This window comes from Thamnophis sirtalis, unplaced genomic scaffold (genome assembly GCF_051295495.1).
Source record: "Thamnophis sirtalis isolate CommonGarterSnake01/CBP01778 unplaced genomic scaffold, rThaSir2_p1.2 scaffold_4, whole genome shotgun sequence".
NCBI classification, from domain to species: Eukaryota; Metazoa; Chordata; class Lepidosauria; order Squamata; family Natricidae; genus Thamnophis; species Thamnophis sirtalis.
In genome coordinates this window covers 21,880,979-22,025,157 of record NW_028261384.1, presented here as the reverse complement: position 1 = coordinate 22,025,157, position 144,179 = coordinate 21,880,979, and the positions used below count along the sequence as shown (strand labels likewise).

The following is a 144,179-nucleotide window of genomic DNA, read 5'->3' as shown; positions in this document are numbered from 1 at the left end:
TCATATCATTTGATACCCATTTCCCATCACAAGAACTGACCATCTAGGAGGGATATTTTTCCTTATTTATTTTTGGCACACTACAAATCCCTCATGCATTTCACTCCTGAAAAGTGAAATCTATGTTTTAAGTATTGAAAAAAAATATTTTAAAAACTAGAAACTGGCTTTTCACTTAACATTAGAAAAGGCTTTCATTTCTACACCAGCAATCGGGGACTGCTATGCTAAGATATCAATGGAGCAAGCTCATTTGCTTTGCAAAATATTTAAACGATTAACGCTCGGTCATTATGTTGCTTCATGTTAAATTACAGCATAATATTATCCATGAATTAGACATGATACTACATGCGCAACTCAAATAATACAACAAGTACGTAGAAAAAAAGCTGTTCCTTTTGAGCCCTGTTTCTCAACCGTAGCTCTAAGAACTATGGACCCTGGGCATGCTGGCCAGGGAATTCTGGGAGATGTACCGCACATATATTAACATTGCAAGGATGGAAAATCACCTTTTGAGAATTATGAACTTGCAACAGGGAATAATTTTGCATTTAAGGTTCAAAAGTGAAAAAAAATATGTGCCAAGAATCATTTTGTGAAACAAGTAAGCAGCTTCAAGTATTACTATTAATTCTAATCTCTAGTCCCATTTTTCTCTATTTCCAAAAGCTATATTTTGTTCAAATATGATTGTCTATTAATCACAACTAGCTGTGTTCACACAGTTTGTGAAATGTTGTATGCTGGCTTACAACTAAAAGGGAGAAGTTCACGAAAGAAGCTGAATCAAATCCAAAGAAACTAGATTATGTCTTAATTAAGTTTGTGAGTCAACCGTAGCCTGAGAGAATTGTCTCTTTTCATTTTGCAAACAGCTGAGTTAATGAGGTTTCTTTGTAGGTCAGTAGCCTACAAAAATTGAAGATGACAACAGATTTTTTTTTAAAAAATCAGAAATCAGGGGAACCCTTTATGCAAAGATGGGTGCAAGAAAAGAAAAAGGAGTAAAAAGATACAAAGGAAATTTACTTAAGATTTATATAAGTGTATGATTGATATATATATATATATATATATATATATATATATATATATATATATATATATATATATATATATATATATATATATATATATATATATATATATATATATATATATATATGCAAAATTGATGATACTGAGTTGGGGCCAGACATTCTGGAAAGGGAAATGAAATAACTAAACTGCAGGACTATGAAATACTAGCAGAACTGTTTAAAAGCTGTCAAGATAGTACAGTTAAAATACGTGCTAGCCGGGGAATTGTGGTTTTTGAAGTCTGCACATCTTAAAGTTGTCAAGATTGAAAATGTTATTAATAACTAAGCTGCAAGACGATGAAATACTAACAAAGCTATTTGAAGATGGACAAGATAATGCAACTGAAGTGCAAGCTAGCTAGGGAATTCTGGTTGCTGAAATTCACAAAAAGTTGCCATGGTTGAAAAATACTTTTCTAGATAGCATAGAGGAAAACAATGTTTTTGGTACATTGTAAATGAAAGTACTTCATATTCTTTTTTCTCATTAGAACTTCTAATTAGTGTAAAACCGTGCCTCTTTTAGTGAACAACACTGTGAGCAATTTTTCTCATTATAAACCTCCCTGCTGTAAACCAATTATTAAATTTTCAAGGAGTTTTGGCTTGCAAAAGGGTAATGTGTTTGCCTTAGAATTTATGGAATGTCAATGATTCCTCTAAAATATACAGGAAGAAATTATTAAAATAGGGGGGGAGGGATTCTGAAAAAAGTCATAGGGTAGATTGGGATCCAATCACAATCAGAGTGAAATTAATAAAACAAGATTATTGACTCACTGGTTTTTGTTTTCAGGGTGTGTGTTCAGTAATTGCTTTTATAAACTAGCATATCAGGATAAGCCTGATTCCAATTGGCTTTTACCTTGTATTCTTGCTTTGCCTAGAAAAACTTCCATTAAATAAGTGCACACCTATTTGTGTGTTGTGCAGTTTGCAATCACAGGAATGCTAAGTACCTGTAGTATCTCTGCATTTTTGGAGCTCTACTTAAGACACATCCAGAATTGCAATAAATTGGACAGTCTTACCCATTTAAATTATAAATAAATATATTCCAGGAGTCACCATCGTGGATAGATGTTCTGCAACTAGAGGTACTTCATCTACGAATAGCATCTGGACATAGGCCAAACCATAGTGATCAGAAACATTAGGATATGTACTAATCAGAGGTAGTATGAATCTGGTTCGGATTCCTTCATAAAAAGAGCACAAAGAACAGAATCATAGCAGTAGCACTTGGATTTAAATACCATTTCACTGCCCTCTCTGTAAGTGGTTTACAAAGTCAGCATATTGCCCCCACAATCTGGGTCCTCATTTTAGCAACCTTGGAAGGATGGAAGGCTGAGTCCACCTTGTGCCGGTGAGAATCGAACTGCCGAACTGCTGGCAGCCGGCAGTCAGCACAAATAGCCTGCAGTACTGCCTTCTAACCACTGCACCACTACGGCTCTGGCAAAACCTTTTAGCCAATGGCATCTATTTATAATTACCATCCAATAATGGATGGGCAAGGGAGAGCATGGCATCAGGCAAGAGGCAAAGCTTTCCAATAGCTGGATGTTTCCAGTTGGGTAAGATACTGGCAGCAATGACAATATATCTCTCATGTACTAATGAAGAGACAGATGGAGCCTTCTAGACATTTGCTTACATCTCTATATCTTTTATTCTTTGTTTCAGGGTTAGTGTACCTGATCATATTCCATATTAAGACCAGAGGATTGAGGATACCCTTGATTTAAAACATGAGATGTAACAGCTTTGATCCAGGTGGATTGAAAATTGCCCTGAAGAATTAATGGTGCTAAGCTTTGAGGATAGAAGTTAAGCTTCAACCAAAGGTTCATAGAAGTCACCCACACTCGAGTCAACTTTTATTATAATTGTCTCCAATATCCAATCATACAGCAGATGCATGCTTGAGACACAGCGAATATCTGGAAAACGGCTTTTATGAATTTGTATTATACCCTCTTCAGGGAGGTGAAAAATGAAGTAGGGATGGGGCAGCTGAAGTCCCATAAAGGAATTAGCCTAGTGGCTTAGCCTGAAATAATTTAAGTGCGGCTGAAACATAATATCTTCCCTTGGATCAGAAAAATCTAAGGGTGGCTTTGGCAGGTATTTTACCCAGTAGCCGGAAGATATTCACAGTAGCTTTCCTTGAGCCAGTGGGAAGCATGACTACTACTGAGTACTTGAAGCTAGTCACTTGTTCTATTTTATTCTATTTTATTTTATTGTTTTATTTTATGGCTAGCTTTTGGTTTTCTCTTTTAATTTCTATTGATGTTTGGAAAGAACTACAGCAAGGATATCAAACTCACGGCACACAAGCCAGATGCGTAATGCGCTGGCCACCTTCATGCCCGGTTTAGTGAAGGGGGAAAAAAGTCACAATAAGTTACATAATGCCGTAATGATGCAAGCTTGACACCCCTGAACTAAGTGTCATTTGAATGGAGCATCAGGACTACGCTGCAATCACCTAGTTTATGGGAAAGCAAACAAGAGCAAAAAAAAATTGCTTTAGTTTTGATAGCATAAAAGAGGACAAGGAGAAACAGACTTATGTTATGTCTTATAATAAAGCATTGTAAGTCTCCTTCTCTTGACCTCGCTTAAATTGGAAGGCTGACAATATATTTCAAAAGGATATACAAAATCTATTAGATTGCATACAGCTTTTAAAAATCTAAAAGACGTTTATTTACAATTCAGAAATGTAAAAGAATAATTGATAACGAGTTTGGAACAAATACTAAGAAAATGTTTTTTTTCCTAAAATACCTCTTTGGGTATCACCATTTTTTAGAAAGGAAGTGACACTGAGCTCTAATTGGTGGGTTTATAGTAAAATAATAATATCTTTTGTTCAAGGTGAAGCTAGAAGGTCATATATATCACTGGTTTATTTATCTACAGGGTTTTGGTTGGGGGTTTTTGGTTTTTTGTTTTTTGCTTTGAATAAGAAAAATGTTGTTTTGTAGCTGCTATAAATGAATGGGAAATGATACTCTCTGCTAATGTTGAACATCTGATAGTTATGGCTTATAAATGTAACTATTAAACCCAGAAAGCATATATTATATTAAACATTGTATGATTCACTGGGCAAGAAATTTTGGTTATAATGTCAGAGGATGAGAAAACATGTGGATTAAAGACTGAACTTCATGTTGAATTATAAACTTAAAGAGAATGTCTACAAAATGATGTACTGGTGGTATTTAACGCCAAATAAACTATGATAGATGTATAAGGGGGTTTCAAATGTTTTTTGGAAATGCAAGGGTAAGGAAGGTACTTTCTATCACGTGATAAGGCAAAGAAGTGTTTGATACAAATTCATGGTTTAATTCAAAAAAGTTTAAAAATGGTTTTACAATGCAAACTAGAAAGTTTTTTTCTAGTACTATTAGATAAAAAAACGGGGTGGGGGTGGGATTAGAACTTAGTTGCTGTATATGTTAACAGCTGCAAGAATTCTATATGCCCAGAAATGGAAAGAAGCATTAATTTCCACAATCGAGGAATGGATTGGAAAGATTGAATTGATGGAGATGGTGAAATGGATCACACTAGGTAAAGATAAAGGTTCCCCTGCACATACTGCTAGTTGTTCCCGACTCTACAGGCCATCTCCGTTTCAAAGCCAAATAAACAGCGCTGTCTGAAGATGTCTCCATGATCCTGTGGCCCGCATGACTAAATGCCGAAGGCTCATAGAGCGCTGTTACCTCCCCACCAAAGGTGGCCCCTATTTTTCTACTTGCATTTTTACATGCTTTTGAACTGCTAGGTTAGCAGAAGCTGGGACAAGTAACAGAAGCTCATTCCATTACGCAGCACTAGGGATTCAAACTGCCAACCTTCTGATCAACAAGCTCAGAGTCTTAGCCACTGAGCTACCACGTCCCTTTGGACCACACTAATTAGGGACAAAAATGTAATAGTTTTGTGGTTACTTGGAAGCTACTCCTGGTCTTTCTGCATGAAAGAGGAAAATATGAAATTTTGACTTTGGGTTTTCAGAATTAAGCAGCATACTGATATAGAAATGGCTATATATATCAAATTATAATTAAAAAGCTGAGACTATAACTATTATGTATCTGACTGAACCAAAAAATGTATCAGAAATTACTGCTTTTTGTTTTTATTTTCCCACCCTTCCCTCACTCTCTTGCCTCTAACCCTTTTCTTTTTCCTTTCGCCATTGTTTTTATTTCTATTTGTATTTTAATAATTTTTTTTTGATAAAAAGTATATTTAAAAAAAGCAGGGGACAAAGAATTTTTGGAACACATAATTTAAAAAAGAATAAATGGAAGGGTTCTTTTTAAAAAAAGGTTATGTATATCCTGCTTTTATTATTTTGTATAAATAATCAAGCAAACATATCTAATGCTCCTTTTTCCTCCTATTATCAACAATAACCCTATGAGATGAGAACTCACAGTCTCCTAGTTTATAGCCTGATGGCTTAACTACTACACTAATCTGGCTCTAAATATAATAATAAAATTTCCTCAAGTTACAGCATTTTTTAAAAAAATCTGCATAAACAACCACGGTTTCCAATCTTGGTAGAAAATGTTAATTCCTTAGTCAGACTCTTGATCCTAAATTTAACTCTGAGCATTTTCCTGTTCACTGCTCGATTCTCTTTCTGCCCTTGAGTAGGAAAACAAAGTCTTTCATCTGCACACCTGCTTCTGCCTAGATATTCCCCCTGGAGCCTTCAAAGTGTCACACCTGGCTTTGCAGTTTTGTATATTCATATCCTGAGGTTAAAGGCACATTCAGTTGGTCTTTCAACTATGCATTCGTGTTCCATAATTATTGTAGCTTTATAGTCTTGCACTTATTCTGCTTTTAACTCCTCCCTCCAAGAGATTTCATAATTGTTTGCTCTCTCCCTGTGTTCTACACGTACCTTTTATTTTTCCAAGCATAGTTTATTCCACCCAGGGGTGGGTTGCAAATCCCAGCGCTTCCTTTTCACTAGTGCTTGCGCACACGATGCTTCTGTGCATTTGCAGAAGCGGCCGGGTGGGTGGAGCCTCCTTACGCTGCCACTACCGCTTCACCGGATACTGGTCGAACCGGGAGCAACCCACCTCTGATTCAACCAGTGAAGCCATCTCTTGGTTAAAAAGCCCAGGGCCTTCTTAACTACCAGATGATCTTACTTCTACATTAGCAGTTCATATTGAGATGTCTGGCTTAATCATATGGCCAGGGGTGGGCTTCGAAGATTTTAGCAAGAGGTTCTCTGCCTGGTTGCTGGGTGGGCATGGCCATGGTGGGCGTGGCCTAGTTGGCCTCTTGCACCACAGGGTGGGAGGCTTTTGCCTTCCTGAAGGGTTACAAATTAAGTTCCAGCAAACAGTCTTTGTGGCACAAAACACAATGAGCAAATTCTTCAAAAATAGGAACTGTTGTCTCCTAAGACAACCTTCCCCTTTCCTTCCATTTATTCTCCAGCCAGAGAGGGGCCATTAAGCATCCACATGTGCTTTCCAGAGTCAACTTCTTGTCCTCCGTTACTCACATCTTCTAACTGCTTTGCACATACGTACATCCAGAACAGACCCCAGTTTTTATTCCTCCTCACTCATATTAGTCTACAAAGGCCTCTTCGGTGGCTGGGAAATGTTAGACGACCCTGCTCTATCTCTGCGTCCAACACAGAGCATCCATCAGAGCCTTCCCCAGACTCCAGCAGTGGCCCAAGTTCCTCCCCAACCTCCTCATCATCCGAGTCTGCCGCCAGCTCCGCTAGCAGCTGGTGGGCCCCATTTTCTCCAATCGGGTATCCCTATATATTAGTAGAAAAAAAAATCTGGTTTCATATGAGTGTTAACTTTTAAAATTCTCTGCATCACCATATCTATTTGTATTCTTTCCCCCTTTTTCATAAGTCCACCATGCATGGTAAAATGTCCCTTCATTCTTTTCATATTTCCAACAATGAGTAGAAGTAACTTTGTCAGATGAGGGCTGCTACGGGTTCACCTGGGTTCAGGTGATGAAACCGCGTAGTTGATGTCATCACAGTGCGACAACAGCGTGGAGAAAAAAGCACGCTGTAAATGCTAAACCTAAAATTAACCCTTAAACCTAACCCTTCTAAACCTAAACCTAATCCTAAATCTAACCCTAAACCTAACCCTTAACCTACCCCTAAACCTAATCCTAACCCTTAACCTAATCCTAAACCTAAACTTAACCCTTAACCTAACCCTAAACCTAACCCTAAACCTAACCCTTACCTTAACTTGAATTGGCTTGCTTTCAAAGCGCTATTTAAAGGGCCCTTCTTTCTCCGCGCTCGCTGTTGTCGCCCTGTTGATGACATCAGCGATGCGGTTTAATCGGGCGCGCTTTAGTCGAGCGCGGTTTTGTCGTGCCACGGTCCCGGAGAACCTCCAAATCCTAACCCTGGCTGGCCCAGTTTTGGATGCAAGATATGTGCAGGACCTGCACAGAGGCTTGGAGAGGGGGAAAATGGGCCTCCCAGAAGGCCTCCGGAGCCCTGGAGAGCCAATTTTCACCTTCCCAGAGGCTCGAGGAAAGCCCCCCTCACCTTGGTGCAGGAGGCCGATTAGGCCACACCCACCCAGTAACCAAGCAGAGAACCCATTGCTGAAATTTTTGAAGCCCACCGCTGTCACAGAGCATAGAATAATAGGATTAGAAGTGACTTTGCAGGTCTTCTAGTCCAACCATGTGCCAATGGCAGGAGATCCTATGGCATTCTGGGGAAATAGTTGTCCAGTCTCTTCTTGAAAACCTCTTCTGATGGAGTACCCAAAACTTCTAGATCCAAGCTGTTCCACCGATTAATTATTCTTACTGTCGGGAAATTTCTCCTCAGTTCTAGTTTGAATGTCTCTTTAATAATCTTTTACCTGTTACTTCTTATCCTGCCCTCAGGTATTTGGAGAATAAGCTGATTCCTTCTTCTCTGCGATAGCCCCTCAAGTACTGGAAGACTGCTATCAAATTATCCCTAGGCCTTGTCTTTGTTAGAGTAGACAAACCTAGTTCTTTCAATCATTCAACATATGGTTTAGCCACCAGATCCTCATCACCTTTGCTGTTCTTCTCAGTATATCTAGTATCTCAACATAAGTGTGCCATAGGTTCGCCATCACGGATTTAAAGCATTGGAGAGAATAGCTAATGCTTTATATGATAGACTCAAGTTGAGAAGGATCTTGAGAGATTTGAATTCCTGATTCCAACTTGGTGTCATCTGAAAATTTAATGAGTTCCACTCTTTATCTTCTCATATGTTTATAAAGATGTTAAAGAGCACTGGCCTAAGACAAAACTTTGAGATACCCCACTCCATGTAGATGTAATTCCATTGAGAACTACTTGCTAAGTGTGATTGGTCAGCCAATTGGGAATCAATCTGGTGGTTGTAATGTCTATCCCACATTGTTCTATATTACCAAGAAGTAGGCTGTGGTCTACTTTTCAAATGCCTTACTGAAATCTAAGAAAAATATGTCCACAGCATTTCCCTTATCCACTAATTTAGTCACTTTGTCAAAGAAAGCAATAAGGTTTGTCTGGCATGTTCTGGTTTTGACAAGCCATGCTGGCTTCAATCAAGTTCACCCTCTTTGTTTCTCAAACTTCAAGCATGATTGTATAGAGGTCTGAGTCCTTTATGGCTGATCCTGCATCTCCTGTTTATAACTGTATACAATATCTATGTAATTGCTTTAAGGAAGATCTGAAGTCACTTCTTTAAATATTTTTCTTTTCTTTGTCTACTGTTTTTCCTCTTTCCTTTTCTGTTAATTATTTTTTTATTTCTCTGTTATTTTTTTAAATGTTTAAAAAAGCTATAATAAAATTATGATTTAAAAAAAGTCGCAACTTTTTGGAGCAGGTTATCCAAATGGAGCAGTTGTATTTTATAATTCCTGGTTCAGAGTTACGGAATGTGAAAAAAAATATGATTGTAACTGTTCAACTCTGCTTGTTTCTCTTTTGGTTGAGACACTAAGAGTTGATCACACAGGAAACAATCTGTTGCTTTCATTAAATCATGGCAACCAAGCTTTCTTTTAGATGGGGGGAAAAAAACCCTCTGACATAACAGTGCCTCAGAAATAGGAGCATCCAGTATAGTTCATTTTCTGAATTATTTAAGTTGATATATTGGGAGTCAGTCCTATTTCAGGTGAAAAGTTCATTCTCTGTTATCCTGCGATCCTGTTCAATGTTATACTAAGGTTACAGGCACTACATAGTAAACAGAATAGAGGAGATAGTGTTACCACACAAACAGCATGTGGTGGCCGAGACAATGTCACTCACTCTTTCACACGAGCCAGAAAGAGGGATGGCAGCCAGGGGATGGTTATGGCAGACAGGATGTATCAAATACTGATTTACCTAGGAACTGATGCTGAAACCTGAACTAATTTAGGAAAGTAGAAGACCTGGCATTGGTGAGGGGTTTTGGTGGGGGTAGGGATGCAGTCTGAACTATGATTGCACAGCTGTATTCCAAAATTGTTAGGGGAAAGGTCTGTAATCAGAAGCAAAGAACAGGAGAGAGACAGAAAAGGGTAAATCAGTGGAGACTGCAATTATTTAATTATTGCTAATAACAGGCTTCCACCTTTAAAGCAGGGCTGTCAAATTCACGGCCATGGGCCGGATGCAATACATGCTGGCCACTCCTGTTTAGTGAAAGTGGGGCGGGGGGATCATGACACATCACATGACTCCGCCATGATGACACGAGTTTGACACCCCTGCTTTAAAGTATCTGGGAAAAAGCAGTGACCACACCATTTCATTCTCTGATTGGTAACAGCTATTTAAAGCCACACTACTTGTCTAAGATCTTCTTAAATGAAAAAAAAAAGATAATTGAATACCTTCATTCAGCAATGGCTCTTGGAATAATGGGAAAATAATTATAAGCTTGTACTTAAATAAATATTTTTTCAGGTTTAGATGTCAACAGCCTCTATCTAAGCATCTCTTCTCAGACACAGGTATATTTTTCTGGCCAACGGCCAGTTCATAAATCTCATAAAGCTATAGTTTATTTAATGATGACCTAACCAAACAGCCATATTGGAACAAGCAACTAAAATAAATAACTCACCACAATTTGCATAATACATTTGCATTGCACTGTGTGTTAAATAAAATCCAGGCAAAAGCTTTATATATGAAGGCTGTTTTTGCCATTCTGATAGAATCAGAAAAAGACACTATTAGTCATATAACAACATTCTGTGTCATTATTTCTTTTTAGGATCTTATGCAGTTTGCTGTAAAGGCTCAAAGGCTTCCCCTGCAACTTAAACACCTGTAGAATTTATATTTGGTAAATCAGTTTTTAGAATCCTGATTTCTGTCCACTTTAAGAGTAGCTAATGTAGGCTAATATATTGAACAATTTTACAATATTTCTTGATCAAGTTTGATTCTTGAACAATATTCTGAAATAAGTTCCAAAAATGCTTTTCAAATTATGCTTTAAGAAAAGCACCTGCTATTCCTGCTTGGAGAATATCCTACACTCACTGATAACTACTACTATTTTAATATGGTTACAGATATTCCACACTTCCTCAGCCTGTCAACATATCTGTTCTACTCCACCTTCATCTTCCTTCCTCTTACACATGTCCTGTGGAGAATAAATGGATAGAAATATGTGAGTGAAAGCCTGAATAAACATGGACCTTTTGACTCTAACATTTAACTTCATATGAATTTAAATGAAAGAATAGGTAGTCCTTGATTTATGGCCATAACTGAGTCCAACATTTTTGTTGCTAAGCTGTTGTTGTTAAATTAAGAGTTTTACCCTGTTTTGTGACCTTTCTTGCCACAATTGTTGTGAATTGCTGCAGTTGTTAAGTTAGTAACATGATTGTTAAGCGAATCTGGCTTCCCCATTGACTTTGCTCGTCAGAAGGTTATAAAAGGTGATCATATGACCCTGGGATTTGGCATAAATACATGTCAAGTATCCGAATTTTGATTACGTGACTACACGATGCTTTAACAATCATGTGAAAAATAGTCCCAGTCCCATTTTTCAGTGCTGTTATAACTCCAAATGGTCACTAATCAAGTGGCTGTAAATTGAGGAGTATCAGTATATATCTTTCAAAATATATTTGAAAATGTTATATGATAATATTTATATACTAATCTCACCCCATACTACTGTACAACTCTCATCATATGCTAGGCAGTACAATACAGCATTTTCTTTAAGAACATGTATCTTGATTTTTAACTTATTTACAATACACCATAGCAAGAATACTGACATCCACTTGAGTGTCCAATCAAAAGAACATACCGTATTTTTCAGAGTATAAGACATACCTTCCCCCCCCCCAAAAAAAAGTGGATGAAAATCTGGGTGCGTCTTATACACTGAATACAGCATTTTTTTGCCACCTGAAACCCCGGCCCCTTTGCAAAAATGAATGTGCATAGCCTTTAGGAGGCTTCCAGAATGCTCCTGACGGCTGAGGAGGGCAGAAATGAATGGAAAACGGGTCATTTTTTGCTCATTTTTGCCCCCCAACAACCAGGAGCACTCTATAAGCCTCCTAAAGGCTATGCATGCCCTTCTTTTTGATGAAAAATGGCCCCATTTTTGCAAAAAATGGTCCAGTTTTTGCGAAAAATGGTCCAGTTTGGGGAGTCTGCAGAGTGCGAAAACTTTAAAAAAATTGTCTCTTCAAAATCTTGATGTGTCTTATTCTCCGATGCGTCTTATACTCCAGAAAATATGGTAATTTTAGATCTAATAGTTATTTTAAAACAGATAAAAAACTTCCATGAGCTTACAACCTATTGGTTTATCTGTTTACTAAACAACTGAAAATGTTTACAGCCCCTCATGCTAAATCAGAAGATAAGACTTATGGACTGTGATGGCTGGTTCCATAAAGCACATTGAGACAATACCAAAGAAAATGTATCATTGTCTCTCACCAGGATTCTTGCTGGATTTCATCCTTTTCCTACAGTTCTAAAGTGTTGTCCTTCTATTTTGTTAGAAGAACAAAATCAACTGGCAGAAAACTCTACCAGCGTTGTTTTTGCTATGCCGTTTGCCAATCCAGTCCTGCTTTTGTGTTTCAGCTTGCCACTGGATGGTGATGGTCTAATTTCAGAAAGGCCATGAGTTCAAATCTTCTGCCTTTGCTTTCCTTTTTCTCAATAGCAGCACGCAGCTGAGAAACAGTGTTGTGACTTATATATGCTTTTATGAGACAGTGAGATCTTTCAGAACTTTCACCTGTTTCTGAAACCACCAAGCAGTGTCATTTCCTTCTCCCCCCCCCAAAAAAGTTTGATGAACTTATTTGGAGTGTGGCTTTTCAATGTACTTAAGGGTATTCAAAGCTGGCAGCTTATGTAAAATGAAAGGGCTGTTGGTATAATGGCAGATGTGCTGTGTTCATCATCCTTACGAGCCGAGGTGGCGCAGTGGTTAAATGCAGCACTGCAGGCTACTTCAGCTGACTGCAGTTCTGCAGTTCGGCTGTTCAAATCTCACCGGCTGAGGGTAGACTCAGCCTTCCATCCTTCCAAGGTGGGTAAAATGAGGACCCGGATTGTTGTTGCGGGCAATATGCTGACTCTGTAAACCGCTTAGAGAGGGCTGAAAGCCCTATGAAGCAGTATATAAGTCTAACTGCTATTGCTATTGCTATTGCTATCCTGGGACCACAGAAAAACTTCCCTATAGCAGTTAAATGGACAGTTTGGCAGAGGCAAAATGATCTGGATCTCTATAGAGATTTAGACCCTATAGTCAAAGGTGGGGTTTTAGGAACTGCCCAGCCCAGGGATGGCCTCCTGCAGGCATTACTACCAGTTTGGCGTGCTCGCTCTACAGAACAAGCGCACTCATTTGCACCTAAAAAGCTCTGCACAATTAGAAAATGAAAAAAAATTACATTTCTTCAATGAAGATTGCTCTGCACATGTGCAAAACAGAAAATCAAGATGGCGGCCCCAAGGATAAAACCGGTTCAGCCGCGTGTCTGGCTGAGTTACTACCAACTCAGCCGAACTGGTCCGAACCAGTAGGAACCCACTTCTGGCTCAGCCACATTCTTCCCTGAGCTGCTTGGCTCCATTGCTAAGTTGGTGGTAGAGCCTCCAAGAGTGATAGTTCTGGGAAAAATGTAACTTGCCTCATGTTGTTGGAAGAAATATCCTTCTGGGTTCAGTTTCAAGTGGAAAGAAAGACATTGGAAACATGGAGACTGTTTGGAAAGATGGTTTTAATAGTGGACAGGAACACATGCTTTGAGGTCCTGGGCAAAAAGGGAAGAGATGCTGAGAGTGCCTGGGTTTTATGCCCTCTCTGGGCCTTTGAATTTGAGCTTGTGTTCTGATTCATTGTCAGACATCCATGAGGCCATGCAGGGGTAACACTGTACGTTGTCTCTGTCCCAGGCTTGGTTGATTCTTGCTGGGCGATGAAGTAATGAAAGGGCTTTGGGCAATTCCTACTATGGCTCTGCCTGAAGGAGGTAGATATCTGTTATGTAGAATAGACTGGCCCAGCCTTAATGGCCCATTGATAAAGATGTGTGTGTGGGGGGGTGAGTTTCTGCCTCCCTTTTAAGAGGAAATATTCTGTCCTTTTAATGTTTCCTAAATATTTAATTTTTCTAGGAGAGGGGTGGGTGCTAACTTCCCATAATGTGGTGCAGACTCCTGGCCACTGATCCATAAATCTGACCATAAGTTATCAAGGACCCAACACACAGAGAATGCTTAATCTTTTTTTTAATCTCAGGACAGTTGCATCATGATCTTAAGGCAGAAGAGATTTTCATCACTCTTTATCCTGGTCAGATCACGCTCTGGCTATTCTATGGCTTGTTGATCGGGCTGTAGCTCCAGAGGGCCCAGGAGGCCATCGATGACTTGGACCAGTTTCAACTGAGTTTCAGAAAAGGGCATATATGGATTTGATTACACTTATTGATGACCTTTGAAAAGCCAGGCAGGGGTGATACAGTAATGCTGGTTCTTGATCTCTCAGCAACTTTTATTAGTACTGAGCTAGGAGTGTTTACAGCAGTGATGAAATTCAATTTTTTTTTACTATGGGTTCTTTGGGCGTGGCAGGGGAAGGATACTGCAAAATCCACCCCACTCTGTGCCACCTCTGCCAGCCAGCAAGGTGGTACTTGCCGGTTCTCCGAACTAGTCAAAATTTCCACTATCAGTTCTCCAGAATCTGTCAGAACCTGCTGAATTTCACCCCTGGTTTACAGGGTGGAAGAGAAGGCATGTAGTGGCTCTCCTCCTTTGCCCCTGTCTGGTTCCAGTCAGTGTTGATAGGCAACAAGAGGTACTGTCCAGAAGGGTGCCTCAGGACTCAACAATTTTGCTTTTCCCATTTAACAGCTACATGAAACTTCTCAACGAAGATGTCCATTTATGTGGAGTCAAGTATCATCAGCTACATATCTCAATTCATGGTGATCAAGTGATAATGTGGAGGTCATGTCCCAGCGCTTCAAGGTTATTGCACCTGTATTGGTGATGGTGGTAGTAGGGAGAACAAGCTGAAACTCAAGTCTTGACAAGTCCTGGCTATGGGTGTATCATTTTTGTGGAGTTCCATCTTTATTCCATCTTTGGTTTTGAGTGGGATTGCATGACATTCCACTGTTAAGAATTGGTATGTCATTTCGGGATGTCACATCTCCTGCTCCAAGAGCAAACGGCATCTATGACTAGGAAGGCCTTCATCCAGTTTCATCTGGTGCACCAGTTGTACCCATTCATGGACCAACAATCCCTTATCATAGTAACTCATGCCTTGAATTACTCTCGTTGTGAATTATAGGATTCTACTTGGGGCTTAACTTTGAAGATTCCTTGAAAGCTACAACTGATTCTGAAGGCAACAGCATAAGCAGTTATAGGCATACTTCAATTTGCACATTGAACATTGCATCTATCACCACTGCATTTCTGGATATATTTCAAGGTTCTCGTATAGAAAGCCCATCATAGCGAAAGGGCTGGCTATATGGAGACTGCCTCTCTTCCATCATTTGTGCCCATTGTGTAAGAGCTGACATACCAGATGCACATTGGATCCCTCTGTCACCAAATTCATCTGATTGGACTTAAGAAGCATACCTTTTCTGTCAAGGCATCTGTTTTCTGCAATAGTTTTATCTTCAGGGATTCAGATCATTTTGTCTCTGCCAAACTGTCCTGAAAAACTTGGCCTTTGCCCAAGCTCTGGGATAGGTCAGGGTGTACCCATCTGATAGGTGATGTTTGTTTTGGCTAAAGTAGGCAAGTTTCCCTGTTGTAATTAGATTTATCATTGTGTTTACTTTTGTTCATTTTTAGGGATTGTAATTTTTAATCTATATGCCATCCAGAGTTCATGCTGGGTTGGGCAGCTTTATGAGGGTAAATTATAAATAAATAAGATTAAAAAAGGCTGCTCAATTAATATATTAGTTCCTCAAAAATTAGGTAATCATAGGGAGAAGCAGAGTGCTTCAGTGAGGGAAAACTATTGTTGAACAGGCCATTACACTTGCATATCATGCCAAACCATAATCTGGTTTGTTTGACTTACATATAATTTGGCAATTGTTTTTATTCGGTAAATGATAATTAACATAATGGCAGAGGTGGCATTCAAGTTCTGTCCAGTTTGGAGAACCGGTAGCAGAAAATTTTAGTAGTTCAGAGAACTGGTAAATACCACCTCTGACTGCCCCCCGCCCCATCTATTCTCTGCCTCCCGAGTCCCAGCTGATCAGGAGGGAATGGGGATTTTGCAGAACTTTCCCCTGCCACGCCCACCAAGCACACCCACCAAGCCACACCACACCACGCCCACAGAACTGGTAATAAAAAAATTTGAATCCCACCACTGATACATGGGTAGAATTTCATAAGCTTAAGGCAGTGTTTCTCAACTTCTTGAAGATGGGTAGACTTCAAGTGGCTGGGAAATTCTGGGAGTTGGAGTCCGCCATCTGAAAACTTCATAAGTTTAGAAACATATTAGGCTTTCTCTGCATGTTGTGTGTTGCAAAATGGACAGGGGGAACAGTTCAATTTGATTTAATGTGTATCTGTTTCACAGTCACATCTAAAGCAACATATCTGAAGAGTGGATTCTTTGGGAAACAGCTTGGAATTCAACACGTTCTGATGATTGAGGCGGAATACCCTGAATGCACTCATATATTTTTTTACCTCAGTGTTCCCTTCAAAACACCAAAGCAGCTTTCCTATTTAAACAGACAATGGCTCCCCTTGAATTGCCAAGAACAAAGAGGGTACCCACCCAATTCCCTCCTCCCTCACTCCATGGCTTTATTTCCTCAAGGTTAATGAGTTTCCTAACAGCGGGTCAAATCCTTTCACATGTTATTGTGATAAGCTGATATTTGTTTCCTGTCTGAATGGAACAAATAAGCTTCATATTGACACGTTATTTCTCTGTGTTTACAGGTAAATGTGAATCATTCTGACTTCAGATTTATTTTATTTTATCTTGCTTTCACCAGTTCTTGCATCACTGAACAAGTTATAATTTAAGACAGTACTGACAGAATACAATTTATTGTGAGTTTGATAGAGTCATGCAGTTGTACTCAATAAAGCCCATTGTGAATTATGTCAATATCTACCCCCCCCCCACCATAAATTTTCTTTATAGAGCAGTGACTATTATGGCATCCTATCGCACCAACTATGGCTGTATGGCTATAAAATAACAACACTATAAAAAGCCGTGTGAAGAATTGCTGCTGGAGCTGTTTTGCAGCAACCGGCAGCTGTTAAGCACTGCACTTTGTGGCCACGTATGAACATGTAGCAACTCTCCCATTTCTGAGAAAGTTGCTGAAGTTAGATTTTTATCATTTCCCACTGTGATTAAATCAACAGAGTCTCAAGGAACCCAAATTGAAAGACAGGGCTGTGACGTCTTCAAATGCTAAGCAGAGACTGCCCCAATGGAAGAGCTTTTAGTAGTGGCTCAAAAGAATGAGAGTTTTATGAAATTCGCCCTCAGAAGAGCAATGAAATGCTCCATTGTAAGCTCCCACCCACAATACTGAAAGCGCATGAAGCTTCCAAGGCTGGGGGTGGGGGGAAATTGCTAATTTCCATTTATGACCAACCGTTGATTCATTTTTCCATAGCCTGATATGTGAATCTAATTGTCCTCCACAAACTCTGCCCATCTGGTATGTTCAGACAAAGCAGGTGCATTCTAGGTCTGAAGAATAAACAAGTGTCACTTTACAGGACCTTAATTCTGATGCAGTATCTACCCGCCCCCAATAACAATATTCCTCCCAAGATATATTTCTCACTGTTATAATATTTAGGAAATGACCAAAACTCTACTTGTTCTCCTAGACCTTGGGATGAATTAGAGCCTGTCTATTGATTTTCTCCCTAAGTCAAAACCCTTAGGTTTTACGGTGAGTAACTTAACACAGTGTTTTTCAAACCTGGGAACTTTAAGATGTCAGTATTTCAACTCCCTGAATTCCCCGCTGGCTGAAATGTACATATCTTATAATTACGAAGTTATAAAAACATCCTTTCCTTTCTACAGGACAATATTGGACCTGCAAGGACTGTTATCTTGAGTTCAGCGAAGTGCTGGAGATTTATTCTGAAACTGTTAATAGACATAACAAGGCTAACAGTAACTTTCCTATAATTTTTTGATGATGAAAGTTCTTCTATCTTAAGAAATGATAATTGCTTTAATATCTTTTCCTTTACAACTTGTATTTATATTCAGACTCACTAGAGATGTTAAATCATTACGACAGCAAAGCCAACTCTTTCTGTATTGTTGCCAAAAAAATGACCTAGACATGTCCCCAGAAGTCAAACTTGACTGAAAGAAAACTTTGTTGGAAATGCCATTCTGGATTGATTCTCACAAAAGACCGAAAATAACAATAATAGCTTATTGTTATGTTTTAACCAAGCAAATGAGCACCATATCTTGCTTATCATTCCACGATTTCAGAGAATGTTTGCTACAGACTGGTGGTGAGAGATATGCTGGACATCTATGTGTAACTTGAGGTATCTAAGCCAGTTTTAAATTCCATCCCCAAAGTTCAACAGATAGCACAACTTAAAAGATTAGGAACCTGGTTGTATTTACATGAGCCCTTTTGACAAAATTATGCAAATGAGTTTAATTAGGATTGCTTCTGGCAAAAGAAGTTGAAGTTGGTAAAGTTCTCCTTTGACAGATTTACTGGATAATTTTTCCTGCTCATTGTAAGAATCTCTCACAAAGTTTTAAGATGTGTTGTTTCTCATGAATGAAAGTAAATGTAGGCATGTTATTCCAAATTCACATTGCCCAAACAACATTTTAGAAAATTTAGTATGCCCCTGACTCTGATTCATTATTTCCAAGAATGCATAATTATTATCTGAAATGAGAAATACTAGTCATTGAAAAATGTGTCAATTTCAGAGGAACCTCTGTAAATGCCAAGAATAATACAGAATCTATTGAAATCAGTGGGAATGTAGTTCTCCTTAGCTCTCTTAGTTGTATTTTAAAAACTCACAAGATTTAAATGAAAGCAAATGTTTTTGGTGGAGAGTGAAGAGTGGGTGAGAATAGTTATAGCTTGCCAGTGTGGTATCCACCATGTGCCTTGAACTGCTACACCCATCAGTCTTATTAGCAGGATTGTTGGGGTGAGTGGGAGGGAAATACATCTGAAAGATGATAATTAAAAAAAAAACAGCCATAAGAAGAGAGGCAAGAAATTTGTTGTTTCCTGAAATGTTGTTCAGAACATCCCTCTTGTCTTCATTTTCTCCGTCTCCTAGATGAACTTCTGTCATCATTAGGCTACCATCCAAGTTAGTTAAAGTGACATGGAGTGCTTCGTTAACTCCAGAATTGTTTATCCTTTCCAGGATATAACAACCACCTATGTTTAAAGCTTTTTCTCTTTCCCCTTTGTAAAAAATAATCAAAATTTTCTCAGTAAATTGCTTTTCTGGAATACCCTTTAATGGTTTAGATCAGGGGTCACCAACCTTTCGGATCTCAGGGACCACTAAATTCATAATTTTAAATTCTGCAGACCACTAATATGATCTTTCTAATGACTGGGTGGGTGTGGCTAAGTGGTCATGTGACTCGGTGTGCCTGGCCAATTCAACATCATTCACGTCAAGGGGTGCCTCGTCCTTTACTCACCCCTCCCCTGGCAGCCACTCCTCACCTCCCTGCCCAGGCTCCTTAGGGCCCGAATAGGAAGCTGTTGTGGAGCTAAGCAGCCACCATGAGAAAGAGTTGCCAAAACAGCTGGCTCAGTTCAAATTGGATCTGACAAAGAAGGAGGCTCAACAGAAGCATCTCACTGAGAACTATGAGCATAGTCTTTCCAAGTAGAGAGAAGACCTGTGGGAGTGCAAGTCCATGTACCAGCGCCTGGAGGCTCAGCGGCAGTGGTGGGTTTCAAAAATTGTTCGAACCTACTCTGTGGGTGTGGCCTCCTTTATGGGAATGGCTTGCCACCCATGTGACCAGATGGGAGTGGCTTGCCACCCATGTGACCGGATATGAAGATGCCGATGACACTTGTCAGAACCACCTTAAATTACCTCACACACAGCACTGGCATGCATAAGAATATGATGTAAACTTGTTTTTTAAAAGGCATCTTTGATTTGTGTTAAAACAACTTCAACACACGCAATGTTCTGATTGCACCACAAATGCAGTAGTCATCCTTACCTTTCACAGAGGCACTGAGTTTTATAAATATGAGCATGATAGTGTAGAATAATCATATCCAAGGACCTGTGGTGGGTTTCAAAAATTTTTGGAACCTCTTCTGTAGGTGTGGCCTATTTTCAGGGTCCACTGGTGGAACCTCTTCTAACCGGTTTGGTAGATTTGACGAACCAGTTCTACCGAATAGGTGCGAACTGGTGGGAATCCACCTCTGCTCAGCATGTTAAAAAAAAAGTTTTTGCACTCTGCAAACCTCCCCAAAACGTTTTTGTGAATGTTTTTCACAAAAACAGGCCCGTCTTTTTCAAAAAAAAAGAAAAAAAAAGGGATGAATAGCCCTCAGAAAGCTTGTAGAGTGGTCCTGGGGAGTGGGGGTGGGGCAAAAATGAGCAAAAAATGTACCTTTTTTGCAAAAATGGGCCCGTTTTTTGTTTTAAAAAAGAGACATGGATAGCCCTTAGGAAATTTACAGAGTACTGCTGGGTGGCCAGAAAATAGGCCATTTTTCACTCATTTCTGGCCTCCCCAGCCCCCAGGAGCTCTCTGAAAGCCTTCTAAAAGCTATACATGACGATTTTGGTGGAGGGGTGGAGTTTCGGGAGACAAAAAATGCTGTATTCAGTGTAGAAGATGCATCCAGATTTTCAGCCTCTTTTCTGAGGGAAAAAGGTTTGTCTTATACTCCGGTAGATCTTTTTCCGGGAGAGGAATCTTGCAGAGAATTTGTTTGTTAAATGAAATAGTGTAAAAATAAAATGATTAGAGCAGCTGTTTGTCTAAACCAGGGATTTCAAACTCAAGACCCGTGGGCTGGATCCAGCCCACGGGGTGCTTAGACCTGGCTCGACGGGCCACCCTGGAAACAGTGAAGGACAAGCCTGCAATGCCCCTGCTAGTGGAAATTGAGCTCGCAAGGGCCACGTATGGCCCTCCCAGCAGGGGTGAAATCGGTAGTAAAAAATACTAAAAAAAAGTTGGAAAAAAAGTTCCGATGATCACATGTTGCACAGCCAAAATCCTGGAGTGGGGACTCCATTTTTGCTCCCAGCAGGCTTTCCTGAAGCCTGCTAGGCCAAGAATGGGGATTGAGGATGCTGAGAAAGAAAGAAGGAAAGAGAGAGAGAGAGAGAGAGAGAGAGAGAGAGAGAGAGAGAGAGAGAGAGAGAGAGAGAGAGAGAGAGAGAGAGAGAGAGAGAGAGAGAGAGAAGGAGGGGGGAGGGAGGGGGGGAGGGAGGGAGGGAGTGGGAGAGGGAAAGAACGTGAGAGAGGGAGGGAAAAAGTAGAAGAAGGAAGGACTACAAACCTGGCACTAAACGTAGCTTCAGAGGATAATGCAGGGCTAGAAGGGACCTGGAGATCATCTAGTCTAACCCTGCTCCAGCAAGACATTGTTAAAGTGAGTTTCTGTCTTTTGATTCCCCCAGTTACATACAAGTCACCCCCATAGAACTGGTATTAAAAAAGTTTAGATTTCCCCACTGCTTCTTAGGCTCCGTTTTCAGCTGGGTCAGCATCCTGCAGCCCTCTGCCAGTGAAAATGGAGCCCAGGAGGACCATGTGCAGCTCTGCCAGGCTCCATTTTCACTGGCAGAGGGCTGCAGGATGTTGAGCTGGCCATGCCCACCCCAACCATGCCCATTTGGGCCCTGCAAGGTCAAACACAACCCTGATCTGGCCATCAATTAAATTGAGTTTGACACCCCTGGTCTAAGCAAATAAGAAATCATGAGAAAGAATTAGTCCTAAGAATAGAACTTAAGGTTCCACCACCATTATAGTATAACCCTCTGTGATATTGTACTTTTATGGAGAATTTCGCCTCATATTGATTACTAAGGGTGATGAAAAGCATGGTCATAATTAATTAATGCATCTGCTGGGCAGTTGAAGGTGAATGATATTAACTGATGATTAATTTAAGACTGCAGGTGCTGTGTACAAAATTTATTTCTGTTGGTCGGGGCTCAGGATGACTGAGAGCAAAGCAAATCATAAGATAAATTAGGCCAGGTTCACAAAAGCCAATAGCTACACACTGAGAGACTGAATTGGCAGAATATTCAGCTGTGTTTACTAAGCAAGGACAAAAGGCTAGATTTCTAGCTATATTTTATCAGAGGACTCCATGGTCATTTTGTTAGGTACTTTCCATGTGAAGGATGCTTAATTTCTATGCGCTCTTAACCGCAGCAATTGGAAGCAAAGGCTTTGAAGTGCATATTTTGTTACTGTACTGTGACTACCAAACTTGGCAACTTTAAGACTTGTGGACTTCAACTCCCACAATTCTCCAGCCAGCATAGCCGGGAGTTGAAGTCCACAAGTGTTAAAGTTGCCAAGTTTGAAGACCTCTGGTATAAGTTCTCCTGCTTGAGCAGGGGGTTGGACTAGAAGACCTCCAAGGTCCCTTCCAGCTCATTTATTCTAATCTAAAGCTTATAAAAGCTCCACTCAATGTTGGTCGCGGGTGGATTTTCTTTTAGGATATGTGTTTAGTTTTTGAAATATCACCATTCCCACCCTCTCTCCTTGCGGAATTACTGGTTTTGAATAGTTGCTTCAGCGAGCAGAAGTTTAGCCATTGAAACCACATAAGCATTTAAAGGCAGAATGTGTCGTGCAAAATAATTGGCAATCTAAAGGCGATAAGATTATATTGTATCCCTTTGTATGTGTGGATATGTGCACACATAAATTTTGCAGCAGGGTTAACAATGACCAGAGCACCTCTTGGTTAGCATAGCCAATAGGAAACATGGCCAATAATATTAAGGCAAGTATGAGCAGTTATCTGTTCATGGTTGCTTAAAAAAATGACACCAGAGTTTCTTGGCATTTTTGGATGGAGACTGGGTGAAAACAGTAATACAAATATTAAAATTGAGATTTTTTTTAAAAAAAGGAAAAATAGATTGTACTTCAGTTTTGCTTAGATGTGTGATGTGAGTCAACCATTTTTGATATTTAGACCACCAAATCTTACTATGCAGATGGTTTGGAAGGGGTTAGTAGCAAAGCTAGTGTTGATATTGTGGAAATTAATGAAACTGAAAATTACAATGATGTTATTGGAGGGATGTGACTATCCAGCTAAGGTTGTTTCTCTGACATTCTAAGACTTAGATATCTGAGTGATATCAGAATCTTTTTTTGATGGAAATTCCAGATTGGGTGATAAATCCATTTTCAGGTACTGAGGAAGATGGGGTAGTGGAGGAATAGCAATAGCAATAGCAGTAGACTTATATACCGCTTCATAGGCCTTTCAGGCCTCTCTAAGCGGTTTACAGAGAGTCAGCATATTGCCCCCAACAATCTGGGTCCTCATTTTACCCACCTCGGAAGGATGGAAGGCTGAGTCAACCCTGAGCCGGTGAGATTTGAACCGCTAACCTGCTGATCTAGCAGTAGCCTGCAGTGCTGCATTTAACCACTGCGCCACCTTGGCTCTTATGACCTTATGAGGAACAACTCATAGAGCTGTAAAATGACATTGAGCTGAAGCCAAAGTTTAAGAAATTGTACCAAGAGTTTTGGTTACAGAAATACATTTCTGATCACTATCCTGCACTATGGACAGTGGTTAAGAAGCTCCTTGTTGTATTTCTAACATCATATTTGGTGGAATGTGGCTTCAGTGTGATCATCCAACTTCTCTCCAAGCAAAGAAATCGACTCCAGGTTACTGAACGTGGTGATTTAAGACTCCTGCTAAGTGACTTAAAACCAGACATTGGGAAACTGGTATCACTTCATCAAGCCCATCCATCACATTAAGAATTTACTGAACAGTGAAGTAGTTACTAAACGTGACCCGTCAAAAGGGCGAACGACAAAACCGTGCCGGACTAAACCGCATCGCTGACGTCATCAATGCGGCAACAACAGCCAGCGCGGAGAAAGAAGGGCGCTTTAAATAGCGCTTTGAAAGAAAGCTGATTCAACTTAAGGTAAGGCTTAGGTTTAGGGTTAGGTTTAGGGTTAGGTTTAGGGTTAGGTTAAGGGTTAGGGTTAGGGTTAGGGTTAGGGTTAGGGTTAGGGTTAGGGTTAGGGTTAGGGTTAGGTTAAGGGTTAGGGTTAGGTTAAGGGTTAGGGTTAGGGTCCAGTGCTCCTGGGGGATGGGGAGGGCAAAAATGAGTGAAAAATGGGCCATTTTTGCTCTATAAACCTCCTAAAGGCTATGCATGCCCTTTTGTTTTGACAAAAAATGGCCTTTTTTTGCTCATTTTTGCCCCCCCCCTCCAGCCCCAGGAGCACTCTACAAGCCTCTTAAAGGCTATGCAATGTCCCTTTTTTTGACAAAAAACGGGCCCATTTTTGCAAAACAACAGGCCATTTTGGGGAGGTCTGCAGAGTGCAAGAACTTTGTTTTTAAATTTGCCTTTTTAAAATCTTGGTGCATCTTATACTCCGGTGTGTCTTATACTCCGAAAAATATGGTAAATATAATATTAAGCCTTTGATATTAGAATACTAGAAATCATTGTATTTCAATTTAAAATATATTTCAAATTTTCTTCTCATTGAAAGCTATATTTCTCTTTTTACTGGTAATTCTCAAGACTATAATTGAATCTGGAATTATGGTTGTAAATCATGATAGTCATTAAGCAGGGCACTATCAAATTGTACAATCTTTCTGCAATGTCGTTAAACAAATCCTACAGTTGTTAAACCAATATCACATCTGTTAAGTGGACATGACAAACATTCAGTGTACCTGTTTAATCTAATGGGAATTGTTTTGTTTTTTTTGCCAAAAAATGGAAGTAAACGCAGATTTCCACCAAAAAAAAAAACATAAATTGCATTCACCTTATTGTGGGTCACTAAAAATGGTTGTAAATGTGGATCCTTTGTCAGCCTCCCAAAATGCAATTATATGATTACCAAGGGCAGCCATCAGAACTTCAAGACCAATCATAAATACCATATTTTTCAGAGTATAAGACACACCCTTTTCCCTCAAAAAAGAAGGTGAAAATCTGGGTGCGTCTTATACATTGAATATAGCATTTTTGGCCTCCTGAAACCCTGCCCACTTTGCAAAAATGGAAGTGCAGAGGGTTTGGGATGTGTGGTCTTGAGGGCTGGGGAGGACAGAGAAAAAGCAAAAACCAGACCATTTTTGCCACCCCCAGTCCCCAGGAGCCCTCTAGAAGCCTTCCAAAGCTCTGCATGCCCCCCAGGTTTTTTTTGCAAAAAACAAGGCATGGAGAGGGTTTGGGAGGCCTGCAGAGTGGGAAAAGTTTTTTAAAAAAATTTACCTCTTCAAAATCATGGTGCGTCTTATACTCTGGTGTGTCTTATACTCTGAAAAATACGGTAGCTCCAGAGACTTTTGAACAGTCACTAAGCAACTGGTCATTAAGTAAGGACTACCAATAAACTATTTTTTTTTAAAGGAAGGAAGCAATATTTCTTCTATTCCATCAGGGTAGCCCATGATGGCACAGTGTTACGTTTACTTAAGAAAGCAAGTGGTTTCCTGCAGCACACCTGTTTCTAAAACCTACTGGTTTAAACCTGCTTTGCTTGCACAATTTGACCCACTCGGCAAGTTTCATCAGCATGGTCTCCTCCAGAAACATAACAAGAGGGGAAACTGGATTTTAAAGCAGGAGCAAACCATCTGACATCCTACAAAAAGTGTATCTCAACTTTAGCAACTTTAAGATGTATGCACTTCATCTCCCTGAATTCCCGCAAGTTTTGGTGGAATGCTCCAAGAAATTTGGTGGGAAAAGGAGTGCATTTTCACTTTTAGTCGCACCTCTTTGATATATTCGCTATTAGTCTTGAAGAAGTGTAACTCTTGAGCAACCTAAGAAATAGCTGCAGTAGGGAGATAAGGAAAACTATGTTGAAATTATAGTTTCAACCATGTTGAAATCATAGTTCCTTCAAATCCAGTAAGAGAAGTGACTAATTCCCACCCATCTCACATTCAGCATCCAAGTAGATTCAAGATATTTTAGCGCCACCTGCTGTTCTACTCAGTGACATTGTTGAAAGTTAAAAATTGCCATGCTTTTTCCCCACTGTATGCTGGATCTTTTCACTTAAAATCTTGCCCTTGTTATCTAGTTAATCCATGTGGAGACAATATGTTGCCTAACAAGCTAATGAAATGTGCAGTAGGTTCAGCCATGAAAAAGTAAAGAAGCTAATAAACACAAATCAAGGTTAACATTAAGTTCTCTTAGCGTGTTACTGTTAGGTAAACTCAGCCTTAAGGATAGTCTTTCCTCACAAACAGAGCAAAATGCAATTCCAGCTGATAGAACAATTGCTCTTTGGGTTCTCCATTGGCCGTGGCCCTACAGGGTTATTCTTAGGTGCATTTCATTCCATAACTACACTCATTAAAATGAGTTTGCACTGGAGAAGAGAGGGATTAATAATTCAATTTGTCAGGGAAAGATGTAAGCAGAGCATGCTTGAAACAGAATTTGCATCTTCTATATTTTTTTATAACCTTGAATTTGCATGCTTTGCATTACAGGCAAAGAAGACTTATTTTCAGAGTAGTTGGGTTAAGACTGCAACTAGCTGAATCACACAAGTGCCCATCATTGTCATTGTCACCAGGTGGACTACAGTGTTCCCCCCAAAATAAGACAGGGTCTTATTTTCTTTTGACCCCTGAAATAAGCGCTTGGCCTTATTTTCAGGGAGGTCTTATTATTTTTCAAGTGCAGCAGGCGGCAAGTGTGGTCACCTCATGGCTGCTGCTGTGTTGCAATACTTTCGGGGAAGGCTTATTTTCAGGTGAGGTCTTATTTTCAAGGAAACAGGGTAGATCAGTGGTCACCAACTGGTGGTCTGTGGACCATTGGTGGTCCTCAGAAAAATCTTTGCATTTTTTATATTGCACTAAATCAGGGATTCTCAAACTACAGCCCCTGGGCCGGATACATCTCGCCAAAGCAATTATTTCTGCTTACTGATGGGATGAGGTCTTTCAGGCACTTAGCTTGGCTGCCTGTTTAGTAGCTCCAGCCCTTTCCTCCTTGGGAGTCCAGGCGCTTCAGTAAGTGGTGCACAAAACCTCGGCCAGGCTCCTCAAAAGACAGTGTTTGCAGGGGGACGATCTAGGGCCCAGGCTGGCTACAAGACAAACATTCATTCTTGGGCGTATTTGAGATTCCTAGCTGCAACGCATAGCAAACCTAGGGTTGACTCCGGACGCTCCTCTCCACTAAGAGGCGGCCAAGCTAAGTGCCTGAAGAACCCCATCTCGTCACTAATTCATATCGGTGGTCCACGGGATTTAAAATTATGGATTTAGTCGTCCCTGAGGTCTGAAAGGTTGGTGACCCCTGGACTAGATAGAAAACAGTATCAGATTAGCTAATTCTAGTTATTGTAAGGTTATATTAGCAGAGTCTTTCAAGGCTAAAAGTACAATTCACCCTCTGTCTCCTTTACACACCAAGAAATTAGGGAGGGTCAATTCTGGGTTTCTTATCCCATCCATTATTCAGCTGCAGACTATGCTATTTCATATCTGACTGTTCACTAGACAAGGGGTCCCTAACCCCTGGGATGCAGCTGACTTGGCATTTCCTTTTTAAGAATACAAAAGGTCAGATCTACAGAGAGCAGAAAGTTCCTTTAGAAGTAAAATAAGACACAAAGGGGAAAAACATGTAGTTGCTGCACATCTATCTTCTCTCTTCCTCTTGAATACATTCCCAAACTCCATGATATAGAACAGGGGGCCCCAATGCCCGGCCTACTTGCAACCAGGTTGCACGAGTAGCGGGCTTGTATGCACACGCATATGTGCAGCTTGACTTGTGTGAGGGGCAGGTTGGCGCATGTGCAGAAATAAAAGTAGCTCAACTTGCACAAGTAGAGCTGAGTGCACACACAACCTCCTGTGTGGCCTGGCTGGTTCCTCTCTCCACCCACCTCCGCTGGGCCACCAAGCTGCAAAGGTTGAGGGCTGGTGTAGAAGGTCTCAAAGTGAAATCTGAATGGAAAGTCTCATAAAACATATTAAATGGATACATGATTGGTTTGGGTATTATATTGGCCCAGTTTTGTTTTATTCAATAACCCATAGAAAATGGCCCTCAGCTTAGAACAATAAATGAAGTGACTATGTTTGGCTGAATGACAGTAGGTTTTTTATATATACATACAAATACATATACATACATACACATACATATAGGGATGGGATTCAAAAATGTAAGCAACCAGTTCTCTGCACAATTACTGGGTGGGCATGGTCATAGTGGGTGTGGCCTACTCATCCTCCTGCACTCTCCCCAGGCTCTAGAGGCTTTCCTTGAGCCTTTGAGACAGTGAAAACGGCCTCCCTAGGTTCTGGAGGCCCACCAGAGACCAGAAATAGGCTCGTTTCTAGATTTCTGGAACTTCCAGGAGGCCTGTTTTTCACCCACACGGGCCCTACACTTACCTGCCATCCAAAACGGGTTGCGTGGAAACGCCTGGGAAGGGTGCGCGAGGTGGAGGAAGGGGACAGCCAGTCCTTGCAACTACTGGTTCGGCGAACCAGATGTAAAATTAGCATCCAGTTCACTTGAACTGGCCCGAACTGGCTGAATCCCTCCCCTCTAAATCTATATTTAGTCCCAAATGCATCTATGGCCATGACTCCATTACATCAGTGTCTTATCTCCTGCAGATCTCAGCCACCAACATTGGATCATCAAGCCACTAAATGTTCACTCATCCATGGTGCACCTAGAGAAGTGCAGTTTTTCTTCAATTGTAAATAAAAGATTGTGGCATTAAGGATGGGGATTATGCAGGTAGAGACAGTCTGTAGAATTCTCCTCTTCTTTTTGGAATGTGTGTGCAGTTTAAGCAATGAAAGGGGCTTTGGAGAGGGTGGGGCTTTTCTGTGACTTTGGGCTGAAGAACCCACAGCCAAAGGTTCCACCTTCAAAGGCTGCTTTAGTCTGAGAAAGGGGAAGTCCACATAGTTGTGCAGGGACATAGAATGGGATAGAAGACTTCTAGTGAATGAATGAATAAATGATAATATTTATTTTATTAACTTTAAATGTTTATATGGCTGCCCATCTTGTGAAACACAATTCAGGATGGCTAATGGCAATAATAACAACACAACAGTAACACAATCCAATAATAGCAGTAGACTTATATACCGCTTCATAGGGCTTTAAGCCCTCTCTAAGCGGTTTACAGAGAGTCAGCATATTGCCCCCAACAATCCGGGTCCTCATTTTACCCACCTCCGAAGGATGGAAAGCTGAGTCAACCCTGAGCCGGTGAGATTTGAACCGCTGAACTGCTGATCTAGCAGTCAGCTGAAGTAGCCTGCAGTGCTGCATTTAACCACCGCGCCACCTCGGCTCCCTCAATATAATAGAATATATATAATAGAAAAACAAGAAAAACTCTGTACCCAATTAAAAAAAAAACATAAATTCAACTATACCAGGGGTGTCAAACTCAAGGCCCGGAGGCCAGATCCGGTGTACAGGGTTCTTAGATCTGGCCCACGGGGCCACCCTGGAAACAGTGAAGGACTGGCCCGCGGTGCCTCTGCCAGCAAAAATGAAGCTCTGGAGGTCCTCAGTGGTTGCTACTCCCCTGAGTAGGATGAAATAAAGCTCTGGAGGGCTGCGTGCGGCCTCTTCCGAGCTCTCTTTTCAGTGGCAGGAGGCCGTTGCAGCTGAAAACTGAGCTTGGGACCCTGTTTTCGCTGGCAGAGCACTCGGGCCACCAGAGGTGCCCCCAACACAAGTAATGTCAAGCTCAACACTCCCACCCTGGCCACGTCCACCCACCCCCCCAGGTGAAACACAATCCTGATGTGGCCCTCAATGAAATTGAGTTTCACACTTCTGAACGATACCATCTCCTGTAAGCGTCGTTATGAGTCTAGTACTACTTGCATAGGGCCTCAAAAAGCATTTCTATGAATTCTATTGCAGGAGTATAAATGTATAAGGTGAATTAGTAGAGGGATTGCAAACAAATCTTGGTCCCTACTCCCCTGATTGCAAGTGAACTCTCCAATCAGAGTTCCTTTGCTTGCAAATTAGCGATGCTGCTTGCCGAACGAATGCCTCAAAATAAACCAAGTGTTCAGTTTCTCTGTTTTCACTATGGAAAATTCAGCAATTTTTTGTTGAAGGGAGAAGTGCAAACAATTCCATCTGTGCTTCCAAACGTGGAACTTAATTTACTGCAGACATTATTGTATTTACTGTAATTAGGTATATTTTGCTACAGAAAACAATACATTGCAGTGAAAAGAAATTATCCCTCTGGTCTAATTAGATTTAATACAGATGGTTGCTTGAAAATATCCTGTTCAAGAAATAGATGTTCTGCTCAGTGAACCGATCAAAATGTCAATAATAAAAAATAATAATGGTCCCACCCTCTACCACTATTTTTTAGATTGACATAAATAAAGGTAGTCCTTGGCTAAATGGCCACAACTGGAAATTTCCATTGCAAAGCAAGGCAGGTGTTAAGGGAGGCCTGCCTGATTTTACAACGTTTTTGGACATTGTGGTTAAGGAAAACACTGCGGGTATTAAGCGAATCACATGGTTGCTAAGTGAATCTGGCTTCCCCCATTGCTTTTGCTCATGAAAAGCTGTCACAGAGGATGATCACCTGACCTCAGGATGCTATAATTGTCATAAATACGTACACTTGAATTTTGATCACATGATTGTAAGGATGCTATTATGTAAGTGTGAAGATTGGCTGTAAGTCACTTTTTCAGTGCCATTGAAACTTCAATCAGTTGCTAAGTGAATTGTTTTAAGCTGAAGACTAGCTGCATTGGCAAAGAAATATAGGATAGTCATTTCACTCAAAATTGACTATTCAACCTACTAATCACATTATACTGATTTTGAATATGCATATATGTGTGTGTCAGTGTGGGTTCCGGATTCCATTCCAACTGGTACGATTGGAACGGGCCCGATGGTCTCCGCACAATGCGCATGCAACACACACATGCCTTTTAGCGCCTCTGCAAGCCTCCGCGATGCTCCAGCTGCTCAGTGGAGCGTTGTGCAGGCGCTGTGCACGTGCGTAGAAGTGCTAAAGACTTAAAAGACCGGTAAGGAGCTCGGGCAGGTGAGTGGGACCTCCAGAGCACCGTACCAGAATGGTATCCGGTGCTCTGGGTAGGCTCTGGGTATGCCCGTACCAGGGTGTACCACCTGCAACCCACCACTGGTGTGTGGGTGCATGTGTGTGCCCACGCACCTTCAAGTCAGTCTTGATTCCTGGCAAATACCTTCACCAGACCCTAAAGTTTTCTTGACAAGTGGTTTGCCCTTGCCTTTGTCTTCTAAGGGGTAAGAAAGTGTCGCCAAGGTGGCTTCCATACGTTTATTTTATTTGTTTGTTTAGTTTGTCAAACATGTGCAAGATAACAGGCATAAGTATAAACATGGACATGAGCAAAGGAAATGAGTACAAATAAATGGGGACAGTAGGACAGGGATGGTAGGCACGCTGGTGCATTTATGCACGCCCCCTTGCAGGCCTCTTAGGAATGGGGTGAGATCCACAATAGATAGTTTAAGGCTGAAACCGTGGGGGTTGAGGATGTAACAATGGAGTAGGGTAGAGCATTCTAGGCATTGAGCACTCTGTTGCTGAAGCCCTATTTTCTGTAATCAAGTTTGGAGCGGTTTACCTTGTGTTTGTATCTATTGTTTGCCCGTGTATTATTGAGGTTGAAACTGAAGTAGTTGTTGACAGGTAGGATGTTGTAGCAGACAATTTTGGGTAACATGCTTAGGTCAGACCGTAGGCGGTGCAGTTCCAGATTGTCCAAGCCCCAAATTTTGAGCCTGGTGGCATAAGGGATTCTATTGTAAACAGAGGAGTGGATTTCGCTCTTCTAGTGAAATACTTCTGGAACCAATCAATTCTATTAATGTCTGATAAATAGTGTGGATTCCAGGCAGATGAGCTGTCTTCAAGAATTTTGGTTCTTGAATGCCCTAGTTAGCAGTAAAATGTTATCAGAAAAGAAGTTTTGCAAAATTAGGTTAACAACTCTTAACGTCTTTCTGGCAATGCTGTTACAGTGAGCTGCTTAGATTGTTTGAGATGAGTACTCCCAGGTCTTTGGCAGAGTGAAGGTCATTTACGAGGTCTTGTCTGCCCAGCTTGTATTTAGTGTTCTTGTTTTTGTTGCCAATATGTTGGACAGAGCATCTGTTAGATGAGATTTGGAATTGCTATTGCACTACCATTCTGATACACAGTCAAGGTTGCTTTGTAGGGTAGCAGCATTGTCAGTGGTGTTAATTAGTTTTACGTCATCAGTGAAGAAGACACAGCTGCTTATAATATGATCGCAAAGGTCATTTATGTAAATCAAAAAGATTGTGGATCCTAAAACACCCGCTTGAGGACACCACTGTTAACTGGTGCAGGGTTTGATAGGGTGCTCCAGGGGTGGGTTTCTTGCCCCGGTTCGGTTGGAACGAGGCTGGTGGCATCCTCGCGCATGCGCGTGGCGCGCATATGCATACTAGCGTCTGTGCGATGCTCCAGCTGCTCCTGGAGGATCGCGCAGGCGCTGTATGCGTCCTGCGCATGCGTGGAAGCGCAGAATTCGGCAAAACCGGGTAAAGAGCTGGTGTGGGCGCGCACGGGCGCGCGGGCGCGGGGGGGGGCCTTCGCCGTTCCCAGAAGTTACTTACTTCCGAGTTCGGCGACCAACCGGATCGCGGGGACCACCGCGAACCGGTTGAAACCCACCCCTGGGGCGCTCCCTATTTTGACTACTTGTTGTCTGTTTGACAGGAACATGGTTATCCACCTGTGCAGGGATCCGGAAATGTCATTACAATGTCCTGTACCACTGAATCAAAGGCTTTGCAGAAGTCTATGTAAATTGGGTATATTGCTTTACTCTGGTTGAGTTGTGTGGTCCAAATGTTGGAGTTGCAGATAACGGGACAATTGTTTTCCTGAAACCAAACTGCTTCTTAGAAAGCAGGTTACTTGAGGCAGGACTGGGAGTTTCCAGCTCTTGTTCTAATATCCAAAACACTAGATCATGTTGGTTACCCAAATAAGAGATAAGACAAAAGATCTTAAGTATTTAGAGATTTCACCATTAAGGATGATTTTACTATATAGAATATATTTCTTTTATGGTGTAAATACAGTGCTGTTGGGTATGACAGGCCATTAAGAATTTGAGAATGGTTTTTGATGATCAAAGTATTATGGCATTACTCTGTGCTGTAATAAAAGCAGTGTAAAAGCAGAAAGCAGAGACATCACCCTGCCAACAAAAGTGCGTTTAGTCAAGGCTATGGTTTTCTCAGTTGCAATGTATGGCTGTGAAAGTTGGACCATAAGAAAGGCTGAGCGCCAAAGAATTAAGGCATTTGAACTCTGGTGCCGGAGAAGACTCCTGTGAGTCCCTTGGACTGCAAGGCAATCAAACCGGTCATTCCTAGAGGAGATCAAACTGACTGCTCTTTAGAAGGCCAGATTCTGAAGATGAAACTCAAATACTTTGATCACCCAGTGAGAAGGAAGGACTCACTGGAGAAAAGCCTCATGCTGGGAATAATTGAGGGCAAAAGAAGAAAGAGACGACAGAGAATGAGGTGGCTGGATGGAGTCACCAAAGAGTTGGGGTGATCTTAAATGGACTCCAGAGGATGGTAGAGAACGGGAAGGTCTGAGAAATGTTGTCCATGGGGTTGCAATGGGTCAGACATAACTTCACAAGTAACAACAACAACTGTGCAGTAGTAGCTCACCGACTTTAAAGTTATAGTTGCATGGAGTCATCATATTTCTCTACGTTCAAACATGCTGTGAACGGGTTCACTTGCAGGATGGCATACTTTGTTGGCAGGGAGGAGAAGAGACAGGTGGAAACACTAGTTGAAGTGACAGCACCTTCATCCCAGGAGCCACCTGCCCACATGGCTGCTGATACACCACATCAGGAATAGTGCTAGTTCCCACATCTCCAACCATTGCCACCTCCTCTATTTAGCAGATCAGCTTTTGGATGGGGTAGAAAGAAGTCCAGAAAAGCAAAAGGAGAGACTCTTCTGCTGATTCAATAGGTCCTGTACCCCTATGTTTTATCTATGAGGATGAAGTGACACTGGAAGTGCTTCATGGTGGTAGGGTTTCTCAGTGCAAAAGGGTGGCAGAAAGCCTTACCTATCTCCAGATAAGGTTTAGGTATGCTATGTGTGCAACGAAACCAAAGCAAGGATTGCCTCAAGATGAATGGGATGAGAATTATGCATGCTTTTATTAACTTTGACATTCTTTGTACCTAAAAGGGCCCCCAAGATAGCATCTTCTCAGTCACGGGTGTCAAACTCACGGTGTCACGTTGTTGTCATGTGTCATTTCATGACTTTTCCCCCTTCATGGTGCTGGGGTGGGCGTGGCCTGCGTGTAACACATCCAGCCCATGGACGGCCAGTTTGACACCCCTGTTCTAAGTCATTCTCTGCACAGGTAGTCCTTGGGATACAACCAGAGTTAGGATTGCAGTCACTAAGAGATGCAGTTGTAAAACACATGAACATAGGACTTAACAAATGAATGTCACATGAATGTATGGCTTAGCAATGGCAATCCAGAGATTCCGCATTGTTATTATGAACCCAAAATGCACAGGTTATCTAGCAGGAGTCCTGAGTAAGGAAAACATGGGTAGAATGGGGTGCTCCAGTGTGTTATGAGTGCAGGGAAGCTGAGGGAAGGAACAGCAGTGATTGCGGCAATTAATCACATTGAAAAACGGCCCAGCATAAAATGATACTGCCAGCATTCCTGTGGCTTTTAGCAGCGCAGATCTTAGAAATGGTGTTACCAGCCTGTCATTTTTTACTCATTCCATTTAATGCAGGGGTGTCAAAAATCAGAAGCAATCACGAAGCACCTTTTCCAACCAACAGCTCCTTCTAATTTTTAGCTACTACAAAAATAAGAAGGCTTATTTTGTAGAATGGGCAGATTTGCAAAGTCAAGGACTTTGGCCATTGACTGGTGGGCTAATTAACTGCATTTCATTAAAACTGTTAAAATAATTACTTTTCAGTCATGTACATGGTTCTTTTTGTTTTCTTTCAGTTTAAAAACTGCAGTTTTGAGAATAACGTATCCGGTGGGTATGCATAACCTTTGCGATCCTCTCTGTTTCATGCAGCCTCTTCCGTTATCCCACCTATCACTAGTCTATGATTACAGGTCTATAAGAACCTGCATCCTTCAGTGATTCCAGATGAATCCCGTTTTGCCTCAATTTTGTCTCCAGAAACAATAGAAGAGACGTGATGGAATGTGGCGAGGAGATGGGTGGGGCGAATGTGGCAAGGAGAGGAGGGGGTGGGGAATAAGATACAACTTAGCCAGGATATTATGTGTGAGAGAAAGGGGTGAAGACAGCCCTTCACTAATAGTTAAGAGTATATTGTAGATGCAGATAGTCTTCAGTATGGGAAGATTCTTTCTCCTTCTCCTTCTCCTTCTCCTCCTCCTCCTCCTCCTCCCCCTCCTCGTCCCCCTCCTCCTCCCCCTCCTCCTCCTCCTCCCTAGCATGTTCCCGCAGGTGCAGGGTCTGCTTTTCGTATCACTGAACGCCAATTTGCATGGTCAGTTGTGTCTCCAGGGTACAGGCCTTGGGCTTGCATATCTTCGTTGATGGTGTCTTGCCATCTCTGTTTTGGATGCTTGCAAGGTTGCCAGCTATTGACTTTTAGTTGGTAGGCAATCTTGACCATGGTGAAAGGTGATGCTCTCTGGACATTCCATACCAGCGAGCCAGCCTTCACTCATCTCCTCTATAATTGAGTTCACACCAAAATGTTGTGAAATGGTGTCATTTGTGATGTGGTCAAGAAGAGAGATGCCCGATATCCAATGGAGCATTCACAGTTCCATGACAAGTAGAGAGCTTACAGTCCCTGTTGGTGCTGCCCTGCATTCATTGACATACTGTGCAACAGGGCGGATGGAAAGATTTTATCTAAAAGTGTGAAACAATACAGAACTCGGCTGGGAAGAATTACCATGAGTTTTGGACTTCACAACAATGGAATAACAAAAGAAATGGATGAATACCCTGCAGACAAGGCATGGGTGCTATGGGTTTGCCTGGGTTTGGAGAGCCTCCAAATCCCACCCCTGGCTGGCCCCGCCCACCATGCCCCGCTGCTGACACCCCATCTTGCCCCTCCAAAGGGTTTCCACACGGCACATTTTGGATGCGAGGTAAGTGCAGGGCCCACACGGAGACTCGGGAATGGGTCTCCGGAGCCTGGGGAAAGCGAACCCCCCCCCAATGGTGCAGGAGGCTGACTAGGCCACGCCCACCCAGCAACTGAGCAGAGAACCCATTGCTGAATTTTTTGAAGTCCACCCCTGAGACAAGGATGACTATACCATCCCACTTCCACTATCTTCCTTAAAATGAGAGTCACTTTTCTTTATTTATATCAGCATTCTTATTCACTGCCATTTCTCAATAGCTTATTCAGGAGAGAAGTGGTGAAGAATCCGGAGAGAAAGGAGTTAAGCTTTCAGGAGGAAACCTGGCTTTGATTTTGTAGAAAGTCAAATGTAAAAAATGAAGTGTGGCTGTGACCCTGATTGAAGAAGAGATCAGGCCTCAAGAAAGTTTTTTGAAGGCAGCTGCAGCTATTTATTTTGTACCCCTTGTTCAGAAGGTGGCGGCGGGGAAGTTAAGTAAGGAAAAGCAAAACTGCCCACCAATTTGAAGCAAGCATAGCATGAATCATCTGTACAATTGTTACCGTTCAAAAGCCTTTCTCTTTTTAGCCCAAAGAAAGTGGTTGCTTGTAAATTAGACCAGCTCAGGGAACTGGCATTGAACAAGGAGCATTGAAAGAAATATGTGGGAAATCAGAGGTCCCACAGGAAGATTTGAGGTCAAGCTTGCAATGCAAAGAATGAGCACAGGTTGATGATTTTTTTAAAAAGGGGAAATGTAGAGTGCAAACTTGACAATGAACCTTTATAAATATTTATGCTACTAAATAGAAGTGGTGCAGCTGTCAGTCTTGCTGTTCCCATCATAAATCAAGGGTGGAGCATCTCTCTCTCTCTCTCTCTCTCTCTCTCTCTCTCTCTCTCTCTCTCTCTCTCTCTCTCTCTCTCTCTCTCTCTCCCTCCCTCCCTCCCTCCCTCCCTCCCTCCCTCCCTCCCTCCCTCCCTCCCTCTGTAATTATGCATGGAATGGAAAAAATGGATAGAATGAAGTTTTCATCTACCTTCCCACGTACAACAGATACATCAATATGGATTACCATCATTTTCCTATGGTGTTTTGAGACTTCTGGAGGTTTTCCCAAGATGAGGCAGTTAACTTGCTACTTTTGCTGCTCTAGTGGAAGTGATATAAACACAACATTTAAGAGATCCTAAGACTTTCTGATTCTGACAGACTCCATAATTCCTCTGTAAAACTGTATCAAGAACTCCTGGGGCTGTCTGAACTTCCAGAGTTGACTCAGGAAGGACATTCTTTATTGCTTTTTTTAAATAATGGTTCTAGGTTGGAGCTGTTGTTGCATGAATGAAGGAGGACAAAACCAGTTTCTGTCTGGAAATATCCTTAACCTTAAAATCGGGATAACTGATTGAAGTAAATGTGTGGCTGTTTGGGGCTAATAATGGGAAATGCTTCTGCATATAACAGAATCCATGAAATTGTCTTACTCTGGCTATGATTTTATGCCACACTAGTCTACAAAACCAACTGTTTCAATCCGGTCAGATAATGCATGTGGTCAGGTGACAGCCCAATGTGTATTGCAAGCTCAGAAAATTGAGTTCATTGAAAAAACCATGATTATGTTTTTCATGGGAAAATTTGTGATGTTACATCACTTTCTACTAAAAAAAAACAAGGTACAAAATAGCTATTATCCTTTTTTCTCCTAAATCACTTCTAGTTTGCAAAAATGGATCCTTTAGAGAACAGGAGCACACTTTCCTAAGGCACTTGATTGTAAAATTTGACCAATTTTATTCCCCCGCCTGAATCTGTTTTCAGAAGAGGATAAAATACTCAGATTTGCAAAGCACAAAATAGCTATTATCCTTTTTTCTCCTAAATCACTTCCAGTTTGCAAAAATGGATCCTTTAGAGAACAGGAGCTCACTTTCCTAAGGCACTTGATTGTAAAATTTGACCAATTTTATTCTCAGCCTGAATCTGTTTTCAGAAGAGGATAAAATACTCAGATTTGCAAAGCACAGTGAGATAAAGTTGGAGAGGAAATTAGTTTTAGTCTTGCCACTACACATCCAGGTTTAGATTCCTTCCACCTTTCTATTTTATGGCCAATTGCTCTAAGGCACTGACGGCAGTGGTGGGTTTCAAATTTTTTTAGAACCTCTTCTGTGGGTGTGGCCTGCTTTGTGGGAGTGGCTTGCCGGCTATGTGAACTGAGTGGGGCGTGACCAACTTGTAAAATGTGGTGAAACTCACTTAACAACGCTCTTGCTTAGCAACCAAAAGTTGGCTCAGAAACTCTGGCATTTGAAGCACGCAAGTCTTAAAGCTGTCAAGTTACAAGACCCTTGCACCCCTAACCCTTTAGGAAAAAAACCCCAGAGGTGTTCAAACTTGGCAGCTTTAAGACTTGTGGACTTCAACTCCCAGAATTCCTCCTCCAATCATGTTGGCTCAGGAACTCTGGCATTGAAGTGTGTAAGTCTTAAAGCTGTCAAGTTACAAGACCCTTGCACCCCTAACCCTTTAGGAAAAAAACCCCAGAGGTGTTCAGACTTGGCAGCTTTAAGACTTGTGGACTTCAACTCCCAGAATTCCCCCTCTCGCTCTTCATCTTGATGATGTGCGGACGGGCGGGGGGGAGGGAGCTGGAACCCGTTCTAAATGGCACTGTATATTCTATATAAGAGGTTAGAACTGGCAGGAACCCACCCCTGACTGATGGTGAACCTTTTCAGCACCAAGTGCCCAAACTTGAATGTGCGTGTATGTGTATGCATTTTTTTGGCCCTTTTCAACCATTTTCAGGCTGTTTTGGGGCTGTTTTCAGGTTGTTTTGGGCAGTTTTCGGGCCGCTTTTTGGCTCATTTTCAGGCCAAAAACAGTTCATAAAAGCCTCCAAAGCAACCCCAAAATGGCCTGTTTTTTAAAACCAGAAGAGCAGCTGGCAACAGCACGTGTGCCCACAGAGAGGGCTCTGCATGCCACCTCTGGCACCCGTGCCATAGGTTTGCCATCACTGCTCTAAGATCATATTTTTCAAACTTGACAACAGTTTTATGGACTTCAATTCCCAAAATTCCCCAGTCAGCATGTGTATTCCCAGGCTTTGTGTTTTGTAAACCAAAATTGACAGCTTAATATGTGGTAGGACTTACAATTTGTGGCAAATCACAGCTTAAACTATTATGCTGTATTTAGTAAACCATGGCTTGTTAAATACACCATAGTTATGTAAACCATGGTTTTGCAAACAATGTAAACTCAGTGGAATTTGAATGGGTCATATGAATCTTCAGCATATACACAGTTGGCATCAGAGGTAGCATTCAGCCAGTTCTCTCCGGTTCAGGCAAACTGGTAGCTGCAGCTGCGGGAGGCCGATGTAATGTGCGCGTACTCCAGAGGTGGGTTGCTCCCAATTCGGCTGAACCGGTAGTCGCTGCAGCGGGAGGCTCTGCCCACCAACCCGGATGTTTCTGCGCATGCGCAGAAGCATCACACACTTGTGAGAGCACGTACATGAGTGAACCAGTAGGGAAGGTGAATCCTACTGCTGGTTGGCATACATCACAATGTTTGCTTAGAAATGTTGTTTGGTTATAAGCAACATTTTTGATATACACCTGCGAGCAGAGAATGGAAATAAGAATATTATCATCCAAGAGCTAAGCCTAATTATCTCATGTGCCATTTATAAGCTCTTTAAATGGGATAACCCACAGAGGTCACCCAAACCATGCATCACACAAACTGAAATAATGAAATGTGATGCAGAGCAATCTTTGCTAAGCCGCAAAGGTCTGGATTTCTGTCAGCTAAGACAAGACACTCGTCTTCTTCCAGATCACTTCAGCTTTCCACCTACTGACTCCAGTAGAGTATATTACAGTGCTAATCTTTAATTGCTTCTTGCACAGTAGGTGTGTTCCCTTACATTTTGGTCTGCCTTATCTTTTAATAGACTACCATATAATATTCATGTAGGTTCAGCCTTACATGAGAATATTAAACAACAGGAAAATATTAAGGAGAAAGCAGGCGCCAATATATATTTTTGCTCATAACCTCCAGCCTATTAATCAGTGTTGGAAGTTCCTCTGAAAACTAAGGTGGTGACTATTTTGAATGTGTACAAACCTGCTCTTGACATAGATTGTATCTCTTGCTTTTGCAAAATGGAGAGCCGAGGTGGCGCAGTGGTTAAATGCAGCACTGCAGGCTACTTCAGCTGAATGCAGTTCTGCAGTTCGGCTGTTCAAATCTCACCGGCTCAAGGTTGACTCAGCCTTCCATCCTTCCGAGGTGGGTAAAATGAGGACCCAGATTGTTGTTGGGGGCAATATGCTGACTCTGTAAACCGCTTAGAGAGGGCTGAAAGCCCTATGAAGCGGTATATAAGTCTAACTGCTATTGCTATTGCTATCTACACGCCTTTTGGCTTAGCATGTAATGTGCATGCAAGTTAAAGATTACTTGGGACAAATTAGTTATAAATGTAATTCTCAGGAACAGCCTGAGTATTGGAGACCAACATTTCTGGAGAAGACTAGAATGGAGGGAAATGCAAGTAGTCCTCAACTTACAACCACAATTGAGCCCAAAATTTCTTTTGCTAAGTGTTGAATACTAACAAGGGAGTGAAGTTGAGGCACAAAGGCTTCATTCAGCTCCACCATTATGGCGGGAAAATGGTTGGATTTCATTGGTTAAGCCGTCTGACAGCTCCCTATAAAAGGGCGAGCTGTCAAACAGGCAAGTTGATGGCTTGTACTGATCTACTGAATAAAGAGTTGTTATTTGAAGAATCAGCATCCTGCCTCTTCTATCTGCCCCAACTTAACACTGAGACATTTGTTAAATGAATTTTCCCCCATTTTACCACCTTTCTTGCTACAATTGTTAAGTGAATCACTGCCGTTGTTAAGTTAGTGACACAGTTGTTGGATTCCACATTGACTTTTATCAAAAGGTCACAAAACATGACCAAATGACTCCAGGGCACTGAAACCGTCATAAATATGAGACAGTTGCCGAACGGCTGAATTTTGATCATGTGACCAAGTGTGTGAAAAATGAAGTCACCTTTTTCAACGCTGTTGTAACTTTGAATGTTTACTATACAAAGTGTTGTAAGTGGACTATCTGTATTTTGTGGATACTTAGTGAGCACATAGCTAGCTTTTCTCCATCGCAATCTCTCCCTAACTTGGTCTCACATGTCTTCTAACAACAATAAAAACTGTCTTCCATATTTTAACACTGGTAAGTTAATTGAACAATATTTCAGGGCTTAATCACAATTGCTTCAAACATGAAACTCCTATACTATGATATAGGTTTAATGTCAATTCGCGAAGCATTCCTGACCTGCTCTCGAGTTCCCTTAGGGAGGGGGAGGGGGAATCAACCCTCGCAGCTGCATGGAGGAATTTGCATTTCAGTCAAAATGAAGCATATTCCATTTGGCAACCTCAAGATCATCTCCAGGGTGACCCACAATGATCGGAGCGAGTGACTTCTACAACCAACGAAATTGCTTCATTGGGGAATGTGACTGATCACACACCTTGGGTGTGTGTGTGGGGAAACAGGGTCAGAACCAAGGTGTGAATTAAGTGAGGTTGGAGTTGGTTTCACTTGGTTCTTACAGACATGAAGTGCCTAATAAACAACTGGGTTTCTTTTGAAGCTTGGCTTGAGGCTCAGAATTCCAGTGATTCTGTTTCCTTCCTTCAGATCCTTGTCTGTGAACTAGTAAGATCTGAACTGCAGCAACTGTTAGAGGAATTAGTTTGGTATATGAGAGGAGAAAAACAAACAGGACACTTCAGCAGTGCTGAGCATTGGAGCCTGTGTGCTGACCTCACACAAGTGTCAGCTTTGAGGAGACAGACCAGGATTTCATAATGAACTTGCCTTTCTGTTGATTCTGAGGCAGCAGTATAGTATACAAAATGCTGGAGGGATCACCCTTATCTAACTAAGCATTCATTCATTTCATTGGGAACATATTAAGGTCATGTCTCTCTTGCTGAAACTGGAAAAGAACATCTTCCTTGTCTCTTCTCTCATTTTTGCCTAACAAGCAATTAGTATTGAATAGTCACTACTCTTACCTTAAATCCAGGGGTGTCATCCTATAGGTTTAACAACGGCTCGCTTCGCTTGTGCACATGCCTGACGTGCGCTGTGCATGCAGTTCACAGAAAAACAGCTGAGGCATGGCAATCCACTCTGCCATGCTGATCAGCCGGACTACAAAACAAGGAAATATAGGTGAGTATAATCTGGGTCCAAGGTCGGAGCAAACCGGTTCTCTCTTAGCTGATCTTCAGAGCTACCGGTTCACCCGAACTGGGCCGAACCGGTAGAATCCCACCGCTGCTTAAATCAATATTGCTTATTGCTTGTTATCTGTATGTCATAATGTTAAAAATAGGAGGAGGATGGACTAGTGTGTTTGCCACTTTGAGCTATTTATGAAAATAATCAAAGCAGAATATAAGTAAATAAACAGGGTTCTGCGGTTTAACATGGCCAGAAAGGACTGGTCCTGAGCATGTCATTATCAATGAACGAGATCGATGTATACAGGGCATCCGTGGCACAGATGTTCCATTTTTATAAACCAATATTCTAACATAGAACTCAAGATCGCAATTGCTATAATTCCCAGCCAACATTACACAATCATTAGCTGGCACTTTTAATCTCTGGAGGCTAACTGAGCTAAGCTGGGACATCCCGGCTGCCAGAAATTTCTTGTTTGTGGCATCTCGCCTTCTGACCCTACTATCTATCTCCATAGTGTCACTGCTTCCTTCTTCATTTGAGGAAAAGATACACTGAAAGAACAACTTTGTCCTCTCCCTATACAGGCTATAGCAGGGATGGCGAACCTTTTTCTTGTGGCGTGCCAAAATTGTCCGTGTGCACTATCCCATCTGCACGTGTGCCCACACCAATTGAATCCTCCCCGCCCACCTGCGCATGCGTGCGTGGTCCATCCTCCAGCTCCGGAGGCTTTCCTGAAGCCGAGGGGTGTGTGTGTGTGTGTGAAAACAGCCTCTCTCGGCCCTTCGGAAGGCTTCAAATCAGATGGTGTATGTGCACCGGAGCTGACGGCTGATGTGCCAGCAAATATAGCTCTGCATGCCACGCATGCCATAGGTTCGCCATCACAAGGCTATAGCCTTGGTACATGTCCCATTAAAATTGGAGAGCAAAGCAGGGATAGCCAAATGCCTAGCATGCTGGCTGAGGAATTCTGGAAGCTGAAGTCCACACATCCAAATCGCCAAGTTTGAAACACATCAGCCCCTAGAAGATACAAAGCCTTTTGAATTCCTTTATAAGAGGCTCAACATCTGGTAATTTCAGGAAAACAAACACATGGGGTTTTGGGCTCTACAACAAAATGTTTTATTACTGCCTTTTTCTGAAAATTTCCCCATGAGGCTAAAACCAAGGGATTCCCTGATGGCCTCCCATCCAAGTACTAACCATTTTTTTTGAAGATCAGCAAAGAACTGCACTAACGTAACTTCCCTTTCAACATGGAAGTTCTCTCCCACTGGGAATAAATTTAGGGCCTTCCATATTCTCCTCTGGCAGGAGTATTTGATTAACTTGTACCCTACTGAACTCCCCTATTTTTCACCCTAAATAGGACTGATTTTTATGGAGAAATTAAAATCTGTACGACTGAAACTGTTCATTCACAAAAATTCTTAATCATTCTGCATTCTTTCAGGAAATAGTTGATATTAGACAAGAAGATAATTTGATTGATCATCTTTCTGTTGGATCATCTTTCATTATTGAAGCTAAACATCTGCTTCATGTTTCAAGGTCTTATGCATTTCAGCGCAATGTAGTTCCCTCTGCTACACTTCCATATCCTAGCAAATTTAATAATGCAGAGATTGAGGCTAGCATTTTTTTAAAGGCTTCTTTGAAGTTCCATAATCCACTATGTTAGCCCTGCATATGAAGAAAAAAGAAACAGAACCTGTTAATTCCTGAGCAAGAAAACTTTAGAAAAATTAATGTATAGTTGGGAAAATGTGACAACAATTTAAAAAGAATAGAGCCAACTTGTATCTTTCAAAAGAAACTATATTAAAGTAGATTTTTATTTTTAAAAAATTCCCACATGCTATATAAAAAATTTGCAGGAAAAGCATATAAAAATTTCAAAATTACTCGGTTTTCTGGATATTTAAAATTGTTAAGCAAATAGATGCAACAATGGTATATGGCTGTGATGGTGAACCTATGGCACGTGTGCCACAGATGGCACACAATGCCCTCTCTGCGGGCACGCGAGCTGTCGCCCCAGCACAGCTCTACCACATATGTGCCTCCCGCTGGCCATCTGGTTTTCAGGTCTCTGCCACGCATGGACAGGGTGCATTCAGGGTACCACATGTATTCACAGGGGCATCATGGGGTTGTGTGTGCACTGCATTATGGGTGCACACATATGTGCACGCTTTCGCCACACAATGATAAAAAGGTTAATCATCACTGGTATATGGACATATAAGAAGCAGGTATGCAGAGTTGTTTCTGGTGATCAATATATATCCTAAAAGAATCTACTTTTAAGATCTGTAGATTGACCATTGTCTTTACCTGAAGGGTCATTTTCAGGGCGCTGCGAAGGAGAGTCCAAGCAAGGGTTAAATACAGCCAATCTGCCCAGAACTGAATTGAAACTTTAAGCCACGCCTCTGGTGCTATCTTCAGATTTTTTTCAATGAAGGCGTGGAACTGTTACGCGCTGAGAAGTCCAACAATAAATCCAAAAATCCATATCCAACAGAGAAACAAATCCAACCAGAACTATAGGTGTCCGTACTGAAACCAGTGGAACCAGACCCCAGGGTGGGGTGAACTCTCCTTCGCAGCGCCCTGAAAACAACCCTTCAGGTAAGCCAATGGTCATTTTCCAGGGTGCTGCTCTGGAGAGTCCAAGCAAGGGACATACTCAAGCTAAATGTCACTAGGACAGGAAGCAGTCGCGTTCAGGGTCTCTCTGCTGGTATGAATGCCCTGAAGAACTAACTCGCCTCCCAAAGGCCCCTTCCGCCGAGGCAAACTTGTCCAACTTGTAATTCTGAACAAACGGAGACAACGAAGTCCAAGTAGCTGCCCTGCAAATCTCCTCGATCGGCGCCTGCATCACCCAGGCTGCCGTGATGGCGGCACTTGTAGTAGAATGTGCCATGATATGCCTAGCCACAGATTTGGACTGCAGAACATGAGCAAGGGTAATGCACGCCCTCAACCACCAACCGATAGTACAGGAGGAAACTTTCCTGCCCTGGGAGGCTGGTTGGAAAGAAACAAATAGTGATTCTGAATGATGAAACACAGCCATGCACTTGACGTATCTGCAGAGCATCCTGCGGATATCTAGCATGTGCTAATGCTTCTCCCTCGGGTGCCTGGGATGCGGGCAAAAATCCGGGAGAATGGTCCCCTGGGCCCGGTGGAACCAGGAGTTGATCTTGGGAAGTTGGGTCCACTCGAAGAACCACCCTGTCCTGTTGTATCAAACACAAGTCCTCCCGAACTGATAGGGCTGCCAGCTCTGAGATACACAGCGCAGAAGTGATGGCGATCAAAAAGGCAGTCTTAAAAGTCAAATGCTTAATGCTGGCCGAACAAAGTGGTTCAAATGGAGGACTGATCAGAGCACTGAGAACAACATTGTAGTTCCCTGAGGGATATCTGTGGACCACTGGGGGCCTCAAATTGATTGTGCCTCTCAGAAAGCTACAGATAGTAGGATGACGTCTAAGAGAGGAGTGTTTGTCAGGCGCCAGTATTGTGGAGATTACGGACACCTGATGTCATAGAGTGTTGGGCACTAGTCCCTTGTCAAGTCCATCTTTCAAGAAGTCCAGGATGGTGGGAATTGTGGCCGAATTCACAGATACCCCGTGAGAGGTGCACCAGTTGGCAAACGACCTCCAGGTTGTGTCGTATATCTGGGTTGTGGAGGGATGTCTGGACACCTGGATGGTGTAGATGACCTTGGTCAAGAGGCTGCCCCTGCTCAAGAGATCCCTCTCAAGTGCCAGACAGCCAGTTGCAACCACTGGGACTCTGAATGTTGAAGGGCCTCCTGGCTGAGGGAGATCTCGTGCAGTGGTATCCACCAAGGAGGGTCGACCGAGAGACTCACCAGATCGGCAAACCAGGTTCTCCTGGGCCAGAACGATGCCACAAGCAAGACATCCGCTGCCTCCGACAGGATCTTCCGGATGACTCTGAGAAGGAGAGGTAATGGCGGGAACACATACAACAGTCCCTGCGGCCATGGATAGTGCAAGGCATTGACTCCCTTGGCCTGTGGATCATGAAACCTCATGAAGAATCTGGGAAGGTGCGTGTTGGCGGGGGTGGAGAACAGATCGACCAGCGGGCAGCCGAACCTCTGGGACAGGCGTTGGAATAGAAATGGATGCAGACGCCACTCCAAGTGGTGGTTGATGTGTGCCTTCATCGCTACATTGTCCATTAGCACTCTCATGTGACGCCCCTGTATGCTGAGACAGAAATGGAGGAGGGCCAATCTGACTGCTCTCAGCTCCAGCCAATTGATGCTGTGAGCGGCCTCAGCCAAAGACCACTCACTCTGTGCGATCTGATTGTGGAGTTGAGTTCCCCAGCCATAAAGGCTGGCATCCGTCATGATGGTAAGACGTGCTGGCTCCCTGAACGGGTAACCCTTCGCCAGGGCTGGAGATAGCCACCACCTGAGGGAGTGACGTACCTTCAGGGAGACTAGTATCAAACTCGTCAAGCTGATTTCCTTGGCTCTCTGGTAGGGCAGCAGGAGCAAGGGACGAGAATGGAGTCTTGCCCATGGGATGATGGACAGGCATTATATCATCTTGCTGAGGAGTTGTGACAACTGCATGACCTTGGCGTGAGGGGACCGCTGCACCTGTATGACCCTCTCTTTGAGGCTCGTTAGCCGCTCCAGGGACAGGAAGGCCTGGCAGATGACGGTGTCGATGACGGCTCCTAGATGTTGCAACCTAGTTGTTGGTTGAACATGTCTTTTCTCCAAATTTATGGAGGAGCCGTGGTCCTGGAGGACCTTCATGGTTTACCTCAGGTCTTGGATCGCCTGCTGAGGCGATGACGACTGGATGTGGATGTCATATAAGTAGCAATGGAGCTGCACCGGATGAGATTTGAGAAAGGCTGCCACTACAGCAAAGATCTTTGTAAACGTCCTGGGGGCCAATGACAGGCCAAACAGCAAGGCCCGATACTGGTGTGGCGGCCAGCATAAGCAAATCTCAGGTACCGGCTATGAACTTTGCGAATGGGTACATGGAGGTAGGCCTCTTTGAGATCTATGGATTTCAAGTTGTCACCTGGCCTGATACAGCCCAGGATGGACTGCAGGGACTGTATCTTGAATCTCCGGTAAGTTATGTGATAATTTAATCTTTTTAGATCTAGGATTCCCCTCCACCCCCTGGAGCTTTTGGGGACCAGGAATAGAATGGAGTAAAATCCTGTTCCTTCCTGACCTGGTGGAACTGGTTCTATTCCCTGATGTCCCTGAGATGCCTGATCTCCTGTTCCATGAGAGCCTTTTTGACAGGACACGAAGGGGTGGGACAGCGGATGAAGTGTTGGGGGGAGGGAGAGAAATTCCAAGGTGAGACCCAAGTGGATTGTCTGTAGGACCCACTGGTCCGATGTGATCCGCTCCCACTGGGCGTGGAATAACTGAAGATGCCCTCCTATGGGAGCTGACTGTTGGTGGTCACTTGTATCTTTTGAAAGGCGGGCCACCAGACCCCCCCTTGAAAGGAACACCTGGAGAAATTCTGCTGGCGAAATGACTGACAGTCCTGGGTCAGCCTGCTGTAAGTATGGCCGATGGAAAGAGGTGGAGCTGGAGGAAGGCTCCGCGTTCCGAAAGGGCTGCCTCCTGTAGGAGTTGGAGCCCTTCCGATCAGATTTCTTGGTGACTGATGGCATCACCTTCTTTTTGTCCTTGTTTTCTACAAGGACTGAGTCCAGGACCTCCCCGAAAAGCTTGTCCCCTTCAAAGGGTGCCGAGACCAGCTTCCACATGGAGCACATGTCAACGTTCCAGTGCCTGAGCCACAAGAGACGCCTAGTAGTGACATTGGACATCAAGGCCCGAGATGCAAATTTGTCTGCTATCAGGGTGTGTCAGCGGTGTACTCACTGGCTGCCATAATCTTATTGACATCCTGCCTTAATTTGGTATCCCTGGCCTGAATTTTGGTCAGCAACATCTCAACCAGAGGACGGTGGCCCTAAAGAGGAAGGACGCTGAGGCAGACGTTTTAATCGCCCAAGCTGCCACCTGGTATGTTTTGTGGCAGGCGTTCTCTGTTTTCTTGTCCTCTGCTTTGAGTCCCTCCAGGGTGTGGTAAGGGCTGCCACAGGAAGATCAATGGGAGGTAATTTAAACAAGTCCTCTAGACTGGCGTCTACCATGTACAACCTCTTATCATTGCTACTGGGAGTAGCAAGGGTGGCTGGTTGTGCCCATTGCTTTTGAACCACATTCAGAAAGAGCTTGGGGACTGGCATTATCTCCTGGGCCGACACAGGCTCCTCAAAGAGGCCCCCAGATAAGTCGTCTGGATCATTAGTCGCCTGATCTAGTGGGGGGGTAAACCCCAAGTGGGTCAAGACCTTTGTCTTATTCAAGATGGTTTTGAAGTTGGCAAGCTTAAATAAGCCAGAAAAGACAGGCTTTTCGGATGCAACCCCTTCATCCCCAAGAAACTCAGGTAGGATGTCCTCTTCCTCCCAGTTAAAATCCTCACTGGCCAGAGAGGAATGCGGAGACTGAGAAGGCTGGCTGAAGGGCGCTTCTCTGGGAGTATCTTGGGGCTTGAGATGTCGGGTCTTGTGCGGGCGCTTGCCTTGCTGCAGCATGCCCACCTCTATGCCCTGGGATATAACTTGTTAATGACCTCCTGCATTACTGCTGAAAGGTTGGGGCCCTGATCCTTAATGGGTTGAACTCCTGGAATGGGTCAGAGGGCCGGCTGCTGGAGAGCGGGCCCTTCCTCCAGGTCTGAAGGACAGGTGAAGGACCTGGAGAAGCCGCCATGGCAAGGGAAGCAGTGGGAGAAAACTCTTGGCCCTCCTCATCACTATCAGAGACGGGTTGCCTCTGATCTGGCTGAACTTCCTTGGAGGGCTCCACTGGAGACACCCATTGGGAGGTTTGGACCTGCTGCTGAGCCTTGGAAAAGTGCCTTCTAAGGCCTTCTGACGTCGTATGGCATCCTTATCCGGGCCTGATCCATGTTTGTGTCCGAGTCTAGAATAGGGTTTGCTGGCTTGCCTGGAAAAAGGCTCTGGAAGAGGGCCCAATCTGCTCTGAGTTCTCAGGGATCTGATCCGCCATGGCTGAAAGGTTGGAGTCTAACTGAGACAGGCAGGGACTACCTCCATTCACCACCTTTACAGTTTCTGACAGCAGCCCCAAGTCCTCAGAAGAGAGACACAGATCACTGAGATCAGATCCAGCCAAGCAGGAATGTGGGGTGAGCATTAGCAGCTCCCAGCACCTTGCAGATCAGGTAAGGAGGCGACCTGATAAGCCACGATCCTTTGCTACACTAATCTGGTGGTCTCGTTAGAGTAGGAGTCAAATCGCCGATCAGACCGGAGAAGGAGCCAGCTGTGGCAACGTGCTCAGAAACGAAACCGAAAAAAACAAAATGGCGGACAGAACTTCCTGTCCCAAATCGGCCACTGCGCAACTCAAATTTGCCGCCAGAACTAGATAGGAGCCCTGAAGATCCGCGCCGAACGCCGGCTTCTGCAAAGCGCAGATGGCGGCAATGGAGCCTTCAGTGTGGATTTCCACCGCAGCAGGGGTGCTGCGACAGCGTTGGCATTGCCACTCCGACCCACGCGCCTCCCACGACAGCTGCCTGTGGCCCTACGGGGCCTGAGTAAACCCAGGACACCGGGAGGACTGAAAGGGTGAGCAAACAGCCAAATTGAAAAGAATTTTCCCTCACCAAGCCTGCTCGAGAAGAACACATTAAGGGAATTTTCCCTACTTTTAACTGTAGAAGCAAGCAATCTGTAGAATTGGAGAGAAACTCGAAAGCGCATCCACTGGGCTAGCTGAATTGAAAAAAACTGGAGATAATCAGCACCAGAGGCATGGCTTAAAGTTTCAATTCAGTTCTGGGCAGATTGGGTGTATTTAACCCTTGCTTGGACTCTCCAGAGCAGCGCCCTGGAAAAAAAGCTTTTCTGCAGATACACCAAAATCTGGCCAGGGGTGGGTGGAGGAAAGCTTTATCCTGTTCCATTCACAGGCCATGGGATGTACCAGATCTGCACAAAAAGTGGCCTTTTGAATCTGTGGGACTATGAAAGTACCTCTCTTTGGACTACTAAAACACCTGCACTTTTTTGCAGGTTAACCTATAGTAACTATTTTCAAAGCTGATTCCAGCTGTCTCTTACAATAATTGTTTATTTTATAATTATTTGTGCCAATATTGTTTTAATTCTAAATTGCAGTCTGTTCTCTTCACCAGAAAGTGCACACAGATCTATTCCATACAAATATGTGTATATACTGTCTGTACATTCTTATGTACAAAGGAAAGGATTGTGAAAGACAAAAAATATTTTCAGGTATGATCCATGACTGCAATATAATCCCTTCCAATCTAAAAATAGACTTCATGAACACTATGCGGACATCACTCCAAGAAGTAAACAGCAGAACAGCTGCCAATCACTGAAATGATCTTTCTTCTTTTGAATCTATTGCCAATTGAACATACACAGACCAAAACATTTAACTTTGAAAAGAGCTGTGATGGGACATTGGCATTTATAAGGGAGAAAACTGGAGTTGTATGCAAACTTTCCTCTCCGGATGTTCAAGGGATGTTTAACAGCTGCCATAATCAAACATAGCAACTTCTGCAAAACCTTGTTTTGTTAATAAAATTGTTAACCCAATTTTTTCAAACTTCCTGGAGAGAATACCAGAATACTTACGAATAAGGACATTTTATTCCTACACTTGTTTATGCAAGCTGAGAGTGTGTTTATAGAGTGGATAAATGACCAAATGTTTGTATCTTTTTTCCCCAAATAATACCAGGAATTATCACATTAGTTTTATAAACCACAATGAATGAAACTGACAAACGTAAATCCTAAGAACTCAGTGCTTTAATATTACCCTAAAACTCAGCTCAACCAAGCATTTTCAGATTGGCATCAGAGGTTTTTCACTTATGTGTTACTAGCATGTTGTTGTTAGTAAAGTTTTAGAAATTGAAAATAAAATCAACAATTATGTAACTGCTTCATTTGATCTATATAGTAAATTGATGTTTTTAAGGCAAAAACGTCAGTCTGGTGTGGGAGGTTAAGATACTGGTCTAGTAACAGAGTGATTGTTTTAGAGTTTTAGTCCTCCAGTAGACACAAAAAGAGGCTGAGTAGGAGTTGTACAAAATAAAGATGAGATATAAATTTAATAAATTAAATAGTTTATTTATTAAACTGTTGCACATCCAGGCATTGGATATATTCCCATATTACAGTAAACCATTAACCATGGCTTACAAATTTTAACAACTTAAGTCATACTTCATTTCGAACAAACCAAATTGTTCACATTCAGACCACATTAAACATGGTACAGCATTATCCAAACAAACAAAGTTTGGGGATATCCTTCACAGAACGAAAAATTAACTATGATCCACCAGGGATAAGATAAATTAAATGTGGAAAGAGAAAAATGGACTTACTCTCCCACTTTACATTCTCAATTTACACCTCTGCATGTTTACTGGGAACAGGGCTATAAGACTTATATCTTATTTTAACGAAAATAAAAATATTTGGTCCTCACCTTTTTATCTGACAAATAATTAATAAAGCAAATAATAGAAAAATAAAAGATGGCATTTCTTAACCCATTCGTTTCCCAGTGTTAACATTGGCTTAGTCAGATTCGGAAGATGACATTGATTCACTGAATATCTTTTTCAATGCTATCAGTTTGTCTAAATTCTCTATCTCTTTTTTCAAGACATCCAACAATATTTTAGAACTGTCCAAAATCTTGTCATATGCGAATATTCCTTCAGCAAGAATGGTATCAAGCTTCTTTTGAATTGCATTTTTCCAAAGTAAACTTTCACTTATACTTTCCAGTTGTATGGTTAACATCGCAATTTCATTTTGAATCTTAGTTTTGTCTGCTATCAACTTTGCAATTTGTTCGTCTACTTCTGTCTTTTGCATGCACAACTCTTCCATATACTTCACAAGTTCATTATTGCAGCCCTGGAGAGTAGTTCCCTGCTGAGCCATCCTGCTGACTTTATCCTCTTTGGAAGACAAGGGTGCTTTCTTCTATTGGCTATATATCCTCACCAATTTCCTAAATTCATTTCAGGAACAAAAGAAAGTAAAATTGTTATCATAGCAACCCTACATTGTACACATAAGGTTTAATATGAAGACAAACTGAAAGAGAAACTTAAAAGGTGATGGAGAAAACCAGTTTTAGAAATTTCCAAGGATCCCATTTCTGCTTTAAATCTGACACGTGAGGTGCTTCCACATTAATTTAACAATTCATATTAAGTCTGCAATCTGAATTGTTACAAGTGTAACTGATTCTGCATGAGTATAGAATGCAATCAAGTGCTTGTTGACATATAATAAAAGAAAATCATTTAAACAGCCAAAGCAATGAAAAGAAACTTGCCCTCCTGCCCCATAAAGCATCTGAATGCTTTGCAAATTAAGAGTCACCAAGCTGTTCTGTAGCTTTATACTGGCTATTAAATGCAACTATGTTCTCAAATCTCTGGAAAACAGATATTGTTTGAAACATATGTGTGGTGTGTGTATGTGTGTTTGAGACTGTGTAGACCATGTATAGTCCTTGGCAGCTGGAGATAAAATATGACATGCTGGTAGTTAGTTTACTTTACTTTGTCATTGCACTTCGTACAACAAAATTAAATGTGTCTTCAGTGTTAAGGGGAAGATGTGAGAGATACATACTATCACATCCTGCTTGAAACTGCCTGGACTTTTATTTCATTCAAATATCATGGCAGAATGTCCCAAAGAAAGTTATTTATTCTGGAATTAAACAATTTCCCTCAATTTGTGCATTCCTATAAGTGCCTGAGGAACCAAACCCTTCGAAGTCACCCTTTCCCATCAAGTATTCTCTAGATCAGGGGTCTCCAAACTTGGGAACTTTAGACTTGTGGACCCAGAATTCCCCAGCCAGCTCTAGATGATCAATATGGCAGTCCAAGAATGTTCCTTCCCGAAAGCTAAATGTCGCACTAGCATTTCATAGGCCTTTGGTGAAGGTGAATTAAACTTCTGTTTTTCCATCTAAATTGATTTCTCCGCCATCTTTGGTTGTGTGGTTTTTGTTTCTTGTGTAAGGATGAAACACTGCCATCTAGAGGCTAGAGGCTTGGCAACATCTGATAATACAAAGCTATTGGCTTAGTTTACTGAAAGGGTCAATGGAAAACATCTTGTTTATACAGGTGTTTCTTTGAAGGAAAGAGAAAGCTTTGACCTGAAAAACTTTACTGAATTTGTTTGAAACCTAGCAAAGGCCTGGGGTGTTTTAATGGCAGTTTATAATCTGGAAAAATGGCCCAATATGAAGGGACCAACATTGCAAAGAATTATGCTAGAAATGACTATGGAAAGGACGCAGAAATACCTTGTAACCAATCGACACACTTTATGCAGTTGAAGAGGTTTTTATGTTATGTTTGTGTGTTTGTTTGAAAATAAAAATTTTATTAAAAAAAAAAAAGAATAGTCACATGTGGAGTGTGCTGCAGTAGTCTAAGCACGAGAGGACCATGAAGCGAGGGACTGAACATAAGACCTCATGATTTAGGAAAGGTACAACAGGCACACAATCCACAATTGGGCAAATGCTACTACCACCTACTCTTTGGGCATGAGCACAGCTCTCTTGCTATCTAACTAAGTGGGAAGAGAATTTGTGACCTCCTTGATACTACTGAATTACAATTCCCATCATCCGACACCATTGGCACAGCTGGTTGAAGCTGCTGGAAGTACAGGCAGCCTTTGACTTATGGCCCCAATTAAGCCGTTTATGTTCCTAAGTGAGAAATTTGTTAAGCAACTTTTACCCCATTTTGCAACTTCTTCTTGCCACATTCCTTAAGTGAGCCACTGCAGCTGTTAAGTTAGTAACATGGTTAAGTGAATCTGGCTTCCCCACTAACTCTGTTTGTCAGGTCACAAAACAGTAATAAACCAGTTTTTTCAGTTCTGTTGTAACTTTAAACCATCACTGAATGAACCTTGCTGTAAGTCAATGTAAGTCAATTTCTGCCATGCTGTTACTTAATCTTCCACCCAGAGGAGCCACTTTTAATTTTGACTATTTTTGAGGCAAGGAGAGAGAGAAAAGCATAGGGAAAAATATGTTTTGGTCTGGAAGTGTAATCATTTTGGCAAGTTTTAAGGTGAAAGGACTACCTTTTACTATACAACAACCTTAAATTGTATCTGAAGCAAACTAGCAACAGTACCGTTTGCCCAATAGTGGTGAGACATGGGCCTCCTTGTTCTGGCCACTGACATAGGTGAGGAAGGGTCCCCACCCGCCCCCTTTTCCCTCTCGCCTCCGGTTGCCCTCTCAGCAGACAGTAGGGAAGACCAGAGCGCTTGCAAACACAGACAAGGCCGAGCCTCCCTGCTCTTGGACCCCGACAACCCCGCACCCAGGATAGCTTGGCTGCCAGTCTCGGGCGCTGCAGGGGCTCCGTCGAAATGCCCACCGGGCACCTCGGAGGAGCCGCCAGAAACCGCGAAGGAGCTCCGGCGCAGGGGCGCAGCTGAGAAACTTTATCTCCGCGCCTGCGCACTGCTTAAAATCAAGGATACCGCGTTTCTACTTCTTTTCTCCTCCCCCGCCCTCTCCCCAAAGCAAAACCTCCAAGAAGTGGGACCTCAGTCAGGTGGCCAGGAATTCATCCTCTCCCCCATGGCTTGTGCGCGGGGCGCCGCCGGCGTCCAGCGCCTCTTTGCGGACGTTTCGCGAGCAGCCCCGCTAAAATTCAGGAGCCTCCGGTGTTTGAAATATCCCGTGTATCAAAAACTCCTTGGATTACAACTCCCGTCTTGTAGAGGCATTAAACTGCTCGACCGTGGTTGTCCAACCCCCTGCTCACAGGAGACCTGTGACTCTAGTTGCAGTGCAATGCACGGAAAGCTCGCCAAGTTATGCCTGCCACCCCCACAAACAGATATTGCTGCAGACCCACCAGGACTTACTTTTCGAACGAGCTGAGCTGCAACGCGTCTCTTTTCAGACTTCGATTTAATCTCGTCCCGCAGGCGGTTTTCCCAAAGGCTGCAAAAAACAAACTCACTTTAATGAGGACAGAACCGCAGAGAAAGGTCCCGGGTTAGGATGAGAAAATAAAGCCAAACTCTTACCCAAAGGCGTTACCACTTTACCATACTCAGCCGAGCCGCAACTCACTCTGACCTCTCGAAGTTCCGTCTTGCAGAGTTTCTTTCCCGCAGGCAACGCATTTAAAGTTGAGGGAGGCGAACGAGAGGAGAGGCCTCAGCCAATCAGTGGCCAGGGATTGCTCGCGGCACTTTGGGGCGTTCTCGGGAGTAGCTTTTACAAGAGTCACGGAAAGTGCCGATCGGAGGCGTTGGTCGTTTCGTTTACGGAAACAGCCGAAAGAACAGCAGATCGGCAGACCGAGGGGGAAAACATCTAGCGCCGGAAAAAACCGAGATCGCATCCAAGCGGAGGCCGTCGGCCTGACGGAAATCTCCGATGTTTTCCGAAGGCGCCGACTCTGAATCGGGAGCCGAGAGCGCGAGCACAAGCAAGGAATTTCCGGCACTGAACGGAAACCACCGATGCCTTTCGGAAGAGAGGCGCTCAGAATCTGTGAGGGGAGGTAGGCGGGGCTTAGGCCCTAAGAAAGAGGAAGGTTGATATTAAAAAAACAACATTGGGGGGGGGAGGAGTTTGGTCGGAAAGAGCCGACCACAGCCGACGGTAAGCGAAGGCGGTGGCGTCCCAGTTTCCCGGATGTAATCGGACGGCGGTAGTGTTGGGAGCAGTGGCTGAGGGAGGGGGGGAGGCGGCGGCAGCAGCAGCGGCGGGCGAGCGAAGGCGGACCGCGGGGGCGGCGGGGACGTCGTCGTCTTCCGCGCTCCTCTTGTGTGCGTGATCTGCGGCGCCGCCTCTCCTCGCGGGTGTGGAGAGAGGAGATGGGCCCGTGAGCGCCGCTTCCTCTCACAGCCGAGCTGCCCGAGCCGCCCCTCCTCCCTCCCTTCCCCTCCTCTTCCCCGTTCCCGGTCGGAGCGCTGCTTCCCCTTCCCCCCTCGGCGGCGCCCGTGGCCCGGCCGCGCCCTCCTGATCCCCTCAGTCTCTCTCACACAGGCCGGGCATTGATGGTAATGTATGCGAGGAAACAGCAAAGACTCAATGATGGGTAAATAATACCCCTTTCGCGTCCCGCCCTCCCCGATTGCGCCTATGTCGCCCTACCCCCCCTTCCCCCCCCCGGCCCTCGATGCCAACCGCCAGTAACGGTCGCTCGCTAACGTTGCGTTTCTGTCCCTCTCTCTTTTTCTCTTCCAGCTGTCACGACCGCAAGGGGGACTCGCAGCCCTACCAGGTACCGACCTCTTCGCCCGCCGCAGTCCCCACATTGAGAGGCCCTGCGGCGGCAGCAACTAAAGTGTGGGAGGGCGAGCTAAACTACTCGAGCGCAGGCTTCGGCCGCCGCTGCAAGGCCGCACGCCAGCCGCCCCTTCCCTTTTCGCTCCGCGCGCGGCCGGCCGGCCCCGGGGAGGTGGAGGGGAGGAAAGAAGGAGGAGGAGGGGGCGGCTGCGGCTGAGACTCCTTCGCCAAGCGCGGCGCGCCTGAGGGAGGCAGCGGCGAAGGCCTTGGCGGGGCCGGGAAACGGAGCCTAGGCCCAATGCGGGGCGGGAGGACGGCTTTGTGGGTTTTTTTTCCCCTTTCCTTCCCCCTCCGTAGGAAACCGGTGGGATGGCGCTAAGGCAGCTCCGCTGGAGTCTAATGTAGAGGACAGCTGTTTACAGGAACTCTTTTCCCTAAGACAATAAAGGACCCTGGGCCCCAGACCCGTAAGGGGGCGTGGGGGGGAGGGAGGCCGTGAGGAATTCTAGTTCTTCAATCCTCCTATTCATATAAGACCTTGCAAATTGGGTGGTGGTGAAGGAATTCGGGCAGATGTTGGAGTCTCCTGGGAAAGTGTGTCACAACTTTGGTTTGTACTTGTGCTTTTTCTGCTCTGCACTTTTGCTCTACCAAAGAATGGGGAGAATGGGATAAAAATAATTACATGACCCTTAAAGGTACTGCCAGGTATCAAGGAGAGCTTAATATTTGGATGCTGTAGTAGGTAACAACCTAACCCACGTAAACATCCACTAGGCAAAAAGGTGTAAACTCCAAAACAATTGAGATGAAGAGCTGCTAACTAAAGCTGCTTTCTAGGTTGCACTCAATACAGCACAAAGTGATTTTGACATGAAAGTACAGGTGCAGCAGTTGCTATATACCTACGCATAGTCTCAATTCATAGAGAATTTTTTGAATCCGTAGTCTTGAAGAACCTCTGTTTCTGCAAAATACAATTGCAGAATTATATTTATTATAATTATATATAATTGTTCTCCACAAATAAGATCTTATTGATTAAAATTAAATGGAAATACTTAAAATTAAATACTTGGATAAAATATAAAAATAAGCTTTTTATAGAGACAAAGTATCATCATGGAATGCCTCTTACCACAGTATCATCTAGGAATGATAAAATGAAGTGTTATTTCTTAAACTGGTTTGTGTTTTAAGGAGAAGATCATGAATATATTACATTCATGTTTGAAAAGTTTGCTGTCTTAAATAGCTAGAAGTATGAACATTCTACAATATATTAAAGATATTGGTGTACAGACTACTATCTCTCTCAATTAAGAGTCAGAATTTTAAATGCATTATTTTGAATAGATTCCCTGATCAGTGGTAGAGTTCATTAATAGAAAATAAAAATCAAACATCCAGAATCTGTATTGGGTCACATTCTGAATAACTTCTTACGTAGATCTGCAGATTGCTTTGACAGCTGCAACGCAAACTATTTTTGAATTGTTTTGAATTGAGTTGTTTGAAAAACTGTTGGTGATATAGCATAGAGATTGTGTCCAAAAATAATACTAATCTAGAATATGCCTACGTATATACTTTAAATGTCAGATACTAACTTAAAAATCTTGATAATAAAAGCATCTATTGTAAATTCTAGGTATAATGCCTCATTTAAAATTCTTTTTTTTAAATTTCTTATAGGCTCTTAAGTACACATCAAAGAGTCACCCCAGTGGTGGTGATCATCGGCATGACAAGATGCGAGACGCCACAGACCCTTCACCGCCAAACAAAATGTTGCGGCGATCCGATAGTCCTGAAAACAAATACAGTGACAATAGTGGACACAATAAAGCTAAAACCATTCATACTCATAGAGTTAGAGAGAGGGATGGTGGTGAGTTTCCTTTAACCTTTGATTCAACTATGATTTTAATATTTAAATAATTTTGCCTCACCATTATTTTAGCTTGCATAACACTGCTGTACATAAAATACATATACACTGCATAACAATGAAATAGGTTTTTAATCATTCTTCCCACTGTACTTTTATTTTTATCATCTTCATCATAAGCAGATTGTTGACTTTTTATATTTAAGAAACATGATCTGACAAGTTGTAATTTTTGAAATCTCCATCTTATTTTGTGTATATATGTTAAGTATGTTTAAATTGCTACTTTTATAGAATTCCTTTGACAATTGGCTAAATCCAGTAGCAAGATATATTAGCACATTACATCTCATACTAGCCAATAAATAAAAATAGCATTGGCTATCTGAAAAGCTTTTTACAAATGTAGAAAATTCAAAAAGCATGCTAACCATTATTTTGGGACACTCTTCTGATATTTTTTACTATCAATAGAAGAGTATTTGTAGCACAGGGTTGAATTGTGGGGTTCTTGGTGCATTTTGAGCTTGCTGTTTTCTTGCAGATGTTTTATTAGCAAACTAGATAATATCAGTACTAGCAAATATCTACAAGTAAACAAACAAGCTCAGAAAGGACAAAGGACCCCATATTGTTTAATATGACAGCATGCTACAGAGTTGCTGACTGCTTTGTATATGAAGGTGTGCTACCCGAAATAAATATGGTAAATCTATTACATGGACTCTTACCTTGTTTCAGCCTGCTGCTTTAACTGTTTGAAAGTAAAGAGAACTTTACAAAGCTCTTTTCATCATTAGGCTTGGTTTATTGTATAGATACATGGCAGCATTCTATATTGTATGCAATGATCTAGATATGGGTTTTTGTTCTTATTAGATTTTCTTGAATTCTTCAGTAGAACGTTTAATTACTATTTTTAAATTTTACTTATTGCTTCATTAAAGCATTCATGATCTATGTTTAAGCAATTTTCAACTCAAATTTATATGTATGTCAAAAAAGACAATTTATTACGGTTAATCTGAAAATAAGGCACGTATATAGATTTCATTTTATAATATAATTTAAATAAAAGGGTAGGCTTAGTTTGGGATTCTGTAAATTACTGGCTTTCCACTAGTAGTTAAGTTATGGTGAATTTACTCAGGTAACTTACACAATTTTCCTTGTTTGTATAAACTACTGGTTTTTTCCTTCCTAGAATAGAGATGTATGGGTACATGTGGAAAGCAGGAAAACAAGAGTGAAAAAAATAAACAGGAAAGGAGCATAAAGGCTTTTAAATGAGTCTCATTATATGTTAGAAGTTGAAAAGATTTTAGGATTTAGAAAATTCAATATGCTTTCAGTGGCATAACTAGATATTTTGCTACTGCAGTCTTTGAAAATATTAATTTTTATATCTGTTTACCTTAGAAGTATAAATAAAATCAGACTTGTGAAATATTCCTACCTGGAGGTTTTATTTATTTATTTGAATTGTGTGCTGCCCATTTTGTCTAGATACAACTCAGAGCAGCTTACAAATATTGAAAACAGGTAAACATTAACATGCTATTTCATAGCTTTCAGGAAACTATGTCTGCATATGCACGTGGACATTTAGTAGTGTAGTTGACTGAATATTGTAACTTGTAAGTCTTGGCATCAAATCCTCCATTCAACCCTGAAGGATTTTTTTCTCATCTACATTCAAATATTTAGGGTTGTAGAAAAATTAAGAAAAGGGGTAATATTGTCATATTGTATAGTGGGTTTTTATAAATAGGATAAATTAAATTAGTGTTACACATTAAAACTTACACATTGTAAATTGTCTTACACTTTGGCTTATTGGCATAGTTATTTGTGCTTTACAAATTCATAAATATTTCCATAAACACTTTTTTATGTATATAAAGTTTTAGATGTAATAATAGTAAGAGTTCTTTTACAATTGGGTTTGATGAATATATTTAACATGTATTCAGGTAAGGGATATTTCAGAATATTTGTATTGAAAATAATTTGCAAAGATTGTAATCTTTGATTTCAAAATACATTTTAATTGAAGTTTATTGTAGTATAAAATACAAGAGACAATAAAGGGATAGGGAAAGATAAGGGGAGAGGTGCAAAGTAAAAGAAAGAAAAAACTGCATGTTCCAACTTTTTTTGGGTTCAGTAGAATACAGAATACAGTTACATCCTCAACTCTTTGCTTTAGGTAATTAATGACTTAGCCATTTTTATAAAAAGAAAAACCTAAAATCAAATTGTCTGCTTTCTGTTTTAAGCATAAGCTCCATAAGTGGCCTCCATGTGGAAGCAAAACTGAATTCATTTTTTCCTTTAATTCCAGAAGTTTTGCTATCTCTGTCAAAAAAAAATTCTATCGATATATATAAAGTCACAACCCCTGGTATGCCCAGATATGGGAGGAAGATCACTACTTCCATTGTCTGTCCTTCGGCTCGTCACAAGAGACCATCCAGACAGAAACCCAATATTTTTTACTGTTGCCTTTTTGTTACATTTGTTATATTTGTGCTGATAAATAAATAAAGGGAGACTAGTATAGATCTATTTCAAGCTATTTAGCTCTCATCAGCTAGCCATACCCTTACTGGGAATCGAACCTGTGCTTTATTGCCTGCTAAATATATATATTTAGTGTCACAACCCCTGGTATGCCCCAATTATTATTTATTATTTATCAGCACAAATATAACGCACACATACACACATATATATATACACACACACACACACATACATATGCATACACACACATATATATGTATGTGTGTGTGTGTATGTATACACACATACACACACACATACATACATACACACACACACATACATACACACACACACACACACACTTTTTTTCTGAGGTCCCTGAAGATGTTTTATGACTTAACCATACTGGCTGTCTATAAAGAAAAATAAATAAATGTGTTGATACTACCTTTAGACCATGAGTATCATCAAATATATGGTAAAGTGCTACAAGTTGAAATTTTTTAATGATTTTTGTATAACTTTTCATGACTTAATTACTTTAATAAAATCATTCCTTTCAGTGTTCTAAATTCTAAACATTTTTTCACTAATGGACAGCAGCAGTTTTTATATTTTAAATATAATTGTTTTAATAAGATAAACCAGAATATTTTTAATTGACATGTCCTTTAGCTGGGTAGCAGAAACTTTGTAATGATTCCAAGTATAGTTACGAATTATAGTTGCAATCTTATACTTTACAATAAGCAACACTAGGACTTAATGTATAATTGAATATTAAAAGAAATTTAAATTATTTAGGACTTGAATTTTTAAATTAGCTTTTCATAGTTGAAATTCAATTTCTAAGCTACTATATTTTGTATATTTATAATGCAGCTATATTTAAAGACAATACTTTTTTAAACTGTACCCAAAATCTTGTGAAGGAGATTAAAATAAGCAAAGTCAAATTATCTCCCTCTGAGCAGTACTTTGATTTCTTTTATTTTTACTGATTCTCTGTAAATCTCTTGTGTGAACCAATATATTTGTTCAGATATAAGTGTAGCTTAATTTCATTGTTACGAATCTTTTCATTTGCTCATCAGAGGATAAGAAGATAGTTGGGATATTTACAAATCTAGCACCTAGGTTGCAGATAGTATTATAATGCAATATAACATATGTAATTATATTATCAAAGTTAATGCTGTTAATATTTTGTTTATGTAAATAATATTGTGGGCATATCATGTTATACTTTGCTTCTAATTTGTGAATCAATAAGAATTATTTATTTCAGAAGAAAATAATACAATTTATTTACCAATAAGTCCAAACTTTTATTAATGTCCACAGTGAGACTTCTTAAAAAAATGAAATGACTAACTTGTCAGTTCAATTAACCATAAGAATATTTCTGTTTTCTTTACCATTTACCTTAATAGGAGGGCACATTTTATTTTCTCTTCAAGTTTTAGCTGTTAAAATTTCATTCTCCAAGTAACTTTTGGGGGCTATATGGTGGGTTTTGCTGATTCAGTGAATTGAACTAGAGATACCAGGAAGTTGGAATGTTCTTATTTTTTCTTTCTTTGGAATCCTGTTCAGTCTTTCCTAGTCGGCACTGTACAGGATAAGGACAGATACATATAGAAATGTAATTAGATGGGAGATGAATTTAGTCCAGATGATACTTGATATTGTGGAGCATTATTCCACTGGAGGTAAGAACTTATCCCTCCCTTTTGGCTTTTCGAAAAGGTATCAAAACACTGGAGGTGAGCGATGAGATAAGATCTCATCCCCATCCCATCTATTTATTGGCTCTTGAGGGCATGGTCCTAGCACAGTTTTTACTATTTGAATGTTGGTTCATTTTAATATTTTAACTTTTTCATTTATTTCTGTAATTTTAAACCATCTAGAGTTACCTTGTAGGGCAGCATGGAAATTTAATAAATAAATTTATTTATTTATTTATATCTCAACGCCTTTGTAACTTTCTATAATAAGAAGTTGCTACTCTGTTTTGAAGTTAAACAATTTAATTTATAGAATTGAATATATTCAACATAACATTTGTAGTCATTAATGTACAGTATATATTCAGTTAATATAGAAGTAAATGCTCGATAATTTTTAAAAATAAATTATATCCTTTAAATGGCTTGTTTAAAAATTGGGATCCTCCAGATATGCTAGAATTCAGTACTATATTAAAATGCTCTTAATTGCTGAGATAAGTTCTAATGCATACCTTGCCAGTACTGACTTTTGCTTGATCAAGTCATTGAAGATTTTAAAGGTCAGTACTACAATCCTGCAAATATGTCTAGACAATAAGTAGTCACTTACTTAAAATGTCAGTCAATTTACTATAATTTTATTTTGGAGAAACATTCTAAACAAGCGATTCCAATTTTAGACAATAGTTTAAGAAATTGTTATTTTGATACATTACAATTCACATTTTGATCTGGCTTCAGGAAATATGTGCTTTGGAACATTGTAGATGATGACTGAAATTGGAGAGGTGATTGTGGGAGTATAGTCCTAATGGACATGCTGTGCTTTCAGTGCTTTCTGAATTGAGGTGGACAATGGGCTACAAAAATAAAGTTAATAAAATAGAGGAAGGCAATGACTAATTCAGACACAATATGAAAAACAATTTGAAAAATAATGTGACATTAAATTACAAGGAAAAAAATAAAATACTTTCCCCAGTGGTAATATACAGTTGTGAAAGCTGGATATTGAGAAAAGTAAAAAAAAAATAGACACCTTCAAAACGACTGACTGCTCTCTTAAAGTTGTGATCAGTTCTTGGAAAAGTTATGTATTGTTACTAGAGGAAGATTGGGATCGCATTTGTCCTTGAGTTGAACTCTGCTTGATTTCATTGAAATAATTTCATTCAATTAATCAGTCATGTCCGACTCTTCACAACCCCATAGACCATAGCATGCCAGGCTCCCCTTTGTCTTTTGGAGTTTGCCCAAATTCAGGTTCATTGCGATGACGCTAGCTAACCATCTCATTCTTGGCTGTCCTCTTCTCTGTTTGCCTTCTATTGTTCCTAACATCAGGATTTTTTCTAATGAGTCTTCTCTTCTCATTAGGTGGCCATAGTGTTTGTGCTTTACCTTCAGTAGTTGTTCTTTCAAGGAACAGTTAGTATGTATTTCCTTTAGGATTGTCTGATTTGATCTTGTAGTTTGGGGATCTTCCAGCACCACAATTTGAAGGCATCAATTTTTCTATGCTCAGCTTTCCTTATGGTCCAGCTCTCATAGCTAGGGAAACCATAGCTTTGATTATGTGGACCTTTGTTGGCAAGGTGATATCTCTGCTTTTTAATATGTTTTCTAAGTTTGCAATATCTTTGCTGCCAAACAGCAAGTGTTTTTTAATTTCATGTGTGTAGTCACTATGCAGTGATCTTGGTGCCCAAGAAAATAAAACTATTACTGCTTCCATTTCTTTTCTTAATTAGGAAGTAATGATAAAATGATCTTAGTTTTTTTCAGGTAAGTTTTCAAGTTTCAGGCCAACTTTTGTACTCTCATTGAAATAGTACAGTAGTTTAATTCTGGACTCCTTAATCAGGTATGGCTTAAAGGCTTTCTATTGCAGGCCTGGCAGGATTGGTTCACAAGTGTTGATCATTTTTCATTTCATATTTTGGTGTTTAAAAGATGCTTTTGGGTATCAGTTTCTCTCCAATATTGTTTAGCAATTACTGAAAACACTGGGGAAAGTTATGTGGAGATTTAAATCATTTATTTATACCATAGTAAATTCCTCAGATCAGCGGTCTCTAACCGTTCCACCTTGGTGGGCCAGCACATGGGAGAGCATGTGACTTGACAGGTCCATGTGCGCATACAGCTCCATTGGTGCGAGTGGCAGGCGTGCATACCCTCTGCTCATGCGAATGGAGCTTTCCGCATAAACGGTGGGCCCTTGTGCTCATGTGGAAGTTCCACTTGTAAAAACAGAGGGCACTTGAGTGGAAGGCGCTTGTGTTCATGCACAAAACTTGCATGAGTGGAAGGTGCTTATGCTTGCTCACAAAGCTCCATTCGCATGAATGGAGCTTCATGTGTAAATATCATCTGTTCTCACAAGTGTAGCTTTGTGTGCAAGCACAAACACCCTTCGCTCAAGCGCCTTTTCTCACAAGTGTAGCTTTGTGTGCAAGCACAAGCCTTCTTTGCTCAAGCAACTTTTTTTTTGCCCAAGTGGAACTTTGTGCATGAATGGAGCTTTGCGTGTGCAAGCTTGCCCATTGCTCACACAGCCCAGTTTCGAACAGGATGTGCCCTGGGAGTTGGGGACCCATGTCCCAAACTTCAAGTTTTGAGTTTTTAAACAGGTGTCCAGAGCTCCAAATTAAGATCATGCAATTGTGCTTTGGACTGTAAAACTACCTGATCAAGATGAGCCCCTTTGGTCCTCAGTGAAATTACTTTCCCCTTGAAATACTGGGTTTGTAGTTTGGAGAGTTTTTCTAAAATGATCATTTACTGTTTTAGTGCTTAAAAAACTTTTTTTATCTTGGATAATTTTGGAATTGATTGAATCATACAATATTTTAAAAGGGGCCTTGGGACTTTCTATTTCCTAGGTATTAGATTTTGGTGCTGGGACAGGGGAATGAGATAATTATATATAGGTAGCATAACTTCTGTTTTAAATGTGGCATTAAATAAATATTCTCCACTAGTTTTGGACTGTAAATGCATCATCTTTGATCTCTGACACATTAATTTTAGCTCATGACAGATACAGATAAAAAAATACACAAAGAGAATACCTCTCAGACTCATGGATTTCTTTTGCATGTCTGTAACACTGATTTAAGCTCACCAGAATTTATATTGGCAACTAGATTGGGAGATCTAGTAATGTGTTAATTATTGAGAAGAATAAGTGGACTGCTCAATTCTTTAGGGCAATGTGAAAAAGAAATGGTGTATATAAATGATCAGCAGAGAGAAGGCCTACTGTGATTCTGTTGTCAAAGAACGCCAACTACTGGGATCCAGAAGAAGACCCTTTTCTGCTGTAGCATTTGTCCTTTGGAACATCCTACCCTCCAATGTGAGATCTGCTTCTACCCTTGTATCATTACGTAAAAGGCCTACGCCTTGCCCTGCCAGTTGGCCTGGGAACCCAATGGGGCAATATTACACAGGAGGTTGATAGCGCCTTCCCTCCTCCCGGCTTCCCAACCTGGCCATCTTTTTTTCTGATAGTCACTGTATTCTCATTGTTTTCTTTTTCATTGTTTCATTTTATTGTTTCATTGTTTATTCTTATTCACTGTTAAGTTTACACTTCTTTTAATTTCTCCATTTTTATTGTTGTAAGCTGACTAGAGTATCCCCACTGCAAGATAGAGGCAAATAAATTTAACAAATAAAATGGAGATTGAACTATAATAAAATAGCAGAAGATGGAACCTTGATTCATTTAATTGTAGAAGTGATTGATCTGAAATATATGAAAACAACTGCATTGCAACGTATATGTGTGCCTCATAATTCCAGTGCTTTGTCACATGGAATACAAGGAGCATAAAACTATATGAATGCTTAGAAAACATGCTCCTTGGCTTTTCTTAATAAATGTGTTTCATATGGATGCGATTAACCACTAATTAAAATTTAGACACAAATGGAAAAACATTCAGGTTGAAATCTGAAGATTTAAATAAATATATATTGGAAATCTAATCTATAGGAGATTAGGAAATGACTTTGACTATCCATATGAGGGTTCCTGGGTATTTATATGATGGAATTGCTTTAAATTCTCGGAATTTGAAAGTGATAGAATGAAAAGGCTGGTAGCTGAAATGCAAATGATGGACAATTTAGGGTAGATCCTCTCATAGCCTTGAACTTGTTTATATGTTTATGACAGTAACAAAAGAGGGAGAAAAATCCATAATAATCGTCCTGCTTGCAAATAATACTGAGCTATGGCATTTTGAGCTTCATGTGGTATATGCATCTGGATGATGCCAGGTTGTATTATTATAGCTTCTCCCACATTTGTTCATCACTTTGGTATCAGCTCTTTTGAGACACATGATTTAAGGGTAGGTGGGGGAGATTAAAAATTCTAAACATTGGTATTAATAGCACTACAAGAAGAGGTGGTGCTGCTGTTACTGAATAAGTAATAAAAGTGCAGTTTGATTGATTACATGTCATCAAATAATTGTTGACTCTTGGCAATCACATAGGTAGATTTTCTCCATTATGATCTATCCCTAACATCTTGCATATCTTTGAATGGTGCACTTATTAACAGTGTAACTGAGTCTCTACTTGACTGTTGCTCATTCTCTTTTCTTCAACTTTCCTACTTTCTTACTAATTTGAGCTTGGTCATTTGTGCCTTCAGAACTCTGGGTTGATTTTATAATGATCCATTTTTTGGATCATACAGTTCAGACCTGAATTCCTCTCATGGAGTATAATCTCTGAGAGAGATGGCAGCAAAAATATTAAATGAAACACACAATATTGAGCTTGCACTCTTTCCCAAGAGAAGATACTTGCATCTAAATAATATTATGGCTAACTTTAGTTGTTCACTTAAGCAAAAAGGAAAGGCAATCCTTCTGATTTTCATCTTTAATTTTATTATTTTAAAACAGGTTTCGAGCCAATTTGATCTAGTGATTAAGGCAACAGGATAGAAACCAGGAGGATGAGTTATTGCCCCAATTTAGGCATGAAAGCCAGCTAGGTGACTTCGGGCCAAGCACACTTTTTCAGTTCATTCACCTCACAGGATGATGGTTGTGGGAGAAAAGGCGAGAAGGAAGGAGTTTCTACTAACTTATGTCACTTCTGGAATGTCAAAGCTTATGCGGTTTAAATTATGAGATAGAAACACAATTAAAATATGAATAACATGGATATTTTATAGCATAAGTGTGATATTTTACTTTTACTACTGCCATCTTACAATTAAAAAAACTTTATATAACAGATATCCAAAATATTCTTAATATGAAATGGAAGCTGTGTAGGAATAAAAAAACATACAATGCAAATATAGGTATACGTTTGAAAATTTATATTTTATTTATATAGAAATATGAAAAATAAATATTGCCGTTTCAGTTACAGAACACCACAGTAAAACAAGTATTGTAATAAAGTAGGTCACATTAATGTTTTGATTTCTCTGTAGAAGTTATGTTTGCACTATTACATCTACGAAAACTAATGTATAAGCCTTAATTAAAAATACCTATTGGTAAAAAATGCTAATGATCATATGAGCTTCATTGAAGTATAATTTTTGGGTGGTGGAAAGCATTGTTAGGCATATATTGTATGCCTATAAATGTAACCACCCATAACTGGAACATAAGCCAATTGTATTAGCTAATCATTCAGAATTGAATGATGATATTGTAGTTGTTGGATCACTTGACTGCGTTTGAAAACATTAACTATGGTATTTATCTGGCCTGCCTTGTAGGGATAGGGCAGGTGTGGCATTATAGGTTGTCTTGGTGGATTGCACCAATAAGCAGATATACAGTAATGATAAAAAATGATTACAGAATCCAGGCTATATTCTCAACGTGAGAAGTTCATTCAGCGTAGGGCCGCGGTGTGTGTGTGTGTCACACGTCCATGCGCAGGGGGCACAATGTGGGGGGGAGCTTAAATAATACGGTGTGGGCACATGTGCGTGTGCAGTAGCGTGTGTGTGTGCTTTTGGCACCCGAGGCGAAAAAGATTGGCCATCACTGTGATAGATCATACAGATTCATACTTGTAAGTTTTTAGAGCAAGTTATATTAGTAGAGAAGTTGTTTGAGATGAAGTCTGCTTTTAATCAAATTTTTATGCCTGCATATTAATTATTCTGAAGTATGTTGTTTGAGGATTTATAGACATCACATTTTGAAGTTATATTGATTTTTCCTGAATACTGGCATTTTGAGCATGCAGTACAGATAGTCCTCGTCTTACAACCATTTGTTTAGTGACCATTCAAGTTTGTAGGTTTAGTGACCTAGAAGTGCCCAAAATGTGACTTGCTATCATTTTTCACATTTATGACACCACATAATCAAAATTCAGTTGATTGGCAACTGGTTCATTTATGACAGTTGCATGACCCCCTAGGTCCCCCTTTTTGCAACCTTCTTAACAAGCAAAGTCAATTGAGATGCCAGATTCACTGTAGTGATTTACTTAACAATTAGGGCAAAAAAGGTAGCAAAATGGGGCAAAATTTACTTAACTATCTCAGCAACAGAAATTTTGGGTTCAATTATGGTCATAAGTTGGGAACTACTTGTATACTTTTTAGGTAAAATTGTGGGAGGAGCAGAAGTATTCTGTAGGTCAGTGATGGGCAACCTTTTTGGCGTGGTGTGTCAAAAATCGGCAACAAATCGAGCATAACTCGCGTTGTGTGTCACTTCGACAAAAACATAATTTTGCGCAATTTATAGTTTAAACTACAAAAATGTATAATTGCAATATATAATTGTATTTAATAAACCAAAAACAAATTATTTAACATACCTGCTTAGTAACTTCTTTGTTCATCAGTCGATTTCGTATGTTGCCCTTGATATTATTGAACTTGTTTGGGGTGCCGTGAACCAGGGCTGTGGAGTTGGCTGCTTCCAGCTCCACGTCCTCATCAACATGCCGCTCCAGCCCGCCCCTGCTATGAATATTCCTAGTGACGCGAGGGCGAAGAATATGAATATTCATAGCGGGGGCGGGCCGGAGCGGCATGTTGATGAGGACGTGGAGCTGGAAGCAGCAGACTCCACAGCCCTGCCGTGAACTGAGATAAGTGAGGGGGAGGGCGAATTCTTTAACTAACCAGGAGTAGACTCTCTGTGCCGGCCTGACTGGAGAGAGGCGCGCACTGTTCCCGCGCTCCTCTCCTGCGGGTCCTCCCTCGCCGTGCTGATGACATGTGTGCGCACAGCACGCACGCCTTACCAGCAGCCCCTGCGCTCAGAAAGGGGCGGCGGCGATACAGTAAGTGAGTGTGGGTGGGGGAGATCACACGTCCCGCCCGCCCCGTTCCTCCAGCACAGATTCTTTCATCCTCGGCGGCCGTGCAGGAGCCGAGGATGAATCGCATGAAATCCTGTGCGTGTCACCCCAAATGGCTACGCGTGTCAGCACTGACACGCGTGTCATAGGTTCGCCATCACTGCTGTAGGTAGTGGTTAGTGAATATTTAAATGAATAGGATGGGCCGTAAGATGGGCAGCTACAAAATTTGTATCAATAAGTATGCACATAAATAATAACAATGCTAGAGAACAATATACTTGATGGAGAGTAATTCTATTGTGAGATTAAAATAATGAGGGGCGTAATTCATATTAATAACAAATTATGTTCAGTATAATTATTACTAAAATATATTAAATTACATTCAAGATGTTTAAATAGAGTGTTGCTAAGTCTTGCTTTATATACCTGTTGATGCTTGTCCTTTAATCAATGATTTCAGAATTAATTGTTAAGAAGAGCTATAAAATTGCATATATGATTATTTAGTGATAAGAAAGTTCATAGTAATAAGTAATGAGATTTCTGAAGAGGAAAGGGATCAGATCTAATTTGATCAAAATTATATAAATAACTTAAAATAATAAAATGTTAATAAAAATAAAATCTATAAAAGCAATTATAAGTGAATTACATTTAGTAATTTGAAGAAATAAAATGATTAATTCTTATATATACTATGCATGATACATAATATCAAATAGACACATTGTAATATTAATAAACTTTAAAACTTTGAAAGATTCAGAAAGATGTATTATGGTTAGCTACTTCAGTGCATGTGTAATATTCCCAGTCCCTGGACAGCATACTCATAGTGACTCAGAGCTTTGGCTGCTGCTGCTGAATGCCAGCTCAGTTAACAGCATAGCTCTCCTTATTCAAGATCTTATTGAGGAGGAACAAGCCAACCTGGCATGCATCATTAAGACCTAGCACAAGGGGGCAGTGACCCCCTGGAGATATATCCAGCTGGGTTTAGGATTGGCACCAGCTGAGGTTTAAGGGCAGAGGAGGTAGGATTATAGTGGTCATCAGAGTTGTTTTGCCTTCAGGGGTCTTGTTCCCCAAGCCTCTAATTGTGAGACCTTGTTTCTGGAGCTAGGCTCATGGTACCAGGTGGGATTATTCCAGCCTCTCTGCTACTTAGCAGTCTTCCTGCCTGAGATGCTCGAGGCTGTCTCAGGACTGGCCATGGAGTTTCCCAGACTTATTTCCCAGATTAGGGGACTTCAACCTACCTTTCCTGGGTTCAGTCTCAAAAGCGCCTCAGGAGTTCATGACCACTATGGTGGCCATGAGCCCACCCCAAATCATCACAGGCCGAACTCGGAACAGAAGATCACCAGGCTTGATATTCTTATCATAGCAAAGGAAACATGATCTGGTGATGAATTTAACATTATCTCCCCTGTCATGGTCAGATCATACTCTGGTGTCCTTAAGACTCTCTTATGCCACCCCCACCCCCCATAGGGGGCCAGTCCCATTTGAACTATCCATCCCTGGTGACTGATGGACCCAGATGGGTTCTAGAGGGAACTGGGGGGATATCCTCGGGGTTTACTGCATGGTCCTGCCGAAGCCTTGGTAATGACCTAGAATCAAAAGGCAGGCCAAGCTTTTGACAGGACTGTGCCTGGACAGCCTTTTTTTTATCTACCATCCTGATATTCCCTGTGATTCACAGAATAGTTCTGAAAAGAGTTGAAGAGATATTTAAAGGAAAACTGACTGGACACAATTAAGCCTCCCTTTTGGCAGTAAGAGTTCAACACCTCAGGACAAAGTTACTCAGATTTTTTCCCAGTTGTAATCCATGCATGGTGCCATGACCATGTGAGATGCCTAGGAAAGGTCTTGCTTTAGTTATCTGGGAACAGTTCTAGTCTGTTGGACCTGAGGAAGTGGTCAATGCTATCAGTGCAACCACCTGCCAATTAGATCCTTGTCTCTAATGGTTAGTGCAAGCCTCCAGCACTGTAATTAGCAGGTGGGTTCAGTGATAAATCCTTCATTGCAGGAGAAAAAGTTTTTAGCTGTTTGCCCATCCTCAAATCTGGACATCTTTTGTCCAGTTCCCCATCTTCCCTGGTGGTAGAAAGATGGTTGCTTTTGAGAGTTCTGGATGAAAGAACCTGGAAAGTATCTGGACCTCTTTCAATTAGGATTCAGGCCTGGTTATGGGAGAGAAACAACAAGAAGTGGTTACACTTTTTGATGATCTTTGATGAGAGTGGTATAACAGTATCCAACCATCCTTGTTCTCTCAGCAGCTATTGATATCACTGATAATAGTACTCTTTTGGGCTGGCTACAGATTCTGAGGGCATAGTCTTACTCTGGTTTATCCCTTTTCTCCAAGGCCGGCCCCAATTGGTGTTGACAGGCAGTAAGACTTCTAGCCCACGACTGCTGTTTTGTGGCATTCTGCAGGGCTTAGTACAGGTAGCCATCAATTTATGACCATGATTGATCTCACAATTTTCATTGCTAAGACAGGCATTTGTTAAGTGAGTTCTACCCATTTTACAACCTTGTTTGCTACAGTTGTTAAGTGAATCACTGCAGATGTTAAATTAGTAATATAGTTGGTAACAGGATCTGGCTTCCCCATTGACTTTGCTTGTCAAAAGGGCACAAAAGATTATCACATGACCCACAGTACACTGTAACAGTCATAAATAGGAGTCCGTTGCCAAGCATCTGGATTTTGATTACGGACCATGGAGATGCTGCAATAGTTGTAAGTGAAAAATGGTCATAAGTCATTTTTTTACTGCCATTTAACATTGAACTGTTGTTAAATGAAGTGCTGTAAGTGGAGGATTACCCTACACTCTCTCCACTCCTTTTAAACCTCTATATGAAGCCTCTGGGTGAGAAACTATCACCATGGGTTTAGGTATCATCTGTATGCTGATGATTCTCAATTTTTATCTTAACTCTTGGCGAGCCAAGTGATGCTACCTCTGCCCTCTTGTGGTGCCTGGAGTTCATAGAGATCTGGATGGGGGACAGCAACCTTTAGCTGAACCCTGGCAAGACTGAGTAATTTTGAGTGCATGGAGCTTCATGATCTTTGACATATTAACTCTGGAAGTGATAGCATTACCCCAGACAGACCTGCTCCATAACTTGGGGGGGTTGTCCTGGACTCACTCCTACTCAAAGAGAAAGTAGCATTCATGGCTAGGAGAGTCTGTGCACAACTTTGAGTTATATCTTGTGGCCTTTCCTGGATCAGACATCCCTAGGTTCAGTCATTGAAGGCCTGGTTGTCTCACACTTGGACTACTGCAATGTGCTCTTCATAAGGCTAGCTTTGAAGAGCATTTGGGAGCTTCAACTGGTGCACAGTAGAATGGTATGAGCAGTGTTTGGGACCCTTTGAGTGGTCTTTGTTACAAGTTGTTCCGTAAACTGCACTAATTGCTGGTTTATTTTTGGGTGCAAGGTGTTGGTTATTGCCTGAGGTGAGAAGGGCTCCCACTCTTCTGACTTTCCATGGGAGCTTGAGGATCTGGCTCTGCCAGTTGACTTAAGGTTAATCAACTACCAGGTGTGGTACTGCCCTAATGGGGCCTCAGTGGGAAAGTACTACACTGGAGATGGTTTATTAATTAGTAGCAGCTCCTCTCCACAATACATTCTGCTCCCTTGTTCCCATCTTTCAGTATGTATGTGTGAGTGAGTGAGTATCTACCTACCTACTTACCTATATATCACCTACCAATCTAATTAATTTAATTACGTAGTTTTACTTGTATTGGTATACTGCCCACTTACCTTGCAATTACATGGGTGACAAAAAATAACAAACAACCAATTTGAACCACTTTCTTCCCATAAAAACTAAATAATAACAGGAAAGAAACTCAAACAAAAGGCTGACTATATATAAATTGATTATACTGGTTGAAGTGCAGGAGGCAATTTGTACACAAGTGCAAAAGCCCAATCTCTCTGATTTTATGAGCTTCATATTATAATTCCTTCATTTATGTCACTGAGAGGTGTTCCTTTTGTTCACTTAATTAGTTTTATAAAGAGGAATATCTGATGCTATCAAAAACAAGTAGATGGTTGCAGACATTTTTAAATATGCCTTTGATTGTTAACATTGGGAGGCATTCCTTCCTTTTATGGGTTAATCTTAAGCCTTTATATAATGTTTAAGGATTTCTTCTCTGTCCAGCTACCTGCTTCCCTTTGCTAGGTAGTAATAATTATTAAACTAGTATATCATTTGTGCATTTATATGTTTAGTACCGCATTTTTTGGAGTATAAGACACCTTTTTTCCTCAAAAAAGAGGCTGAAAATCTGGGTGCGTCTTATAAATTGAATACAGCATTTTTTTGCCTCGCGAAGCCCCGCCCCTACACCAAAATGGCTGTGCATACCCTTGAGAAGGTTTTCAGAGAGCTCCTGGGGGTTGGGGAGGGCAGAAATGAGCAAAAATAGGGCCGTTTTTTGGTCCAGCCCCCAGCAGCACTATAAGCCTCCATAATGCTATGAATTAAATTTTTTAGACATAAAACGGGCTGTTTTTGGCCCTCCTGGAGCACTCTGCTTCCCCCCCCCCAAGGCAATTAATGTCTCTTTTTTTTGAAAAAGAACAGGCCTGTTTTCTCAAAAAATGGGCCGTTTTTGGGAGGTTTGAAATCTCTTTAACTGATTGATGAGAATTACATTTATCAAGTCTTAGGTGCTGCAGATTGTCAGCGATTTTCTTCTCCAGCACATGGATCATCTACCTACCTACCTACTCTCTCTCCCTATCTACTGTATTTCTGTCTTATCTTTCTATTTCTCTCTCTATCCCTCTACCTACCTACCTACCTACCCCCCTCTCTCTCCCTACCTACCTACTGTATTTTTCTTTCTCTATTTCTTTCACTCTATCCCTTTATCTACCTACTTTTTTTAAAAAATTGCCTCTTCAAAACCTTGGTGCATCTTATACTCCGGTGCGTCTTATACTCCGAAAAATACTGTGTTTCTTAGTGGTTTATGTGTAATAGTGATTATGTTGTAAGATCTCAATAACCTTTGTGTAAAACCACATTGGTAGATTCTGTCATTCTTTGTTTTTTCTTCATTGGAATTGTCTAAATTGTGTTTTCATTTTCTCTTGTTTAGGAATTTCCTTCTATCTTGAAGTTAGCTTTTTTTCTTTAGCTTTTCCTATCATGGAATGCTAGTTATTGTACAGAGTTCTGATTCTTTCTTTTTTCCCTAGCGGTATTTTCCCCTTTTTTATTATATATGTTTTTATTTTTTAAAACAAACATAAACAAACAAAACACATAACATAAAAACATCTTCAATTCCGTGCAGTGTGTCAATTGGTAACCAAGGTTTTTGTGCATCCTTTCCATTAGTCATCTCTTAAATTTTACATAGTCACATATTGTCAATCAAGTATATTTGTATACATTATTATTATAGTACTTCATTTGTTTGACTGTCACTATTATTTCTTTGTTTTAAACAAGGTATTCTAAATATGGGTTCATTTATATTATAATAATTTGTTACATCATCTTCAACATATCCAATAAGTATTTTTTTTATATCCTATTTTAAACCAGTCTCTTATTTTGGTGTTGGTAACATTCTCTAATAAATTTTCAATTCCATATTATTATTTTTTAATCTAACCACTAATTAAATAGATCCCATGTCCTATAAAATTGTTTATCTTCTTGTTCTCTAATTCATATGTCAACTTAATCATTTTTGCACATTCCATTGCTCATATCATCAATCTAATATGTATGCATAAAGTTATGATTATTAAACATTCATTGAATATAGCTATTATTACATCCTTTTTATGTGAAGCATACTGAATTTAAAGTAAATTTATATTATGACATTTCATTACATCATCCTGGACTTATCCAATGGTGTTACATCTTTATTTTCCATTCTATATAGAATTGTTTATCTTTTATTTAAAAAAAGGCTTTTCCACATCATCTCCATGGTCCTCATTTACAGCTTATATAAAATTCCATATATCAAACTAGTATATATAAATGCATTATTATCATTATTAATCATTTATTTGACTATAACTATTATTAGTTTGTCTTATACATAACACTCAAAGTTTAACTAAGTTTAACTTAATTTTATTGTGACATTTCAGTTCATCATCCTGTATCCTTCTAGTAGTAGTGGAGTCCAATATCTCTTGCCATTTCTGTCTGTTTGTTTGTTTTGTTTCTTTTTTGTCTCCCCTTTTCTTCATCCTCTCCTTTTTTTCCTAAATCAATACTTGGTCAGCTGTTTTGTGAATAAGTAAGACTTCCACAGTGACATTTAACAACCTAAATAACTATACATACTCAGGAAAAGAATGTAGGTATTTCCTTTATGCTGAAGAAACAAAAGCAGTTTGTATTTTGAGTAAAAGTTTTAAAAATGAGCAACTTATATTTATAATGTATCTAAATAAAAACATCTATTCTGTCCGAACAAATTCAGTATTGAATGTTACGAAGCTAAATTGGGGCAGAATGAATGTGTAGAAAATTCTAATTTTTCTATTATGAAACTGGATAAACAGATGTCTGAAAATATGTAAAGAAAATAAAGTTGATACTGCATTAGAATTGAGCTTGAACTGATATCAATTGCTATTTTAAGATCTCTGATGAGGGAAACAAGGAATTTGAGGCAGGTTGAAAATAATTGAAATATGGAAGGTGGCAGCATGATTAGGGAAGTACCTGCCTTAAAGTAAAAAAAACAAAAAACAAATTGCTTGGTTCTATGTTATTAAAAAAGCTAAACTTAAAAGTTCAGGATTTTTCTTCATTTAAGACCTGGATGTAGTTATAGCACACTTTATAGATCAGAGGTCAAACTGGTGGCCTGTGATCCGGATGCATCATGTGCAGGCCATGCCCAACTCAGCTCTGCAAATGGCGATAAATGTTGCGAAATGTAACATCAAGGCAATGTGATGTGGCACGTTTAACACCCATGCTACAGATCAGCGATGGCAAACCTTTTTTTGCTCGCGTGCTATAAGGGGGGGGGAGAGCACATGGGGGTCATGCGTGGGCATGTGGCACTCATAATGCAACATGCGACCCCCCCAGTGTGCATGCGCACATGAGAGGTCCTCCCCCCCATTTTTTGCATGCTTTTTTAGCCCACCCCAGGCTCCAAAAGCTTTATAGGAGCCTGGGGAGGGTGAAAACGCCCCCCCCCGAGGCCCTCAGGAGGCTTCAGGGATTTTCAGGAGGCTTCCCTGCAGCCTCCAGAGGCTTAAACCGGTCCTACGAGCAAAGTCATTTTTAGTCCTTTGGAGGCTTCAGGGAAGCCTCCTGACGGTCCCTAATCCTCTGGAGGGCTTAAAACGACCCTATGAGCAAACTGGATTCATTTGCCCATAGAGCTGATTTTTTGCGCTCCATAGGCTTCAGGGAAGCTCCTGACGCTCCGGGGGGGGGGAGGGTCTTTTTGCCCTCCCCAGGCTACTATAAAGCCTCTGGAGCCTATGGAGGGCGAAAAATGGCTTTACTCAGCCAAACGTCTGAACTCAGTTGGCCAGCTAACAGGGCAACGCCTTGCATCCTCTGACAAATGGCTCTCATGCCATCTATGGTTCACTATCCCAGTTATAGATGGTTGGGAATGTCAGTGGAGCAAAAGAATAATAAGATCTCCAATCTTTCTCTATTGTTAAAGATTTTAGTGACCATTGTATAAATTATATGGGTAGCTTGGTGGCTAAAGCATTTTTCATTTATCCTGGAAAGACTGCCAACCAGTTAGAAACCATGCATAAGCAAGATTTTTGAAGTTATTTTGACCAAGGAAATGGACATGATTTTCTGTAGAATAAGCTCTACAACTTGTCATGAACCCATGTCCTTGCCGGAGCCAGACACATTCAGGAGCCAGGCACATTATGACTTTTTGGATCAATAAAATTGTCACTGCTTTTCTGAAGGATAAAATAGTTTAAAAATAGATAGTTGTGTTCCCTCTTGAAGAAACTTTCTCTGCATCCATAAAATTTTAATAACTTCTTTCTCCAACCTTTCTTTTCATGGGAATGCAGGTAGTCCTTGAGTAATGACTGTAATGGAGCCCAATAATTGGGAGGACCATTAAATAAACTCTCCATCCCTGCTGACCACAACGCATTCATTAAATGAGCATGCAGATCATTAAGTGGCATATGAGTTGCCTCGAATGGGAAGACACTGGGGAGACAAGCCTACCTGAATTGGTCCTCCCAAGGCGTCCTCCACCCTCTGAGATTACCTCCCAAAGACCTATTAGATCCCACAGACTAGACCTCCTCCGAATTCCATCCGCCGGCCAATGCCGTTTGTCGACTACCCGGAGGAGGGCCTTCTCTGTGGCTGCTCCGGCCCTCTGGAACGACCTCCCAGTGGAGATCCGGACCCTCACCATCCTTCAGGCTTTCTGCAAAGCCGTCAAAACCTGGCGGCTTCCGACAGGCCTGGGGCTGATGAGTTCCCACCCCCTCTCGAATTTGTGTGGCTGTTGGTTGCTTTTAAATTGTTTTTGTATTTTGTTTGTTTGCCTTTTGTTTTTGTCTGTATTATCCCTTTCCCCTTTGGTTTGTTAGCCGCCCTGAGTCCCTTCGGGAATAGGGCAGCATACAAGTGCAGTAAACCTTATAACCTTATAGATACCCCATGCTCTGCTTTCTGCCACTTGGGAGCCATATAGTCCTTTGGGCCTTTACCCCACCCCACCGGTCACAATACCACACTTACCTTTTCAAGGTTTTCAGAGCTCAGGAGGTCAGGGTAAGGAAGGAGGGTGGATCGCTCCATTATGTGTAATAAAAAAAGGAAAACCGAAAGCTTTGTTAATTGTGGTAAAATTAAAGCAAGTGCTAGAAGTGAGAAGAAATTGGGCCAATTTTTCCTTCCTCACTAGACAGTAAGAAATCCTAATTAGATTCCTTGTCATCTAGCCAGAAAAGGAAAACAGATCTCCTACAGAGTTATTTTTCACTCAGAAAAAGACATTCACTTGTGGGAGTGTGCCATCTGGCCATTAATAGAGTGACCTGCCCTCCTTCCCTAGTCCAACCTGATTTCTGAAGATCTTCAAAAAGTAAGTGAGCAATCAGTGACCAAGGGTGGAGAGAAATATGTGGAACCCAGTGGGGAGACAAAGTAGGCCCATTGCATGTGGACACCTGGGTGGGGGGTGGGGATAGGTGTGGAAGTGCTGCAGCATCTCTGTGGTCAGTCATAAGGAAAACCAGTACAAAGGTGTTGCAGCGGACATTCTGTATTTTTTGGACTATAAGACACACTCCCTCCCCCCCCCCCCAAACTGGATGGAAATGTTTGCTTATAAAGCGAATATTGTGGCGGGGGAGAGGGGGGTTAGTGTGGTAATCAGCAGTTATAGGCAGCAGTGATTGCTGGTGGTGCCCATTCGCGGTTAATGGCGACAAACGGGCCGCAGCTGTGGCAAATGGGCTGTGGAGACAGAGGCAGATTTTTTTTCTTCTTGTTTTCCTCCTCTAAAGCTAATGTGTACCTTATAGCCCGCAGCATCTTATAGTCCAAAAATACGGTAACTTCAGGACTGGATTGTAAGTACTTTTTGAGTATCTGTTCTAATCTCAATCATTCATTAAGCGACCAGTTGTTGTAAATCAAGGACTACCTGCATTGATGAGAAAGGGATTGTGATTCAATTTCAGAGACTGCCAGAACATACAGATTATCTATATCACTGCCAGTCAAGTTTTAAATTAAAACCACATAGAATGAAATAGCATTGGTCACTCTAGTGGATTACTGTCCTCCGAACTTGGCATGGGTGCAATAGTCTCCTCCTAATCTTAATTTATCCTCTCTTCAGTTACTAATACCATTGAACATGGTACCTTCCTGGACTGCCTGTTGAGGGCTGTTCGAGGTATTGTTAGCAAGAATGGATGGATGAGTATATGGATAAATTGTAGGATGGTAGAATCTTTCGTTGTGAATTTCATAGTTTTTATATTGGTACTTTAGCATATTTTTCAAGTACTCTTTTAGAATGCTTGTTTAAATCTGGTTGTGGCAATTTTAAATTCTGATTGAATATTTTTCTGGGAAGTTAATGATTTTTACATACATAATATTTTATTGTTTATATTTCAATTCCAAAACTCTTTTTTCTTTTGAAAATATTAGAAGACATTTTTTGCAGTGGCATTGGTACAGAACAAAATGTGTGTATGCATGTATGTATATGTGTATCTGTGTGTGTATGAAAGAGATGATGGTTCTGCACCAAGGTAAATTAAAATGTAAAATATTGAATTTAAATAATTGGGAAATAACATAAATCATTGTTTTCTAGGGACCAGTTATTCTCCACAAGAAAACTCTCATAACCACAGTGCTCTTCATAGCTCAAATTCACATTCTTCTAATCCTAGCAATAATCCAAGCAAAACATCTGATGCAGTAAGTACTTACATTGAATTTGCTCAGTCAAATTTTATTATATTTTGTATACAGTTTGATCCCCTTCTCAAGAAATTCTTGATAATTGCAGTTAATAGAAATCAAACAAGCAAAATTACATACACCATATTTTTCAATGTATAAGACGCCTTCTCTACCCCCCCCCCAAAAAGAGGGTGAAAATCTGGGTGCGTCTTATACACTGAATACAGCATTTTTGGCTTCCTGACTACCCCGCGCATCCCATTTTTCGCAAAAATGCTTGCGCAGAGGATTTGCGAGTGAAATGATGCCCTTTTTTCACAAAAATGGGGATGTTGTTGCCCTCCCAAGACCCTAGGAGCAATCTGCAGGACTCCCAAATTGCATGCCTGGACCCGTGTTTTGCCTTCCAAACCCCATATGTGTCACGTTTATGCCCTCCCTGGTCCCTAGGAGCACTTTGCAGGCCTCCCAAACTCTCTGCATGCCCCGTTTTTCACAAGAAACAGGGTGCACAGAGGGTTTGGAAGGACTGCAGAGTGCTCCTAGGGGGTGAGGAGGGCAAAAACTTTTAAATTTTACTTCTTCAAAATCTTGGTGCATCTTATTCTCCAGTGCATCTTATAGTCTGAAAAGTTAAAAATAGCAGTTTGGATATCATTGTATCAGCACTAGTTTAATTCTCTTAAACGAAACTAAATTATCTGTTACCATTTAAAAGTTGATGAGTTATATTGTTAAACCAGTTAAGATTTCTAAATTAATCTGCTTATCCACCCACCTGCCCACTTTATATGACTGCCCATCTCAATAAGTGGAAAAAAAAATTACAAAAAAGATAGCAGCCAAGCAGCATCAACTGAAATTACTAACCAGCCAAGAACCTACTCCTTGTACGTCTTCAGCACCTCAGGCCTGGGTACAGAAACAAGTCTTCAAGGTCTTATGAAAATCCAGAATTGTCAGTGCTATCCTCATCTTTAGAGCTGGATTCTAAGGCAGAAAAGGCTTTTAGGCCCTGCAAACTGACATTCTTTGGCTAATGGAATCTGAAGCATATGCATCCTGCCTGATTGAATTGTACAGGTAAAATAATTTGTGAAAGACAATTCCTCAAGTAACCAGCACTAAGCCAGGCAGGGCTTTAAAGATAATATCTAGTAACTTGAATTTTATCCAGAAGCACTGAGATTGAGCATCAGAATACATTACAGTAATCTAGATAAGAGGTAATGAGGGCATGAGTGACAATGAGAAGCCCCCGCCCCTCCCAAAGTCTAAGAATGAGTACAACTGGTATATAACCTGCAGGTATGCAAAGACCCTCCTAGCCACAATTGCTACTTGTTCTTTGAGCAGGAACTGTGAGTTCCAAACTATACACCGGGTCTGTCTAAGGCCCAGTGTATGATTTGGGTCTGTCTAAGGCTGTGCCTCTTCATTCAAGACCAACAAATGGAAGATTACCCATACAGGAAGATCCAAATACCCAAAGTGACTCCATCTGAGATCTATTAGAAATTACCCTATAAAATAGCAATAGCACTTAGACTTATATACCAATTTACAGTGCTTTACAGCCCTTTATACACAGTTTGCAGAGTCATCATATTGCCCCCAACAATCTGGGTCCTCATTTTATCCACGTTGGAACATGGAAGACTGAGTCAACATTGATCCTGATGAGAATTGAACCCGAACTGTTGACAGTCAGCAGAATAAATCTGCAATACTTCATTCTAACCACTGTGCCACCACAGCTCCTGCTTTGTGCTTCACTGATATTTTTCTGAAAGAAATATTTTTAATGAAATGTGTGTTAATGTTCAAAACTGAGATGATGATATTTCTGAAATCCATCAGATTAATTGCAATTTTTTTTTAGTCTTATGATTCTGCAGATGACTGGTCTGAGCACATTAGTTCTTCTGGCAAAAAATATTACTACAACTGCCGAACAGAAGTTTCACAGTGGGAAAAACCAAAAGAATGGCTTGAAAGGTAAATAATTAATATAGACATAAATTGTAGAATAATAAACTTACTAAATTGTTTCATTTTAATTAATTATCCTATTTTTTAAACACCAGAGAGCAGAGACAAAAAGAAGCAAGCAAAATGTCTGTCAACAGTTTCCCAAAAGATAGAGATTACAGAAGAGAGGTGATGCAAGCGACTGCTGCTAGTGGATTTGCTAGTGGAAGTATGTCTATTTTATGCAATAATATTCCTGTGTATATGTTCTTTTTGAAATTATTTTTCTTCAGTTGACCACATGTTATAAAATACGTCATTCTTTAATTTATGTCTTTCTTTCCCTTAATAACTAGTTATCTAATATAGTCACTGAAAACTATGCATTGTATATCAACAGAAGAAAATAAAGGTTTTTTTTATTTTGTTGGTACTACTTCAGGGGTGTCAAACTCGATTTCATTGAGGGCAACATCAGAATTGTGTTTGACCTTGGCGGGCCAAGACCACCGAGTCTCCATTACTGGCCACGTCGGCTGTCCCGGACACCATTTCTGGCGGAAACTGCCTCCTACAGCCCTCTGCCAAGCAAAACGGAGCTTGGAGAGGCAGTTCACAGCCTGCCTGGGTTCCATTTTTGGCCACAATGGCTTCCTGCAGCTCTCTGCTAGTGAAAACAGAGCTCGCGAGGTCGTGCACAGCCTCCCCAAGCTGCGGGCCAGTCTTTCACTGTTTCCAGGATGGGCCTGCAGGCCAGGATCCAGCCCCTGGCCTTGAGTTTGACACCCATGTACTACTGTGCTATGATAGCGTGCAAATACAAATTACATACATTCATATATACATATACTTACAACTATTCATTCAGCAACGGTTTAAAATTACAACGGTGCTGAAAAAAAAGACTGAAGTTGCAGTCTTTGCATGGCTGTTCAATCACTTAATCAAAATGCAGGTTGAAATAAAAAAGGAGTCATACAGGGGTGCCCCTTCTCTCCTTTGATGTTTATATTAACTTTGGAAATTTTATTAAATGAAATTTGGAAGGACAGGGAATAAAAGGTTTAAGACTTAAAAATGAAGAATATAAGGCCCAAGCCTATGCCAATGATTTAGTATTTGTTCTAGAGGACCCATTAGAATCCAGCCTGAAATTAATTCAAAAATTAGAAGAATATGGCGAAGTGGCAGGGCTAAAGATCAATAAAGACAAAACGAAAATGATAACCAAGAACATGACAAAAAAGCCAATGGAGGAACTGGAAGTAGCAACTAGAATGCAAATAACAAAGAAAGTGAAATACTTGGGGATCTGGGTGTTGGCAAAATGTTCCACAATTAAGGATGATAATTATAATAAATTAATGATACAAATAAAGATTTTGAAAGTTGGAAAATATATTCAGTTATCACTCATGGGATGTATAGTGACAATTAAAATGAATATTTTACCAAGAATCTTATTCCTGTTGTAAGCTGCACCTATTAATCTGGGTAAAAAATTCTTTCAAGAATTAAACAAAATAGCCGCTAGGGTTCATTTGGCAGAGACAAAAAGCGAGGATTAAACTAAAGTCAATGCAAGACAGCAAGGAGAGGGGAGGCTTAGCATTACCAAATTGGGATTTATATGCATCAGGGTTAACAATAACATTGGTGAAGGATTGGATAGAGCTAAAGGATAAAAGAATTTTAACCTTAGAAGGCCATGATTTGCAAGCAGGCTGGCATACATTCCTATGGGATGATAAAAATGAAACACACAAATACTTTCAAAATCATTTAATCAGAAGAGCGTTATTGCAAAAATGGCTCAAAATAAAAAAAAATCCACCATGTGAAAATCCCGAATTGGCTATCACCGACAGAAAGGACGACTGACTCAAATTTTATAGATTTGAACAAAATGCTAAGATACAGAGACTTAATTGATAGACAGGGAAATTTAAAAACAATTGAAGAATTGGCAGATCAGAACATGAAAGTTGACTGGCTACCTTACCTCCAAATCAAAACTAAATACAGTAAAGATACTTAAATTATATGACATTGAAACAGAACCACACGACTTGGATAAAATTATTCAAAGCTCAGATAGAAAGATGATAGGGAGAAAATATCAATTCCTCCTGAAGTATAAAATGGAAGAGAAAATTTTGAAAGAACAAATGATAAAATGGGCACATGGTTATAATATTGAATTAGACAAATGGGAAAATTTTGGGGGAACAAACTTAAAAATGACACTTTTGGCAAACCTTTTTTTGCTCGCGTGCTATAAGGGGGGGGAGCACAGTGGGGTTGTGCGCAGGCGTGCCACACTCATAATGCAACATGCGACACACATACCCCCAGTGTGCATGCGCACATGAGAGGCCCTTACCCCCCATTTTTTGCATGCTTTTTTCTCCCATCCCTCCTTTATAGGAGCCTGGGGAGAACGAAAACAGCCCCCCCCCCCCCGGAGGCCCTCAGGCAGCTTCAGGGACCTTCAGGAGGCTTCCCTGAAGCTTCCGGAGGGCTTAAACCGGTCCTACAAACAAAGTCATTTTTAGTCCTTCACAATGTCAGTTGCATACAAGGAAAACCAGTACAAAACGTTTTACAGATGGCACCTGGCACCAACAAGGTTAGCTAAAATCTTAACAAATACCTCCCAAAAATGTTGGAAATGCAAATCAATACACGGAACATATTACCATTTATGGTGGACCTGTGAGGAGGCCAAAATTTTTTGGAAAATTGGCTGGAGGCAATAACGGGGGTTAAAATAGAATAGAAACCTGAAGTTTTTTTTATTAGGAATAATGTCTGTGAGATACAAAAAAAGAAATCCAGTATTTAGTACTACATATAATTACGGCGGCAAGGATTGCCTTTTCTCAGAAATGGAAAAACAAATTAATTCCAAGCGAAGATGAAATAATAAGAAAGGTTATGGATTGTGCTGAAATGGACAAACTAACTAAAGAATTCCAGGGAAAAGAAGAATCAGAATTCTACCAGATATGGGATAAATGGTATAGGTGGATGGAGGAAAGAAACAAGAATCAATGAAAGAATATAACAAAACTCAAAAAAATAATAGTTATGACAAATAAGAGGGTTAAGAATGGTGAAATCCAAATGAAATACAATAGAAGGGGAAATAATATAAGGTGAGCGGTATCGATTAATAATTGCTATTAGAAAGAACAGGAAGCTCCTGTTTGTATTGTATTGTGTAAATGTGTACATCTAAGTTTTGTATGTTTATATTTTATATGTTTGTTAATAAAAAAAATTTTTTTTTTAAAAAAAGCAGGTGCTTGGTAGCTTTCGGCCACAGGTATTTTAAGTCTCCCTTGTTTATCTCCCCCATCTCCAAATCTCTGTCCTTTTGTTTGGCCTGGACCCTGCAATTCAAGGTGGCAAGCAGCCCTAAAATACATGGCTCTGCAGTGCTTACCGTACCCCAGGAAGCCTCAGCAACCACCAGCAAGCATTCATTTGCGCAGCTCTTTTCCATGATTGGTGGAGTCAACAGTCATGTAGGGTTCACTTTGTCCAGTAACCAATAGGGCTGAGTTTACAGATTATAAAGCCTTTCTCCTTGCTTTTCTTCCCCAGCTTTTTAGACTCAGCCAGTTCTGGGCTGGATGTGTAGTTGTATTTCTCTGATTATATTGTTCTTTCTTACTAATTGGCTATTTCTAAAACTTTCATATTTCAATCCCTGCCATTCTTAAGATCTTGCAGACAGGCGAAGTGCTTATATTAAGCAAGGAGCTTTGTTCCTCACTGCGGACCTAGCCATGTGGCTGGGAGAGCCGTTTTAAAGCGACAGAGGCTTTTTTCCCTCTCAGCAATCGTCAGAGGCTTGTATTAGGCAGTGGAGCAGTTCCGACACTTCTTCTTTTGAACGGATTGCTGGAGGTTGCCCCGGTGACAAGCCCAAGGGTGGTAACCCTGCGGTTGTTGTCAGGGACACAGCGCTGGGGCTGGAAAGCTCTCAGGAAGATCGCTGTTTCCCTCAGAGATTGCAGCAGGCGCTGTTTCAAGCCAGCAGAGAGTGTGTGACAGTTGATTTTGGCGCGAAGAGCAGCAAGCGCCATTTTGAAGCCAATGGTAACGGCTCTTTTCCAGCATTTACCTTGAGGGTGGCTATTTCTGCTTGACTTCTAATGATGGCTTCCAGCACAGGAGATGGGGCAGTAATCTTCCACCAGAGAGTCCTACTGCTGGCTCTTCATCAGCTCAAACTTCTAGGAAAAGGGTGGCAGCTGAGGAGCTCCTTACAAAGGCTTCTAAGACAGCAAAAAAAGGGAGAAAGGGGCAGCTCAAGTCCTCATCGCACAAGAAGCTCCCAGCAAGCGTACACAGGATGGCAGAGAGCCCTCACCCATTCCAGATGATTCCTGTCTCTCCTGGTAGCCCAGGACCGTACCCCAGGAAGCCCCAGCAACAACCAGCAAGCATTCATTTGCACAGCGCTTCCCAACCTCACATGATACACTCCACCAAACAAACCAGCAAGCATTCTTTCACTCTCTGTAAGTGTCAACAAGCTTTCATTTGGCCACTGCCCCTTCTTTTCCTGTTCCCTATATCAACCTTTTGCACCCAGGATTTCTCTGCTTTTGCTGTCTACTTTTTGGACCCAGCTTCTCTAGCAAACATTTTTTTACAGATGATTACAACTGAACTGTTTTCAGAAAGATGTTGAAAGATGTGGGGAGAGAGAGCTGACGTCGTGACGATACGATGTGCGATCTTGACGCTCCAAGATCGCAATTGATATTTCTGCCACTGGGAGGTCCTTTTGGCCTAAACTGTCCCAAAGAGATAGTGATAGAGAAGAGTATGCCCTGCTGATCTCAGGGACACTGCAGAGTCTCTGATTTATCCAGGAGAAGCTTTTTTTCCTGATGACAGAAACCCAGCCCTGAACCTGCTGAAGTTGGGACAGCTCCGGAACTAACCAAAGAAAATTAAAACTAAATTAAAATTGAAGACAAAAGAAAACAAGTGACAAAATTAAGCTACATTAAACTTCTGTGTTATCCTTTTTCAAAAAATTCTCTTTTTTACAAATGGAAGTTCTGCAAATGTTTCCTATTTTTTAAATTGGAAGGCTCAGTTTTTCTTCTACTTTTTATTTTTTACTTTTTCTATATATACTTGTGGATTAAAAATTTCTTGCTTTTTGGAGAGGGTAGGGCCAAAGTTGTGACGAGATGACGTGCGATCTCAAAGCTCTTGAGATCGCAGTCGACACTTTTATTACTGGGCGGTCTCAACGGACCTAAACCATCCAGATGGTTAATAGGAAGATTACGTCTTGCTGATCTTGGGGATATCGCAAAATCTCCGAAAAAAGCAAGAAAAGAAATCTCCGAAAAAAAGCAAGAAAAGATCTTTGAGCTGGTAATAAAAATTCCAGTCAAAAGACTGACGAAGTCAGGGCGGCTTCAGAACGGAACGATGTGGAAAAAGAGAGTGTTTTCAGCTGGTGAGAACGGACTGCCTATAAAACCTGAAAACCAACTCAAAGAATAGAACTTAGCAGCGAATTTGATCTTTGTAATGGTTCTGAACAGTGGTTATCTTACTTTTTAAAGGCTATTTACATGGATTGAATCTAAGCAAACCTTTTTCAAATGGATGGATTAAGCTTTCTTCTTCTAACATTTCTTTGTGACTTTCTGCAAGCTACAGATTGATTGTTTTGACTTCGGCATTGCAAGGTTTTAATGCCTGGCTGTTTGGCTTAAGATCTGATAAGATTCTACAGTTGTCCCTTTGAAGTTTGTTCTCGCTTACAAAGAGCTTGTGAATGTATGTTTTAATCTTGCTGACCTTCTAAGAGAAAGTAACTGTATGAATATGGCGTACATAGAGTCTTTGAATTTGCAAGGAATACTTTCAGAACTGCAAAAATTATTAAATACGGAGGAAAAAAATTGAGAGAAAATTGGAATATTTGGAGCATCTAACAATAAAATGATGAAAAAATTGAGGATGTTTTTCAAATACAAAATAAGGAGATTGAAATTCAAAAAACTGAAATGGAAGACAAATATAAAGAGATTAAACTTGTTGATATTCATGGCAATTGGTTTATTTCTGAAAAAAGAAAGAATGGAATATTGAAAGAGGAATTAAATGGAGAGAAAATTTATTTCAAAGGACAGAACATAGAAGAAGAAGAAGAAAACATTAAAGATTATATAGACTATGAAATCCTATTTGCAAAATATTTGATAACACTGTTGATAATCAAAGAGAAGCTGAATAAGGAAACAGAAAGAGGGCATCAAGACTACCCGAGAGATATTACAAGCAAGGAGTTGCTAAGAGGAGTCCATACAGATTTGATCAAGAGGATGTTTGGAGGACTGGTTCCACAAATGGCAGAAGACATTAGATTGTTTTGCTACTGGAAAGATACAGGTTGATGGAAGAGTATAATTTAAAACTAGCTAAACCTAGTTAGATTTGGTGACAATAGGTATAGTTAAATAAAAATTAATAACGACAGTAATGTATATAATGTGTAGTGTTATGCTAAGTAATAATTGGATATGAATATTAAATGTTACCCATGAAGGGAAGGCTAGAAATCCTTTTGGACTATATATAAAGGTTATTAATAATAATGACAATAAAAAAGAACAAAATTAGACAGTTAAGTTTTAATTATTAGGGGAAAATGTTTTGATATAGGATATAGTTAAATAAAGAAAGGATAATGATAATAATATATATATATATATATATATATATATATATATATATATATATATATATATATATATATATATATATATATATATATATAATGTATAATATAAGGGAATTGGATGTAAATGATAAACAGGGATTTGGAAAGGAGGATTAGAAAATTTTGGTATTAAATATTATGGATGTTTAGCTAGAATAGGATATGAGGATTTAATGTTAATGGAGGATTTTATAAATAAAATCATCCTGGCTGGGAGAAAACTCTTGGTCCTTTCGGATGTGGCAGCCTTAACGACAACGGTCTACGCCTACTATCATTTGCAAGCTTCAATAAAATGGTAGTTTGCAACACGTGGTTTCAGCACCCGATCCATCACAGGCACACTTGGTTTTCAAATAATGGCAGAGACAAAAGTATGCTGGACTATTTCCTAGTGCATAAACGATTCCAGAGCGCTACTCATGATGTTCGAGCAATGTGTGGAGCCTCTATCGGATCGGATCATCATCTGGTCAGGGCAAAATTCCGACTGCACCTAAAGGCACCCAATACTACTCAGCCCACAACTACCCTCGACTACGCAAATTTATCCGACCCAAACAGCCAAGCCAAATTTCAACTTTTGCTACAGAACAGATTTTTTCCTCTGTTAGCGGACAACATTGACGAAAACTGGAACTCAACAAAAAACTCCATCATTGATTCACTTAATGAAATCTGCCCCCCCCAAAAAAGGAAAATAAAACCTTGGATTTCGACTAATACCCTAAATCTTGTCGAACAACGCGCAAAAATAAAGAACATTGACCACAAACTATACCTTTACCTTAACAGGCAAATTAAAAGGCAGCTTAAGGCGGATAAGGAGGCCTGGTGGAAGGCAAAAGCCTAAGAAATGGAACTGGCCAGCAAAAACCACGACTCACGCTTACTCTACAGCATCCTGCGAAGCTGCAATGGAAAATTTAAAGCAACGAGCTCAAACCTCAAAGATCATCTCGGAAACCCCATAAAATCACTAATGGGTAAACTGGATAAGTGGAAAGAACACTTTAGCCAATTACTGAATCGCCCCCACCCCACCAGCCTAGACCAACGTCTGATGGAGAATGCGGACTTACAATTACCAAGCGCAATTAACGACCATCCTCTGACAGAGGAGGAAATCCGTGCTGCAATTAAAAGACTTAAGAACCGAAAGGCACCTGGGGTAGACAATATCCCTGCTGAAGCTTTGAAAGCGGGAGGAGAACCGATAGTAAAACAATTGAAATGTATATACTCTGCCATCTGGGACCAAAGAGTTGTGCCTCAAGACTTCAAAGACTCGATTATTGTACCAATCCACAAAAAGGGAGACCCAGCCGATTGCAAAAACTATAGAGGAATAAGTTTGCTATCAACATCCGGCAAGCTCTTAACCTCTATAATCCGATCCAGACTACTGAAAGTCAGAGAAACTAATTGCAGGAAAGAGCAAGCCGGTTTCAGACCAGGAAGAGGTTGCACAGACCAAATATTTACCCTGAGACAACTAGCCGAATCATGCCTGCGTTACAAAAAGGACACTTTTTAAGTATTTGTGGATTTTTCATGCGCCTTCGATAGCATAGATCATTCATCGTTGTGGTGCGCCCTTAAAGCTGAATCAATCCCTATGCTACACTCAACATGCTTAAAGCTTTTTACAAAGGAGGGAATGAGCCGGACAAAATACCTGGGAAATGTGTTCCCACCATTCTCAATAACTACCGGCGTCAAACAAGGCTGTATTATTTCACTAATGCTCTTCAATATAACCATGGATTGGATCCTCAGACAAACTTTTAAAGACACACCAGGCGTTCAAATCGGGGCTCAGCTGTCTCTCACGGACTTGGTGTATGCTGATGACATCGTCTTCTTTGCTGAAACAGCCCAAACCGCCCAAAATACCCTGGATGCATTACAAGCAAATGCTAACAAGCTCGGCCTGGTGATAAATGGTGCAAAAACCAAATTCATTTTCACGGGCACTGAACCAGCTCAACTGCACCTCGAAGGCAACCCTATCGAAAGAGTAGACACGTTTAAATATTTGGGGTTGATCATCGACAGCCAACGTGTAGTGGCTACAAATGACATCAAAAGCCGCATTGGCAATGCTACAGCCGCATTCGCCTCTTTAAGGAAGTGCCTGTGGAGCCAAAATGACGTGACGATTGCGACCAAGATGATATTTAATGCTTCCATCCGCACAATCTTACTGTATGGCTCGGAGTCGTGGACTTTACTTAAAAGCGACCTGAACCTATTAGAACGATTCCAGCTAAGATGCCTGCGCAACATTCTGCACATAACTCTACGGGACCGATGGAAAAACGAAACGGTATTGCAGCTGTGTAAAAACCAAACTACAATCGAACTTTACCTAAGAAGACAACGACTTAGATGGTTTGGACAGGTTTGCCGTATGGACAATAGCCGATTACCTTACCGATCGATTTAACTTGCTGCGACTGGATGGGTGGAAAATCGCACGAAATACCCCAAAGAAAACGTGGATATCCCAAGTGGCTCACGATCTTCAACCACTCCATTTCTCGATAACCGATGCCCAACAAGCCGCCCTAAATCGGAATCAATGGCGTGCTGTAATCCGTGCCCCTGGCCTTCACAATGCAACGGTCACTGCCTTATGGACGTTGACATTTACGAAGATTAAGTCCAAGTCCAAATGCCAGTATGTGGTTATGTATTAAATCTTGGTATATTTTATGAGAAGGACGTTTAAATAATCATAGTCAAATAAAAGTGGAGGTATGATAATGGTAGTATAATAAATATCCGAGTTAAGATATTAGAGTTAATATGAATTATATTTGTTGATGGTGGAAAAGATGCACAAAAGCCTTTTGTAACCAACTGGTACACTTTCTACAAGTATGTAAAGAAAGAGGATTTGTATGTTTGTTTTGAAAATAAAAATATATATATATTTTAAAAAATCTTGCTTTTCTACAACGTTTGATTGGATATTTTTTTTATTATTATTAAGAATTTTTCTCCGTAAGTCTGCTATTTAAAAAGGGCTGTAATAGCAGAGAGAGAAAAAGTAACACTGCCACTTTAAGGCTGGGAGCTGAATCATTGTATTTTCTTTCCGCTCTTTGATCATCGGAGTTCCTTTTAGTTTGTTTATTGAGAGTGATAGTGGAAAGAGCACAGTTTGTTTATATAGCTTCTGTTTCCAAGTTTTTGCAGTGAAGGCAAAGTTTTGACTTGAAAGATTATAATGAACTTGTTTGGAATACAATAAAAGCCTCGAATGCTATAGTGGCAGTGTTTATAAGTTGGAAGGATGGCACAACATGAAAAACATTAATATTGCAAATGATTATGTTTAAAATTCAAAAGATATTAATAATAACAGAGAAAATTGAGATGCGAATGGATGACGTAGAACAAAGAACAACAAAAAAAGATGGAAAAATTGAGAATATTTATCAAAAGAAGAAAGTTGAAGACAGTTCCAAAAATTGAAGGAAAAAAAGAACAAAGAGATAAGAAAACTGTGGATACTGACAGCACACTGAGCGTGGTTGGAAATAGTAAGAGTGGACTTTGGAAAGGGGAGATAGGTGGACTGGAACTCTACCTCAGACCTCAAAGTACAGAAGAAGAAAAAAAAATTGATGGAAGTAAGGAGAAAAATCTTGACTGAAATATCAGTGATAACCAAAGATAAGTTGATGAAAGGAACAGATGGAGGGTTTTGAGTGCTCATAAGATATACATAGACCAACAAGCTGCGAAAAGAAGTCCATAAAAGATCCACTAAGAAAACAACCAGAATATTAATTCCACAAATGACATGAGATATAAAACTTCACTACTAGTGGAAAGATACAGATTGATGTAGTGAAAGTTTATAATAAAAATTAAGTCAAATTTAGTTAAATTTAGAGTATTATATATAGTCATATAAATGAGTAATATTGATAATAATACATATATTGGTACTAGTTTGAGGATATGAAATTATACAAACTGCAAATGAGGACTATGGAAGGAGACTTAAAAGTATTTGTTATTAAGTATAATCAATTTTTATTTAGAATATGTTAGAAAGATAAAATGTTATTGAATGGAATGCTATTATATAGTTTTACCTCAAATTTAGACTATTTCATACAAAAGAATGTAAAAGCAATTTATAGTCAAATGAATGTTTAATAATTATAATAATTTTTTATATAATATACTGGATTGATGATATGAGAATCTGTTTGAAATTAGTTGATAATTTGTGATATTACATACATTTGAAAGTGAGGACTATGAAAGTGATGCACAAAAACTTTCAATCAAACATCATGCTGTACGTGATTGAAGAAGGTTCTATGTGTTATTTGTTATCTGTTTTTGTCTGACAAAAAAAGAAAAATATTCTTAAAAAAACCAAGAAATGATATACAAAGATTTTTGGGTTTGCGGAAATACCATCCCAAGAAAATAGAAATTAAGAGCTGGAAGAGACACCTACAGCAATAGAAAAAGGAAGAGAGTAAAAGAAGGGAAGGAAGAAAGAAGGTGAGGAGAGGAAGATGGAAGGGGGAAGCAGAGAAGGAGAGAGGATAAGAAGGGGAAGAGGTAGAGGGAAGTAGGGGAGAGGTAAGGGAAGAAGGAAGGAAAAGGAGACGAAGAAAGTAGAGAAGGGAGAGAGGGAGAGAAAGGAAGAGATGAGAAGAAGAGGGAAGGAAGGTAGTGAGGAAGAGGAAGATGGAAGGAAGAAGGAGAGAAGGAGAGGGGAGGAAGAGGAATAGAGGAGGAGGGGAGAGGTAAGGAAAGAAGGAAGGGAAAAAAGGAATGAAGAAAGTAGAGAAGGGAGGGAGAAAAAAAGGAAAGGAGGTGGTGGTGTCAAAATAGGCGAGGGATGGTAAACAAAACAACCCGAATGGAATATTACAATTCTATAAATGGAATTTGTATTTGTATACTTTATTTGTATGCCGCCCTTTTCCCTGAGGGGACTCAGGGGGGCTCACATTTCAAGAGGAGGGGAAGACAAACAAGTTACAACAAGAAGACAGTACATTGTTAAAAAAAAAAGCACAACAGTGACAAATGACAAATGTATTAGAATTATGAATGTTTAAAAAAAGAATAATAATAAGAATGTGAATGTATATATAGAGAACAAAAAATAAAAATTTTATTAAGAAAAAGAAAGATGTGCAAAGATAGTCCAGCTTTAGCCACTTTGGAAATGGGGGGTAGGGAAGGCCCTCAAAGACAACGTAGCTTTAAATCAGTTTGGATATTGCAGAGGGAGGCTTCTGTAGACAGCACAGCTTTTCAAAGTGGCTAAAACTGTCTGTGTTCACAAACATCTCTCCTTCCCCCCTTTCAAGGTGGCTAAAGTTGTGCTGTCTTTGAAAACCTGAGGCTGGGAAGAAGTAAACCCAGAATGGCATGAATTAGGGTTTAAATTCACTTAAGAACCTGCAATTCTCAGTTACTGACCACAATAGGGAAAACAGGGACATCCATCATCAGTTGATGCAGTCACCTAACAACTAGCTGTATTACATTTATAACCACAATGACTTACTGACAGAAATTCTAGTTCCAATTGTGATTGTATGTTGAAGACTACCTGTAGATTTTAAAAAGTCAACCTATTGAATTTCAAGTTCTTAGAAACATTCATAGATACCTACTCTTCTGCTCTAACATTTAAACAACTTTACTATTTTTTGATAATGGGGATGGTACAAAACTTCATTTTGGTTTAATCAATGTTTAAGTACTTAAAAAAAATTGTATACTAATATCCGTTGATACTGAAATAGAAAAAAATAGTAAATGCAGTATGTTAATAAAGCACTAACTTGGTATTTTCTATTTCTCTTTTCAACTTTGTGACTGATAAAGTGGAAGAGAAGCATTCCAGTGACGCCGCTAACATGCTTCCACAGAATATTTTGTCTCAGACAAGTAGACACAATGATAGAGACTACAGACTGCCAAGGACAGAAACTCACAGTAGTTCTACCCCAGTACAACATCCAATCAAAACAGTGGTTCATCCTTCTACTACTCCAAGTTCTGTTCCTCCTAGTCCATTTTCTCTACAGTCAGATCATCAGCCAAAGAAATCATTTGATGCAAACGGGGCATCTTCTTTATCAAAACTGCCTACACCCACTTCTTCCATCCCTTCACAAAAAACAGAGAGAAAAAGCTTGTCAGGTGTGTATTAATCTATTTTGTGTTGAATATTGGGACTGAAACATGTATCCTTAAAATAATAATGTGCTCTGTCTTAATAGGAAACCTAAAGTTTTCTATCAAGTACAAACTCTGTACTTCTGTGTGTCCATTTTAGTACACAGTAGTAAATCTCATATGCCCTATTGTTAAATTTATTAATTTCTAGGAATTTCAATATAGAAGTATTCTGTATGAGAAAAAGACTTCTTGGTATTTCTCATTTCTTCAGTGCGCATGTGATGTGATATGATATACTGATCATGTGATAAGTTTCAATCTTCCTCTTTAAGATACATTTTTAAATGTTAAAGAATTTTGTGGCAGGATGGCTAGGAAAAATCCACATGAGTGGATCTCTGTAGATAATGATATTTTGAGTTTGCTATTATGAATTTTATTTTTCCATTGATTTACTGGTCAAATTTTTACAGTTTTAATGTTACTAAAATAATGAAATAGATTTAGGCTGGTATTGGACATATTACAGTTTTCAATTTTTGTCTTTTTTCATCCTCTTTGATTTCAATAAAGGGATAAGAATTATCCCTAATTCTTAACTGTAAGCTTGTGGAAAAGTGCAATAGCTCAGTAATAGATATGCTCTCTGTATATTTTGGAGCCTCATCATTATGGTCACAACTGTGGATGGCCATTAAGTAAGATAGCCTCACTTAACAACTCCCATTCTTTGTTCTCCCAAATGCTTCTATTAAACAAGCATGTGGGTTGTTAAGAAAAGCATGGGATTCCTCATGGGTGGGTGGGAGCTCTCTGAGGCCCAATACTCAGCTGGGACCATAAAGGAGGCAGACAAGCAGCAAAGAGCTTTGCAAAGCCAAAAGCAGCCCAGCAGGGAAGAAGAGCTCTGCTAGCTTATTGCCTAGAGCTATGATTCAAAGCCAGAGAGGCTTCCAACAAGCCTCTTTGCTTGGCCGATGAAGAAGCCATGCTTTTGGGCTGGGCCTCTCTGCCTTGATCTCTTTGGAGACTGCCTCCGAAGAGAAATGTCTGGTTCTTGCTAGCTTTCCAGAAGCCAGCTACTTGCATGTAAATCTTCAGGATAATCTTCCCAAAACATTTTCTTTTTTCAATACCTTCCTTCCCAATATTTTCTTAATAAAGAAAACAGAAAAAAAGCTGGGGAGAACAAACTTGTTGATTTTTCTGTCCTCCTCTTCCCGCCCCCTTCCCCCAATTAGATACAGAAATTAAATATTTTATCTTTACCCTCCAATCTTGATCCCTTTTAATCACCCTGGAAAGTGGGTGACACAATCTGTGAGTTACTTACCTCAATGAGTGACTGCCAGGCTGAAGAGCAGAGGAAAGGAAGCAAGGAATGTCTGGTCAGCTAGAGCTCAACATTTGCAATAAATGCCAACTGAGACAGAGGCTGAGTCCTTGGAAAGCTAGGTCCTTGGGAAGCTTTTTGCTATTTGTCTGACTCCCTTTAGATAAGTCCTAGCTGGGTCCTAAAGGGAGTCAACCAGCAGTGAAAAGCTTTCCAAGGACGCAGCCTCTGCTGAAAAGTAATTTTAAAAAATAAAGTTCAGCTGGCTAGAGAAAACACGTGCAGCAAATGGCCTACCGCAGCAGTGGAGTCCTTGAGACCCACCTTCTTCTGTTCCTGCTGGCAGTTTAAAGGAAATGTGCTCTAGCTGATCAGAGAAAAAAAGTTTTTGCTTGCTTCCTTCATTTCCTCTACTCTTCAGCCTGGCATGGTAAGATGTGCAGTAAATTTAGTGAATGAGGTGGTTAAAATGGATCAGGATTGGAGGGCACAGATGGAGAATTTAGTTTCAGGACTTAATGGGGGGAGGGGAAGAGATCAACAATTTTGTTCTCCCCAGCTTTCTTTTCTATTTAGTCCAGAGCTAAATAGATTTAATAGTCTGATTTTGTAGAAAGCAGTATATTCCTGTTTTCAAAGCCAAAAGTATTTTGCTATTACTTTATATCTTTTATATTCATAATTGAGAAATTAGTCTTACATATCATTTTTGTTGTTCTATTTTGAAAACTTGTTTTTAAATGTGTTACATGATTCTAGTTTATGGAAAATCTGTAAATGTGCTGAATTTTCAGGCATTTCTAATGATGATAGTACTTTTATATTAGCATACAAATAGCAAGTTGTTTTCCAATAGATAAAATCTGAGAACAAGGAGTTTAGATTTATAAGCTCTTGAACATATCAAGATACAAAGCAATTGTTAATGATTGGCTTTAATATCTTGCCTTGTTCAGAAGTCATTAATCTTACTTTTATCTTTGTAGCAGGAAACTAGTTAACAAAGCTTTCATTGATAAATGAGTGGGTCTAATAGTAGAAATGAGATGGCTAAATACAGAGGGCTGTTCTTTCATATGTCATGTTTTTGTCTATATCCGTGATGGTGAACCTATGGCACGTGTGCCACAGATGGCACGTGGAGCCATTTGTCAGCATGCGCGTGCTGGCCAGCTGGCTTCGGCCTTCTTTTGAGGCCTTTTTTCCTTGAAGCCTCTGGAGTGCGAAAAACCGGCCCTATGGGCAAACCAGAAATTCGGGAAGACACTTCTGGGTGGCTCGTAGGGCTGGTTTTAGCCCTCCGGAGTGTTCAGAGGCCTTCTGGAGGCTTCCCTGAAGGTTCCGAAGGGCAAAAACTGGCCCTACGAGCAACCTGGAAGTGACTTCCTGAATGTGACTTCCGGTTTGCTTGTAGGGTCATTTTTTGCCATTCGGAGCCTTCAGGGAAGCTTCCTGATTGCTCTGGAGGGCTAAAACCAGCCCTCTGTCCAAACTGGAACTTCCAAACTTCCGGTTTGCCCGTAGGACCGGTTTTTCATGCTCCAGAGGCTTCAGGGAAGCTCCTAAAGCCTCCAGAGGGCCTCTTGGGGGGGGGGGCGTTTTCACCCTTCCCAGGCTCCTATAAAGCCTCTGGAGCTGGTGAAAAAAAGTATGCCAAAAATGGGGGAGAGTGCTGGTTGTGCGTGTATGCGTGCTGCAGTCATGCGCTTAGCATTATGGGTGTGGCATGTCCGTGCATGACCCTCCTGCGCTCCCCCCCCCCCCCCGCTTTTGGCATGAGCCAAAAAGGTTTGCAATCACTGGTCTATATTATAGTTTATAATGTCAGGTGTTTTGTAGTTAAAGATGTGTACTAGTCAACTACTTACTGATCACTACTATTCTTTGAAGCTCAGTACTAGATAGGCAGTTCGGTGCCCAAAATTGGATATAGTACTTAAAGTGCTCTGACCAATGCAAAACTACATAATTACAAGAATTCCTTGACTTAAAACAGTTTGTTAATAACTATTCAAAGTTATAATGGCACTGAAAAAAGTGACTTATGGCCATTTTTCACACTTATAATCGGTACAGCAACCCTGTGGTCAACATGATCAAAATTTGGATACTTGGTAACTTAACTCATATTTATGACGGTTGCAGTGTTCCGGAGTCCCGAGATCCCCTTTTGCGATCTTCTAACAAGCAAGGTCCATGTGGAAGTCAGATTCACTCAGCAATTGTGATACTAATTTAATAACTGCAGTGATTCCTACCAATTGTGGCAAGAAAGGTCATAAAATGGGGCAAACACTGAGTTTGGAGGAACTCCTATTGACAGTGGGAACGCTCAATAAATGAAACTCTTTTACATGTTTTGTAAAATAATTTAGTTTGAAACCACTGAAATTTACTTATTGAGCCAAAGAAACGTAATGTAATATGTAGCAAGATTTGGTGATCAGAGCTGCAGCTCTAATAGCATTGAAAATGATAAATTTGCCTTGGCCATTCATTAGATTTGATAGTATTGCACAATTAATGTGTGATTGAAATAAGTCCATATGTTTATGGAGAAAATGAAGCAAGTACTGTGAAGTAATTCATCAACCTTAGAAACATGGAAAATAGGTGGCAGACAAAACCTAATGGTCCACCAAATCTTCCCCTTTAGTTTTTTAAAATTTCAATTTATTCATTTTTTAAAATTTATTTTAATTTTTAATTATTGGTGAATGATAGGCTTGTGCTTATCCTAACCATGTTAGGATAGCTACTAATTATTGACCCACTACCTACGCTGGGAGTTGGTTCCAAACTTACTCTGTCTATGTAGTAAAGCAATCTAATTTTAATTCCTATCAGTTTGACATTGTGTCCCTGTGTTCTTGATTTTTATTTAATATTGAAAATACTGCCTTCTAGAATTGTATTCACTTTATATTTAAAGGTTTAAATCATGTTCCCCTTTCCTTTCTGTCCTTCATGCTGTACATATATACAGTTCCTCCAATTTTTGCTGATATGTTTTGAGTCTCGGACCTTGAAAGAAAAACTTCTTTCTGCCCTAGGAGAGAAACATCTTCCTAGGATTGAACTCTTAACTTTCCAAGTGGGAGGCAAGTGTCTACCACTGGGCCACAATACCACCTATCTTAGTGAAACCAAGGGATTTATAAACTTTCAAAACCCAAAAGAGCAAAATATTTGCTCATATTTTATCTATTCTAAAAGCTTCAGTACTATCTGATCAAATGGACTAATAAAATGGATTAATATAGATGTTGCTGTTCTTTGATGCTACATTAAAATTAGATTGTTAGTGCTTTCTGCTCTGTAAATTCACTGTCATCCAATGGGTGTTTTATGTTGAACTTCATTCAGCATTATTTTCTTTGGTCAACTACTTTGGGAAATTAAAGTTTGGTCATATGATAATTTTAGAATAATAATTGACAAATTGATAATGTGTCAAACTATTTTATATGCCTTCTCTTCCTGGAGCATTTGTGAGAGAGTAGAAGAGGCACAGATGATGATAAGAGGTCATATTTCGGGGAATGCAACTTTATGTCCTTAAAACCTATCTCGTGATGACATCTTATGAAGGGGTGGGTGGGGATTCAATTTCCTGTAACTGATATATGATAGGTAACAGCAGTTTTTTGGGAAAAAGCAACTTTCCCCCCTTCATTTTCAGAATCTTCGGACAAGTCTCTATCCCACACCTGTACAACTCCTTCTACATCATCTGCTTCTGGATTAAATCTACCTTCTGCACCAACTTCATCTGCTTCTACTGTCCCTGTTTCACCTGTTTCGCAATCACCAATTCCTCCATTACTTCAGGATCCTAATCTCCTTCGACAGTTACTGCCTGCTCTTCAAGCCACCTTGCAGCTTAATAATTCTAGCGTAGATATATCCAAAATAAATGAAGGTAGGTTGGTCTTATAATTTTTTAAAAATTATTCAAATGTATTGATTGGGGAATTCTACTTTTATAAGAAGATACAGTAATAAAAATGGAATAAGATTGTTAGAAATTTGTGATCAGTATTTCTGGTTAATTATGCTGTGCTCTATAATACCTGGAAACAAATTTTGAATCTAGTATTTCCAGAGGAATCGTGTGAAAAGGAGCAGAACTTAACGTTGAATTCTACTTTTGATTATCTTATAGAAAACACTTCTTCCTATTCTTTCCCTCTTAAAAACCTAGTGTCTATTTAAAACATTATAAACAGTATTTATATACAGCCATTATTTTACTTCTTACATATGGTGACTATATCTTCAAGATTAGTAACTCTGATAAGTCTGTTGTCTATGAATTATCCAATATTTTTTAAGTCATCAAAGCTAGTAATTTACCACGTAAGCTGATAAATTCAGAAGATTAACAACTACATTGTGCAATTAATGTCCTGCACATTAATTTTGCCTATTTTGCTTGTCCTTCTTTCAGTGTCATTGGATGAACCTAGTTCTAGTTTTTTTAAGAGAAAGCAATTATTCCTATTTATTTTGATCCTTTTCTAATCTAGTACTATTCCAATGAAGAAGAAAAATAAAGAGATCTCAAAAGAAGTCAGCATGGCTGCACAAAGACCTCTGATAAATTGAAAGACAAAAAGACAAGTATAAAAATGGAAGAGAGGGCACATGACTAAGGTAGAATATCAGCAAATAGCCCAAACCAGCAAATATGAAGTCAGGAAAGCTTAGGCTTAAAAAAGAACTAAGGCTTCCAATAAAGTCAAAAGTAACAAAACAAAAAAAAAAAAAAACCAAACAAACCCACCCTTCTTTCAATATATAAACAAAGAAAAGTCAAGGAAACAATTGGTCTATGTGGGAGAAGGTAACAAGCAGTAGGGAAACAGCAGAACTACTTAACTAATTTTTTGCATTTGTCTTTCTACAAAAGGAAAAATATGGTTAAACCTATCAAAAAAAAAAATCTAAAAAATGCAGATTAAGAATGCAAGTCAAACCAAGAAAATGGTAAGAGAATACCTATCCACTATAGATGTTGAAATCACCAGGACCAGATGGATTACGCCCCAAGATTCTGAAAGTATTGGCAGACGTGATCTCAGAACCAATTGACCCTATCTTTCAAAAGATCATGGAGTGCTGGGGAATTACCAGATGCTTAGATCTGGCCCACGGAGCTGCCCTGGAAACAGTGAAGGACTGACCAGTGATGCCTCTGCCAGCAAAAATTGAGTTTGTGTTGACCTCCTGAGCTCCCTTTTTGCTGGCAGAGGGTTGCAGGAGGCCCTTGCAGCCGACATGTAGCCCTCCCAAGCTCCGTTTTCACTGGCAGAGGATTGCAGGAAGTTGTTGCAGCTGAAAATGGAGCTCTTGAGGGCCCTCTTGAGGGTTGCAGGAAGCCATCACAGCTAAAAACGGAGCCCGGGAGAAAGTTTTATCTGGCAGAGCGCTTAGACCACCACAAGTGTCCACAATACGAGTAACATTGAGCTGTCCACGCCCACCCTGGCCCTCTGAGGTCAAACACAACCCTGATGTGACCCTCAATGAAATTGAGTTTGACACACCTGCTCTAGAAGAAGGACCTTGATAGTCTTGAACACGGGACCCTATCTAACAAAATGAAATTCAGTGGTGAGAAAAGTAAGGTTTTATCTCTAGGCAAGAAAAATCAGATGCACAGTTATAGAATAGGTAGTGTATGACTCAATACTAGTAACTGCAAAGGGGATTTTGGAATCCTAGTGGACAATCATGTACATATGAGCCAGGATTGTACTGCAGTTGCCAAAAAAGCAATGCAATCCTAGGTTGCATTAACAGAGATAGAATCAAAACCACATGAAGTGTTAATATCACTACAATGCCTTGGTAAGACCACACTCGGAATATTGCGTCCAAATCCAGTTTTGGTTGCTATAATATAAAAAAGATGTTAAGATACTAAAAAAGTGCAGAGAAGAACAATAAAGATGATTAGGGGACTGGAACCTAAAACATGAAGAACAGTTGCTGAAATTTGTTATGTCTAGTCTAGTGAAAAGAAAGACAGGATAACATGATAGCAGTGTTCCAATCTTTCAGAAAGAGGGAAAACAACTTTGTTTATACAATTGCTAAGTTTTATCATAAATGTATAAAATAGCTTTAACTTACTTTGGTTTAGGGAACAATACTTTCATAATCTTTATTTGTATTAGTTCTTACAGCTGCTGTGACACAAGCTTCTCTGCAGTCAATTCTTCATAAAATTCTCACTGCCGGACCATCTTTTAATATAAGTTCCTTGATTACTCAAGCAACACAGCTTTCTACACAAGGTAATTTGAACGCTTCTTGTTGCTATCTTTGTGAAGTTGTCTGTATTGAATGTGAGCTTGACCGATGAACAATAATTGCCAAAATAATGAAAAGTTATTTTCTAGAGAAGCGCTGTTTATATCTAAGTTTATCTGAGGTAAATTCTGGGAAGTGATTAATGCTCTTATAGCATCCAGAATAAGTATATTCAGTAATGGAAAGAAAGTGTAAAATTTTATGCAATAATTTTATCTAATGATTGCCCCGCTGATTATCCACTGACAACTAAATTACCATTTTCCAAATTGTTTGGCTTGATTTGCATTTGTAATTATATTATTTATTACATTTTAACATTTTGTTTTGTTTCATATAGTATTTTGACAGGGAATACTTAAAACTGGAGCAGACAGTCAGTTTGATGTAAAGGCTGAGGCTAGAAACCAGGATATTGTGAATTCTGATTCTGCCTTATGCACAAAGCCAACTTGGTAATTTTGAACTAGTCAAATGTTCTCAGCCCAGAAAGAAAGTAGTGGCAAATCACTTCCAAAAATGTTGTCAATAAAACTTCATGGACTTTGCAAACAGTTTGCAAAAATCAAGACTGATTCAAAGGCGCACATAAATCTTTTTTTTAAAGATTAGATTTCTGCTTTGTACTAAAGTATTTTGAATTTCATGTAACGTCCTATTAATCTTGTTGAATGATTAACAATTAGGGGTAAAATAAATTCAAAGAACAGAGTGCCCTGGTTTCTTTTAAATGTCTCATACTTTGTGCCCCATGCAGCTTTAGAGTACTAGATATTTCAAATTAACATTACCAATTGCAAGATAATTTCTAGAGAAGACGTATTCTGTGTACTTTATTCACAAATAAGCAAATTTTTTATAATTTAAGATAGGAATAAGAATATTAGACTTTAAAGTTGGACTTAGTACAGCATGGAAACAAAATTAATCTTCATGCAATTTTCCAGTTATTTGTTATACCCTTTTCAACCACAAATAAAATGTACTCTGGAAACAGGTTTATTTAACTGGACTATTCCAATTTCTTTAAAATTTCTAAATGTTAATTGGAGTCTACGGGCTACTCGCTTCTGCTTTTGTTAGTCTCAATTCATAATTTCTGAAGTTCTGCCTGTTGTTTTAAAAGTACCAGATTTTTTTCTAAGAAGGAGCAGGTTGGTAATCACTGTGTATCCAACAGCCACCCCCTGCTTGTAAAGATGTATATCCCATCTTGGGTCTGTGTCATAGGTGAATTCTTGGTTATCATTAGAAATCCTCTTTAATACTGAAATCAAGACTTTCTCTGTATGTGTATGAGTAACCTTGAGAGAAAGGAAGAAGAGTGCAGCCTAGACAACGGTCAGATAAGCAAAATCTGAGTGCAAAGTGGAAATGTAATTTGAGTAAGCATCTCAGAGTTGGCCTTCACAAGTTCTCTGGAATGTAAAAGGAGAAAGGCTTTTGCAAGGTTCTATTACTCTTAACATTGTAATACGAATGATACTAATATTCATAATTTTTGAGTTTTGGTCTACTCTACCTCAAAGGACTGGTGATATGTGAAAAATATAATATTTTTCGCTCTATAAGACGCACCTAGCTTTAGAGGAGGAAAACAAGAAAATAAAAAATCTGCCTCTGCCTCCAAGCGCCAGCTTGTGGCTCATCAGGGCTCTGCCTCATTGCCTCCATTACCGGTCAGCTGAACTATAGCTGGATCCTGGCCTCTTGTAGCCCCCTGATCACCGGGCTGGCCAACCGGAAATAGCGCCATTGCTGTGTCTGCTGCCTCCTCTGGGGAATGCTGGAGCCACCAGTGTTTCCCAGCTATTGCCGCTCACCGGCAGTGGTGAATGGCTGTGGCAATCCCAGACGCCTGGAACAGCTGTTCTGTGATATTCCAGGAGGCTGATTCAACTGGTGGCGGTGGCAACGACAGATGGCAGCGGTGATCCCCGCCGCCTGGAACAACTGATTGGCGGTGTTCTGAGAGGCCAATTGAACCTCCAATAGGTGGTGGCGGTGGCAACAGGCCGTTCACTGCTGCTGGCTGTCGCCACACTAACCCCCTCTCCCCCCCCACTGTGGCCCGTCTGTGATGCAATCTTTGCTCCGTAAGGCGCACAGATATTTCCACTTACTTTTTTGGGCGGGGGGAAAGTGCGTCGTATGGAGCAAAAAATAATGTATATCTGTTCAGAAGTTTATGCATCCTTGTGATTTGGTTTAAAATAAAGTTACTGTTTGTGCAGTAGAGAAAATACACATATATTTTCAGATGCCTCTAGCAACTAGGACTGGGTAGTTTTTATTATAATCTAATTAAAAGAAAATATGCAGGTAGTATTTGCTTAATTACAGTAATTGGGACTGGAATTTTGTTTTAACTGATGCAGTTGTAAAGTGATATATCATGCTTAGCAATGGCAATCATAGCCATTCTTGTTGTCAGCAGTTAAGTGAGGGTTGTTCGTCGCTAAGTGGGAACCTCATGTGACCATAATTTGTGACTCCTGCTGCCTTCCCAAAAGCAAAGTTAATGGAAAAGCTGACAGAAAGTTACAAATCCTAGGGAGTGACAAGAAGGCTTATTGGTAGATGAGTACTATAGAATGAGGTGCCGGATTGAGGGATTGGCGAGTGTATTTGAGGAGGATTACTGCTGTAGCAAGGGTGCTACAAAATGAGTTTGTGCTATGGAGAAAGATCTTTGGGATATCATTCTCTATAGTGGGGCTCCTTGGGAGAAAAAATAGGAATAACTTACAACCTTCTTTGCCAATTTCCTGACTGACTTTGCTTATGGGAAGTTGGCAGGAAGGTCACAAATGGTGATGACATGGGATATTGTGACCGTTCTAAGTATAAACTGGTTGCCAAGTGCCTGGATCATGATCATGTGACTTTGGGGGCACAGCAACAGTTAGAACGTGGAGAACCAGTAATAGATACCACTTATTCAGCACAATCACAACTTTGAATGGTCATGAATGAGAAGTTATTAACTGAGGACTACTTGTATATATCAAGTATATACAACATTATTAACTGTAGCTTCAAGATTAATAAGATTAATAATCATGATATTAAAAAAATAAAGAGTCCTAGAAAGTAACATTGTAAATAATAATTTGAACATATTTTGACACTACTATTGAAAGGTTTTCTTCTTGTCATTTTGGCAAAAAGAAGGACATACACATTGCACACCATCCCATCCCAAAATCTAATTTAAATGTGGACACAAAAATAATCTATTGCTGCAAATCAGATACAGATTTATCCTTCCAAGTTTGTATGACCATTATATGAATCAACACCCTAAAAATCCACATTTCTGCATATTTTAATATATATCAAATATTAGCAATAGAGCTATCCTTAACACAAGAAAAATTGATTAAAAGCCTTTTCTGCCCTATTTATTTCAATCCTAAATTGGCAGTTGGCAGTCAGCCAATTACTGTTTCTATGTAGATGTCCATTTTTAGGCAATTACACCAGCTTATATATAAGATTGTATCTGGTTTGTGTTATGTTAAGAAATTTTCTTTGTATCAATCTCATTTTAAATCAAGAGAAGTAATTAGTAAAGTGATTTCACCACACGTTTATCAGAAAATTAACCTCATTATTCCACAAATATTATAATTACTATCAGATTCATGCCAAAGCAGGTGCTAGGCTGCAGGGAGACTCCTGACCTGGCGCTCCTGCATTCCGAAGCTTCCTTTCCATCCTGCACTTCTTCCACTAGCCAAGATCCTATCGGGGCTAATAGCAAGCAAGCTTGATTCAAAGGCTTTGGCTCTTGAGATCATTGCGCTGCCACCCAAAAATGCTATTACTGCGATCTCTGCCACCTGCAACCGCCCGAGAAGGGGCAGGTAAAGCAGGAGCTGCAGAGATCGCGGTACCAGCTTTTTGGGTGGCAACACAGTGATCTCAGGAGCCAAAGCCTTTGAATCAAGCTTGATTGTAGCCCATTCCAGGTTTTTAACTTCCCAATCTAGCGTTCCGAGAAAAGTCTTCGTAGAGAGGAGATTGTTCTTCTTCCCTTCCTCCCACTCCCACCCCTCAATCTCTCTGGATTCTCAGGAGCCAAAGCCTTTGAATCAAGCTTGATTGTACCCCATTTCAAGTTTTTAACTTCCCAATCTAGCTGAGAAATTTACCATCTCTGAGGCACCTTTCGTTTGCAGGAGGAGGAGGAGGAGGGCAGCTTAAAGCAGCGCCTCCTTAAACCAAAGCTTCTTGAGTAACTGGGAAAGAAGGCCGTGCTTTTTGGGCGGCAGTTTTCAGCAGGTTCCAAGTGCGGCTTTCTTTCCCAGTTACTCAGAGTCTTTGGTATACTCCTCCCTTCTTCTCCTCCTGCAAGTGAAAGGTCCCTCATAGATTTGGCACGCAGCTCAGGGGAAACAATGGCCACAATGACTTCACTCCCCAGCAATGTGAGGCGTCACTGCCACCGCCACCACCACCTAAGCCCTCCTGGGAGCCGAACCAAGCTGGAGCCCCAAAAGCAAAACTACTCTCCTTTCCAGTCATCACAATCTCTGCAGTGCCCACTTCACCTGTCCCTTTTCCAGATGACCAGGCTGCTAAATTCAGAGTATAAGACGCACTCAAGATTTTCACCCTCTTTTTGGAGTAAAAAGGTGTGTCTTATACTCCGAAAAATATGGTAAACCAGAATTATCCAATATTGTTAAGATTTTCATAAATAAATGAGTCATTATTTTACATATATACCTATAAACCAGTGGTGAAATTCATTTTTTTCCCCAGCGGTTCTGTGGGTGTGGCTTGGTGGGTGTGGCTTGGTGGTGGAGGGTCATGTGACTGAGTGTCTGGCCAACTTTTAACTTTTAAAAGCATTTTTAAACTTGGTTCTTGGTAATTAAAAATGCTTTTAAATTTTTTTTAAAATGTTTTGACGATTAGCTGTGCGACAATCAGCTGTGCCATGCCATCGCCAGAACTTTTTTTTTTTACAACTTTTTAAACCATTTTTTTACTACCAGTTCAGGCGAACCAGCCCGAACCGGTAGCATTTCATTCCTGCTATAAACATACATACCTTGTATCATTAAATACAGTCAGTACTTGCCAGGATTTCAGTAGGCCAAATAATAACTGAAGTCAAGTTAAGTCATGTTTCTCTTACCCCAAATATTCAATTTTAATGCTCAATTTTCATCAAAACTAGAGAGAAATTCATTTTTACCATTTGAAAAAGTTCTTAGATTAAGATAAACAGAGGAGGCAGAAGATAATCTGAAGTCCTTATTGTAACAATCTCAAATTACAACCATTCATTTAGTGCATTCAAAGTAAAGTGGCATTTTAAAAAGTGACTTATGAATGCTTTTCATATAACTGGTGCAGCATCCTCAAGGCCACATGATTAAAATTTGGACTCTAAGCAGTTGGCTGATATTTATGATGGATGTGGTGTCCCTTGTTCATGTAATCACCTTATGTGAATTTCTGACAAGCAAAGTCGATGAAAAAGCCAGATTCACTTAACAACTGGGTTATTAACTTACCAACTGTAGTAATTTACTTAGCAACTGTGGCAAGAAAAGTTGTAAAATGGGGCAAAACTCATCTAACAATTGTCTTGCTTAACAACAGAAATTTTGGGCTCAATTGTCATCATAAATAAAGGACTACCTGTACTTCAGGTTTGTGCTCAGATTTTCAGTCAGTACAGACTGCCTGTGGTGCAATGTTTTGAGTACAGAATGTTTAATGTATCAAGTATTTTCTAAATATGGTTAGTACACTTATGTATGCAGGAAGAAATTTGATATTTAAATATTGTGTCCTTAGTTTTTTAGATTAAAATTATGGAGATTGCTCTCATAACCATAGATTAGCACTGCATTTGTCTGATGTTTTATTTATTTGCTGCAATTTATGTACTTCTTAATTCTAAAAAGTATTGAAAACAAATTATCTATATACTACTAAACGTGGTGAAATTCAAATTTTTTTACTACCGGTTCTGTGGACGTGGCTTGGTGAGGATGACAGGGGAAGGATACTGCAAAATCTCCAGTCCCTCCACACTCTAGGCCCAGCCAGAGGTGGTATTTGCCGCTTCTCCAAACTACTCAAAATTTCCGCTACCGGTTCTCCAGAATCTGCTGAATTTCACCCTTGCTACTAAAGCATTTGTTGGCATGACTTTTAAACTGGTTGACACAATGAATCATAGAATGATAATTTTACAGCTGAGATATCCCAAATGGACTAACTTAATTTACAAAATCTGGAATATATGGCATCTGAGGGAATGAAATTTGGGGAAGTTGTGGCTGCTTCAGTGTTATTCGCTGCTGATCATGTGATCTTCATTTTCTTTTTTTTCTTTTTTTATTGTTTTATACACATAAGTCTACTGCTATTGCTATATTGCTATAAGCACATCAACAGAACACATAAACACATGAACAAAAATAACCACATAACTTGAAAACAACATAGGAACAATAATAGCAATAGCAATAGCAGTAGACTTATATACCGCTTCATAGGGCTTTCAGCCCTCTCTAAGCGGTTTACAGAGAGTCAGCATATTGCCCCCAACAATCTGGGTCCTCATTTTACCCACCTCGGAAGGATGGAAGGCTGAGTCAACCCTGAGCCGGTGAGATTTGAACCGCTGAACTGCTGATCTAGCAGTAGCCTGCAGTGCTGCATTTAACCACTGCGCCACCTTGGCTCTTAAGTTCCATCGTGTATCATACAGCAGTTCCGAATCGGTTTCTTTGCAGTTAGTGTTTTCCTTTCTATACATTTCTATCTTGTGTTCGTAATCTCTTTACTCATTATCCATTTTTATATACATTTATTTATTTAAACTTAGCTACTTACGATCAAGTATTATTTACCTATATTGTGCTTTATATTTTTACTGTCATCTATTCTCTTACATGCAGTTATAGGTATACATTCACATAGTTATTCTTTTTCTTTGCCATTCTTATATTATTACTGTATATACTCGAGCATAGGCCGACCCGAATATAAGCCGAGGCACCTAATTTTACCACAAAAAACTGGAAAAGTTATTGACTCGAGTTTAAGCCTAGGGTGGGAAATGCAGCAGCTACCGGTAAATTTCAAAAATAAAAATAGATACCAATAATGTTTTTGAATATTTATTTCAAAGAAAAACAGTAAACTAGCTCTGTAAGTGGAAAAGAGGGTCAATAAAAACAATATGGTATCAACAATAACTTTAAAAGTACAAAAACCTTAGCTCATTCAGCAACCAAGCTAAAACACAAGAGTTAAAATCCTTCAAAACTCATACAAAGCGCTGTCTTCACTGCCATCCATAGCATTACTAATGCCACATTTCTTGAAGGCGCGTTGCACCATGTCCTCCGGAATCTCTTCCCATGCATCACGAACCCACTTTGCTATCAATTCTATGTCGGGCTTCATCAGATTTCCACCTTTTGTCAGTCGGGCTTGACCAGATGACATCCATTCATGCCACATCTTTCTCACACGGTCTTTAAAAGGTTTATTTAAACACACATCTAGCGGTTGCAATACAGATGTAAGCCCACCTGGAATAACGGCCAAAGTAACTTGAGAAGATTTTGCCATTTTTTTTATGTCATCAGATGTGTGGGCTCTGAATCATATACCAAGAACCAAACTAGCAATGATGGTTTTTTCTTTAAGGCTGCTCCTGGTCGCTCTTTCCAAATTTCTTCCAGCCATTTTTTTGTTCCGTCTTCATCCATCCAGCCTTTAATATGTGCGCGCACTGTAATTCGTGGTGGGAATTTGACCTTTTTAGGCAAGGTCTTTCTTTTAAAAATAATGACAGGCCGTAGCTTAGTTCCATTAGCCAAATATGACAGAACAACTGTGAAATGTTTTTTTTCATTTCCTGTGGTTCTGAGAAAAATAGTTTTGTCTCCCAAACTTGCCACAGCTCTGTTGCTTGGAAGATCAAAGGTCATAGGTGTTTCATCCATATTTCCAATATCTCCCAGGTCATAGTTATGGATCCCTTTTCAGATTTTCAGATTGGTAAAGAGGGACACCTTTGACCGGGGGGGGGGGGGGCTTGATTAAAAATTTTATACGGAGCAACAAAAATTTTCATATAATGCAAAAAGAGTATTGTAATTTTTTTTTTATTTCAACATAACTACAATTTACAAATATAATACGAAGTAGGAGAGGAAGAAGTGTGGAGGAGAGGTAAGGGAAGAAGAAAGAGGTAAGGAGAGGTAGGCAGAAGGGAGAGAAAAAGAAGAAGAGGAGGGAGGGAGGAAGAGAAAGAAAGAGAAGGAGAAAAGATAGGAAGGAGAAGAAAAAGGGTAGAAGTAGGGAAGAGATAAGGGAAGGAAGAAGGGGACAGAGAAAAGAAGGAAGTAGAGAAGGAAGGGAGGGAGAAAAGAAAGAGAAAATGAGGTGGTGTCTTAGCAGGTAGGAAGGATGGTAAACAAAGCATTTTAAACTATACCTTATAACCTTCCAAATGGAATAATAATAATATAAGAATGGCAAAGAAAAAGAATAATTATGCTTTATATTTTTACTGTCATTTATTATCTTACAGGCAGGCAGGCTAGGAAATGGAATGAATGAATGGCCAGGCAGGCTAGGAAACGGGATGAACGAGCGTGCAGGCAGGGGAGGGGAAACGGAATGAATGAGTGGCCAGGCAGTCTAGGAAACAGAATGAACGAGCATGCAGGCAGGGGGGAAACGGAATGAATGAGCGTGCAGGCAGGGGGGAAACGGAATGAATGAGCGTGCAGGCAGGCTAGGAAACGGAATGAACGAGTGGCCAGGCAGACTAGGAAATGGGATGAACGAGCGTGCAGGCAGGGGGGAAACGGGATGAACGAGTGGACAGGCAGGCTAGGAAACAGAATGAACGAGCGTGCAGGCAGGGGGGAAACGGAATGAACGAGTGGGCAGGCAGGCTAGGAAACGGAATGAACGAGTGGCCAGGCAGGCTAGGAAATGGGATGAATGAGCGTGCAGGCAGGGGGGAAACGGAATGAATGAGCGTGCAGGCAGGCTAGGAAACGGGATGAACGAGCGTGCAGGCAGGGGGGGAAACGGAAGAACGAGCGGGCAGGCAGGCTAGGAAATGGAATGAACGAGTGGCCAGGCAGGCTAGGAAACGGGATGAACGAGCGTGCAGGCAGGGGAGGAAACTGAATGAACGAGCGTGCAGGCAGGGGGGAAACAGAATGAACGAGCATGCAGGCAGGGGGGAAACGGGATGAACGAGCGTGCAGGCAGGCTAGGAAACGGGATGAACGAGCGTGCAGGCAGGGGTGGGAAACGGAATGAACGAGCGGGCAGGCAGGCTAGGAAACGGAATGAACGAGTGGCCAGGCAGGCTAGGAAACGGGATGAAGGAGCGGGCAGGCAGGGGAGGAAACGGGATGAAGGAGCGGGCAGGCAGGGGAGGAAATGGAATGAACGAGCGGACAGGCTGGCAAGGAAACCGAATGAGTGAGCGGGCAGGCAGGTGAGGAAACGGGGACGGGCACTGACTCGAGTATAAGCCGAGGTGGCTTTTTTCAGCCCAAAAAGTAGGCTGAAAAACTCGGCTTATACTCGAGTATATACGGTATTATTCCATTTAAAAGGGTATAAGGTATAATTTGGAATGTATTATTTACCATCCTTCACACCTGCTATGACACCACCTTATTTTCTCCTTCTTTTCTTTGCTCCCTCCCTTCCTTCTCTACCTCCTTCCTCCTTCCCCTTCTTCCTTCCCTTACTTCTCCCCTACTTCTACTCTCTGTCTTCTCCTTCCTACCCTCTCTCCTTCTCTTTTTCTCTCTTCCTCCCTCTTCTCCTTCTCTTTCTCTCCCTCCCACCCACCTCTCATCTCTTTCTTCTTCCCTTACCTCTCCTCCACATCTCACCTTATTTTCTCTTTCTTTTTTTTCTTTTCTCCCTCCCTTCCTTCTCTACTTCCTTCCTTCCTCCTCTCCTTCCCCTTACTTCTCCCCTACTTCTATCCTCTTTCTTCTCCTTCCTACCCTCTCTCCTTCTCTTTTTCTCTCTTCCTCCCTCCTCTCCTTCTCTTTCTCTCCCTTCCACCCACCTCTCCTTACTTCTTTCTTCTTCCCCTACCTCTCCTCCACATTTCTTCTTCCTCTCCTACTGTCTCTCCTTCTCTCTCTCCCACCCTCCACTTCTTTCCCTTCCTTCATCCCTCCATTCTCTACTTCCTTCCTCCCCTCCTTTCCTTCCTTCTTTCCTTCCTTTCTTTTTCTATTGTTATAGGTGTCTCTTTCAAATCCAGTTTATGTTTTCTTGAGGGCGTTATTTCCACAAGTCCATTTTTTTCATATCATTTCTCTTTTTCTCTATCAGTCTACAGTCTATATGCCAGCTATCATCCTGATTTGATTTCACCAATCATGACCCCCTTGTTTTACTCATAATTATTATTTTTAAGAGTTATTCTATTCTTTCAATGCTTTTTATTTCTTTGCTCTATCCATCTATACCAATTAACCCATATCTGGTCTACTTTCAATTTCTTAGGAATATTAAACATCTGGGCTCTTTTTTTTTTTAGTGCGTTCAGTCCATTCAAGTTTATCGACATAATTGTTATTTCTTGATCCATCTTTAGTTGAGATTGTTTCTTTTACTTCTAGTTTGTATCTGACTTTTCCCTCTCGTGCCTTCTTTCTCTGCTCTCTCTCTTTCTTGCCTCTGTTCTTCTCTCCTGCTTCTTTCGCTGTCTTCTATGTTTCTTCCACTTGACCTCTGTATTCTAGTTCCTCTTTGCTTCCTTGTTTTCCTTCCCTATTACAGTGTTCTTCATAGAATTTGTGTGCTTCTTCTAAATTCTCTATCTTATATCTTTTTCCTTGCCAAGATACCAGAACCCCTTCTGGTACTAGCCATCTGTACATTATTCTGCTTTTATTCAACTCGTTTGTTAAAAATTGGTATTGCCTGCGTTGTTCCCGGATTCTCCGGTGGATCTGTTTAAGCATGGTCAGCTCTTTTCCCTGTAGTATAATCGTCTCTTCTCTGGTTTTTTTTTTTTTTTTTTTTGTACACTTCATCTCTGGCAGTTTTCTTAGTGAATCTTACATGTACTTCTCTTGGGAGCCTATGTCTCCTTGCATAATTAGTATTCACCCTATAATCCTCATCAATAATTCCTCTCAGTTCCTGTTCTGTTTTTTGCAGAAATTCAGTAAAGATATTAATCATTTTTCCTTTCAGATCTTCCTCCTTCTCTTCCGGTATGTTTTGAAATCTTAGGTAAAATGCCGCTTTTCATTTTCAAGTCGGATTATTGACAATTCCAATTCTTTATTAAGTTGCCTATATTCTATTTCCATTTTTCCCATCTTCTGATCTGAGTGTTGTATTTTTTCTTCCATATATTGGATTTTCTGTTTGTTGATTGTTAAGGCATTCTGTATCTTTTCAACTTTATCGTCTACATTTTTGATTGTTCCTTTCAATTCTCCAATTTCCTTTTTTAATTCTTCATGATTTTTCCTTGTCTCTACTTGGCTTATAGTGTGATCTTCATTTGCAATGTTCTGAGAGAGATTCCCAGTCTCCCAGTCCTCATTTCTTCCCACCCAGTAGCAGCCTTGGGCTTGCAACTTCATGCTGGCTTCCCCACTGACTTTCTCCCTGAAAGCTTTCCACAAGCAAAAGGAAAAACCAGCAGGAATTCAAGGGAAAGAAGATTAGGAAGGGAAAACAGGAAGATTTCTGATGCTCCATGACAACTTCCGCACAAGGGAACTCAATAGGGAAGTTGATAGAAAATTTCTCCAGCTCCCACTGTTTTTTTGCCCTAACCATTCTGTTTCTTTCCTTAGTTAAGAAAAAATAATTGAAACAGTGACTAAACAGGGCATGTCTTTCTAAATCCCATTTATTGTTGTGTGGCACAAGTAGCTGTGTGTCGCTTGTCAATGTAAGATTTTCATTCTTTGATGTAGTAAATTTGCTGGTCTGTAACCATAATAAAGATTTATTGATTGTTGCAATAGTTCTTGCTTTGACCTTATTTAGGTCAATTTTTTTTATAGGGTTGCCTGACTTAACTGTCATAAAAATACTGTTTCTTTATAAATATTCAATAACAACAAATTGCTGTTATGATTTTATTCACAGCTCAGACGTCTAATCAGTCCCCAATGTCTTTAACATCTGATGCTTCATCACCAAGATCATATGTATCACCAAGAATAAGCACGCCTCAGACTAACGCAGTTCCTTTGAAACCTTTGATTAATACACCTCCTGTATCATCACAGCCAAAGGTAAGTTTGTTGTAAGAATATAAGTCTATTATTGTTAGTCTCCAGTAAGTTTATAGAATCATAAACTATCACATATGGGTTTATATTTGTAGTTGATGAGGACACCCAAAACCTTTTCAAAAAAGTAGCAAATTTCCACATATTATGCATATCCTTTAATTTTTCTTACCCCAGTGTCGGACTTTACATTTCCCTCTATTCAACTTCATCCTATTAATTTCAGCACATTGTGTCTAGATTTTGAAATCAATCTCGCTCCCTTAAAAGTTTCACCACAATGTCATCTGCAGATTTTAAGTATTCTCAACAACATTCAGTTGATAACCTTTAATAATGTCTAAAGCAAGGTTGTAAATCACTGCTTTAATAATGGTTAAAGCAAAGACTCCAGCTAACTGCTTTTTGTGTTCATGTAGCTTCTGTAGCTGATATTGAATCGGTAATTATTCAGATCAAATAGGTCTTAATTGGCAATTTAATTCTTAAGGCTCTTATATTCCCAGTATATTGCCACAGGTAGCTAAATAGATGCCTTGCTATAGCAAACCAAGAAGTAATAGTGTTAAAGAACTCTTGCTGCATTAGGTTAGTTTTATCAGAATGATCCACAACATCTCAAGACAAGTTTTATTTTGTTATTGATTTAGCTAATAGTCCAGTATCATATAACAGTAGGGTTTATTTTATTCTGGCATAAGTATTGATAAAGGACATGCTTTTGAACAAATGTGGATATCTAATCAAGTTTTGAACTTTAGGTTACTACTTCAGGTATTAAGCAAGGACCAGTTTTACAGTCAACGTCTCAGCAGCCTGTGATGGCTGACAAACCACAAGGTCATGAACCTGCTTCTCCTCGAAGTCTTCAGCGTTCAAGGTAAATTTACATTAGTGAAATAATTGATTTCATCATGATTTCTAATAAAAATGTTGATTATATTTTATACTCATTTTGATGGCATGCTTTCTCATCTACATATCTTACTCAGTGTTTTCAAATTAAAGTTTGGATTATGCACAGCAAAAATAATAATTGTAGATGTTATATTTTCTTATTGGAACATTATGTTTCTTAGAAGAAATATATCTCCTGCAGACTACTAATTATATTGCTAAATTTGCAATTTAACCACCAATATCTGTTAATATTTTTATTACATCTCACAAGTTGGCTTGAAGAACACTAGGGGATCCATTCAGCTGGACCTAAACAATGGAATTTGTCGAAGTGCTTTGTGCAGTTTGTATTCTTTTGAATTAGAAACATTTTCAGCTTTGAGCTCAAATTTTGCTAATTGCAAAATACAGAATGAAAATATACTGAATTATAAAATGTACAAGAACCATTTCATTTGTTTCAAACAATAGAATAAATGTTCAGATTCCACTTTTAGTTGAACAACTACATAGTTGGAAATATCAGAGAGCTATCTAAGATTTTTAAAACATGAGTAAGATTTCCCCACCCCCACACACAATTTTCCTTTATTGTTATGAAAAGAATTCCCATCATCTTCATTCTATATAACCTGGGTCTAAAGTAACTCATGAACACAAACTTCGTTGTACAACCTAAGAAACAATTTGACTTCAAAACATTTCAAAGAAACTACACATCTTACCAAGCCACATGTTTTACCTTCTCCCAACTCTTTCTCAGAGGAAGAAGGTGGATGCTGGAGTTAACAATAGTAAATATGTATTCTTCAGAGAAACAGCAATTTGATAGATGGTAATATTTTTTTCTTATATGTAAGCCCAGATAGTTTTCTAAAAGTGCTTTATTTTGTCTGCTGTTTCTGTTTCTTTTATTATCAATATTTCTATGTCATGGTGGCGCAGTGGTTCGAATGCAATATTGCAGACTAACTCTGCTCACTGCCAAGAGTTTCCATCCTTCCAGGGTCAATAAAATGAGGACCTGATTGTTGGGAGCAATATGCTGACTGTAAACTTCTTAGAGCGGGCAATAAAGCACTATGGAGTGGTATATAAGTCTAAGCACTATTGTGATTGCTATTGCTATGCCACTGCAGTTCAAAAGCTCTAAATGGAATAAATAAAAAAATGTTCTTCAACTGTTCAAATTAAAGAGCTATGGAAAGCAGGGTATAAAATACACATGTAATCTAATAATTCTTTTATTCCTTTGGTGATTCTTTAAGGATAGTCAGTGTTTAAAATCAACATTTTATTACTAAAATTATGTCAGTGATTATTGAAATAATTCTGTATAACCTGCATAAATTTAAGAAAACATTTGTGTAATATATATATGTATATATATACCCACATCCATTAATGGCTGGCAAAGTAGTAGGAAAAAGAAATATATTATAGATACAAGATTTGAAAATTATATTAATTAATGTGAGTGTGACACGCGTTTCATTCTTTTTCTTACAGTAGTCCATCTCCTGGTCCAAATCATACCTCCAATACAAGTGCTTCAAACACAGCAGCACCACAGAATGCATCTGGACGGCCTACGTGTTCATTAACTCCTACACTAGCAGGCCATTTCAATGAAAATCTTATAAAGCATGTCCAAGGATGGCCTGCAGATCACGCAGAAAAGCAGGTGATTATACATTCAGTGGTTTTCTTGTATGTTATAGTTCTATTACAACTATTATATTGTATGTTATAGTTCTATTACAACTTTTGTGTACAACTAGTCCTCGACTTAATGACCACAATTGAGACCAAAATTTCTGTTATTAAGCAAAACAATTAAATGAGCATTGCTCCATTTTAAGATCTTTCTTGCTATGGTTGTTAAGTGAATCACCAAAGTTAAGTTACTAACATGGTTGTTGAGTGAATCTGGCTTCCCTATTGACTGTGGTTGTCAGAAGGTCACAAAAATGATCACATGACCATGGGGCTGCTGCAATAGTCATAAGTACAAAAAATGGTAATACATTACTTTTTTTCAATGCCATAGTAACTTTGAACGGTACTAAATGAACTGTTGTAAATCAAGGACAGCATGTATCTGATAATATTTAGTAAGCATTCTTCGTTATTATTTTTCATAACTTTCCACTCTCCATTTTGGAAATGGAGAGAGATTAGAATCATGTCTTTGAGTCGGAAGAAACAGGCTGTAGCTGTTCTACAGTCTAGCTCTTTTACATAGATGTTTACATGGATGTTATATTTACTTATATATTACATATATAATTTAATATATATGTTAAAATACTGTGTTTCTCCAAAAAGAAGGCCTGGTCTTATTTTTGAGCCCTGAAAAAAATGGCGAGGCTTTCTTTGGAGGATTCTATAATTTGGAGGGTTCTATAATTTGACTCACCTCGCAGCAGTGCAAATGACAGCCCCGCCCAGCAGGAGCCCGCTGCTGGCCCACTTCTCCAGCCACTTGCCTTGGCCTCTGTTTCCCTTCAGATGCCTGCTGGAAGGCATCTGCACCTTATAACAGAGCTCTGGATTCGTGCGGAGCCTTCTGGCAGGTATCTGAAAGTAAAATGGAGGCCAGGGCGATGTGGCCGTAAAAGAAGCGTCCGCAGAAGAAGGCGAGACAGGTGTCAGGGTGTGTAAGACCTGATAAGTAGGGCAGTTCCACCTCCCCATCCTCATCCTAGCTTACTTTTTACCTGTGTGCCTCTCCCCGCTGCCTGCACCACGGGTGGGTGGGATCTTAATTATGGCTAATTTTTGGGCGGGGCTTAATTTGATCACATGCTCTTAAAAACATGATAGGGCTTCTTTTCAAGGTGGGTTATCTTTTTGGAGAAACACAGTAGCTACATAATTTACTTGATATATTCTCAGCAGTTGTATGACCTGGAAATTTAATTAACTTTGTAGCTTGAAAAATATTCTAGTTCTTTAAAAGGGAAATAGTGGTAAGAGTCCTATGAATATGATCCAGGTAACATTCTAGTATATTTTTAATTCTTCTGTCGATGGACCTCTGCTTCACATTGTGAAGCTGTGGGAAAGATTGATCTTGACAACCAATCTGTAATTTCACATGGACTTAATACTAAGCGCTCCATGTATGGTTTGGGAATCTTTTACATTGGCAGGAGAAAACCAGGCAGAATTGAATGAGCAGCATATATCAGCATAGTAGCTCTGAATAATCCAGATATAAAATAATATCTGATTAATCTTTAGTCCCACATTGGGCCACTGATAATAGAATCATATAATTGCGGGGTTCAAATGTAATGCCAGATAATACCCTGTTTTCCCCAAAATAAGCCCTCCCCCGAAAATATTGCAACACAGCAGCAACCATGAGGTTACCACACTCTCTGCCTCCTCACCTCAAAAATTATAAGACTTTCCCGAAAATAAGGCCAAGTGCTTATTTCGGGAATCAAAAGAAAAGAAGACCCTGCCTTATTTTTGGGGAAACATGGTATAATTTAGTTAATTAAGATTAATTAAATAAAAATTGGCTGAACTTTCATAAGACAGAAACAAACTAATAACTGATTATGTGATTTGATTTGGGTAATAAAATGAATGCAAGAAAAGAATGAAGCTCTGAGAGCACCAATAATCCCTCATTTTAACCCCGAGCTATGATTATTGAAACAAACAATATTTTGATTCAGTGAAATGAGAACACCTAGAGCGACGCTGGAGGGCTAGTAACTCTGAATCTGATCGATCACTATTAAGAGCCTTTATCAGGACTTACCTAGTGGCGATACGGGTGGCGAAACGTACACATTTTTCCGCTCTTATTGCATCCGCGGAAACTTGCCCAGCCGCCCTGTTTAGGGTGACCCGCTCCCCCTGAAAGATGAGGAGGCGGGGTAATCCCTGCAGAAAAGAGCTGAGGAGTTCGTTCAGTTTCTGTCGGATAAAATCACTCAGATTCGGACAGACCTGGACTCTGCTTGGGCAGTACCAGCCGGGATGCCAAGGGTTAGTCTTAATTGGATTTTCTGGGATGAGTTCGAATTTGTCACCCCTGAGGAAGTGGACAAGGCCATGGGAGCAATGAGTGCCTCCACCTGTTTACTGGACCCGTGCCCCTCCTGGCTGGTTTCGACCAGCAGATAGGTGACACGAGGCTGGCTCCAGACGATTACTAACACATCTTTGCAGGAGGGGTCTTTCCCGCAACCATTAAAGGAAACAGTGGTAAGACTCCTCCTCAAGAAGCCTTCCCTGGACCCTGCTATTTTGAAAAACTATCGTCCTGTCTCCAACCTTTCTTTTTTGGGGAAGTTTGTTGAGAAGGTGGTGGCGCTTCAACTCCGATGGACCTTGAATAAAACGGATTATCTAGACTCCTTTCAGTCTGGTTTCAGGCCTGGGTACAGCACGGAAACTGCTTTGGTTGCCCTGACTGATGATCTCTGGCGGGCCAGGGATAGAGGACATTCCTCTATCCTGGTGCTTCTTGACCTCTCAGCGGCCTTCGATACCATCGACCATGGTATTCTGCGACGTCTGGAGGAGGTGGGAGTGAGAGGCACTGTTTTACGGTGGTTCTCCTCTTACCTCTCTGGCAGGCCACAGTCGGTGTTGGTCGGGGGGCAAAGGTCGACCCCTAGGCCCCTCAAATGTGGTGTGCCACAGGGTTCGGTCTTGTCCTCCTTCCTATTTAACATCTACAAGAAGCCGCTGGGTGAGATCATGCGACAGCACGTGGTAAAGTACCACCAATATGCAGATGATACTCAACTGTATCTTTCTGCCCCGTGCCAGCTCAGTGTAGCGGTGGACGTGATGTGCCGATGCCTGGAGGCTGTTAGGATCTGGATGGGGGGTGAACAAACTTGTGCTCCATCCCGATAAGACTGAGTAGCTGTGGATGCTGCCCCTGAAGGACAGTTTAGACAGTCCATCCTGAACCTCGGTGGGTGAAAATTTACACCCCTGCGAGAGGGCCCGCAATTTGGGGGTCCTCCTGGATTCGCAGCTGAAACTGGAACATCATTTATCGGCTGTGACCAGGGGGGCCTTTGCCCAGGTTCTTCTGGTGCACCAATTGCGGCCCTATTTGGATCGGGAGGCACTTCAAGTGGTTACTCACACCCTTGTCACCTCAAGGCTGGATTATTGTAATGCGCTCTACATGGGGCTACCCTTGAAAAGCGTTCGGAGACTAGCTAGTCCAGAATGCAGCTGCGCGAACGATATTGGGTGTACCGAGGTACACCCACGTTACACCTGTCCTCCGCGAGCTGCACTAGCTACCAATTGGTCTCCAGACGCAATTCAAGGTGTTGGTTATTACCTTTAAAGCCCTACATGGCTCAGGGCCAGCATACCTTCGAGACTGCCTACTGCCACATACCTCCCAGAGGCCAGTAAGATCCCACAGATTGGGCCTCCTTCAGATGTCGTCAGCCAGACAGTGTCGGCTGGCGGGCCCCCAGAGGAGAGCCTTCTCTGTGGCTGCTCCGATTCTTTGAAATCAACTACCCCCAGGGATCCAGACCAACCCACTCTCATGGCCTTCAGGAAAGCTGTAAAAACTTGGCTGTTCTGGCAGGCCTGGGGCTGTTGGCCTCATTGTTGAGGTCCAGCCCCGATTAGAATGAATGCATGTGGTTTTGTGATTTTAAACTGTCTTTTTTCTCTCTTTTTTTTCTTCTTTTTTGTAAGCCGCCCGGAGTTCTTCGGGATTGGGCGGCATATAAATTTTGATAATAAATAAATAAATAACAACAAACAAACAAACAAACAAACAAACACAGTCAGTATACTTCATAACTTAGTATAAGTATTATCGGCTGAATCATAATCATTTATTTTTAGCATTTCTCAAACACTGAGCAGGATTGTGACATTTACCAACACTTGTACTAAAAGTCCCACATTGAAATACGTCTCCTGAATTGGTCTGCTCTTCCTCTGGTGATAACTTGAATAATTCTCCCTTTTCTTTCCTATCTCTGCATTTTGCATTCACATTTGAGCAGTTAATATATGATTCTTACATTTATTTCAAATGTACCTGAGGAAGTTTTAATACTATTGTTAGAAAAGTTAGCCAAGTTTTCTTTCATTTAAGCTTTAGTCAGATGCCATCTTTATAATTCTGGGCTATTTTCATGTGCTCTTTTTTGCTGACCTGATGAAACCTCCTTTTCCTTATTGCATGAATATTAACTTGCTTTGTTTTTAGATGTTTAGTAAGCTTTTAAGTTTTTCAATAAACCCCATTCTTTTCCTGTTTTTTCTTCTTTTTCTTTCAGCTAGAATTATTTACAATTGTGCTTTTTACTTAGATGTGTATAAATCTCCCAGAATATTTCAGGAAACATTGATTTACAAGTTCTGAGATTAATATACCATGGAACCAGAACATTCCTGAATCATAGCAAATTACCGTATTTTTCGGAGTATAAAATGCACCGGAGTATAAGATGCACCAAGGTTTTGAAGAGGCTTTAAAAAAAAAAAAGTAGGTAGGTAGATAGAGGGATAGAGAGGGAGGGAGGGAGGGAGGGAGAGGGAGAGAGAGAGAGAGAGAGAAATACAGTAAGTAGGTAGGGAGAGAGAGAGTAGGTAGGTAGATGGGTAGAGGGAGAGAGAAATATAGGAGAGAGAGAGAGAGAGAAATACAGTAGATAGGTAGGGAGAAAGAGAGTAGGTAGATAGAGGGAGAGAGAAAGAAATAAGGTAGGTAGGTAGGGAAAGAGAGAGAGAGTGTGTGTGTAGGTAGGTAGGTAGGTAGATGTTTCCAGGTATATTTATTCATGTGCTGGAGAAGGAAATCGCTGACAATCTGCAGCACCTAAGACTTTATTTCTGCTGGCACAGCACTTGATCAATGTAATTCTCATCAATCACTCTAAAGAGCTTTCGGAAAGGAAAAAAAAAGCTTTTGCACTCTACAAACCTTTCAAAAATGGTCCATTTTTCGCAAAAACAGGTCCGTTCTTTTAAAAAAAAGGAATGAATAGCCTTTAGGGGGCTTGCAGAGTGCTCCTCGGGGGGATAAGCAAAAATGACTCGTTTTTCGCAAAAACGGGCCTGCTTTTTATCACAAAAATTGCATGCATAGCATTTAGGAAGCTTATAGAGTGCTGCTGTGGGGGGGAGAACGGGCTGTTTTTTGCTCATTTCTGTCCTCCCCAGCCCCCAGGAGCTCTCTAAAAGCCTCCATAAGGCTAGACATGGCAATTTTTGTGAAGGGGGTGGGGCTTTGGGAGGCAAAAAATGTTGCATTCTGTGTATAAGACACACCCAGTTTTTCAGCCTCTTTTTCGAGGCAGAAAGGTGCATCTTATACTCTGAAAAATACGGTACTTACTATTCTGAAAAGTTTACTTTTGGAAATATGTGGACTACATCTGGAAGTCTCAAATTGCTATCTTCTAGAAGAAAATAGATTATGGGGATATATGTGATTTTATCTCAAGTTTCTAATTTCCTAAGAACTTCCTATCTAAGCTTCCTTCTTTAGGAGTATTTTAACAGTAGAACCAGTTACTCAGGAAGGAGGTAAGATTCCATTCCTGAGAGGATGGACAATGATCTGTCACTGTCAATTCTTTAATTTGGATTGAATGGGGTAAATTCTCTGTGATAATCCCAAAATTACAAGAATTGAAAATTTTATGTCATGAGAGGGTTGCTTGAATTCAGAAGGAGATGGAAAGAGAGACGCTATTCTTTCTAGCAATTAGGAAGGTGGTTCAGTTGGAAAAAGGCAAGGTAGGTTATTGGGCTTGAACCTTTCTTTGCCATATATAGTTGTCCTACCATTAGTTATAGGGGTTTGAATAATAGAAATTGTGGCATTTGCTAGGTTTCTGCTTGTATTCTATATATCCTTGATTTCCAACTATAATACTTGACTTTTTCTGCATATTTTCTTTTTATTTGAATCATTCTTTTATTTTGTACAAGTGAAGTTATTTCTTCCTATTTTCCCCATAACAGCCTGCTGAGATGGGTTGGGCTGACATAGAATGCCTGGCCCAAAATTACACAGCTGGCTTCATTTCAATAATATTATGCTATCTTTTCAGAGTCTTGCTTTGCAGTCTTTCCTACAGTGGCTTGCCTTGGCTCTGCCTACAGAGTTTGAGAATTTAAGATTACTTCATGTCAGCCAAGTAAATGTAATAAATAACAATGATTGCAGCAAACTTGCATTTTTTTAAAATTTACTAGTATTCAAGAACATCTTGGGTGATAGGAGAATAATTGCAATTGCTTTATGTTAGTAAGTTAATCATGTTTTTTAATAGTCTCAGCGTTTACCCCAGTTAGCAAGTCAGAGTAGTATCACAATACAGTAGGATAATTAATACAACAGTTTAGAGCTTTGTATGCTCTTATTTATTTTTAGGATTCTAGTTCTCATTCAGCATTGCAGATATCAATAAGTATGGAAAGAGAGTTTACATACTCAGACTTTAAGGGAAAGATTTTTATTTTAATATATGAAACCTTATAATTGTTAGAATGATCAGATTTTCATTTTTTCTTGTAAGAAATTCAGAATGCAAAATATTTTTAAGTAATTATTAGTCTCTGAGAATTGTTCATAGATATAATTATCAATAATGAATCAAAATATTGAAATTGTTTTCCATTATTAGGACTCATATTCCACTAAAGCTTTTGTTATGACTGAAAATTAAGTGGTTTGGCTTGAAAAAAGGCAAACTTTTTCAGGGATACATAAAGCTTATTGAAAAAAATAGCCTGAAGTCTAGATTGCTGTCATATGGTAAAATTGAAAATTGTTATTTTATGTGTGCCAGGAAATTAGGTTTTTTCTCTCAACTGCACTTATTATTGTTAAATATATATACATCTTCACTAATACGGTAAGCTTTCATAGTAGGTATTTGATTTTGTCTAAATTGTTTAATAAATGAAATACATTTTTGAATAGTTGCTTTTATTTTTTTTTAGGCATCAAGATTGCGTGAAGAAGCTCATAATACAGGAAGTGTCCATATGTCTGAAACTTGTACTGAATTAAAAAACTTAAGATCTTTAGTTCGAGTATGTGAAATTCAAGCAACTTTGCGTGAGCAAAGGTAATTATTCATTTTGGGTGCATTTTTCTGATTTTCTAAATTTTCGGTTATATTTGTTTGTACAACTTTTATATAAATGTAGGAGGATTCCCTAGTGCACAGTCAAGGGCTAGGAACTGTTAGAATTTAACACCAGGATGATGCTGACTGAAACAGGCATAATACCTCCCTCCACAGCCATTCAACTACTGAAGGTACCCTTGTGTGCTCCGGATCTTGAACAATAATTTAGTCCATTATGTGTACCATTAAGGTAGGTCAACCATTTCCAGGCCCAAGAATTTTATCCTTTTTAAAAAAAGTTTTAAAAATCATATAAATTAGTTGTGTTTATCACAGTATAACTTCTTACTGAAGAGTCAGTTTGGTATCTTAGATGCTAATTATATTATTTTCTTTTATAGGATACTCTTTTTGAGACAACAAATTAAAGAACTTGAAAAACTAAAGAATCAGAATTCCTTCATGGTGTGAAATATTGAATAATTGCACATGGGGTTTAAGTACAAGACTGTAAAACTAGTTGCCCAGTCTTAACTTTTTGAGTAGACTTTGGACTGTTGAGTTGGGCAATACAAAATAACATGGGAAAGGGGAAAGGAAGGAAGTCATTCGGGGGAAAAATACAAGAATAATTTGTAAAACCCTTGAAATGTAGATTTCTTGTAGATGTATTCTTCACGTTGTAAATATGTTTTGTAGAGTGAAGCCATGGGAAGCCATGTGTATCAGAGCTTAGACATCCAAAACTAATCAATGCTGAGATGGCTAAATACCTAGCCTTTTACATGTAAACCTGTCTGCAAAATTAGCTCTCTCTCTTTTTTTTTTTTGGTTAATTTATCGTTCAGAAAATCTTGCATTTCCTGAAATACAATGCAAGCGCCAGGTGATCTGTGTCTCAAAGCTGCAACAGTTTGAAACAGTTAGGGTAATGTACAAAATATCATGATACAACTGTTTCCACACTTGCACCTAATCAACAGCAGTGCTTTTCCATTTCTGTTTTACAGAGCAGTGTTTTTAATTTTGTGTTCATTTTTCTTTTAAATTCCTAGATCTGATTTTATTGGTTTTTTTAAAAAAAATTCTTCTAATTTTTTCCTTTCATAAGGCACTGTTGCTATGGCACTTTTCTATAATCTTTTCATTCCTGTGTACAGTAGCTTAAAATTGCAGTGATTGAGCATAACCCACTTGTTTGTATAAATTATTGAAATGTATTTCCATTTGCACCCTGAAAGAATGGACTGATACTACTACTGGGCATATGTGTTTGAAAGTACATCCCTTTCTCAGATTATAAGGAAATAGCCCAATGAACATGTCAACATGGTTGTGGGAGGGAAAGAAGGAAAAAGCTAGTCAGATGTGAATTGTATCTGTTGTAATAAACATGTTTTCAAACAAACAAACAAACAAAAAACCACTGGTTCTCTTTTCCTTTGTCGATAACATTAAAATTTAGACTGTTTGGGATTCTTCATCAAAGCTATTCTTGTTGAATACTTTTTTACTTAATTAAAAATAAGTCCTCATGGGAAGTTTTGTTTTAAAAAAATTGTAATTGTGTATAAAATATTTAATGACATTCAACAAGGATCAGTGACACCTCCCAACAGTTGTCATATGTTAACTCCTGGTTTTTATCTGTCTTGCTATTATGACTTTTCATTTGAAAGGATGTTTGTGTTGTAGCTAACTGTTCAAGTCTGGTGCTGACTGCTGTTCTTAGCCATCACAAAACGCTGACTTTGTGTAATTGAAGTGTCTCACTGTTTGAAAATGGTGGGAAAGCTCAGCTTTGTATATTGTTTCCTAAAGTATATTAAAAAATAAAAAAGAAACTATTGCTACTACAAAATAAATTTGGGGTTTTTTTCCAACATATAACTGTTGTTGAAGTCTTCATACATTCCTAAAGTCTGTTTAGAAATTTAGGTCATGCGGAAAAATGGCCCACTTGCAAACCAGTTGTGCCACTACTGATGTATTGACTTAAATTCATTCAAAGATGCAACTGCCTCAAAAACAGAATCCTGCTTATTTATGTGTGCCTCCTCATTTGCTTGTAAATCTGTTCTTACCTTTTTGTCTTCTTGATAACACACTGTAAAATGAAAACACTCTATAAAATGATTTCTCTTGATAGAGACCTCAAAGAAGATGTAATATTTCCAAAAGTTTTAAAGCCAGAAAAGAAAAAAAAGCTATTTTTGTAAAACAAACAAACAAACAAACAAACAAACTTATTTTAGCACTGTTTACTAATCTACAATCACTTTCTTATTTTAAGAGCATAAGATGTATTATGTATAACCTTATCCCATAAATCATGTTTGCTTTACGAAAATCGAAAGTGGTTGATTTATACAATTAAAAGTGCATCTAGTTGGGTGATAATGCAACAGTATAACAGATTAGTAAGAAATAATAATTTATATAAGTTATGGAAATATATTAATGTAGTTAAAATAGACTTTAATACACTGAATTCTGGTGTTTCAATAAAGACAGTGTTTATGGGTCAACTTCTTTGTGCTGTTCTGTTCTTTGTGGATCTCGAGTAGATTCATAGGGCAAAGAGGAGTTTTCCCATTCTAAAGTTCTGTTGATTTGTTCTGTTGTCTTGAACAAGTAGGGCACTCAAAATCTCATGTTATTGATGTTAACTAGAAAAATGTTAATTAGTTTTTTATTCTGAAAAAGGCAGTCCACCAGGAGGCAGGAATATATCATGTTCAGGAAGAACTGCTCTATTTCATTTTTCTTTTGAAAAGATGCTAATCTAAAATATTTTTAAGGGGAACAATTGTAGAAGTATTTTTTACCCCTTTAGATTTCTACAACCACAAATTGGGAGTTTCCTGACTCTGTTAAACAGCACTCTACTTCCTTACATTTTAGTGTTGTATTGTGATTGTGATGTTTGGTCAGTGTACTGACAAACAAAAACTATTGTAGCTTTCAAACTGATTTAGAGTACATATCTTGCATTATCTAGTAGTACAAATACTTTTTTAATGTTTAAAAACGTTTAAAATCTCAGGCAATCACTTAATATCACAATTTTGTGTTCCTATCCAAAATCTCATATAATTTCAGGAGGTGGCAAAACTTCCTGACAATTGGCAACCTCTGAATACAATAATGTCACATGCTGAAAGCATTGATTTTTGAAGGCAAGATTAAATTCTGTTTCAATTTTCTGAGTTCTCTGCATAGGCATGCTAAAGACAAAAGAATTGGCAAGTTTCAGATAGCTTTTAAAAATGGAGAATTGAATTTTCGTCCAACTGCTCTGTAAGCTAAAATTAGCTTCCCAGCTGCACCAATTTCTGTGGGACTGCCTTTTGTCCTCTGTTATTTAGTGCTTCATTTGTTCTTATTTTATTATTTTAATGTCAGTCTTGTAGGGTAATCTAGACAAGCACACCCAAAATTACTAGCTGTATCTTTATTGTAAAATTACATTAATAAGAGTCTTCAAAGTCAGAAAATACATCTCCCTAGAGGAGATCTCAGTGCTTGAGAAGGGGATGTACTAGAAGACTTCCAAAGTTCCTTCCATGCCCCCATTTACTCCACAGGCTCAGCAGCTACCCTTTGACAGCGGCTTCCTCCTGTCTCCCAAGATCATTTCTACATACCATTACATTAGTTATCACTAAACTTAACTCCTAATGATATACAGTACCAGTTTCCTATCAAAGGAAACATGACCTGCTTTCTAATGTGAATTTCATTCCTGCCTAGCATATCAACTAAGGTTCTACATTTAGGTGAGAAAAACAAAATGCACAGGTACAATATAGTACCTCGCTCAATAGTAGGAACTGAGAGGGATCTTGGAATCCTAATGGGCAGCCATTTAAATATGAGCCAGCAGTGTGCAACAACTGCCAAAAAAGCCAACAAAGTTCTAGGCTGCATAAACAGGGATAAAATCAAGATCACGTGAAGTATTAATACCACTTTATAATGCCTTGATAAGGCCACACTTGGAATACGGCCTTCAGTTTTGGTCACCACAATGTAAAAAAGATTGGAGACTCTAGAAATAGTGCAGAGAAGAGCAACAGATAATTAGGGGACTGGAGGCTAAAACATGAGGAACAGTTGCAGGAACTGGGTATGGTCTAGTTTAATGAAAAGGACTAGGGGAGATAGTTCCAGTATCTCAGGGGTTGTCACAAAGAAGAGGGAGTCACACTATTGTCCAAAGCACCTGAGGGTAGAACAAGAAGCAATGGGTAGAAATTAATCAAGGAGAGAAGCAACCTAAAACTAAGGAGAAATTTCCTGACAGTGAACAACTTGCCTCCAGAAGTTGTAAGTGCTCCAACACTGGAAGTTTTTAAGAAGAGATTAGATAACCATTTGTCTGAAGTGGTATATAGTTTCCTGCCTAGGCAGGGGGTTGGACTAGAAGACCTCCAAGATCCCTTCCAACTCTCTTATTCTATTTTATTTTATCTATACTAGGTTGAGAGTTGTAACCTAGCAAAAGGAAGGCTAATACCATTTGCAAATCCCAATCCCAGGAATTGCAAGACTTTATTCGTCAAGTAAAAATTACAAATTCAAAATAAAATCAAAATATGACAGGGATGATAATCATGCCACTACACTTAGATAGGGGACCTCTTAAAATATGGAAAGGTGCACAGAAGTTGGAATTAAATCTGAAAATTAATAGCTGATACAATCAGGTAGAACTAGACAATTCTGTTGCAAAAATCAAAGTTTGCATGTCTTACATAGTGATTGAAGATTAAAAAAGGCATTTACAGGTAAAGTGTTAGTATGCACAATTTGTACACAATCCCTAAATCTGACAGCAAGTGTTGTAGTTCTAATCTATCCAAACTAAGAATTTCGAGCCTAATAGCATAATGGGCCGAAAAATCCAAGACTTCTCAATAAGGATGGAGATAGCATCCATGAATGGGTTAAAACAGTCCGTGCTTAATTGGACTGCGTTTGATTACTAATTAATTATTGCCCTGTATAACCCGCCTTGTGAGTGTTCCCACCCAGCTTTTCGACTCAGTCCACTCTGGGACACTCGTGCTATCCATTCCTTCCTTCAAAAATTGGTGAATTATTCTAATCTGCTGAACTTCATTTTATGTGAGTTTGTGGCTACAGCCATTATATTAGTGGGCTTACTATTGCCATCCACTGGCTGCTGGGACCTGTCCCACAGGCCTTGCCTGTGTCTCTATAAAGGATAGTACTTTGACCTGTGGCCTCTCCGAGGCCTGAGGCACTTTAAATTAACTGGGGGCCTGCCTCGCAGCTCCGACTGTGAGACTTGTCGCGCGCTGGCGCAAATTGTGACACTTGTCGGATTCAACAATGTGTCCCTTGGCGAGGCTGCCCGTGTTGTGGCAAGGATCACAGCGCCAAAGCGAAGCCGGCTGACACTTCTTTTGGCTGGCTGAGACCGTGCTAAAGGCAGGGACGTCAACAGAAGGCTCGATGCTCTTCAGTGGGAGATCTGGATATTTCAGAGTTGGGAACTGTTAGAAAGCGCAAACGAGGCATGGCCACTATTTTGTATTGGGCGCAGCTTTGCTAATGGGCGCCATTTTGATTTGTGTTATTGCAGTCAGAGTGCAATGGCAGACAGTACTGCTACAGAGAGCTCTACTGAGGCCCTCAAGGCTATGGCAGACCCTACCCAGGGACTTCTGTTAGGTCAGGTCCCTCACTCACCAGCCAGGCCTTTACCTACACAGGCGGCATCGGGGGATAAAACTAGTAATAAGACCTCCTCTTCCTCATCTCAGGGGGGTCTAAATTTAAGAAGGCAGCCAAGGCCACGTCTAAGACCAAACACCTGGAGAAGTAGGGGCATTCACCTAGGCGCACAGAAAAGGGGGAGGTCTGTCATCCTCGCCCCACCCATTGACCCCGCTGCAACTGGACGTCACAAAAGGGCCCTTCACCCTATGCTGCCCATTAGTACATCTGGGCTCTGGGGTGATGTAGGTCCACGCACACTGAATAGGACCCCCGAAGCCACTTTCACTCCGACCTCAGTTGGCCTTCGACAGCAGGGACATGTCACAACTATGTTGAGCTTGCCTCCCATGATCGTGATGCCTCCCTCATTGGACATCCGGGACTTTATTGCTGAGGCTATCCGACAAGGGATTGCAGCGGGGATCCAACAGAAAACCCAGGCCCCACCAGTGGTCGCAGCCCATGCCGCCCCCCCATCTGTCTCAGGATGGGGTCGATTATCTCTTTCCTGTCAAGCCACAGCGCAGCCCATCACCGGCTTCTGAGGAGGGGATGCGGACCTCTCAGATGAAGAAGGGGCAACCCCGGACAAGCCCATCTGCACCAGCCTATTTCTCCCCCACTGTTCAAGCCGCTGCTGGGTAAGGCTAAGGCAGCTTCTGACCTAGGAGCTCAGACAGAGGTCTCCACTGCCCCCTCACAACCAGCCAGTGTCCTGTTTAAAGAACACAAGTTAAAAGCCGATGTCATTCCGGCTCCTCAACTTTTTGTGAACACAGTGCAGAGACAGTGGTTGTCTAGGAATCTGGGCCCGCTCCCTCCGCCAATGATAGGAGATTCTATAATATTGCCGAGCAGCTGGACAAATCACTCCTTGGCCAACCCTTGATGCACCAATTGCAGCCCTGCATTCTGCCACTGCCATGCCACTGCACCACTGTGCCATGCCATTCCACTGGCTATGGAGTTTATCTCACCTCCACCCAGATTCTTTGTTAGATGCCTGGTTTCTGATAACCCCCAGAGGCACCTCCTTATGAGGGTAACCATCCAGCATCTTTTAGATATTAAAGCCATTCAGGAGGTTCCGGCCACTCAGGTCAGACAATGTTTTTATTCAATCTTGTTCATCGTACCCAAGGCCTCGGGGGGTTGGAAGGCCATTTTGAATTTAAAATGGTTAAACTGTTACATTCGAGATAGACATTTTAAGATGCAATCACTAAGTACCATTCTGGAGAGTGTTTGCGATGGGGATATGCTTGCCTTGATTGATCTCATGGAAGCTTATCTGCACGTTTCAATTTTGCAGGAGCACCGCCAGTTTCTACGGTTTTTTTTATAAATATATTTTTTTATTTTTGAATAAACAAAAAAAGCCTACAAAACCATCTTCCATTACAAGTTGTAGAAAGTGTGTCGATTGGTTACAAAAACTTCAGTGCATCCCTTCCAGAATCATCACCTACAATTCATATCAAATCATATATTTTAAATCAAATATATTTATATATATATTACTATCATCATACCTCAACCTTCATTTGACTATAATTGTTTTACATTTAAGCTTTCATTACATCAACCTGTGTCTTTCCAGCAATAGTGCAGTCTTATGTCTCTTGCCATTTGTGGCATTAGTATTCTGGTTATTTCCTTAGTAAGTTTTGTATGAACTTCTCTTCGCAACTTATTGTTTATTGCATATCTTGTATAAGCTCGAAACCCTCCATCTGCTTTTTGATTAGCTTATCTTTGGTTATCACTAGTAGTACTGATAGATTTCTCTCCTTAGTTCCATCAATTCTTCTCTCTTTTCTTCTTCTATACTTTGAGATCGGGGTGGAGCTTCAGTCCATCTATCTCCCCTTTCCATATTCCACTCTTTCCATTTCCAACCACGCTCAGTTCACTGTCAGTATCAACAATTTTCTTGTCTCTTTGTTTATTTTATCCTTCAGTTTTTAGAACTCTGACCTCCACTTTCTTCATTTGATGAACATCCTCATGTTCTACAATCTATGTTCTCCAACCTCTTCTCAATTTTCTCTGTTTATATCTTCTTTATATTCCAGGCTTAAAGAAAACAAAATTCTTAAATGGAGCAAAAAAAACACAAAACCATCCAATCCAGCATTATAAAAATAAGGAAAAAGATTTTAATCCATAGATATATTTTTAAAAAGAATATAAAAAGTAGTAGAAGAAAAACTAATCCATTCAATTTAAAGAACAGAAACATTTGCAAAAGTTCCATCCATAAAAGAAAATTTTAAAAAAGGATAACACACTGTCTAATGTAGCTTAATTTCGCTGCTTGTTCTCTTCTATTTTCAAATTTAATTTAGCTTTAATTTTTTGGGGTAGTCTCTTTTATAATAATACGATTTCCTCACCAGATGGACACACTTTCTCTTTCGTTTTTCCTCCCGTTCCAGAACTGTCCCAACTTCAGCAGCTTCAATGGCTGCGTTTCTGTCGCCGGCAAAAAGAGATTCTCCTGGATCAATCAGGGACTTTGCAGAGTCCCTGAGATCAGCAGGACGTACTCTTCCCAGGCCCCATCTCTTCAGGATGGTTTAGGTTCAAAAGGACCATCCAGCGGCAAAAGTATCAACTGTGATCTTGGAGCTCCAAAATTGCACGTGTCACAATGTAAGCTCCTTCTCTCCCAGTTTCTACGGTTTTGTTATTACTCTAATTGCTATCAATATACGGCTTTGCCTTTTGGCCTTTCTTCTGCTCCTTGTGTGTTTACTAAGGTTTTAGCAGCTTTGGCTGCATACTTGCACACCATACCCATCAGGGTCCAACTTTACCTAGATGATATCTTGGTTCAATTGAGCTCCCGGGCGACAGCCATTGCTGATCTCACCATGGCATTACAAGTACTTTGGGGCCATGCTTTTTCCATTAATGAGGGCAAAAGCCATTTCACCCCTGCCACCAAAATTTTCCACCTAGGGGCTTGGATAGACTCAAGGTCTTCCTTTCTGAGGATTGCATATGCAGTTTGCGGGCACTTGTAGCTGAGGTGAAGGGGTCACGTAGGGTATCCCTTGCCACCTTATCCAAACTACTGGGAAAAATGGTCTCTGCCATCCACATCGTTCCCTGGGCTCGTCTCCATACGAGAGAATTACAGTGATTCCCCTTTCAAAAGAAAAGGATCAGCACCTCACTCACCAAGGTGTCCCTGCCCAAAGAACGGGTTGATTCCCTCCATTGGTGGGAATCTAGAGCAATAGAGAAGGGATGCCATTTCAGAGTACTCCACAGGGTTACTATTATCACGGACACCAGCCTCTCTGGCTGGGGTGCACACATGGGATCCCAGATGGTGCAGGGCCAGTGGAGCCAGGAGGAGACATCTATGATCATAAACTGGTTAGAATTACAGGCTATCAGGTTGGCCTTGTTGAAATTCCAGCGTTTCATTGGGGGACAGCACGTGCTAATTCTCACTAATAACATAACAGCCAGGCCCATGTTAATAGGCAAGGGGGGACTAGGTCTAGGGACTTGATGCTAGAAGCTAACACACTGGGTTCCTGGGCAGAAGACAATTTGCTATCCATCAAGGCCTAGCATATCTCGGGGGAGGCTAATGTACGAGCAGATTGGCTCAGCAGATCCAGAATCGACCAGGCCGAATGGCAATTACACCCTCCTCTTTTTCAGGAGATTGTACAAAGGTTTGGAGACCCGATGGTATATCCGTGCAACACCCAACTCCCTAGGTTCTTTTCGAGGCTCCCTGCACCTGGTTCAGAGGGTGTGGGTGCTCTTCACTGCCCCTGGCCCAGGGGTCTCCTGTATGCCTTCCCCCCCGGTGCTCCTACTACCCAGGGTGATCCGCAAGACTATTAGTGTGTGAGCAGAGCTCATCCTCCTGATGCCCTACTGGCCGCGACAGCCATGGTTAGCCAAACTTTGAGCACTATTGGTGGAGAGACCTTGGAAGATTCCAGCAGACATGGTCGTTCTTCATCAGGGATCAGTGGAACATCCGGAACCTCAGTGGTTCCAACTGCCTGCCTGGCGATTGAGCGGTGCGCTCTCCAGGGGGGTGAACTTTTGGCCAGGATTATAGATACCATTCAGGCGTCAAGAAGGCCATCAACTGTTCGCATCTACAACACTACCTGGAAGATTTATTGCAATTGGTGTCGGCCTAAACACATTGTTCCCACTTAGTCCTCCATCTCCCAAGTCCTGGAATTCCTTCAGGACGGTTTAGAGAAAGGGTTTCCCCCCAACATTGTCAGAAGACAGGTGGCTGCCCTTAGCACTATTCTTACTTGGGGGGGGGCAGACCTTATCTCATCATCCGCTGGTGAAGAGGTTCCTGAAGGGGGCCACCAATGCGCGGCCTCCAGCAGTGCATCGCTACCCCTCATGGGACCTCGCAAAGGTGTTGGAGGCACTTACCAGGCCTTCTTTTGAACCTCTCTGAGACGTTCCCATGAGGATACTTACCTGGAAAGTTGCCTTCTGGGTAGCAATAACATCTGCCAGGAGAATATTAGAATTACATGCCTTTCGGTGCGGGAGGATTTATGCAGATTTTATCCCGACTGAGTTGTACTACAGTGATTCCTTCGTTTGTGCTGAAGGTGGGGTCCTGGTTTCATAGGGCACAGGAAGTGGTTCTTCCCAATTTCTGCCCCTCCCCGGTACACCATTTAGAACAACAATGGCATCCGTTGGATGTGCACTGGGCGCTCGAGATTTACATTCAATGCATGGCGGAGTTACGATGTTCAGAGGCACTATTTGTTTCCTTTTTGGAATCTTCATTGGGTAAGAAGATATCGGCGGCCACCATAGGGAGGTGGGTGTGTAAATGCATCACATTGGTGTATGAGGCTCGTCAGGAATCGGTGCCGGACAGCATTACTGCCCACTCTATGAGAAGTGCAGCTACCACACAGGCATCTCTAGACGAGATCTGTAGAGAGGCAGCTTGGGTGTCTCCTTCTCCCTTTATTAAGACGTATAAATTGGACAAATTCGCATCCACTGATGCAGCGTTCAGGCGGGCAGGGTTCTACAGGCTGTTGGTTCTCAGGGTTTTGGTTCAGAACAGTCTACGGCCCATCCTTGAATGGCCAGTCTTGGGTATGTCCCATTCATGGATGCTATCTCTACCCTTATTGATAAATGGCGTTGGTAGTTACCTGATATGCTTCTTCTAATAAGGTGAAGATAGCATCTGGCCCGCCCATATCTGAAGACTGTTCTTTCTCATTGTCGTTATTTGGTTGGTCCAAACGTTGCTTGGGAGTGTTCTATTTCTATTGGTTGTACGTTACCTTGGTATGCAAGTAAAATTTCATTGGATAACACGTTGTCTGTATTTATTTACTTCGCTGGAAAGCTGGGTGGAGACACTCACAAGGCGGGTTATATAGGGCAATAATTAATTAGTAATCAGACTCAGTCCAATCAGAGCACGGACTGTGTTAACCCATTCATGGATGCTATCTCCACCTTATTAGAAGAGGCGTATCAGGTAAGTACCAATGCACTTTTTCTTGCAAAGTACTTCTGGACTCAACAACATTATAAGTCTGATATACGGTAAGGATTTCAGACAGTTGAACAGTATTCTAGGATTGGCCTAATGTATATTTTGTAAACTCTAATGAGCAGTACAATATTTCCAGGGTGGTAAGAAACTTCATAGAATTAAATTCACAAATTTAGCAATGCTGTTACAATGAACTTTAGAACATAAATAGTTGGAGATGAGTACACCCAGATCCTTAACAAAATAAGGGTTATCTATTAGATCAGAGGTCCCCAACCTTTTTGGCTGTATGGACTAGCAGCAACAATATGTGTGTGTGGGGGGGGGGGGGGGGGATGGTTTCACGCATGCAACTTAATCCCGTACTTCGCATGCTTGGCCGCCACTTGTGTGGCCTGGTTCCCAATGGGCTGCGGACTGGTACCAGTCCATGGAGCAGGTGTTGGGGACCCCGGTACTAGATCAATACCACCTACATTCTGATATTCTTTTCCAATATGCAAAACTGAACATTTCTTAATTGAAATCTGGAGTTGCCAAATTGATGACCACTTGAAGACACCATCAATGTCATTTTGCAAAGCAAGCAAGTTTTCAGAAATATGAAAACAATTTTACATAATCAGCAAAGAAGACCCAATTATTTTTGTTCATGTAGCCCAAATACTTTTTACAATGCAAACGTCGTAAATTTGGATAACAAGTCATTGAGCTCCAAAAGGTGAATAATAGATTGGATTATATCTGATTGCATGATTTTGCATGTAATGTAACAGAGAGATGGGCCTGTAGTCTTCAACCAAAATGAGATCAGATTTAGTGGTTGAAAAGATGGAGATTCCAAGGCAATGGACATTTATAACATAAGTACAGGATTGTGGAGGGGGGTGGGGGCAGAAGGAAGAGCTATAGTTCCTAAATGAAAGATGAGCTATAAATCTAATTAATTAATTAATAAGTCCTATCAATGCTCACAATGAATCATTAATTCATTAGAAGCTGTCTGTTAAAAGCATTGCTATCATTTAATATAGTTTTATTGATTATTTAGTTGACTATATGAAGAAACAATGAGCATCAGCTACAATAAAATAAAGCCATGTCTATAAATACTGGGCTCTTGTTGGGACATAATTGGGAGTTGAATCAGGTGTGTACCTTCTATACCAAGTGCCCTACAGGCACACATTGTCTCAAGGTATGGCACTTGATGAATCATCCATTTTTAACCATAAAATAAAACTGCTCAGTTTTTTGCTCTGGTAAAGGCTATGCAATGATCACACCCGTTGTCAGGTATTTTTCTGTTTAAAAATATTCTTGCCCAGCCATTTCAACAATATGATATTTGCAAGACATTCAATGTTGGTATAGATATTAATGGCCAAAGCTCTTTCTTCAAATTAAGGACAAGTAGTCCTTAACTTATGACCACAACTGAGCCCAAAATAGATATTGCTAGGTGAGACATTTGTTAAGCGAGTTTTGCCCCATTTTATGACTTTTCTTACCAAATTTGTTAGGTGAATCACTGCAGTTGTTAAGTTAGTAACATGGTGGTTAAGTGAATCGGCTTCACCATTGACTGTGCTTGTCAGAAGGCTGCAAAAGGTGATCACATGACCCCGGGACACTGCAACCATCACGAATCGTTGTCAAGCATTCAAATGAAAATCACACGATCATGAGGATGCTGCAACAGTTGTAAGTGTGAAAAATGCACACTTTTTTCAGTACTGTTATAACTTCGGTCACTAAGCGAACTATTGTAAGTCAGAACTACCTGCATTGCCTTGGCTGAGAGAAGGTTACATTGATAGGTCAACATTTTTAGAAGTGAATTCACCTAAAACAGTGGTGTCAAACTCAAAGCCCACAGGCTGGATCTGGCCTACAGGGTGCTTAGATCTGGCCCGTGGGGCCGTCCCGCAAACAGCGAAGGACCAGCCTATGTTGCCTTTGCCAGTGAAAAAGGAGCTTGAAAATGGGCTCTGTTTTCAGCTGCAATGACCTCATGCAACTCTCGGCCAGTGAAAACAAAGCTCGGGAGAGCCATGCGTGGCCCTCTCAAGGTCTGTTTTTACTGGTTGAGGGCTGCAGGAGAATCCCTCAGCCCCATCTAGGCCACTAGAGATGTCCCCGACATGAGTGATGTCAAGCTGCCCATAGCCCCCAGGCCACCCCCCCCCAAGATCAAACACAACTCTGATGTGGCCCTCAGTGAAATCGAGTTTGACACCCCTGACCTAAAGATACCTATTCACTTTTGCCTTTTTCATGGGCCTGAGTGTTACAGAATGTGGACAGCCATGTCCTAGAGATTTTCTTACTCTTTCTATAAGTTGAAAGCTCTAACCAGGTAGCAGAAGGCTGCCATGTTGGAAATAAAATTCTGTGGGTGTGTGAAAAACGGGCTAGTATTTAAAACAAGAGATGATATTATGGGAAACTCTCTATTAACAGTTGCTGTCTCATTGCCATCATTGTGCCCCTTGAATCCACTAGATGGCGGCAATGCACCAGAGATTTCCATTTCTCTTCTTGGAGATCTATAAGCCTTCCTTTTTTTGACTTCACAGACATTTATTCCTTCCTTTTTTCCTTTACAGGAGTTTCCGAAAGATGTTCCGAAATAACCAAGAGTGTTGCTTCCAGATAAGATATAAATCAAAGCCATTGTTTTATTGTATGAGGCAGATTCCCTACGGAGAAATCACATTACTTGTATTCATAGGTAAACGCAGGGCTGAAATTCAACAGGTTCTGAAGAACCAGTAGAGCAAATTTTGAGTGGTTCGGAGAACTGGCAAATGCCACCTCTGGCCGGCTCCAGAGTGGGGAGGGAATGAAGATTTTGCAGTATCCTTCCTGTGCCACGCCCACAAGCAATGCCCACAGAACCGGTAGTAAATAAAATTGAATTTCACCACTGGGTAAAGGTAAAGGTTCCCCTTGGACATATGCATATGCTAGTTGTTCCTGCCTCTAGGAGGCGGTGCTCATCTCCGTTTGAAAGCTAAAGAGCTAGCGCTGTCCAAAGAAATCTCCATGGTCATGTGACCGGCATGATTAAACGCCGAAGGTACACAGAACGCTGTTACTTCCCACCAAAAAGAGTTCCTATTTTTCTACTTGCACTTTTACATGCTTTCGAACTACTAGGTTGGCAAAAGCTGGCACAAGTAATGGAAGCACACTCCGTTACATGGTGCTTGGGATTTGAACCGCTGAACTGCCGACCTTTCTGATCGACAAACTCAGCATCTTAGCCACTGAACCACTGCATCCCTTCACTTACATGCATACATTTTAGTAATTCTGCTTATGCATTGCATATTCAGTTCCTTCAGTCAAGAGTCCCATTTAGATATTGATTTTATCTATCTGTTTACCTGTTGAATAAGACCTTTCCTCTCCCTTAAAAATGTTTTCTGGAAGTTTATTTTCCTCTGCTTTTTATTCGGAGGCTGGAAATGTCCTAATCTATTCCCAGTTTTGGGATGAAATATTGAAGGGCACAGAAAAATAGCTGGGTTTTTGGTTACATTGGTTAACATTGCACTAGTATTGTGTTAGTTGGTACATAGTTGGTACATACTCAAGTCAAACCTTGTCGGGGGGTGGGGTGTCCTTCAAAGTTAGTTTTCTTTTAGGTCCGACTGGGTCTTAGAATGGGCTACTTCACTCATCAAAGTCTTTCACTAATTGAGGTGCTCTGTGCCAGTCAGCCAATCAGGATATGGTCTAGACCAGTGGTTCCAAAACTTGGCAACTTTAGGACTTATGGACTTCAACTCTCAGAATTCTGGGAGTTGAAGTCCACAAGTCTTAAAGTTGCCAAGTTTGGGAACCACTGGTCTAGAACAGTGATGGCGAACCTTTTAGGCACCGAGTGCAGAAAAGGGAGCACTGCACTCGTCTGGGCTACGACCAAGAAGAGGGGGCATGCCCGTGCCGGAAAATAAGCTCATGCATGCTGGCCAGCAAATCTTCCAGTTACTGCCATGCATGTGCATTTATTACAAAGGAAGAGATGCTCTTTAGGAAGAAACCGTAGGATGTGGGTGTGCATTTCTGTCAGGTGGAGACTCTGTTCTAAAAATGGCAAAGGCCAGAAAAATCAAAGCTCCACCTGTTTTGTATGGTTATTGTCACCTGTGCGTAAAAAGGGTAGGCTTTGGTCATGTTAATATTATTTCTCCCCCTTCCCTAATCAATGTGGAATAACAAGATAACTATGGATATGTGTTTCAATGAATATATGGAGATTTACAGGCATCGTCTTGCCTGAGACCATACATACGTTTATAAGCACACAATATCAAACGGATGTGTCCATTTACAGGGCGGGGCATAACCTTTTCCTAGGGGGTCACAGCAACACTTGTAATAACAACACAAATAATTCATACACCATTCGAAAGCCCATCAAAAACTGAGTTTATTGACACGATTTAATAGTCAGTATGACCACCATTAGCCCTTCGAACAGCATTCAAACGAGGTGGATAAGAACACAACAAACCTTCAAACAGTTCCGTTCGATTTTCCAGATTTTTCAACACAGTTTCCAAATTCATTCTCAAGTTTCAACCAAAACAAATTTAACATTTAATAGCTCATTCAATTCAGTTTTTTATGGGCTTTAAAATGAGGTGTCGCGGAAGTTGTAAACTGCTATCGATCTTGCTGTGACCCCCTAGGAAAAGGTTATGCCCCGCCCTCTGGAAAATCTGGAAAATCGAACGGAACTGTTTGAAGATTTGTTGTGTTCTTATCCACCTCGTTTGAATGCTGTTCGAAGGGCTAATGGTGGTCATACTGACTATTAAATCGTGTCAATAAACTCAGTTTTTGATGGGCTTTCGAATGGTGTATGAATTATTTGTGTTGTTATTACAAGTGTTGCTGTGACCCCCTAGGAAAAGGTTATGCCCCGCCCTGTATAAAGTTTCACCCAATAGTCTTTAAATAGATTATTGGTTCTGAATGTTGATTGGTCAGCCCCTTTCCATTTTCATGTCTTTGTATAATTTTCTTGCTAAAAAAAAGAGAGAAAAGAGTCAGAGGGAAGCTATTAGAGAACAGTGCCTCTCCACCTTGGAAACTTAAAAGTGCCTGGATGTGAACTCCTAGAAATTAGGTTGGCGGGAGAATTCTGGGAGTTGAAGGCCACGCTTCTTCAAGCTGCCAAAGTTGAGAAACATTGTACAGGTAATCCTCAACTGACAACCATTTGTTTAGTGGCTGTTTAAAGTTATAACAATACCTTAAAAAATGTCGTGACCAGCCCTTGTACTTCCGGCCATCCTAGCATCACTGCCATAACAGGATAAAAAATCAGGCATTTAGCAACCAACATATATTTATGACACTTGCAGTGGACTGGATCATCCTTTGTAACCTCACCTGTCAGTTTCTGACAAGTGAAGTCAATGAGGGAAGTTGGGCTTGTTTAACAATCACTTACAGGTAGTCCTCGACATATGACCACAACTGAGCCCAAAATTTCTGTTGTTAAGTGAGACGTTTGTTAGATGAGTTTTGGCCCATTTTACTACCTAAAGGGAATCACTGCAGTTGATAAGTTAGTAATCCAGTTGGTAAGTAAAACTGGCTTCCCCATTGACTGTGATTGTGAGAAGGTAGCAAAAGATTATTATATGATCTTGGGACACAGCAAGTCACAAACAAGAACTAGTTGCCCAAGCATTTGAATTTTGATCATGGGGATGCTGCAAAAAATAGTCCTTTTTTTGAGTGCCATTGTTAGCTTTGAATGGTCACTCAATGAATTGTTGTAAGTTGAGGACTACCTGTATTCACTTAACATCTGCAATGTTTCACTTACAAACCGTGGCATAAAAGGTCTTAAAATCAGAAGCAACTCAGTTAACAACTGGCTTCCTTAATCAAGGAAATTTCAGTCCCAAATGTGGTTGTACGTAGAAGACTATCTGAATTAGAGGTAGGGCAACTTCCCTCAAAGCTGGACATTTTGCACAAATCAGAAAATAAAAAAGAGCATACAGAAACTGACAAAAGAAATGAGAGCCTACAGTAAAATGTGTAGAAAGACTTAGGAGCATTTGACCAAAAAATAAAAGTGGGGTGGGAGGGAAAGACCTTTAGAAATATTCCAACCAGGAAACCGGCTAGGCAGGGTTTGGATTGTTGAAGTACAGGACATTAAACATGTACTCAGGAAAGACAAAGAAACTGCAGAGAAGTTTGATCGATTATTGGCATCTGTCCTCACTGCAGGGGAAGTCTGAATGGCCTTTTTCAGCATGTAGACAGAAATGATCTGATAAACCTCTTTAGACAATGCATACTTAACTATGGGATTTGCTGCCACCAGACACTGTGTATGTTTTAGAAGAGGATTAGACAAATGCAAGGGAAGACGAGGGGGCTATCAATAGTAAACTAGTCTTGAATGGTTATCTGTTACTCACTGAATTGTGAGCAGCGTGTCTTAAATACCAACTGGGGAACCAGAGCACTGGGCCACAGCTCCCCAGATGCCTCTCTTTGGCCTTGGTGGTATACCAGAGGATGCTGAATTGGATGGAGCCAGCAAGAATCATTTGACATATACATATAAACAAACGTGTGTGTGTGTGTGTGTGTGTGTGTGTGTGTGTGTGTGTGTGTGTGTTCCAGCATAACTCTGGAAAACCTAGAGCAATCTCAACCAAACTTGGTACACAGATGACTTACCTTCTGGAGAAAAATAAGATAAGACACCACTAGCACCCCTTGGGCGGGGGTTCTGTTAAGATGCTGCCTGTTGTGCCGCACTGCCGTAAAATGGCTCCTACTGTACAGCACAGTGGTGCTGCCATGGTAACCACTTCACAGTACTCCACAAGGGGGCTCCCTCTGATAAGGGGAAAATCGAAAGTCAGAAATTACCTTTGGTCCAGACATTTCCCCCCCTATAAATAAATACCTGGGCAATGTTGAGTTATTGGCTAGTAGTTTATAAACTTGGTTGCTATCCTCTACCAGAACAGGAAACATCCATGGGCTGGCTTCAGAATGGCCGTCCATAATAGCAGGCACAATAAAACAGTCTGCAAATCCTCCCTGCAATAGATTTCAAAGGACGAAAACAAGAAATGTTCTCCTACTTAGATGTGAGGGCTTTGTTGCTTTGAGACTGGTTGAGCAGGTGGCTACAAATGGCCCCTGGGTATACTTAGCTCAGCTGGAAGAA

The 144,179-nt window shown here is 40.4% G+C and overlaps 2 protein-coding genes across 5 annotated transcripts; one reads left to right on the top strand and one right to left on the bottom strand.

Annotated features, from left to right (window-relative positions):
* Positions 1–51,685: 51,685 nt before the first annotated feature.
* Positions 51,686–56,004, bottom strand: LOC106556845 (uncharacterized). Its single transcript, XM_087714357.1, is given in 3 exon segments — positions 51,686–52,604; positions 55,520–55,598; positions 55,731–56,004. Coding segments are annotated over 3 exon segments (795 nt in total). The 3' UTR covers positions 51,686–52,162.
* A 242-nt stretch (positions 56,005–56,246) lies between these two features.
* WAC (WW domain containing adaptor with coiled-coil) lies at positions 56,247–127,566 on the top strand. Of its 4 annotated transcripts, XR_015696323.1 has the most exons (15): positions 56,349–56,706; positions 56,856–56,892; positions 58,593–58,788; positions 80,735–80,841; positions 82,709–82,824; positions 82,914–83,026; positions 95,438–95,755; positions 100,750–100,989; positions 103,250–103,369; positions 115,530–115,678; positions 116,437–116,555; positions 118,085–118,259; positions 125,546–125,673; positions 125,756–125,926; positions 126,078–127,566. XR_015696323.1 is itself a non-coding variant. In XM_087712584.1 (14 exons), exons 3-14 carry the CDS (start codon positions 58,650–58,652, stop codon positions 126,145–126,147), a joined length of 1,794 nt encoding a protein of 597 aa, XP_087568710.1. In that variant the 5' UTR covers positions 56,247–56,267; positions 56,856–56,892; positions 58,593–58,649; the 3' UTR covers positions 126,148–127,566. The 4 variants fall into 4 exon arrangements, 3 of the variants coding, with proteins under 3 accessions (XP_087568710.1, XP_087568708.1, XP_087568709.1); XM_087712584.1 differs by lacking the exons at positions 56,349–56,706; positions 125,756–125,926 and adding an exon at positions 56,247–56,267; XM_087712582.1 differs by lacking the exon at positions 125,756–125,926 and having other exon boundaries at positions 56,350–56,706.
* Positions 127,567–144,179: the final 16,613 nt, after the last annotated feature.

Coding starts and splice junctions, on each gene's coding strand:
- WAC (XM_087712582.1), top strand. CDS start 56,666: ATGGTAATGTATGCGAGGAAACAGCAAAGACTCAATGATGG. Junction 83,027..95,437: donor TAGTGGATTTGCTAGTGGAA/GTATGTCTATTT, acceptor TGACTGATAAAG/TGGAAGAGAAGCATTCCAGT. Junction 95,756..100,749: donor AGAGAGAAAAAGCTTGTCAG/GTGTGTATTAAT, acceptor CTTCATTTTCAG/AATCTTCGGACAAGTCTCTA.